The sequence below is a fragment of the Camelus bactrianus genome, chromosome 2 (genome assembly GCF_048773025.1).
Source record: "Camelus bactrianus isolate YW-2024 breed Bactrian camel chromosome 2, ASM4877302v1, whole genome shotgun sequence".
NCBI lineage: Eukaryota > Metazoa > Chordata > Mammalia > Artiodactyla > Camelidae > Camelus > Camelus bactrianus.
This window is the reverse complement of record NC_133540.1, coordinates 97,269,728-97,413,906: the sequence shown is the minus strand read 5'-3', so window position 1 is coordinate 97,413,906 and position 144,179 is coordinate 97,269,728. Positions and strand designations below refer to the sequence as shown.

The window sequence follows — 144,179 nt, the reverse complement described above, 5'->3', positions numbered from 1 at the left end:
GAGATTCAGGGACGCCTCCGGTATGTCGGTTTCCTGGGGTGTCAACTACCGTATAGCCCTGGGCCAGCCCTCCTCTGCTGGCACTGTGGGTCCGTCTTCCTCCTCAGGGCAGTCTCAGCCATTTTAAAGCAGCCCAGGTCAAATAAAGGAAGACCCGTTCCAGTTCTTTCCTTCCTTCCAGGATGGGTATTTACGCAGGCAGAGGTGGTATGTTTAGAAGGGGCTCTTTTAAGACGTCTCTAGACAGTGATGTTCTACTTTCTGTAATGACCTGTCCAATACATCGAAGAAACCTTTCAATAGTTTTCTGACACCTTAATAATTAAGGCCCCTGGACCTCACCAAGGTGGCTTTAAATGCCTTTGCTTTCTTGAAACTTTCCTGCCTGAAGCTCTGCCTCACCCGGGTAAGCTTTCTTCCTTCAGTCTCCTCCCCGCCTTCAAAGCTCACCTTCGTCTCCAAAACCCTGGCTCCAGTTTGCCAGCATGTAGAAGCTCTGCGAAGCCTTGGTCCTTCTATGAAGTGTGTCTGACATTCAATATTCTCCAAAAGGCACCCCTAGTCCTCATGAATGACTTTTTCTTCACTCCTGTGGTTACTTTGTAACACATCCACTCACACTCCTTAATTCAGAAAATAGTTATGAAGACTTACTGCATGCTGGAGATTTTTGTAAGGTGCTAACAACTCCAAGATGTATAAAGCGGGCAGTCCTATTCCCAAGGAGCAGTTGGAGATAACGTGTAAACATTACTGTATGGTAGGTGCTATTGTTGCAGGTGATACAGGAAAATGAATGTGGGGCAAGAGGATGGTCATGTCCCAGGTCTCAGTTGAGTCCCTGGGACGTACCCCACCAAGTGTGGGTCCTTGGCTTTGTGCAGGAAAGAATTCAAGAATGAGCCACAGTTGAGTAACTGTAGATTTATCCAGAGAGATACATCCTGCATAGACAGAATTCAGGACGTTTCAGAAGGCAAGAGAAAGGTCACGAGGTGGGGAGTTGGGTGCTTAGTAGATCCATACTCCATAGACGGAGTGCGTTCTGTCTCACTCAGAAGGCAGAGTGGCAAAGTCCCTTTTGCCATATAAGGTAACAGTCACAGGTTCTGGACTTAAGGACATTGATATGACTAGGGGTTAATCAGCATATGACAGTGACCAGCATTTGAGGTAGTTACTGGGTTCTTGAGTTGAGCCCCCACTGAGGTAGTTACTGGGTTCTTGAGTTGAGCCCCCACTGAGGTTGTTAGGACTGAACCTCTTCACCTGAAACGCAGGGAAACAGTGTTGAGGAGCACAATCTGGAGCCAGAGTGCCCAGAACCAAAGCTCTGCTACTCACTAGCTGTGTGACCTTGGGTAAGTTACTTGATCTCTCTGTGCCCCATAAGTTTCCTGGAATGAGCTAATGCATAAAAGCTGGTAGACTAGTGCCAGTCACACAGTCAGCCCTCAGGAAGTGTTCACTACTTGGGATAGCCCACAGGGAAAACCTGGGGATGCTCTGAACCCACTCCTAAATGAGGTTGTGTCAGCAGCTCAACCCTGAAGAAGCTAACTACACTGGGCATCTGAAGTCTCGCCTATGTGTGGGAGACTGAGTGACTTGGCAGTGGTGAAGGAGGACTCTGTGTTACTACTCAGAACTCATCTATTGAATCTGTCTTCAATATCAACATCTCCCCATTTTAGATAACCTTTCTACAATAAAAGTCAACACTAAAAAAGCACTTACTGTATGCCAGGTGCTAGCCTAAGTACTTTCTGTATTTGAATCCAAGTAATTCTCACAACAACCCTGAATTATAGGACCTGTTATTATCTCCCTTTTATAGATGGGAATCTTAGTCTCTGGTCCTCAATTTTCCTTGCAGAAACAGTCTAATCAAGAAGCTGTCATTGGTACCTCTGCTGTAGGACACTCAGGGCAGCCACTGTGAAGAATCATTTCTCAACTATCCCTACATCTTTAAGTCACTAGATCCCAGGCCGTTTCTGGATAGGCTGCGCCCACATATGACCACATATGCCCATACTCATGAGGAATTGAGGACAGATCATGTCTGGCTCCTTTCAACACCCATGATGGAGGCTAAGCCATGCCTTCAACCAAAGCTCAAATAATGGATAACTTGCCCCTGTGTTAGTTATCTTTGCTGTGTAACAAATTACCCTAAGTCATAGCAACTTAAAACAACAAACATCTCAGTTTCTCTGGGACAGGAACTTGGATATGGTGTTGCTGGGTCTTTTGGCTCAGGATCTCTTACAAGGAAGCAATTACGTTGTCAGCCAGGAGCATTGTCATCTCAAGGCTCAACCAGGTGAGGATCCACTTCCAAGCTCACTCATGTGGCTGTTGTCAGGCCTCTGGTCTTTGCTGACTGTTAGAGTCACCCGTTCCTGGCCATGCAGGCTTCTCCATAGGGCTACTTAGACCAGCAGCCAGCTTCCCCCAGAGTGAAGGCTGAGATAGAGAGGAGTGTAAATACCTCCTCAGTGCAATATTTTGGAAGAGAGTAGAGAAGAGCAGAAAGAAGGAATTAAAGTAAGAGGCAAGGGCAACCCAGAGGACTGGTGAAAAGGCTTGATCTTCAACTTTTTTTGTCTTTCTATATGTTAAGCAGATTCAATATGGAAAAAAAAAATTATAGCTTAAAACTAAAGGAAAAATAACATAGTCAAAGATCAGGAATCCACCATGTAGCAAGAAATGAATAAATTCTCAATATGAAAAACAGGCAAGCATCATCTTAAAATGGATAAAACTGAAGAATTTGAAGAGTTGCCATGGGATACAGGATCATTAGAACAGATGGAAATCATCAATGATATTATGCAGCAGGTAGTGAGAGGGAAGTTAACCCCTGGAAAAAATGAGTCAGAGTTTGAAGCCTGTAGGCTGTGACATACATTTTAATGGAGAAAAGTTGTACCTTTCTGTTTCAGTGTTAGGGTTCACAATTACAGATGCTCTCAGGAGCCTTCTGTGTGTACAGAATTACTTTCCATATCCCTTGAGTCCTGTGCACTAGTCGCTTTCAAACTCTTGATGTGAACAAAGAGAAATAAATTTTACACAGTAGCTAATGTGCACACACACACACACACACACACACACACACACACACACACACAACTGAAGTACAAGTTTTATGAAAGAAATACTCACCCCCACTATGCACAATGCCCTCATATTTTCATATTCTATTATATGTCATTTAAAAATTCTAGTCAAATCCACTACACGGATTTCATGACCCATGCAATATGTTGTGACATGCAGGTTGAAAAATACTGCTCTGTAAGACTTTCCCAGTTTTATCCTGAATTACAGGGAATGGTCAGAATAAAGACAAGAGCCCAAATTTAAATCACAAATTTATATCAGCTCATTTCCTCATAGGAAAAAGAAGGGAATCAAATGTGAAATATTTTCTTTTAAAGATTTTTAAATGCATATAGTTGAACCAAGCACTTAATTTTAAAAAAATCTGTCTTTATTTCTCCTTTCTCATTTCTTATTTTGTGTGTTATGCTTTCTTTTTTATTTTTTAGGTTAATTAGTTGTTTATTGCTTTTAAAAGAATCAGTTCTTGGATTTACTAGTTCTACCACTTTTTAATTCTCTAATTTGTTAATATTTGTATTTGATCTTAATATTTGTATTTGTATTCCTTAGGTTATCCTGTTTTAAATTTTTAAACTTCAATGACTAATTTATTATTTAAATGTATCTTATTTATTAGTTATCTATAGCTAATTATTGCTAGTAAATTACCCTAAAATTCGGTGACTTAAAACAGCATACATCTATCATCTCACAGTGTCTGTGGGTCAGAACACTGAGCCCTCTGCTTCACCATCCATCACAAGGCACCAATCAAGGTGTCAGGCAAGGACAGACACAGTCATCTCCAATCACCTTCTTGTACACCAGAAACTAACACAACATTGTAAATCAACTATACTTCAATAAGTAAATATCCTTTTAAATTGTTAACATAGTCCCGAACTCAAAAGATACAGAGAGCATACAGTGAAAAGTCTTTCTTACCAGCTACTCAGCTCTTTGAAGTAATCAACATTACAAGTTTCTCTGTGTCCTAGAGATAGTTTCTGCATATAAAGCAAAATCATGTACATCTCCCCCACCCCCCGCCCATACAAGTTGCCTTTTGTCTGTACTTCCCACACTGTTCTACACCTGGCTTTTGTCATTTAGCTATATATCCTGGAGATCATTAAACATCAGTACATTAAATATTAGCTTCTTTATTCATTCCAATGGCTACATACTGTTCCACTATATACAGGCACTGTGATTTATTCAGTTAGTCCTCTGTTGATGTTTAGCTTGTCTCCATTCTTTTGCCTTTATATAAACTATGGTGCAGAATAACCATGTACATATATCAGTACAAGTATGTCTATAATGTAAATTCCTGGATGTAAAATTTCTGAGTCAGAGGGTTTATAATTTTGTATTGTAATTTTGATAAATGTTGATAATATATCCTTCAGCAATATTCCACAGAGACCACACCAATTTAGAGGAAATACATTTTAGCACAGTTTTTCCTTTATCTCCTTTATACTACATGCAATGGCTGTGAAAAAGAAATCTGAAAATAGTGTTAACCCCAAAAGATTCTAAAGGAATGGGTTTTCCAAAAATGATATATTTAATATTGCAAAATATAATCTTTATGGTTCAAAGACTTACTAGATGTGGCTGGAATTTTAGTTTAATTCTTGTAAAGTCTACTGTTTCTCCCACTCTGAAATCTTACTATTTGGCTTAAGTTTTTACTTTGATGATGTACGTATTTCTAGGTCTGCTATAAGCAACTGAGTACAAACTCAGGAAGGTAGCAAATAGTTCATCTGTTTCACAGACCTGAGCCCTGGCAGAGGCGAAGAGGGAAAAGGGCTTTCAGCTGGACTCTCCTGCCGGCTTTTACCGTCCTTAAGGCAGTTTCCGTGCCTGAATAAGAAGGAAAATTATTTTCCAGTCTTAAATTGGGTGCCAAATTTATTCTTCGCATTGCTCCCTTAATCTGTCAGTTTCATTTTTCCCAGAGAGGTATGATCAGGGTAGCCAAATCTTCCCAGTCAAATCGGGGTTGGAACTTGATTGCTCCCACAGATAGCTGGTTTGGACAAACTCCCTGCAAGGTGATTTCATTAAGTGACCAGAAACATCAGAGAGCTGGTACTAGGATCTGAAGCTCTAATCGTACATGTAACTTCAGTCTTTCTACAGTGCTAGCAACTAACAGACAAAGGCATGAATCACCTGCAGGGACTTCTTAGAAAAGAAAAGACTGAGGAATCAAATTCCAAGACTCCTCAGTGTTGGTCTCTAGCCCATTTCCCAAGTTCTTCACTTTCATTCTCTTTCCTAGTCTGCTCTGGTCAGGAGTGTGGGCTTTGGTGCCAGATACACCTCAGCTCACATCCAAGCTTTGTCCTTTGCTGCTCTGAACAACAGATGAGGGACAAAGTGTCCTCACTGATCAAACTGGGATCACACTACCTTCCTTGGTGTGTTGATACGAGGATTAAAGGAAGTCAAGTTCCAATGAGTGTGTGTATGTCCATGAATGACTGAAAAATTGTGCTGAACACTGGAATTTGACACAACATTGTAAAATGATTATAAATCAATAAAAAATGTTAAAAAAAAAAAAAAAAAAAGGGAAGTCAAGTTCATGGGCACAGTGCCTAGCACAGTCCTGACAAATAAGCCTCAGTAAATGTTAGTTTTTCCTGTTATCACCTTGCTACCCCTCTGACAATGGACAGAAACTCATTCTTCTGGAGCTTATAGTCTTGACTAGTATTAAATTAGGGGGAAAAAATTGTGATAAGGTAATCTGAGTGGAAACACCAAGCTTTAACTGGGCCTCACTTAAAATTTAGAAATTTCAAAACATCTATTCCTTCCTAGGTGGTAAGATTTCAAACCCTCAGAGATACATTTTGCAGTGTTGACAGCCACCCTGTTAGGAAATCCATGCCTTTGGGGGCAACTGTGGCAGGTTTTGTAATCTAGTCAAAAATATAGTTTATATGTAAACATGTCACAGTCTTGTGAAACAATTTAGATACAAATGAAATTTTTGCAAAAATCAAGTTCAGGTTTCTCTTCTTTCCTCTCCCTGGAGAATATAAAAGGCAGCTCTCAAGAAAAGGTAATGGTTTTATCATAGAGGGAGACTTTGGAAATTCTCTGAAACAAATGGTTTCTAGACTTTTAAAACACAAATATACAGTAATGAATGATTTTACTCTGAACTCTTTATTTATAGATGTGTAACAGGGACCACCTCACTCAACCACAGTGGCAAGGATTGTTTAGCTGTTCACCAGATGTGTTCTGTTCTCCTGGGCACACACTTACACTGTATTTCCAAACCTCCCTTACACTTAGCTGTGCCAAGTGGCATGTGGTCAAAAGTGATACATAGCACTTCCAGGTCTGGCCCATTAAATCTCCTCTGTGTTGTCCTCCATGCCCTTGAACCCTCCCAGCTGACAGGGAGGGAGATGGCTCCCAGGGCAATCTTGGGAGCCACATTTTGAATGTGGAAGGAGCCTGGATCCCTGAATCACTACTTGGAGGAAAACCCCCTAACCAGGAACATCTGCATTAGATGATTTTGTGAATGAGAAATAAGGTTTTTGTGATGAGCTACTGAGATTTGGGGGGTGGGGGAAGATATCTCTTATAGGAGCTAGTATTACCAATACAGGCTTAAACACAAAAAGCCAATTCAAAGTCCTCAAATGTCTGTATACCAGTCTCCTTTTTTCCTTCCTCCCTGCTTCCCCCCTGCCTTCCTCTCTTTCTCCCTTCCCTAGTACTAATTGATCATCTAGGACATTCCTTCCAGGCACTGTTCTAGGCACTGGGGATTTAGATGAATAAAGCAGATAAATCTTTGCCCTCATGAAGCTCACATTATAATGGAGGAGACAGGCAATAAACAAGTAAATAAAATGGTTTCCAGCACTGAAAATTGCTTAGAAGAAAACTAAGGAGGGGGTAGATATAACTCAGTGGTAGAGCGCATGCTTATCATGCATGAGGTCCTGAGTTCAGTTCCCAGTACCCCCATTAAAAATAAATAAAAAATTAAAAAAAAAAAAAAAAAGAAAACTAAGAAGGAATAAAGTGAGAGTGACAGGGAGGATATTTTAGACAAGGTAGTTAGCAAAGGGCTTTCTGAGGAGGTGGCATTTGACCAGAGACCTGAATGATACAAAGAAGCTAATACAAAGATCTAAAGAGACGAAGAACTCAATCATTTCTCTGAAAGCAGTCATCTGTAGAAGAAAAACAAACATAACCACCATATGAAAAGAAAAACTAAAATCATTCAGCTTAGCCAAAGATCAGTCAGAGAGATGAAACTCAAACCCCGGATTTACGTACTCCTAACCTGACTTTGCCCTTGGTCAAGACTCTTTAGCATCATCTGTAAACTTCTCTTTCCATTTTTGGCTGACTAGTGTCATACCTTCCAGTCCTTCAATCTGAAGTTTGTCCATGTATTCAGGCAACTCAAAAAAATACAGTCATATGTCAGGCTCCATCCTTAGACATTTATAAACACTGGGAACTCCAGCAGGTTATCTAATTTCTCCAGTTTTTAATTTCCTCAGCTTCATAAATGGAAAGTCCTAGTAACTAAGTTACTTCACAGGTTTGTTCTTTTAATAGATGAGATTGTACATGTAAAATGCTAGCACAGAGTAAGTGCTAAAGAAATGTTTTTATAAAGGTCAAGTTAACCTGCTGCACACCATTCAAAGCCCATCTATCAAATACCCAAGTCCATGTTCTTCTTCTTTTTTTTTTAATGGAGTTACTGGAGCTTGAATCCAGGACCTCATTCATGCCTCACTCTACCACTGAGCTATACCCTCCCCCCACCCAAAGTCTATGATCTTAAACACTAAGATATTTCTGCCCTTTTACCGGCACATTCCAATTGATCTGAAGGGAAAGAATAGTCTTCCCCAGAGCCTTTGAGTTGGAGGCAGCCAGCAGTTGGTTCTAGTATGCAGGAAGCTTTATGTTAAGGACGCTTTTACACAAACAGCTGACCTGAGATACCCATCCAGCTGTCTGAGGCAAGATCACCACCAGCCACTGTCCTACACAGCCCCATCAGGTACCATTCACATAGAACTGTAAATTGCAATCTGTGGGTTGGGAAATCAATCTCTGGGTCATGGTTGGCATCTTTAAAAATGTTATTGAAGTGTAACCTAAAAGCAGAAAAGTGCATACATCAAAAGTTGAGCTCAGATTTTTACAGAATAGCCACAACTGTGCAGCCAGACTGACACGAAGAAACAGAACATTGCTAGCATCTCAGAAACCCTCCTTACACACCCTCCCAGTCACTACCTCCCTCCAGAGCTAACCATTACCCTGGTTTCCAGCACTAGATATAAGTTTTGTCCTTTTGGAATTTCATATAAATAAAATCATATGGTATGTATTCTTTTGTATTTGGCTTCTTTTGCTCAGCATTGTATTTGTAAAATCCATCCATGTTGTTTTGTGTATCAATTAGTTCTCACTGCCATAGAATATTCCATTACATGAATAACTGCAACATATTATTTAGTTGGGTGGGTACATCTCAGTGGTAAAGTGTATGCATGCACGAGGTCCTGGGTTCAACAGTTAAAAAAAAACAAAAGCAAAAATACCTAATTACCTCCCCTCTGCTCCCCCCACAAAAAAAGAATGCCCACTTTATCATGCTCACAGATGCTATGAGCCAGGAGTTTGGAAAGGGCATTGTGGGAATGGTTTATGTTTGCTGCAGTGAGGTCTGGGGCCTCAGCTGAAAAGACTCAGTGGTTGAGGGTGAGATGACAGTGGCATCAGCACACATCTGGCACCTGGGCCAAGAGGACTCTAAGACTGAGCACTGCCAATTGGGTCACCTATATGTGGACTCTCCTGGTCGTTTGGCTTCCTCACAGCATGGTGGCCTCAGGGCAGCTGGACTTCTTACATGGTAGCTCAGAATGCCAAGCATGAGTGCCCCCGGAAGAAAGAAGAAGCTGAGGGCTTTTTCTAATGTAAAGGAGGAAAAACTCTTTTGCCTCTACTCATCTTAGGTTCATTTGAACCTAAGCCCTGTAAATTAGACTGACAAAAAGCCAGATTAACAGAGAAAAACACAAGTTTATTAACATGTGCATCGAAGTATATATGGGAATCCTCAGTGATGAGTATCACAAAGGGCAGTTAGAACATGGGCTTCTAGAGCATCTTAACAAAAGAACAAAAATTTTTAGAGAAGTAACAAGACAAAAGAAAAGGACCACAAGTTTTTAGGACAGAAAATTGTGGTAAAATAATATATGGGGAGGTAAGGGCTGGGCCTGATAGGTCTATGGTTATCTCTGGTGATTAACTTCTGTTCTGCCTGGCAGAGAGGAGAGACAGGAGACACCGTCATAGATTTATCTCCTGTATTTAGGCAAGTAGGAGGAAGGCAGAGAGCTTTCCTGATATGTGCTTTTTTTCTCAATTGCCTTCAGTTCAAAGAATACTAATGTCAAAGTGGTACATTATGGGGTGGCATGTCCTTCTACCCTCCACTGACTTAACTTTGGAAGTCACATGGCATCGCTTACACAACATTTTCTTGTTCCAAATGAGTCACAAGCTTGCCTGGGTTCAAAGGGAGGAGACCGATTCTATCTCTCCTAGGGAAGAATCTCTAGGCTATATTATAGGAAAACATGCTACAAGTGAGATTGTCACAGCCATCTTTGGAAAATACAATCTACTTCTGTGACCATTTTTGGTCATTTTTCATGACCGTCTATACATTTCTGTTAGGTATGTATCTTGGAGCTCAACTACCGGGTCAAAGTGTACATGTATGCTGAGCTTTGGTAGATAATGCTAAATAGTTGTTTTTAGCTTGTGTCAATTTATACTCCCATAAATAATGTACGAGAGTTCCAGTTGCTCCATATCCTTGCTGAAGATTGGCATTGTTTTTCTCAGTTTAGCCATTTGACTGGGTAGACAGTGGCATTGCATTGTGGTTTAAATTTATATTTCTCTGATGACTAATGAAGTTGAGAACATTTTCGTTTGTTTATTGACTATTTGAATATCTTCTTTTGTGAAGTGCTGGTTCAGAGGGCCAATATTTTTTTTAATGGAATAGAATAGTAACATCAGAGTATATCATATGATAAACATTAACAACAGTAGCCAAGATTCTTTGGTAAATCACTTATTTGAATTACAAATGTAAAATACAAACTCACTATAAAAGGTTCAGATAATACAGAAGTACAGAGATCGAACAAGAAAAGCCCCCTCTATCAACTCCCTACGCTCCTCAGCCCCACATCACTTCCCTTAGAGGAGGTGTTGGCATTTTTGTGTACCATCTTTCAGCCCCTTTTCTATAGCATGGATACCTCATGGTTTCTTCCTTTTTTTTCCCCATCAGTACCTTGTATATTTCTCAAGTGTTTATTTCATTATATTTTGTCTTAATGATTTATTATTTTTTATGAGTTTATATTTTTATTTTTTGTTTTTATTTTTGTTTTAGGTTCCACATATAAATGAGATCACACAGTATTACTCTTTTTCTACCTGATTTATCTCATTTAGCATAACGCCCTCAAGGTCCAACAATGATGTTGCTAATGGCAAGATTTCATTCCTTTTATGGATAAGTGACCATTACTCCACTGATGAATATTTAGGTTGTTTCCATGTTTTGGATATTGTAAATAATGCTGCAGTGGACATGCATATATTTTTTTGAGTGTTTTTGTTTCTGTCATATAAATACTCAGAAGTGGATGTGGAATCATATGGTAGTTCAATTCTAATTTTTTGAGGAACCTCTGTACTATTTTCCATATGGAATAATTTGTTGTTTTCTTCAGGGGCAGCTTCATGGATGTGTGAGCTGTGCAATCACATGGGGCCCCACAATTAGAAGAGCCTTGTGCTTGATTTAATGCTCTGCAGTCATTGTCTTGAAATTTGCAAAAATATTTTAACAAGGAGCCCCATATTTTCATTTTATACTGTCCCTGATTTTTAGGCTTATCTTCCCCCAAACTACAAAGACAGGAACCTAGGGCAGCGACCTGGTCATGGACGTCTTTTAATTCCTCACAGCACCTTGGGAATACCCACAGTAAACCTTTGTTACTACAAAGGGAAATTTTCTTCTCTCCGAAGGACTTTTTTCTTATTTGTTGTTTTGTGAAGCCATACATAGATATCATTAATGATAATCAACAAACACAGAATAATCCAGAGCTCTTATTATTGTGGTGGAGTCCCATTTTCTCTCTGATTTTTGCATGCTACTCTGAGCTTCATTTGTTCCAGGAAAGGAACAAAGAAGAATACCATTCTCTGTTTCTCATTTAGAGAGATCTATAAACACATTCTTAAGAAGCAAGAACTTCAGCCCCTTGCAGCCTGCAAGTTCCGTGTTTCCACAATATCTGTACTCAAAGAAGTGTTGTGAGACAGGCACAATGAAGTTCATGTCTTCAGGCAAGCAGTCAGCAGGAGCGAGTGAATATGGAATGGAGCATATAGCTGTGATACTCAAATTTTTTCATCCATCCATACTTCAGTCAGTGATTCCTCTGGTCATTTCAGGTGTTCAATGTTCCTTGAATTTCAGTCATGGGAAGATTTACCATGATTTCTGTTGGGGAACAAGGCAGCCCAGTGTCGCAGGCAGTAAAAGAATTTACCAAAGACAAAGAAAAGTTTAAAAGACAAAGAAAAGTTTAATAGATAGGCTGCTGTAGACCACAGTGGGCCACACAGATGGGAGGTGTCTGTGTGGGCACTGGGGGGTAGTTGCTGAGGCCTTTAACCAGGGGGAGGAGTTGGTGAACACAGTGGATAGGGGGCTGTGCGATCACCTTGCACACAGCTCTTTGATTGGCTGTAGGTGAGGAAAGTTTCGGGTCCTCAAAGGGTGGTGGGGTTTATGACTCTGATGAGGTGGGCTGAAACAAACCAGCCTGAGTTATTGTAAGATTAGGCATTACCCAAGGCTATCCAGTAAAGAATGTACTTTTATCTTCTGAGGAATCGCAGGCAGATATCTAACAGCACAGGAATGGGGGTCATTGGACTTTGAACTACACCAGTTGGCCCCACAATTTTCTGGAAAAAAAAAAAAAAAGTTAGATTTCAAGTTGTTCCAGTTAACTTTTGAGAACAGCTTATTTAAGATCAAATTCTCGACTTTTCCAAATTTATATTTGGAGATTGTTTACGTTTTTTTAAGCCATACCCCTGAAGTATTAAAATAATTTTTCCCCAATTTTTATATTACTCAAATTTTTAATGCTTTTTAAGAATGTATCTTCTATGTTATTTTTAGAGTAAACTACAAATTCAGAAAAGTAAAATAGTAAAAATTTAATATAGTATTAATCTTATCATTTAAAATAAAATTTTTGTTATTCATTCAATCATTCATTTAACAAAGGTCTGTAAAAGTCCCACTATGTGCCCGGCATTATTTCAGACATGGGAGCATCCAGCAAGTTCTCCACATGCATTATGGTGGGAGAACATGACAATCAATAGAAATAAGGAGAAGATGGATAAGTAACATAATAGAATGTTTGATTTGAGCTAGTGATATGTGATATGAAGAAAAAATACAAATTTAGATATTTATTGATATGAAAAGATCTTCAGAGTACGGTTGACCCTTGAACAATGTGAGTTTAAACAACATGGGTTCACTTATATGTGGATTTTTCAATGAACATGTACTACAGTACTACACACTCTGTGATTGTTCGAATACATTAATGTGGAAACATAGATACAGAGAATCATCTGTAAAGTTATAAATGGATTTTGACTGCATAGAGGGTCAGTGCCAATAACCTGCAAGGTTCAAGAGTCAACTGTATATTGTTAAAAAAAAATGGGAGTTGCAAAATAATAAGGCACAGAGATCTCAATTTTAAGGATATGTAGCTGTATTACCAGAATGAGAAAGTTGAGAAGTACACTAAAATATAAGGATATAAAATACTGAAAAAAAAAAAAAGAGAGAGAGAGAGAAAGAGACCATTTGAACTAGGGATCTATTTCCTAATATTAAGAACAAGAAAAATGGACCTTAATTCTCTGGGACCTTCAAAACATCTATCAGATTTAATGGCCACATAGAGAGGTATTTTTCCTGATGGCCTGGAGCCATACTGACAAAAGTAATGGACAAGGTGATAAGTAATCTAAGATCTCTGGTTTGCATTAATGTGCTCCCTTGCCCATATCTATGGTCAAATTTTTATGTTACCTGGAGCAATGCTTTGCGCTTAGTAGGTGCTGCATAACTGTTGCAAACTGGCAGGAAGGAATATACGAACTTACTGTCGAATGTAAAACAGATGTGACTACTTTGGAAACGTAACCAAATAGGTTTTGAGGTACCAGGAAGGAGTGCATTTGCAAATCAGGAAATACTCAACCCTAGGAAGCAGATGCTGGTATGTTTTTGGTCAAAACATCTTTTTCATAGAAAGCTCTGGGGTCACATTTTTACTTTGGTGACTATCAAAATGTTTAATCTATCCAGGGAATTTATTTCCAAAATGACATTCTGAGTGATTGCTTCCATTCACAGCAACCTGGGGTTTGCTATAATTGCCTTTGATGTCTGTTCTGTGGCTTTTCTCCCTCTCCTAACCCTTGTCACTGACAATTACCCTGGGAGGCTGCTCGTGACAATGGAGACTATTGCCTCAATGAAAGTATCCACGGAGCCAGAGGCTGCAGACGCTGCTGAAGGCACACTGAGAACTAAGGGAAATCCCAGGGGTTTGCTCACATTGAAATACATGATTTTCTTCTCTACAGTGTATGCCCATTGTCACAAGATTTTGGGCAGCAGTTCCATCTCAGATCTCCATTGGATCCCCAAGCTGCCTCTGTTACAGGCAAAGTGACTCTTAATATTGCAAGCCTGCAGCTGGGGAATTCTGAGGACAGACAGAGAAAAGAGAGGGTCCTGGCTAGTGTGATGACAGTGCCCTAGGGGCTGTCTTCCATTTCTGCCTTCTGCACCCAGCAATCTTTCTTGAAGGATCAAGATATTTTATGAGCTGCCAGAGAGAGAAAGGAACTAACATTTGCTGAGTAATGAGTATGGGCTACTGGCTGAACAGATCGGTCTTATTCCTACCGTATGTAAGAGGTATTATCACTTTCCTTTTCATATGAGAAAAATGGGGCTCTCTTAGGGTATAAACTTGGATCTCTTGACTCTAAAATTCACATTCTTTCTACTACTAGGAGCTTTGAGAGAGTAGGGAATGGGAGTCAAGATTACTGGCTTATTTGGAGCAGTACGCTCAGTAAATGACACCAGGACAGGGCTTCATGGAGATGAGCATAAAATAGTATAATCCAATACATTAGTTTAATTATATTGGAGCAAAATACTCCCCTTTAATGCATCCTGATTTGGGGGAAACACCTGAAACTTTAAGACTATTGAAAGTACCTCATTATGAACTTTTTAACAATTTAGTATGTGTCCTGATCCTCAGCCCATCACACCTCAACGGTTAGTTAAGAACCATGAAACAGAGCCAGGACCCTGTGTGGCCCTCCAGGATTCAAGTCCTTTCCATGTCTTCTGTTTCTATTGATAGGAAATACGCTTCATTCAGCCTCCTAGACCTTCCCTGAATTCCAAAGGGTGGATTCAAAGAGTTGCTTATCAGGAAAGGAAGGGAATGCAGGAACAAAGGAGGAGCAGTCAAGAAACAATCCTGCGTCCTTGGGGCAGGGTCCTTGTTCCTCCTCAAGGAATATACATAACAGTATCTTTGAGCTCTTCTGCAGGAACTAAGGACCACCCCTCCCCCATGTGGAAGATGGCAACTTCAGGTTGGAGCACGGCCCTGTTACCTTGCCACCAACCAATGAGAAGAAAGTCATAGACCCTGTAGCCCTCACTCCAAATTTTGCCCATAAAAACTTCTCCCAGAAAACCCATCAGGGAGTTTGGGGTTTGAGGCACAAGCCCTCATTCTCCTTGCTTGGCCACGTTTTGTTTCATTTGGCCTCACTGCATCAGGCACACGTACTTGCATTTGCATTTGGTCACAGTCAGAAGCTCCTTTTTCAAATCCTAACTTTCCAGCTTTCCACTGTTGGCCACTTCCTGGAAAGGTATGCAAAAAAGGCCAGCCACACTGGATAAAGTTTTACTTGGGGCTCCTGCTGCCTTCATAATTAGTCACATTTCAAATATGCCCAAGTAGGGGGATAGGGGAGCATAGCTTAGTGGTAGACTGAGTGCTTGCCATGCACAGGGTCCTGGGTTCAATCCCCAGTGCCTCTGTTAAGGGTGGGGAAAATAAAGCAAAAACAAAAATACTCAAGTAAGATAAATTATACTCATCATCATGAACTTCTCAATGTCTTTATGAGCCCAGTCCCAATATTATTTAAAATTGACAAACTGTTCCTGATAAATGATACTAAAATGTACTTGCAAGCCTGAAAAATAGAGTTGTAGGTAGAAGTGGTTACAAAGAATTCCTTGAAACCAAGAAGTTCACAAAAAGGAAATTTAAATTGTCAAACTCTTGACTGTGTGGAATAGTATAAGAATAAATTGTCATAGAGGACACTTGGTCGTCTACAAGCAGTGAAAGATGAGTTTTTTAGAAATAGAAAAAGAGTTTTTAAAGTGTCTACTATTGATTCTGGAAGGAAAAAAGAAGATATGGCAATAGAAGCCATTTCACTTCTTCTGTTTGACTCATATTCTTAGAGATGACTTTGTCTGAGGGCTGAGTTTAAAATAAAGAATGTGTCCTTTCCATTGTCATTATTTAAGACCTTTTTTTTTTTGGTTTAAACAACAGAAATTTATTGTCTCACAGTTTTGGAGGCCAGAAGCCTGCAAGCAAGATGACAGCAGGTTGGTTCCTTTTGAGGGCTGTGAGGAAGAATTTGTTCTTTGTCTCTCCCCTACAAATTTCCTCTTTTTTAAAAAAATTTTTGAAACATTTTTTATTGAGTTATAGTCATTTTACAATGTTGTGTCAAATTCCAATGTAGAGCACAATTTTTCAATTATACATGAGTATACATATATTCATTGTCACATTTTTAAGACCTTCTTGTCAATGTGAATGTTCAGTTCTCTGAAAAGAGTTGAGTACTTAAAAAGGACCTTAAACTCTGTAGCAAGCCACTTGAATGAATATACCAAATGTCAAATCTGATTTTGAAAAAAACAATTTTGGAAAACATTTCCATAGTAGTTTTGATTTTCTCTACTTCTGAGAAAAAAGCTCTTGGATTCCTGAAGTTTTCCTAAGTTCCTTTTATCTCTTTCATAACAGTGCTTCTTAAGTTTTAATGTACACTGACAGCTTGTCAAAATAAAATTTCTGATTCAGTAGGTCTGGGTTGGGCTTCAGATTCTGCATTTTTACTAAGCTCTCAGGTGATGACTGTGTTGCTGATTGATGTACTACACTCTGTGTGAAACTTCAGATCACAGAATTCTTAAAACTCAGTGGGACCAGGTCTCAAAAGCAAGAACTAAATGGAAGGCTTTTCATAAGGGGAAATTTAAGAATGAAAAGAATACAAATAGAAACTATCTTAAACCAGGACTTACTGAGGGCTTTACCATGAAGGAACATTGATTTTTTGTTTGTTTGTTTTGAGGGGAATAATGTTAGGTTAATTTAAATTTATTTATTATATATATGTGTATATATATATATATATATATATATATATATATATATATATATATATATATATTTTAAATTTTTATATGTTTTTAAATGGAGGTACTGGGGATTGAACCCAGGGCCTCATGCATGTTAAGCAGCAGCTCTACCACTGAGCCATACCCTCCCTTCCATGGGCTTTTAATGAGGAGGAACTTGATTAGATTGGTTTACTATCACTCCTTTCTTACTAAATAGGAGTTTATATTAACAACACACAAGCCTCTGCTGGGGAAAATAGTCAGATAATGGCAGCAAAGCCCTAGCAAAATCTTTATCTCTCCCTGACTATCTCCCTACCTCCTGACAGTTAAGTGGAAGTTGAGAAATTTCATAAGCACAGGCTAAGAGATACAGTCTTTGCTCAAGATATATATGATCTCAAAGCTACAAACTCCCAGGTCTTCACAGTTTTGTAGAATACAAGAAAAATTCTGTAAAGAAGCTTCCTGTCCATAACAAACTGCAACATCTTTTCTGATTCTTTTTAAGCTTCGGTATCTTTGCAGTGTATCCTCATAGGGTCATCATGAGAAAAAACTGTATAGTCCAGACAGAGATCGAGTTGAGACAGGATGGAAGAGGGCAGGGCACAGCTTTTTAAGGAATGACAGCAGTTAACACCAAAATGGTGGAAGGTTCAACTCCCAGTTGGCCTCGAGGATTGCGATGATGGGAGGTTTGACTTCTAGTGGAACTTGAGCTTCATTATATGCTCATTGTAACATATTAGTGTGATCAATAACATGCCCACAGGTGCCAGGACAGTCCCAAGGCTAACCACAAAAGGTCGAAGAGTGGGTGGTGGCCAAATTCCTGGCAATCCCAGCCCCCTCCCCAGGGTATCTGGAATGGTCCCATGTGTAGGCATGTGAAGCTACTGAGCCCATAAAAACTGGCAACAGCACACCTGGCAGCCCTTTATCGCTCCCTCCTCTTCAGAGATGGCCCACACTCTGTCTATGAAGTGTGTACCTACTTTTACTTTAACTTGAGCACCCAATTCCCACACCTTTTTCCTTGCCTTTCTCTTGTCTTACACTCTATGCAGTATGTATCTCTCTAAATAAACCTACCTTTACTCAACTGTGCCTCACACTTGAATTCTTTCCTGCATGAAGCCAAGGACCCATACCTGGTGGGGCACAGCCCAGGGGCTCCACAAAGACCTGGGGCACGGCCCTCCTCACGTCCCACATCCATTTTCCTGCATCTGAGTCACCCCAGTGGGGAGGTTTCCTGAGCCCTTACTGGGCCAAGCAATTCCTCTGGGCTCTCATAACCCTAATGCATGCTTTGATCATGACACTTAATACCTTGCATTTAGAAATCGTTTAAACTATTTTCTCACCTAAAATACCTCCTTGGAAAAAGTAATAATAAAGGTAATCTTTATTGAGCACTTACTTTGTGTAGGCATATTCTAACACTTTTTATCTCTACAACAGCCTTATGAAGTAGGTGCTGCTATCCACCCCCATGTTACAGATAAAGAAACTGAGGCTCAGAGTTGTAGTAATCGCCCAAGGTCATTGGGCTAGTTAGTGAAAGAGCTGGGATAGTAACCCAGGCAGTCAGGCTCTAGAACCCACATTCTACTTGAGTGGAAGCTTCCCAAGTATTCTGTCAGTAGTTCTATAACATAGCACAGTGTGGTAGCGGGTATCTGTTTTTGTTGGATTTCACTTGGGTTAAATCATCTGAATCATGCTAAGAATGTAATAAATGCTTGTAGTCTTAATCTCTTCTCCCAGAAGTCTCAGGTACAAATATAGCTACAAAGTACAAGTTTTCTACTTGTGCTGCCTTCACATCTTCAGCTTCTGTTCAGCCTTCAACCCATACAAAGCCAGCCAGTTGTCTGTCCTCATCACTCTACCCAAAGTGACCTTTTCAAAGTCATGGCTATCTTCCATGCTGCCATATCTAATATATACATTCTACTCCTTAGACATAGCCTCTCAGCAGCTTTTGACCTAGGCTTCTGGTTTCTTTGACACTATACTGTTTTGTTCTCTGATGTATCTGTTCCCTCTCCAGTCTCCTTTGCTACTTCTCCTCCATGGGTCTCTAAATATTGGAGTTCCAATTTGAGATTGTATCATGTCAACTATTCTGTGTCTGTCTTTATTTCTTCTCTCATTCTTTCCTCCACTCCTTTTCCCATCCCCGTCTATTCTCATGACTTTAAATATCTTCTTGTTGATACAAATGCCTCCTAAACTTACACCGTCAGCCCAGGCCTCTCCCCTGAACTCTAAGCTTAGAGCTTCTTTAACATCTCCACTGGGATGTACCATGGGCATTTTCAACTTCATATGTTCAAAACTAAACTTCATTGTCATGTATAAGCAGAAAAAAATAAGCCCCATAAGCTGTGGCAACTGGGCCAATCTTTTGCCAGAGAAAAGGTCTTTTCCCACATGACACTGACTACAAAGAAGAAACTCAGGGGTAAGGAAAATGATATTTTTAGTTGGTTGTTCAAAGTTAAAATATGGGGGTGTAGGATATGGCTCAAGTGATAGAGTGCATGCCTAGCAAGCACAAGGTCCTGGGTTCAATCCCCAGTATCTCCTCTAAATAAATAATACACCTAATTCCCCCCCCCCCCAAAGAAAAAATTAGGTTAAAAAAAATTAAAAATCAAATCTCTGGCCATGAAAGAAAACCATAAATCTTGATCCAAAGTTAAAATATGGCTCCCACAGAAATGTGTGTGTATGTGTGTGCCTGAAAGATTTGTCTAACTTATCAGTAAAGGAACCAGCAGATGATAAAGCTGTTTCAAAGAACATTTGATAAATAGAGACCAGGAAAGACACGCTAAATAAATTTGCTAGGTGAGAGACACAGCTAATTAATGTCCTACAGGGAAAAAAAGACTCTAAATAGCCCTTTGTGGTATCTTTCTGCTGGAGAGGAATCAGTTGCCTCTCTACCAAACAAAAATCTACAAGCTAACAAGTACCTTCACAGAGCCTGGGCCTAAACAATATCAAGTAGCACAGCAAAAGTTGTCATTTCCTTAGAGAATTGAATCATCCTTGGGATAATTTTTCTTAACACATGCAGAATATTTACACAATTTATTCTTTTTTTTTAACATTTTTTATTGATTTATAATCATTTTACAATGTTGTGTCAAATTCCAGTGTTCAGCACAATTTTTCAGTCATTCATGGACATATACACACTCATTGTCACATTTTTTTCTCTGTGAGTTATCATAACATTTTGTGTATATTTCTCTGTGCTATACAGTGTAATCTTGTTTATCTATTCTACAATTTTGAAATCCCAGTCTATCCCTTCCCACCCTCCACCCCCCTGGCAACCACAAGTCTGTATTCTCTGTCTATGAGTCTATTTCTGTCCTGTATTTACGCTTTGTTTTTGTTTGTTTGTTTGTTTTTGTTTTTGTTTTTTAGATTCCACATATGAGCGATCTCATATGGTATTTTTCTTTCTCTTTCTGGCTTACTTCACTTAGAATGACATTCTCCAGGAGCATCCATGTTGCTGCAAATGGCATTATGTTGGTTTTTATGGCTGAGTAGTATTCCATTGTATAAATATACAACCTCTTCTTTATCCAGTCACCTGTTGATGGACATTTAGGCTGTTTCCATGTTTTGGCTATTGTAAATAGTGCTGCTATGAACATTGGGGTGCAGATGTCATCCTGAAGTAGGGTTCCTTCTGGCAAGCCCAGGAGTGGGATTCCTGGGTCATATGGTAAGTCTATTCCTAGTCTTTTGAGGAATTTCCACACTGTTTTCCATAGTGGCTGCACCAAACTGCATTCCCACCAGCAGTGTAGGAGGGTTCCCCTTTCTCCACAGCCTCTCCAGCATTTGTCATTTGTGGATTTTGAATGACGGCCATTCTGACTGGTGTGAGGTGATACCTCATTGTAGTTTTGATTTGCATTTCTCTGATAATTAGTGATATTGAGCATTTTTTTCATGTGCCTTTTGATCATTTGTATGTCTTCCTTGGAGAATTGCTTGTTTAGGTCTTCTGCCCATTTTTGGATTGGGTTGTTTATTTTTTTCTTATTGAGTTGTATGAGCTGCTTATATATTCTGGAGATCAAGCCTTTGTTGGTTTCATTTGCAAAAATTTTCTCCCATTCCGTAGGTTGTCTTCTTGTTTTACTTCTGGTTTCCTTTGCTGTGCAGAAGCTTGTAAGTTTCATTAGGTCCCATTTGTTTATTCTTGCTTTTATTTCTTCTAGGAGAAAATTTTTGAAATGTATGTCAGATAATGTTTTGCCTATATTTTCCTCTAGGAGGTTTATTGTATCTTGTCTTATGTTTAAGTCTTTGATCCATTTTGTGTTGATTTTTGTGTATGGTGTAAGGGAGTGTTCTAGCTTCATTGTTTTACATGCTGCTGTCCAGTTTTCCCAACATCATTTGCTGAAGAGACTGTCTTTATTCCATTGTATAGTCTTGCCTCCTTTGTCGAAGATTAGTTGACCAAAAGTTTGTGGGTTCATTTCTGGGCTCTCTATTCTGTTCCATTGGTCTATATGTCTGTTTTTGTACCAATACCATGCTGTCTTGATGACTGTAGCTCTATAGTATTGCCTGAAGTCTGGGAGAGTTATTCCTCCAGCCTCTTTCTTTCTCTTCAGTAATGCTTTGGCAATTCTAGGTCTTTGATGGTTCCATATAAATCTTATTATGATTTGTTCTAGTTCTGTGAAATATGTCCTGGGTAATTTGATAGGGATTGCATTAAATCTGTAGATTGCCGTGGGCAGTGTGACCATTTTAACAATATTGATTCTTCCAATCCAAGAGCATGGAATATCTTTCCATTTTTTAAAGTCTTCTTTAATTTCCTTCATCAATGGTTTATAGTTTTCTGTGTATAATTCTTTCACCTCCTTGGTTAGATTTATTCCCAGATATTTTATTACTTTGGGTGCTATTTTAAAGGGGATTGTTTCTTTACTTTCTTTTTCTGTTGATTCATTAGTGTAAAGAAATGCAACTGATTTTTGAACGTTAATTTTGTAACCTGCTACCTTGCTGAATTCTTCAATCAGCTCTAGTACCTTTTGTGTGGACCTTTTAGGGTTTTATATATATAGTAACATGTCGTCAGCATATAGTGACACTTTTACCTCTTCTTTTCCAATTTGGATCCCTTTTATTTCTTTCTCTTGCCTGATTGCTGTGGCTGGGACTTCCAGGACTATGTTGAATAGGAGTGGTGATAATGGGCATCCTTGTCTTATCCCTGATTTTAGTGGGAAGCTTTTGAGTTTTTCACCGTTGAGTACTATGCTGGCTGTAGGTTTTACACACTTTATTCTTGAGCACACAGTTTATAACAAATGGACAGAGCTGGGATTTTGATTTCAAAGCTCATATATACCTCTTATTTAGAAGGGGTGCTATGGAGATTTTCAGGGCGGACAACGGAATATCCATTACCAGGACCATGCTCTTAGAACTCTGAAGATTGAGCCTCATTTTTGGATTTTTGTCAAAGCCTACTCTCTTGAGTCTTACTGAGTTTTCTCTTCCCCCAAACCTGGCAAATAACTCAAGTTTATATCATTCAGTTACCAGTTTACCCAATGTTTTATTTAGTGTTATTTACCTTTATGTACATGTCCAGTTTCCTCAGGCAAGCATCTCAAAAGGAGGTTTTCTTTCTTAATACATTTGCTGAAGTTACAGCTCCTTGGATATGCTCAACAATGCTCAGTAAGGATTAACTGTAATAAGGCCATATATAGGTGAAAATGAAAGCTAAAGATGTTGATAAAAAGAAGACTTATCGTAAAGTAAAATAACATGGAAAAGTTAATTGGAAGAAGAAATCTAAAATTCATCTAGAAGGAACAGGATATGTACTGATACACTAAGGAGGCCACACTTAACCTTACCTTGAGAAGAATTCCTAAGAAAGGGAATTTCCAGTGATAACGTCCTATAGGAATTGTTTCCTTAGCAAATCATGTATTCAATCAGCAATTTATATTCAGTATCTGCTGTATATTAACTCCTGAGATACAGATATGAGTAAGTCAGAGATGGCCCAAACTTCGTGGAGATTATAGTGTACTGAGAAAGGCTAATACTAATTGCATGAAGATAATTAAATTACTATTAATAGATTGCACGTAAATAAATAGTTTACTTAAAGGTAACATCTGACAATATACCTGACTAGGAATCCTCAAAACTGTCAAGGTTATGAAAAATAAAGAAAGTTTGAGGAACTGTCATCGCCTAGAGACATAACAATGAAACATACTCCTGGATGGGACTCTGGAACAGAGAAAGGACATTAGGCAAAAACTACAGAAATCTGAAAAAACTATGGAATTTAGTTAATATTAATGTATCAAAAGTAACAATTGCATATTGATTCATTAATTATAACAAATGTGCTATTTTAATATAATAATAGGGGAAACTACATTGGGCTGAAAGTATATGGGATATTGTACTATCTGCTCAATTTTTCTGTAAATCTAAAACTGTTCTAAAAATAAAGTCTCAAAAATTGTAAATGTTTTCACTGTAAATAAAACAAAAATTATTTATGATAAACACTGAGAAGGTAAAACACTGGATGCTGAGTTCCAGTCAAGATGGTGGGGTAGTAAGACCATGAGCTCGCCTCTCCTTATGACTACAATGAAACTGAATGCTAAACAACCATCGAAAAAAGACTGGAACCTAGCAAAAGAGATCTTCTGCAACTGGAAACATAAAGAGGGAACCACAGCAGGAAGGTAGGAGGGGCATGCTTGTGATATAATTGGGCCCCATACCCCCCGGATGGGTGACCCACAAGCTGAAGATTTGTTAAGTCACAGAGGCCCTCCCACAGGAGTGAGAGCTCTAAGCCCCACGTCAGTCTCCCCAGCTCAGTTTCTGGCATTGGGAAAAGAAGGAGACCCCAGGACATCTGGTTTTGAAGGCCAGGGATACTTGACTCTGGGAGTCTCATAGGACTGGGATAAATGGAGATTCCATTCACTTGAGAAGCCTACACGGAAACTCATGTGCGCCAGGTCCAAGGGCAGAGGCAGTGATTTCACAGGAACCTGGGCCAGACCTGCCTGCTGGATTTGGAGGGTCTCCTGGGGACATGGGGGATGGCTGCGGCTCACTCAGGGGACATAAACTGGTGGCAGACATTCCGGGAGTGTTAATCTACATGAGTTTTCCTGGAAGCTGACAACTTGATTGGATCATTAGCACCAAGATCTAGTCCCACCCAACAGCCTGTAGAGAAGCCTCAGGCCAAACAATATACAGGGTGGGAACACAGCCACATCCATTATCAGACTTCTTAAGCCACAGAGGCCTCTAGACATGGCCCTACCCACCAGAGGTCCAGGACCATGCTTCACCCAGCAGTGGGCAGGCACTGGCTCCTCCTGCCAGGAAACCTGGATAAGCCCCTAGTCCAGCCTCATCTACCAGGGACAGATAGTAGAAATAAGAAAACAATAATCCCAAAGCTCGTGGAAGGAATCCACAAACTCATAGAAAGACAGTATGAGGCCACAAAGGAGTATCTCCCAGGCCAAGGCACAAGATAAAATCCTTGAAGAAGAAATAAGTGACGAGGAGATAGGTAATTTATCTGAGAAACAGTTTAAAGTAATGATGGCCAAGATGTTCAGAGAACTCAAGAGGAGTAGAGATGCACAGAGTGAAGTTTTTAGTAAACAGTTGGAAAATATAAAGAATACCCAAACAGAGTTGAAGAATAAAATCACTGAAATGAACAATACACTAGAAGGAACAAAGATAGACTAAATGAAGCAAAAGAACAGATCAGTGAGCTAGAAGACAGATTAGTGGAAATCACTACTTCAGAACAGAAAAAAGGAATGAGGATAGTTTAAGAGAACTCTGGGACAACATGAAGTGCTCTAATCGCATTATAGGGGGTCCCAGAAAGAGAAGAGAGAGAGAAAGGACCTGAGAAAATTTTTAGAGAGATAATAACCGAAAACTTGCCCACCTTGGGAAAGGAAACAATCACCCGAGTCCTGGAAGTGCAGAGAGTACCACACAGAGTCAACCCAAAGAGGAACACACCAAGGCAAATAGTCATCAAGTTGACAATTAAGGATAAGGAGAAAATATTAAAATTAGCAAAAGAAAAGCAATGGATAGCATACAAGGGAACTCCCATAAGGTTATTGGCTGATTTTTCAGCAGAAACTCTACAGACCAGAAGGGAGTGGCAAGATATATTTAAAATGATGCAAGGGGGAAACTTACAGCCAAGAATACTTGTTCCAGCAAGGCTCTCCTTCAGACTTGATGGAGAAATCAAAAGCTTCACAGATAAAAGCTGAAAGATTTCAGCACCACCAAATCAGCTTTACAACAAATGTTAAAGGAACTTCTCCAGTCATCAAACCATAAGAAAAGAGAACAAAAAGAAAAGAGAGAGAAAAAAAGAGATCTACAAAAGATTGCTTTGGCTGTTCAGGGTCTTTTGTGGTTACTTATAAATTTTGGAATTGTTTGCTCTAGTTTTTGAGGAATGTTGCGAGTATTTTGATGGGGATTGTGTTGGATCTGTGGACTGCTTTGGGTAGTGTGGCCATTTTGAGTGTTGATTCTTCCAATCCAAGAGTGCAAGAAATCTTTCCATTTCTTTGTATCACTTCGGTTTTCAGAGTATTGGTAACCTCTTTGGTTAAGTTTATTTCTAGGTATTTTGTTATTTTTGATTTAATGGAAATGTCTCTGCCAGTTATAAAATTCTGGTTTTTGAAGTGAAAAAAAAAAGTGAATGAAGGGCCACAAATGGCAAAATATCCTTTTTTTGGGGTGAGTTGTATTCCATTATATATATATATAAAATGCTGCATCTCCATTACCTATTCAACTATTGATGTACACTTAGGATGCTTCCATATCTGGGCAATTATAAACAATATTGCTGTTAATAGCAGGGTGTATGTATCTTTTTGAGTTAATTCTTACTTTGTGGCTGGCTCTATTCCTTTGATAACTATGTAAGTTTAAAGTGCTAAAGCTCTAAACATTCTTAGAAACAATGAACAGTACATACACGTAAATTTTAAAATATATGTGCAGTAAAACAAAAAAGATTTATCAAGCCATGAAAGTCATAGAAGAAACTTAAAAGACATATTACTAAATGAAAGAAGCCAGTCTGAAAAGGCTACAAACTGTATGATTCCAACCAAATGACATTCTGGAAAAAGCACAGCTACAGAAACAATAAAAAGGTTGTGGTTTCCGGGGATTTGGGGAGAGGGACAGAGGAATGAATAGATGGAGTACAAGGGATTTTTAGGGCAATGAAATTATTCTGTATGATACTATAGTGGTGTCTACATGTCATTATGCAATTGTCAAAACCCATAGAATGTACATCAAGAGTGAACCCTAAGGTAAACTATGGACTTTGGTTGATAATAATGTGCCCGTGTTGGTTCATCGATTGTACCAAATATGCCACACTGAAGAGGGATGCTGAAGGTAGGGGAGATACGTGTGTGGGTGGGGAGGGCTGTGTGGGAACTCTGTATTTTCTGCTCAATTCTGTTGTGAACCCGAAACTGCTCTCAAAAAATAAAGTCTATTAAAAATTTTAAAAAAATAAATAAACATCCCAGAGAAACCACACATACACACACACACAAAATACTAGATGTTTGTTTTTAGAGTCTCTAAAGGTAGTGAGAAAAGGTTTCAAGTTTGAAAAGGAGAGGCAAAGGGAATTCTAAGACTGAGAAAGTTAAAGCAAGCTCAGCTTTGCCACATTTAAGAGCCTGGGGCAAAGATGATAATGTTGCCGAGTCCAGACTCAGTCCAAACTCATTCTGCTCGCCCCAGGACAGGCCAATAAATCGGGAGATGAGGTGTTGGGGCAAGGAATAGCAAATTTATTCGGAAAGCTAGCAGACCAAGAGGACGGCAGACTAATGTCTTGGAGAACCATCCTGCTCTAGTCAGAATACCGGCTCCTTTTACAGAAAAAAACAAGGGAGAGGGTGTGGTTGATTGTTGCAATCTTCTTGCTGCAGGCATTCTTTGTTCTTGCAGCCATCCCCGTGGGCCAGGTCATGGTGTCCCTGGAAACCTCCAACAAAACAGAGGTTATTCTCTACCTCAATAAGATTAGGCTGTGACAGCAGGCCCCAGATAGGCCTTGGATACTGGGTTAAGAATTTTCAAATTTATCCTAAAACCAAAGAACTGTTCACTCAGTAACCAGTAGTGTCAGCATGGCCATGTGAAGCTCTGCTGAGCACTGGCCCTATAGCTAAGAACAAAATAATAAAACCCCTGTCCTAGTGAAGGCCCCACAATTTGTGGCATGTGCTAGAGGGAAGAAGATAGGGAAAGGAACTGAGTACTGAAGAGCCTTTAGTTTTACCCTGAGATGAAGGCTTTTGAGCAAGGAACGACTTGACCTTCATACATTATTTACAAAACTTCACTTAAGCTGCTACTCTTTTGATAATCCATTTCCTCACATCAGCCAAAGTGACCTGCAAACAGAATCAGACCTGGTCATTCTCCTGCTCCTTCTTTAAACCCTCTATTATTTCTCCTTGCAGAGACAAAATTCCAAACTCCAGAAACACTTAAAGAAGCCCCTAGACACTAAAGAAATTTCAGTAAAAATAATGTCAATCTGAAAAGAAAATGTGATTTTTCTTGCAACAGGTTTTTATTACAGTGATTAAAGGGGCAAAAAAATTTCCTCTCCAGATTAAACCTGGGCCCAAAGGAATCTTAAAGTTCATTTTGAAGGGATATTTACAAACATTTACAAACCAATGTTCTTAGTTGATCTATTCTGTCAAACCCTTATCTCCATTAAAGACCTCCCTCTTGTAAATGGGAAATTTGTTTTCATTATATTCCTAAGCAGGTTTGTGAAACATCCTCTTTATTTCTTCCACACTGACTTTTTCTAACCTTCTACCCTCCTAGAATCCTACTTTGAGGAGACTACCTCCAAGAAATTCAATTAGGTCTTTTTATATATAACCATATTTGGTAGGTTTTATATCTGAGCAAATTTTGCCAGAATATTCCTAGGAGACACAACTGAGTAAAAGCAATACAATGAAGACAATTTCAGAATGAAAATATTTATTTTTGTTTTTTGGAATGCTGTAAAATTTTAAATGGAATACTGGGAAGTTATTAAAAAGAATTATTAGACAACTCTGCATATAATAACAGGTTTAAGATATTTTTAAAAAGTTTCAGGAAAGAATGAAATAATTTTAGTTTAAAAATATATGTTTATATGTATATTGTATATAAAAAAGAAAAAAATCTCACATATGCAACTATTGACAGTATTTATTCTTGAGTAATATGTGAGATTTTAGCTTTCATATTGTACATTTCTCCAAATATTTGACATTTTCTACCAGTTTGTTTAATTGCAAATAACAAAAAATTAGAGTCTAATATTTATAAAGTATATAGTACTTTAATATTTAAATCTATATTTATAGAAACTAATAAAATAAAACTAAATTGTTGCATTATCATAAAATGATAGCCAATGATTAGATTAAAACTTCTCTCTAGGTGTGAATGACCCATTTTATTTGGACTTCCATTTCAAGATAACCTGCACTTGCTGACAAATAATAAGCGGTTATTCTGGGGGGAAAAAAAAGATTTTGCTGACATTTTGCAGCTTAAATTGAGAAGTCTACCTCCTTAATTATAATTTCCACTTCCTGCTTTAAAAAAAGAATGGCTTACCCAGTTCCTATTCCTTATTAAGCCAGCCCAATTTAGAGCTCACCGATAGTTGTTCTGCTCACCACCCATTCTATGAGGAGGAAAAGACAGATGACACGTGACCGCAGGCCAAGTTAGTCTCAGGGAATATCAAATAGAAAGGTCAGCAACCGAATATTCTAAAAGGTCACTGAGAACTGAATTTCCCTCCCTCCCTCACTGTATTGCTCCCCATATGTACAACTCTGTGGGAAGCTGCTTGAATGGATTTCCTCCAAGAAGTCACTGTCTCCCTCAGTAAGCCTATCTTGACCCAGGCTGGGTTAGGTGCTCCTTAAAAAGACTTTGTTGACTGCCCCATATTTATTCACTCATTCTAGCACTATAGAAATGCATTATAATATTTGCATCAAATTCTCCCCTCCCATTAAATCATGAGCTTCTTTTTATCCCTAAAGCCTGTCAGGAACCAGTTATTTGCCCAGAAATATTTATTTGAATGCCCATTCTCTACCAGGCACTGTGCTAGGTGCTGCAATTACAAGGTGACTAAAACAGTAAAACTGACATGGAATTTGTAGTCTGCTAAGGGAAATCAGTTGTTAAATAAATACACAAGTAGCTACTTATTTAAAATAGTGTTTGGAGCCACAAAATCCAAGTACTAGGTGCTAACGAGCACCTATTGGCTTAGCAGGACTTAACAGTTCAGGTGAAGGCTTCCTGGAGGATGTGACATTTAAGCAGATCCCTGAGGAATGAGAACAATTTGCCCAAGCAGAGTGTGTCTGTGTTGGGACAGGGGTCGGTGCTGAGGCCCAGAAGGATCCTCCAGGTGGTTGGAACAGCACGTGGAGGTCTTCTGCGACAGGAAATGGCCAGTGTGGTGGAGCTGGTGGGAGGAGAGGTAGCAGCCCAGGTCAGGAAGCACCTTACAGGACTTGTTAAGCAGCTCAAACATGGCTCTAAAAGAAATGTGAAGGCACTGAGGGGATTTTAGCAGAGGAACGATGTGATCAGGTGATCTTATTTACATTTTTATAGTTGACTTTTTAAGGCTTCTGGATGAAGAATGGAATGTAACGAAGCAGGAATAGGTAAAGGGACATCAGCTAAGGCAAGAGGTACTAGTGGCTTAATGGGTGTAGATAGACTGAGTGATGGAATTTTAGAACCAAAGTATAGGATATAAGGCCTGGAAAGTTCCCACAGATCCCTTCCAGGTTCCAGATTTTATATCTCAGACAACAAGGAAACCAAGTCCCAGGGTGGCACCATGTATTATTCAATGCTACACAGCTTATTCATAGCAGAGCTGGAACTACAAATCAAGTGTGCGTTTTTCTTGTTCTGCCTTTTTTCATGGACCACCTCATATGCCTCAGCAAGTTTGTGAACTTTAAAAAAAAGCAGTGCTTTACTAAATTATTGTTATAAGAACTTAATTACACTATTGTCTCTACTTTGTATGTTTGAAAATGTTATAATAAGCAGTTTTATAAGAAGCAGTGCTTTAAAACTGTTGGGGCATAGGTACAAATTCAAGGCCTTGAGTGTAGCAATGGAAACCATTCCAGAGCTTCCCGAGGCTCCCATACTCACATGGCACCCTCTGGGTCCCAGCCTGGTAGACTCAGCTGAATGGTATTTGGGCTGATTGCCAGAGTCAGAGATAATGCCAGAGTCAGAGATAATGCCAGATTGCCGGACACCATGGCATTTGCCTGGGGCAAGACACGTAAGGTCTCTTCGAATCTTCTGTAAAATGGGAGTCCATAAGATCAAATGACAAAAATAATGCGAGCTAACAATGAGTTTGTGCTCTATTCAAAGGAAAACAATCCATGGATTGGGAAATACAGTGCCTCACAAGCAGAAAATCACTCTTCCTGAGGGATTTTGGGCAAAAGTGAGTTTTTTTTTTTTTACAGAGCTTAGAATAGGCAACAAGAAAAAGGGCATGACTGGCTGAGAGGTTGGGGGTTTTCTTTACAAGCCTAGCAGGTCCTGTTTTCCAGGGTAAGGTGAGCTAGCTAAAGCTGAGTTGGAAGATTGTGATTGGTGTGTGTTAGGGTTCCTCAACAGTGAGGCATTTCCTGCACATGCAGGCTGGCTTAGGTTTAGATTTGTTACCTGGGCCGGGCTGCTGGGTGGTCTCCATTTTATGGGTCCCCATATGCCAATTATCTTTATCAATATTTCTTATGAAGGGGTTGTTGTGAGAACAAAATGAGACTGCGTTGGTCCTACATTCCCTGGTCACTGAACGTTATTTTTTTAACTCTTCCTTGAAATTGAGTTATCAATATTATTACAGCTGTCTGCAAAAACCACCAAGGGTGACCACATAGTTGTCTATTTATGATTTATACTACATGTTAAAAATAAACTTGAAGTTCTGGGTTTGTATTATTTAAGTCAGGGATTATTATTCATTCAATAGATTCCAAATGTAGAAAGCAGAGATAACAGTTTATATTCACTAAAACAATTATATGGAAGGTGGGTAAATGGGGAAGTAATCCTATTGACCTTCAGTTAAAGGAATTAGCTTTAGCTATTAGTTTCACTTCCAAAGTGGCTGATGTGGCAGACCTTCCTGAGGACAGTGATCAAGGAACTCTTCAAACAGCGCCCTCTATTTTGTCTTCTTACCCAGTCTTTCTGCATCACATTGATTCCTTCGTCCCAGAAAACATTCAATTAGTCATCTCCATATTTTCTCTCCTTTTAAAAATCATTTTTTCACCCTAATCTTACATTAATGAGGGAAGATTCAAAGGAGTAAGTCTGACACATTGTAAGTACCAAATAATTGTTGAGTGAATGAAGCAGTTCATAAGCAAATTTGAGCCATATCATTTAAATATAACATTATAAGCAGCATAATATAGAAATGCATATTATAGAAAGTGAAAGTACTCTCCCGTAAGCCCATTCCATAAAATCATCCTGGTTAATATTTTGACCACTAGCTTTACTAATCACACTAGACTGAACCCTTTTATATATCACTATGTCCTGTGGACAGTTATGTTGGGTCAAAAGCTTTCTCTGTGTGTGTGTTTATTTTGGCAGGGCCAACCCATTCTCCAAAAAAGTTGTAACAATTTTCAGTCCCCCAAACATAGCGTTGTAAAATGGTCTATGATTATTTTTTTTTACTTTAAAAATTCTTATTTTCTAAATTATAAAAGTACACATCCTTTTGAGAAGATTCAGAACAATTTGGGAGCACATAAAGTAGAAAATTAAAGTATTTCCCACCCTCCATCCAATTATTGAAATTATTTTACAACGAACGAGATGACAATATGGTCAAAATAGTAATCTTCCAAAATCAATTTTAGGTTTTTTTCTTCTTTTTTCCCCAGCATATGTAAACAATCTATGTCACTCCTAAGAAATTCTGGGCGAGACCTGCCGAGGTCTCCTGGGCATCAGGTACTTTTGCTTTTCAAGGCCTTACCTCACATCCTACCAATCATCTTTACAGGCACTCACATATATATATGTGTATTAGATAAATTATAAAAAGAGTAGCAATTTAATATTTTTTCTCTTAAAAATACTTGACTATAGGTAACTAATTTATCAGCTATGATTTCTTAGTAATTGTTCTGCATACTCAGGATTTCTTGGGAAGTGAGAAAATTTAGCCTATAGATTAAAAATATATATATAAAGACATTTAATGTATGAATTAAGTTGACATAATGTGCTTATAGTCTTTTCATTAGACTTTTGTCAATTTATCTTATAATTCCTTTTTCAAAGCTTGGAGCATAAATTTTGTGGGGATGGCTGATCAGGCTTAGAAATGATCATACCAGAACAGAAAGACATGCTTTATACTTCCTACACAAAACTATTTGGTCCGGGAACTCATTCAGAAAAATACTGTTGAGGGGGTATAGCTCAGGGGTAGAGCATTTGACTGCAGAAAAATACTGCTGAGGCAGAGAGGGTATAGCTCAGTGACAGAGTATGTGCTTAGCATGCAAGAGGTCCTGAGTTTAATCCCCAGTACCTCCATTAAATAAGTACATTTTTTGTGAGTGTGTTTTTTGAGGAGAGGGGTAGGTAATTAGATTTATTGATTTATTGATTTTTAATGGAGGTTCTGGGGATTGAACCAAAGATCTCGTGTGTGCTAACCACGCACTCTATCACTGATGTATACCTTCCTCCCTTAAATAAGTAAGTAAATAAATAAATCTAATTACCTCCCCCTCCAAAAAAAACCAACAACAACAAAAAAGAAAAATACTGTGGGGGGAAGGTATAGCTCAGTGGTAAAGTGTATGCCCAGCATGCACGAGGTCCTGGGTTCAATCCCCAGTACCTCTATCAAAAGTAATAAACAGATGAATCGAATTACCTCCCACCTAAAAAAGAATTAAAAAAGAAAAAGAAAAATACTGTGGGGCTTAGTCTGGATGAGGAAATTTTTGCAAGATACTACTGCTTGTTTGGTGGCAGACAGTACCAGAGATGGAACAGGAAAGCGACTTGGCTTTTTACAGGCTCCCAATCAGCCCACTGGCTGTGCCTATTTCATAGTAAGAGAGGGCAAAGAAGCAGAGTTTTCTGTATGAAGATTTCTCTTCAGAAAAGTCAAAGCAATGAAGCAGTGTCACACCTAACACCAGTGGGTCTCAACCAGAACAATTTGCTTGCTAGGTAGGGTTGCCAGAAGAGGCAAATAAAAATACTGAATACAGCATACAAATATTGCATGCAACATACTTATCAAGAATTATTTGCTGTTTATCTGAAATTCAAATTTTACTGGGTTGCTGTACAAGTCAACCATATCACTAGGAGACATCTGCAACGTCTGGAGTCACAGTTGGGAGGGACAGGGTGCTTCTAGTATCGAGAACGTAGAAACCAGGATGCTGCTAACATTCTGGAATGCAAGAACAGTGCCCCCACAATGAAGAACTGTCCAGCCAAAAATGTCAGTGCTAAGGTTGAGAAACTCTGACCTAAGCTAACTGGCATAGTGCTGTTACTTAGTTTAAATATGATATTTAAGGCATTTGCTGGATTGACCATGTGTGTTACAGGTTATCAAATAATTATACTCATTATAATAAAAAATTCAAATTTATTACTTGAAAAATTCAAAATTATTACTTGAAAGCAGAAGTCTCCTGTCATCTCACTTACCAAATCATGTAAATAGTCTGAAATATTATTCCAGATATTTTTTCATACCAATATATACCCTTTAAAAAATTGAAAGCTGGCTCATACTATGTGATCTGTACTGAAACCTGCTTTTTAAAAGTTGCACAATGTGCCTTAGATATCTTATTATATACAGTACTATTTTGTTACTTTTAGAAACTAAATGTCTATGACTATATTCAAAACCAGTTCCTATTGATGGACATTTGGACTGTTTCCAGTTTTTCCCAATTGCAAATATTGCTGCAATTACCATTGACATCTATCTATCTATCTATCTATCTATCTATCTATCTATGGATATATATATATATCTTTAAGGATTTTTGCAAATATTTCTGTAGAGTAAATTTGTAGAAGTGGAATTGCTGGGACAAAGGGTATGCACAATGAAGTCTTCAAGAATCTAGGCAAATTACCCTCCCAAGAGGTGATACCAATTTACACTGAAACCTACAATGTATGAGACTGTTTAGAGATTTCTTAAGAGGATTATTAATTTATTTACTGTACAGTTTTCCTCTACTAGAACTGAAAAAAGCAATGGAACACCAGCAAAAAAACATTTTCAAAAGTTCTCGTTGTGGCCTCAGATCTAGTCCCTAATCTCCTGTGCTCTTCTGCATCTGAAGGCACCTGGCCTTTGCCAGCTTTATTTCCTAGGCTTCTGGTAAGCCAGCAGCTGGCTGGGTTGGCTAATGGGAAGTACTGGCATGACACTGGAGTGGTCAGGAAGGAATTCAGGTATTTATTTCTCCCTCTGTCCTGGGAAGCATCTTAGCAAGGACAGTAATGTCCCCTTCACTCTGGCTCCTCCATGGCTCCACGTTCTACTAAACAGGCCATGGTGATTCCAACTTCTGTTGTGTGTCTCTTAACTCTTTGGATGCCCTTTTGGCTTCTAAATAATCCCATCACCTCTGCAAAGAATCCCTTGCCTCAGATTTCCTGTTTTAAATACTTAGAAATGGGTACATTTTCTTGATAGGATCCTGAGACACTCTTTATGTCAATGTTCTAGCATTATTTTCTAAACATATTTTCTTCCACATGCTCACATATTTTTACATTGTCATGGCCATCTTCCTTCCTTCCTTCCTTTTTCTTTCTTTCTTTCTCTCTTTCTTTCTTTCTGTCTTTCTTTCTTTCTTTCTTTTCTTTCCTTCCTTCCTTCCTCCTTTTCTTTCCTTCCTCCCTTCCTTCCTCCCTTTCTTCCTTCTTTCCTTCCTTCCTCCTTTCTTTGTTTCTTTGTTTGTTTGTTTGTTTGTTTGTTTGTTTGTTTCTTTCTTTCTTTCTTTCTTTCTTTCTTTCTTTCTTTCTTTCTTTCACCCAGGACCTTATGCATACTAAGCATGAGCTCCACCACTGAGCTATTCCCTCCCCCAACAATTGTAATTGGATTGTAATGCTCTGGTTTCATTTTTCAGAAAGACTTCATCACTACTTATGTAAGACATCACTGGAGAAAGCCAAGCCCATACTTAAAAGGGTGTCTGTTCTAGATGGATGCAAAGCACTTCATCTTCAGTCCTGATATGCTCCAACCCCAGCTGGTTGGCCAATCTGCTTTACTTGACTTTCCTGCATCCCTTCTCCTGCCTCTTCATCTTTCAGCAGAGGAGCAGCCTTCCTGCCTCTTGGGATGACACATTAGGGATTAAGGTAACTGATACCTAGACATTCAACTCTTTCCTTGTAAGTTGTACCCATGGGCTGCTTGGTTTCCTGAAATACATACTCTACCTCTTCCTTGAAGCTTTACCTAGCTAGAAGCCTTTTCTCCTCCAAACTCTTAAAGCGCTTACTGTTTGTACTTTTACTAAAGTAGGGTAAATTTTATTTCCCTAATTAGATTGCAAGCTGATGAAATTTAAAACCTATTTTATACTTCTTTACTTGCCCTCCACTCTCTCACCACCTTTATGCCTTAAACAGAGAAGGTGTTTGATAAACACCTGTTGAATAAAACAGTTTTAAGGATAGGAAGTGACTTTTTAAATATAAATTGGTAGAGACTCTATCAGGAGGAAAACCAACATTCTCAGAAATAACATTTTGTGAAGTGATTTTGAACATTCCAAAATAATGCAAATAACCAAAATACTGCCACAAAGAAAATGAAATGAATTTCTATTGTTTATAATTATATTTTTCAGGTTTCAAGTTTATTGAAATATAATTTGTATTTAGTGTAATTTGCCATTTTAAGTGGTTCATGTCTATGAATTTTGAGAAATTTACGCAATTGTGTAGCTATCACAACAGCCAAGATATAGATCTTTCACATCACCCCCAAAATTTCCTTATGCCCTTTTATAGTCAATCCACTTCCCACAACCACCAGCCCCTGGCAACTAATGGTCTCATTTGTACCTCTTAGCTTGTCTTTCCCAGAATGCTATTTAATTGGAATCTTAAGGTAAGTGGCCTTGTACCTGGCTTGTCTCACTTAGCATAATGCTTTTGAGATCCATCTATGTAGTTACATGTATCAGTAACTAGTTCCTTTTTAATACTTCAGGGGTCAGTCATACATACTCACTGTGGCATAAAAATTATCTTTAGCAGAAGGCATTTGAGTTCCTGAAATCTCATTTTCCTAAAAGGAGAACTATAAAGACTTCAGTTGTCATAAATCCCCTTCCCTGGGATCCACCAGGGATGACTGACTCTTATCATGGGTGATGAAGTCTCCACACATCTAAACAGACATGGTCACAAAACTATCACATCTCCTGTCTGTCCTCCAGAGGCCCAATTACCTTCCCAAAAACTCATTTGTTTTCCCAAGAGTGCCCTTTCTCCTTCCCCTTCTCTTATTGAGAAATGATTTGTTTTCCCATTAGTGTCTTTTTCTCCTTCCTCTTCCCTTTGTTAAAATGATATATAAGCCCCAGATTCTAACTTCTCTTTGAATCACATTTTTCTGTGCACAATCTACATACTTCAACAAAAATATGGTGATTAAATATTATCTTTTGCTAATTTGTTTTTGTCAGTTGAATTCAAAAGATCCCAATCACTAAAGAGAGTACAGGAAAAGTCTTAACTCCCTGACACTTTATTCTATTGTGTGAGTATATTAAAATTTGTTTATCCATTTGCCACATAGACTTTTGGATTATTCCCAATTTTTGGACACTTTCCTACAGGGTCTTTACATGGCATAAATGTTTGATTCTGTTCAGCTAATTCCTGGAATGGTGTATCTAGATAATGTATTAAGTGTCTCTATAGGAAACTTCAAGGCTGTTTCCAAAATGGCTGTCTCAGTTTGCATTTCCATCAACAATATATGACGTTCCAGTTTGCTCAGCATCCTCATTAGCACTTCATATTGTCCACTGTTTTAGCCAGTCTGGAAGGCTCAGTGATAATTTGAAGACAAATATGGAAAATATACAGTTCATTGATTGATTGATAAAAACAGTGCCTGGTTTTAGCTTTAGTTGGGTTGATACACTTTGTTGCATGTTTAATTTTGTTGACTGTGTCAGGAATAAGATCATGTGGAGAATATAACATGGTTCCTTATCTCCAGGTCCTCACAGTCAGACACGGAAAAGAAAGTATGTACACAAGTACCCTTCCCACGGCACTTTGGGAACACAGACTAGAAAGATTTTGCCTCTTTCCTGGAGGAAGACAAAGGCTACCGGAAGTTATCTTTTGAGTCAAGTCCCCTTTCACCTAAACTGTGATGAGTTTTGTAGGTTAAAATGTCAATCCTGGGTCTTCAGTATTTTAAAAAGTGATGGAATTCAATAACGTCTCACCTAGCCAGAAGGTAATTAATCTTAACATTAAAAAATTCTTAAGAGTAAGTAAAACGTGAATCTGAAGGGACTTCTTACCTCAAATACCCTGTCTGTATAGCCACTGACCAAAGTAGGTCTTCAGGCCCAGGGAAATAAAAGATATTTTCAGAAAGGGATGCTGCTGGGACCAGGCAAGAACAGAGGAAGACTGGAGAATTTGAGAGATGTGGAAAGAGCAGCAGACAGGTTGGAAATCTGAGCCCCTGGGTTCTCTTTCCAGCTATGCCCTAACTAGTTGTACAAACCTGGACAAGCCAAATGCTTGCAGGCCTGTCTTCTTTCATCTATAAAGCAAGACCTTGGACCCCTGAGATCTTCTTCAGTTGTGACATTTTGTGGGCTGCACACCATAGTGAGGGAAATTCTAGGAAGAAGGACAACAGGGAAGGCCAGAGCAGAGAGATGGAATACAAGGGAGGGGCAGGGCAATGCAGATGATGGGCTGTGCAGGGAGAGGGGGTGTGGCTTGTATGTAAACAGGGGCAAATGGACAGACCCCTAAGGCCCAGACAGACTGTTAAATTCCACCAAGGAAAATCCAAGGAGAGATTGGTGTGTGGAACTAGGAGTGTGTTAGGAATATAATATGCAGAAGAGCAGGAAGTGAGATTTTCAACAGGAAGGCAGCGCACAGAGACCAGTGATCTACGAGTATTTATTTATCCATTCAGTGAATACTTATTGAAAAGGAGATATTTTAGGGGCCATTCAAAGAGGCAGACCAGCACTGATCATGAGAAAAGTCTGATGGGGACTGAACTGGGATACCGATGAGGGTATGGAGGACCCCACTCTGAGAGACTCTGATACCAAGCTAGGATCCTATGAATTAACACACATATGTTGAGCAACTACCATGTTATAGACACTGGAAATAAAGATCAAATTCTCTGCCCTTCCAGAGCTTGGTTCTAGTAAGAAAGGTAAACAATAAAAGGGTAAATAAATAAAATGCACGGCATGTTTGTTAGGGATAAATGGTAGCAAGAAAAACAAAGCAGGGAAGGACAACAGAATTGGATGCAAAGGGGAGGGGCTGAAATTCAAAAGAGTGTGGCCTCTGAGAAGGTGACCTCTGAACTGAGGAGAGGAGGAGATGAGCAGCGTGAACAGAGAGGTACAGGATAGTCTTTCAGAAAAGGAATAGAAAGCAGAACAAGGGACCTGAGCTGGGAGAGTAGCCAGGGTTCAAGGAGGCCAGTGAGGTGAAGGGAAAAGGAACAAGGGGAAAGTGGTTCAGAATGTGGTCTGGGCTCTGCGAGAAGGCAGGAGGAAGCCCAGCTCATTCTGGGGCTCCCTGGCTCGCCTCCCTCCCTTCTCTCAGCATTTAGGGAGCACCTCTGTGGCTTAAGCTGCAGACACTGTGTTCCATTTCCTGAACCAGAGCAAAAGCTCAGGGCCCAACTGGCAGCAGGGTAGACAAAGGTGCCATCAACAGAACTGGACCAGGGTCTTAAATCCCTGTCTTCAGACATTATCAGTCTTGAAGCCAGTGGGGCTCAAGGCCTACTGGTGGGTCTCCCCACAGAGGGCAAAAGAAGCTACAGAGGGGGAAAGGGTATAGCTCAAGTGGTAGAGCACATGCTTAGCATGCATGAGGTCCTGGGTTCAATCCCCAGTACCTTCTCTAAAAATAAATAAACCTAATTACCTCCCCACCAAAATAAAAAAAAAAATTAAGTAATAAATAAATAATATTAAAAAAAAAGAAGCTACAGAGAAGATCCTGGGGTTCCCAGATATATTGAACTAAAAGATATACAACTTGTAGGCAATACCTGTGCAAGATTCAAGCTTTAACAGAATAAAATGCACTCTAGATTTCTAAGCTGCTGAGAATTTGAAGTATCACTGGTCTAACCTCTTCATTTTTCAGACAAAACTCAAGTGATTTCTCAAAGCAACAGAGGGAAGGAGAAACAGTTTTCTAGCCTACCTGGCCAGTGCGCTTTCTAGTCTATCACCACTTCTTTCTTTACCTTCACCAAAAGTTTCAGAATAAGGTTGTAGATAGCAGAAAGCACTATTTTAAATTATGTTGTAAGTTCACTGTTAACTAAATGAGAAATAGAAACTGTCCTGACTCAGAGAACAAGAATTTTAGAGTCAGAGTTCAATTGTACAGGATTGGTTATATCAGGAAGAGATCCCTGGAGGTGCAAGCAGTAACAGGTACTACTGGAAATGTAACGTAAGGAACATGGGAGAAATGCCTGAAACATAAGTCCCTGACAGACCAAAGTCATCTCACTCCAGTGACAGTTAAGAGTGAACCTGAAACCCAATAGCGTCAGGATGGAGATACTGTACCCTAATTTTTAATCAACACAAACGTTGGGTAAGATATAACATTTCAAGCAGATTATTGAACTTCAGTGTGACATTAATGTGGGTTAAGTAAAACTAAGCTCTTTTCTAGAGAGAAAAATGAAACATGATTAGGAATAAAAAGCACATAGAAGCTTAAAAAACAGTATTTAACCAAACTTGTGAAATAAATCTCTAGAGAAAAATATTACTAAGAACATATGATAATTAAAAATTTTTAAATGATTAATTAAATTTGTTGGAAATAATCCATATTCTCAAAATAAGAAAACAAACACTCATTCACATTTTAACACCTTTATCTTGCAGAAGATCTTAAATTTTGGATGCAGAAAAGTATGGCCTCTTGATAAACAATTAAGAATTCAAGTTCACAGCAACAGCTTCCCTCAAGGACAATTTCTACTGATTTGTAACTTGGCCTTGAATTTGACCTGTGGCCTTCATGTCATGATAATTTGGGTCACTCTGAATATGCCATCTCTTGAACAAGGGCCTCTGCTAATTTTAAATGAATGCAGCTGCCGATTTTCCATTCTTTTATTTGCATCACAATATGTGGGAATAAATTTGCAATTAATAAAACATTTCCAGTAAGCAGTCAGACTGAGGAGTTGAAGGACATTTATCTAGTAAGTTTAAAAAGAGACATTTCATTTTTGCCTTTTTGTACAAGAAAAAAGGAAAGAACGTCTATATCTTCGAGATTGTCTTTGAGACCAGAATTGTTCTCTGGGCTACAGCATCTAAAAAGCCATGCAACCTCAAATTAGGTTTTAGTTTAAAAAAATGAAATAATAAGTTTGAAAAAAAATGTAGAAAAGTTTGCACCAGGTCTACAAAAGTTTTTTCTCCCTTTTTTCCTTCCTTCTCTCTTTCTTTCCTTCCCTCCTCCATTCTTCTCTTTCATTTTTTTTTCTTTCCCTCTCTTCTATGTTCTTTTTCTTTCCTTTTTCCTTCCTTTCTGCATTTCTTTCGTTTCCTCTTTATCTTGATGAAAAGTTTGATTCATAGGGAGGGCTTGCATTTAGTATTAAATATTAATACCTTTGGTAGTTAAACATATTAGGGCTTTCATTCCATCTTGAATTTGACACTGGAAAATTAATAATATATTGTCTAGGTTTAGGAAAACAGGTTTACTGAAGAAGAGACCAAGAAAGTAAGGCGTCTGGAAGCTTTCTCATAAGCTAGACAAGTGAAGGAAGTTGAAAGAGAAGGAACTGAAGGGGCTGGAGGATGAATTAGGGAAGTCTCAATAGATGAGTTTTGAGGCTTGCTGTTTTCACCTTGTATAATGTTCCGTTCTCAGTTTTCCACCTGTTGAAATTCTCCTAATTCCCCAAGGCTAGACTGGATAATCACCTACTGTGAGAATTTTCTAGATCCACTTAGTTAGAAACTATCTCCCTACTCTGAATTCTCCTGGCACTTGCTGCTGCCTTTATTATAATACTAGTGATAGTCCAGCTTCTCCAGATCTGGTTAGTCAGGGCCTTGAATGGCATACAAAGAGGTTTAAAGGGAGCCATTCATTTTCTGAGGACAGCTGTGATTTAAGGTTATCAAAGGCAGACTAATAAGACGTTTCTGGTGTAAACAGAAGGGAAGGAGTGCATGAGACTACTTTCTCTCAACATACTATGTGCCAGGTAACATGCATGGTCACCCTACTTTATAAATATATGGAGGCAGGGTACTCTCGGAGACTTGCTCACGAAGCAGCCTCTACGTCCTCACCACTCTCTTTATCCTCTGTAATCTGAGGGTAAATGCTACACTGAAATCGTGCTTTGAAGGCTAAGCATTGACCTGCTACCTGCCACGTCTAGGTACTTGTCCCTTCTTTCCTCATTCTTTCAACTTTAGTCCCAGATCTTCCCGAAACATTTTCTGACAACTCAGGAACTGCTTGCCTTTTTCTAGCTTACTGTTTAAAATTTGGAAGGTATACCTATTTTTAAATCGTAGACCTTTAAAACGAAGCCTAATTAGTTAAGGGTGGCTATAGTGGAGACTTGAAGAGATTCTGAAGGGTATTTTCGAGTGCTTTAGACTTGAAAAGGGCGGATAACAATGCTTCTAAAGAGGACGTCAAAGCCTGTACATTTTTCTTTTAACAGGTCTATTCTCATGCATTCAGCCAGGGCTGGAGGATAACTTTTTTTGTTGTTTGTTTACGAAGGAAATGAAGAAAGGGAGCGGGGCTCGCCTCTTTTTTGACCTAAGAGCTAAGGTGAGGGGGCCGGGCGAATTACGCGCAGCCCCGCCTAAGCGCGCCCCGAGCCCAGCCGGGGCCCAAAGCAACCCCCTTCTCTCAGGGGCGGGGCGGGGCGGGCCAGGCGCGCGCGCCGGCGAGGGGGCGGGTCCCGCGGGCGGCGGCGGCGGCGGCGGCTGCGGCGGCGGCGCGGGCCGGGTGCGCGGCGTAGCCTCCTGTGTTGGAATGTGTGGCTCCCGCGAGCTCGCGGCGCAGCGACCCAGCAAGCGCCGTCGAGGCCCCTGACCCCAGACCCCGGCGGTGGCGGAGGCGGCGACGGCCAGGCGAGAACCGGTGGCCTCAATACTCTGTGCAGCCCCACTCCTGCGTCTTCGCGGGCCTCGACGGCCCCAGCGTCCAACTTTTCCACCCTCCCTCTCCCCTCCCCCGAAACTCCAGCAACAAAGAAAAGTAGTCGGTGTAGGAGCTGCGACGCCGGGTCGTCACCCCTCCTCGTCAGGGAAGGCCGGTAAGCGCGACGCGGTCTGAGGACGGTGGCGGGGAGGGGAGAGGACGGGAGGGCCGTCCGGGCGGCGGCGGGAGGGGGAGGGGGAGGGCGCGGAAGGACGCGGAGCGAGGCGCTGTCCAGGGCTGATTTGCAGATACTATGGCTCCGGCGGCGGCGGCCCGGGCAGGCGGGGGCGAGCAACCGCGCGGGATCGGGTTACACAGCCGCGGCCCGGGGGCTGGGCCGGGGGCGTCCGTGGAGAGCGGCTCGGCGCCAGGACCCCCTCCCCAGCTGAGGCCTGGCCGCCGCCTCCGCGCGGGCCCGGGCGTCCCTCGGAGTTGGGTCCTGTGGCGAGGAGCGGAGCAGCTTGGGGCCCTAGTCCTGAAACTTCCTCTCGTCGTCCTCCGGCTCCGGGTCCCGCCGCAGCCCCTCGCCTGCCGGCGGCCCTCCCGTCCCCCTCCCTCCGGCCTCTCCCTTTCGCCGGAAGGCGCCGTTGAGTGCGGCCGGGCGGGTTGAGTCAGCCCGGGGCCCGGGCGGTTCCGCCAATGGGGCTGGACAGCGGTTTCTGCGCTCCGGCCGCCCGGCCGGCCGGGTCCTCGGCGCCGGGCCACCTCGCGGGCTGGGACGGCGGGGCCCGGGCGCGCGTCCCCCGCGGCGCCGTTGGGGAGTGAGCCCGCAAACTTCCGGGGCGCGGGGGGCGGCCGGCGCGCTTGGGGCCCCCTCCGGCTCTCGGGGCCCGGCGCCCTGGGAGGGCGCCCGCGGAGGCTCCCCGGCCCTCTGCTGAGGGCGAGCCCAGCGCCGGTGAGGAGCCGGGACGGCGCGACGCGGTAACTTTTCTCCCTCTTCCTGGACTCGGGCTCTTGGGCCGGGAGGGGGCAGCCTGAACTGGGGAAGACTGGGTCCGGCCCAGCGGCTCCCCGAGTTTGCCTATCTTGCCTTCTTTAGTGTTGGGGAGCCCAGGAAAAGCTTCAGGACGAGAGTTGGGGAACTCGGCGAGTTGGGGTGTCGGTGTGTGGCAGTGAGTGGGCCGAGCCGAGAGGAAGCGAGAGCGCCCGAGTTTGCAGAGAGCTGCTTTGTGTTTGGTACGTATTTTGAGAAAATGGCCGAATGCCTATTTCAGTCCGGAATGCCGCCGCCGAGGCAGGCGCTGGTGGCAGCAGCACGCAGGAATTCGTGCAGCACGTTGGGTTTCCGGGCTGTGCTTGGACGATCTTCCTGACCAACGTGCAAATTCCTTTAGAGTTGGTAGTTAGGGTTTGGGGAGTATGAAAAAAGTCGATGTTTGGGTAAGTTACCGAGTAGCCTGGCTGTTAAGCACTTGAACAGCTTTTGCTTTGTGTGATGGCATTTGATTCCAACTTTCGTTGGTACGTGAAACTCAACCGGTTTGGGTTTGTACAGTCGGTGAAACGGATTACTTTTTTGGGTTTAACGTAATTTTTTTAGTCCTTATCAATTATTTTGCTTTTTCCAATTTGCAAGAGAAGACCTAATTTGAGAATAACACCTTTTAGATTGGAAAGTAACATGGTTAAGGCAGTCTATTAAAAAGTCCAACATGTTTTCAGGGTGATCTTGTAATGGCTCCACTAGGCAGTTGGGCCAAGTCAAGCACAATGCAAGAAAGTTGCTGATTGTGAAGATGAGTTGACCAGTTACTTTATTATAGGGTTTGAAAGTTTCTTTACTTTCATGTGTGAGGTTTTGAATACAAACTTAACCTTTTCAAAGGAAAAAAGTCCATAATTTTTGTTTATTTTAAAGAGATTGTCGTTAAAAAAACAGAAACTGTTAAGTTTTCAAAGCACAGTGGATCCTTGAACAAGAGGAATTTGATCTGCATGGGTCTATTTGTAGATTTTTTTTTTCAATAAATATATTGGAAAATTTCTTGGAGATATGCAACATTTTGAAAAAATTTACAGACAATACACATAGCCTAGAAATATCAAAAAGAAAAAGGTGCATCATGAGTGCATAAAGTATATGTAGGTACTGGAATATTTGTATCATTTACTACCATTAAATACATACAAATCTAATAAAAAGTTAAAATTGATCAAAACTTACCCAAACACACTACTCATGGCATCATTTCTAATCTAGAGAAATGTAAACAAATGTAAAGATGCAATATTAACTCATAACGCCATAAAATTAACTATAGTTCGTACTGTACTATTGTAATAATTTTGCGGCCACTTCCTGTTAATAATTCAGTGAGCTCAAGGGTTGTAAGTAACTACTTAAAACATGGGGTGATGCTAATCATTTCCTTGTGAGCAGACTCTCCAGTAAATTGTGAACCTGTTCAGTGCAATACTGAAAACCTTGGATAACACCAAGGACTCATAGTGACACTAGTAATGCTGGAAGTGCTCCCAAAGAAAGAGTAGTTACGACTAAGAAAAAGTTGAATTGCTTGATAATGTACGCAGAGGTTGATGTCTGCACTTGAAGTTGCCCACTACTTCAGGATAAAAGATTCCACCCTAAGGACCAATGTTTAAAAAAAAAAAGAAAATTCGTGAAGTCATCACTGCAGCTATGCCAGCAGGCCTGAAAACCTTGCACATTTTGGGAAATTACTTTTTATCTTGTATTAAAATGTAGCTTTTATGTGGGTGCAGGATTGCTGTAAGAAAGGCATATGTATGGACTGTAAAATGATTTGAGAAAAACCATGAAGAATATCATTGAGAAATAATATCAGCCTCAACAGGTTTTTCATGCAGACAGAAGTGCCCTATTCTGGGAAAAAAGTGCCACAAAGAATATTTATTAATAAGAGAAGCAAGCACGAGGATTTAAGGCAGGAAAGGATAGGCTGACTCAATGTTTTGTGCAACTATAGTGGGGTTTATGATCAGGACTGCACTTATCTGTAAAGCTGCTAGCCCCCAAGCCTTGAAGAGAAAAGATAAACACCAGCTGCCAGTCTTTTGGTTGTGCTACAGTAAGAAGGCTTGAACAACGAGAACCCTTTTTTCTGGATTGGTTGCATCAATGCTTAGTCTCTGAAGTCAAGAAATAAATTGCCAGTAAGGGACTGCCTTTTAAAGTATTTTGATTTGGGCAGTACCCCTGGCCATACAGAACCCTGTGAGTTTGACACTGAAGCTGTCAGAATGGTCTGCTTGCCCCCAAACACACTGTCTTTAATTCAGCCTGTAGATCTCAGGGGATGTTAAGCATTTTAAAGAGGCTCATTACACATAGTATTCTGTGGAAAGATTGTCAGTGCTATGGAATGGAACCCAGATAGAACATCATGAAATTCTGGAAGGATTGCACCATTGAGGATGCCATTGTTATAGAAAAAGCTGTGAACGTCATTAAGCCTGAAAAAATAAATTCCTGCCATAGAAAACCTTCCAGATACTGTGTATGACTTCACATGATTTATGACAGAGCCAATCAAAGAAATGGGAAAAAGATTCTAGATACGGCAAAAAAAAAAAAAAAAAAGTGAAGTGTTTCAACATAGGGATAGGGATCCAGAGAAAATTCAGCAGCTAATAAATACGTCAGAGGAATTAAGATGCCTTGATGGAGATGAGTACTTTTCCAACCAGTGCCAGACTTTGAAGAATAAGATGTAGAAGAAGCAGTACCAGAAAACAAATTGATATTCTGGCAGAAGGGTTCCGATTATTCAAGATTGTTTTTGACCTATAACGTGGACTCTTCTATGATATGGGCACTGAAACTAAAGCAAATGGTAGAAGAAGAATTAGTACCACGTAGAAACGCTTTGGGAGGAATGCTAAGGCAAAAAAGTTAGGCAGAAATTAGGATGTATTTTTGTCAAGTCATACAAGTATGCCTGCTTCTCCTGCCTTCCCATCCACCTCTTCCACCCCTGAGACTGCAAGACCAGCCTCTTCCTCCTCCTCAGCCTCCATGTGAATGAAGACCACTAGGATACAGACCTTTATGATGACCCACTTCTACGTAATGAGTAGCAAATAATCATCATGCTGTACAGTTAATACACTTGCTTGGTGTGTGTGTGTGTGTTGTGAAAATCTAGTAACTATGGCTAGAGCCCTGAAATGTTTTTGTCATCATCTTTATCTCCTGAGTGTTCATTGTGTAGAACAAGGTTTGCAAGACTTGTATTGAAGTGGATAGCCTATCCTTACATAGGTATAAAATGATTGGTATTTAATATAAAGTTGACAGTTTGTTTTCCTACTGTTTTATAACTTTGTTTTCAAATAATTACATTACTGTACAGTATGCTTTTTTCTTAATTGGTCATCTGTTTATCAGTCTGCCATCATAGGTAAGTTTTTTTTTTTTAGTGTAACGGTGTTTACAACACTGTATTATGAATATGGCTGTAATACTGTATGCCATAAAAATGTTAAAAATGATTCATTCATTTGCATGTATGCTAGGCTACCAGGAAGCAATCATATTGCTGCTCACATCAGTGCATAAATTGTTATACCTCTAAATAAATATGAATTTCTTTTTCACATTGTCTTTTTTTTTGGTATCTAGTATTTGTACTTTTTTTTGACATCTACAGTATTTTGTATCATAGAAGACAATATGGATGTAGATACTGATGATTCATCTTGTACACAAACTTATGGTATCATTAAATATAGTACTGTAAATGTGTTTTCTCTTATGATTTTCTTAAGCTTACTTTGTTGTAAGAATACATATAACATGCAAAATATGTGTTAATCCGCTGTGTTATTGGTAAGGCTTCTGGTCAGCAGTAGGCTATTGGTAGTTAAGTTTTTGTGGAGTCAAAAGTTATCCTCAAAGTGGGAAGGATATAGCTCAAGTGGTAGAGTGCATGCTTAGCAGTCACAGGGTCATGAGTTCAATCCCCAGTACCTCCTCTAAAAATAAGTAAATAAACCTAATTACCACCCCCAACCAAAAAATAAAAATAAAAACCGAAAAAAGTTATTCTCAGATTTTGGACTAAACCAGGAAGTCAGTGCCCTAAACCCTTTGTTGTTCAAGGATCAGCTCTAGTTTATTCTTTTGTGGTTAATTGAGTTCATATGAGGTTTAAACTATTGACCAATTATTACAGGGTTCTACTTTCCAGACTGTACTTAATAAAATGCAGAGTTGACTTGGATTTTTCACCTTTCTGATTCAGACCAGTAAACTGTTGAAGCAGGAGTTGGGAGGATAGCATGTATGGAATTCATGTATGGAATTTAAAATATAATTTAAATTAACACTAAAAATGAAGGTGACATTTTTCTACCAGAAAAATTAGAAGTGCTTGAGGGAAGGCACACCTGTAGTAGACCTGGAAGAGTTATGTCAGACAATTGAAAGAATTTTTCTTAGGGGTTGTAGAATTTTTTTCAGTGACTACAGTAAAGAGAATTTGGAATTAAAATATATTTTAAAGGCTTATTTTCAGTAATGAAGCTGATTGAGTTTAAAGAGTATATCTGAAAATGTATTTAAGTTACAAAGAATTACAGTGATGTTTTGGTTTTAGACCAGTAAAAGTTGTAATTTAAAGTGGTGCTTTTGTGTTTTTTTGTTTTGTTTTGAATACAGAACACAGTTATGGCCACCCAGGTAATGGGACAGTCTTCCGGAGGAGGAGGGCTGTTCCCCGGCAGTGGTAGCATTGGCATGGCCTTGTCTAATGACATGTACGACTTGCCTGATCTCTCCAGAGCAGAACTGGCTGCACCTCAGCTCATCATGTTGGCAAATGTGGCCCTAACTGGAGAAGTAAATGGCAGCTGCTGTGATTACCTGGTTGGCGAAGAAAGACAGATGGCAGAATTGATGCCTGTTGGGGATAACAATTTTTCAGATAGTGATGGAGAAGGACTTGAGGAGTCTCCTGAAGCGAAAGGTGAACACAGTGGACTGGAAAACATGGAACTGGAGAGTTTGGAACTCAGTGTTGTGGAACCACAGCCTGTGTTTGAGGTATCAGCTGCCCCAGAAACGTACAGCTCAAATGAAGATCTTCCTTCAGAAACACCTGTAGCAGAGGACAAATGCAAGAACTTGAAGACCAAACCCTTTCGCTGTAAACCATGCCAATATGAAGCAGAATCTGAAGAACAGTTTGTGCATCACATCCGAGTTCATAGTGCCAAGAAATTTTTTGTGGAAGAAAGTGCAGAGAAGCAAGCAAAAGCCAGGGAATCCGGCTCTTCCACTGCAGAAGAGGGAGATTTCTCCAAGGGCCCCATCCGCTGTGACCGCTGCGGCTACAATACCAATCGATATGATCACTATACCGCTCACCTGAAACACCACACCAGAGCCGGGGATAATGAGCGAGTCTACAAGTGCATCATTTGCACGTACACCACAGTAAGCGAATATCACTGGAGGAAACACTTGAGAAACCATTTTCCAAGGAAAGTATACACATGTGGAAAATGCAACTATTTTTCAGACAGAAAAAACAACTATGTTCAGCATGTTCGAACTCATACGGGTAAGCGGACCTTTCTCCTTTGTAAGTGTTCTCTATCCAAAAAATGGAACAGTCTCAAAAATGTGAGAAATTTCAAACACCTCAGAAGTAAACAGAATGCCCTACTGCACCCACAGGTACCCATCACCTATACTTAAGTTATCTGTATTTTGTCACATTTGGCAATTCATTTTTTAAACATAATAGCTTTATTAAGATGTACTCCACTACCTCAGAATTCATCCATTTAAAATTGGAACGCATTGGTTTTAGTATAGTCACAGAATTATACAGCCAACACCCCAATCAGTTTTAGGACATTCTCACCCCAAGAAGGAACCCCTATCAGTGGTCATTCCCTTTTCTTCCCATCAGCCCTTTATTATTTCCTTTTAAATTGACTTTCAAATCTTTACAATTCAGGAGTCTCCTTATTTAAAAGAAACATTTGTAGCTATTTATAGTTAATTTTCTTATTTACATTACTTTTTCCTGTTATGAATTGGTACTTTTGAGGACTGATTACTGGTCTGAGCGAAATGGATAGGGTAATGTGGTACTGTATTCTTTGCATCACAAGTGAAAAGGGGCTGTGGGATGCTGTTTACATCAGATCCCTTTTGCAGGAGTTAATCACTCTGTGGGACTGAACCCCAGGCTAAGTGGATCATAGTGAGAAGGGGAATTGATGTTGATTTACATGGTAGACATAAATAATAAAACTTGTAGATGAAATTCCATTACAAGAAAGACATTTTCAGCAGGATTCTAAGCCCCAGCAGATGGCTTCTGTGTAATTTAGAGCTTTAAAATCTAGTCAAGTAAAAGAATTTGCATTCTCTTTGCAATTTGTTGTAGCCTGTGATTAATTGTCTCCAGGCTTTAAAACCATTTTATTTCAAAAGTAAAAAAAATTCAAACATGTCAAAACTGCATGACATAGGAAATGAAAGTTGGGAATCTAGACCATTAATCCCTTAACAGTTTTAGTTAAACAAACTGCTAGATTTAACTAAGCTTACCTGCAATATCCCAGATACCATATATACTTTAGCCATAAGTACTTTATATTCTTTTAACAGTTTTTTAAAACCTCGGGAACTAATTTAGAATTGGCTGTTATCTGTAGAGCTTTAAGATGGTAACTATGACATAAGGTCAAGTGCATGACTTTTGTGTGTACACCCTCATGAATTTTTTTGATTGAGGTATAATTGACAATGATGAATTACTACAAATATTTGTGTTCATAATCACCATGCAAGTCAACATAAAGAATATTACCAGCCATCCCATTTCCTTTGCCTCATTAAATTTTGATTTGGGGGGGGGTCAGTTATATTTTGATGATTTCAAAATTATTGAGTCACTGAACAATTTAAAAAATTTTCCAAAAACCTAAAAATATTTTCAACAATAAATCTAAATTATTTGATTTAAGGACTTTTTTTAGAAGAAAAAAAGGAAAATGGAGAGAATTGGAGAAATTTCAGTTTTGGTGTGTAATTTCAATTTTTTATGTAAAAAAATTTTTTTAAACAGGAACTCTTACTTTTTGCCATTTCTTAATTTTTTTTGTGATAGTGGTTTATTTTAATTTAATTACAGTCTAGGTGACTAATTTTAATGGCTTATTTTATATACTTCATCATCCATTACTTTTGCTCTACATTAATTTAAGGTTTCCACAGTAAGGTTATGACTTACATAGCTAACATTGGTTTTATATATCTCATTACATGTTTTAGCATTAAACTTACTTGGTTTAATACTTTTTAGAAAACTTTCACCTCCTGGTATTACCTTGTGTTTTTTTAAAAATATATTTTTATTGAAGTATAGTCAGTTTACAATGTTATGTCAATTTCTGGTGTGCAGCACAATGCTTCAGTCATATAGGAACATAACATACATACATTCATTTTCATATTCTTTTTAACCATAAGTTACTATAAGATAATGAATATGGTTCCCTATGCTATACAGTATAAAGTGTTTTTTTTTTTTAAACAATTTGCTGGTGTATAAATAGAAGGATAATATTTTGATTAGTAAATTCTGAGAGGGTCACTGCTGTTAATTGCACAGTTCTGAAAATTGTATTTATGGAAAAATAAATTCATTGAATGCTGTAGAGCAGAGGTAAATGATCATCATTGGAAATCACATGTTTCTCATTTCTCACTTAGGTGGTAGCCTACTGTAAGATTCACTTAGTAGGTTTCTTATGTTCTTGATTGAGTACTCAGGGTTAGGTCATTTCTTCTCTATGCTTATCTTCAGAACAATTTAGTGAAAAAAACAGGGTAAGTGTTCATGAGAGAACCTCCGCCTAAAGTGATTTGCCCAAGGTCACATGCAACTAAGATTGAAAGTTCCAAATCACTTTTTATGGGTCATTATCTTGGTGGAGTCTGAGGATTTTCATTTGAGTCTTCAATCAAGAGATTTTTTATTTTGTGGTTTTGATAGTTAACCAGTTCAGAATTTCTGCTTTAAAAAGTGACATTTTTGTATGTGTGATTGAAAAATTACTAGTTTTTCTAGAGTATTTATGCCTATTTTGGTGAATTGCACAAATAGAAGCAATCTATTTTGTTATAAAGAATTTAAAAGTAAATTATCCTTAGTTGATCCTTCATGTTAATCTGTAATGCTATTTTTTTTCCTTCCATTAACTTTCTTTGGTAATAACTTAATTGATAGCAATTTACATACCATATAATTAACTGTGGATTGGCCTATTCTGGTCATTTCATATAAATGGAATCATATAATATGTGGTCCTTGGTAACTATCTTCTTTCACTTAGTATAATGTTTCAGGATTCATCCATGTCATGTATATAGTACTTGTTTTCCTTTTATTGCCAAATAATATGCTCTTATATGGATAAGTAACATTTTGTTCATCTGTTTATCAGTTAATAGATATTTGGATCATTTCTACTTTTTGGCTGTTACGACTAATACCGCTGTGACCATTCACATACAAGGTTTTGTTTAGTCACATGTTTCTATTTCTCTTGGGTAAATATACATGTAGGAATGGAATTGCTAGGCCATATAGTAATTATGTTTAATCATTTGAGGAACTGACACTTTTTCCCAAAGTGGTTGCACTATTTTACTATCCCACCAGTACTGTACAAGGGTTCCAAATTCTCCATATCATAACAAATACTTGTAAACATTTGTCATTTTGGTTGTAATCATCCTTGGGTGTGAAGTCTTCATGTGTCTGTGGTTTTGATTTGCATTTCCCTTATGGCTAATAATATTGTGCATCTTTTTGTGTGCTTATTGGCCATTTGTGTATCTTCTTTACAAAAATATTTTTAACTTTTTTCTTTTACTTTCAACATTTTTTAAGCTGTCTTAAAATTCTTCCGGGTCAAAGTAGGCATTCAAACAAAGTAGGCATTCTGTTTACAGCTTATCAGTAACTACTGGCTAATAACAGCTGAATAGTGTCTTGGAACATATTTCACACTCATCAACACATGCTTTTGTTTTTCCACGCTGTCTTTTTCCTTGCCCCTTTTTAAAGACACATCTATTACTACAACTCATATATAGACAAAATGGTAACATTTATTGAGGGTTTTATGTGCCAGACACTGTGTTAAGTGTTCTGCACGTATTATCTTGATTTAAAATTTCACAATTCTAGGAAGTGAAGGTGCTATTATTACTTTTACAGATAAGGAAGCTTGCCCAAGGTCATACTTACTATCTTGTGGCCAAAGAACAGATGAAAGCAAATTATCAGACTATTTTTTTCAATGTTTTGTGGTGACAACCCATGTCCAAAAAATACACCTTTCCTGCTTTTGAGTTTTAAATTCTTTAGTAATAAATCACTGGCCTCCTGTCTTCAGTTGCTCTCAGTCCCTTCCTGTGGCTTTATGATTATAATTTGCTTTAACACTGACTTGACTATTTCATAAACCTTTTATCTACCACTTGAAACTTTTAGCTTAAAACAACAGGCTCCCCACTCAAAAATATTTTTGCTTTAAGCTAACAGTTTCCAGTGGAGATGTATCATTTCAAGGATCAAAAAAAATTATCCAAGCCATAGCATCAGAAAATTTGAGTAGAATTTGAGTAGTTTTTTTTTGCTTGTTTTTGTTTTTTAAGAGTAATTCTAATTTTTTAAAAAGTTCCTTGATACCTGATCAAGATAATTTTTCAGTTCTTAATATTTAATGTAGTAACATGGCATTACTGTGAAAATTAAAAGGGCTGTGTGGATTCAGAAAGTCAATGATTTTTTTTTTGTCAGCAAAGCTGAAATAACTAGTTATGTGTATTCTGAATTAAATTGCTTACCTTTCTAATACATGATAAAAATTGGTCATTTTTCCAGGAATAGGGGGGAAAATTCTTGTGAAAAAATGTTCAGTACTGAATGATGTGTATATTGTTAGTGAGAATTGCATCTGCCTTATTATATATGAACACTAGTTATTATATTTTTACAGGCGAACGCCCATATAAATGTGAACTTTGTCCTTACTCTAGTTCTCAGAAGACTCACCTAACCAGACATATGCGTACTCATTCAGGTTGGTAAGAAATGAAACTTTTCTGTCATTTTTAGTAAACTACCATTATAAGAAAGTTCTTCTAGACTTGGAACTGGGTCCTTATTTATGGTTTATTTTTAATATAATATTGAAATCAGAGTTAAAAATTAGGGATTTACTAGTGTGGAAGTTGTATTTAAATGGAGATTCCTAACCAAGAAGTCCATAGGTGGAATTTCTAACACTGAATGTAAATGTATGTGTGCACCCAGAAGGGAGGAGGGTCCTTAATTGTTACCAGATCTTACCAAGTTCCACAACCGTAATAAAAGTTGAACAGCTATCATAGACCAAGGCTGGCTTATCCTTTTAAAATAACCTCTACCTCCTCATACTCCTGCCAGACTCTTCTCCACCCCCCAACCCACAATGCCCCCAAACACAGTATAACGCCAAGTTTCATAGTGTGTGGTTCTGGTTCCAGGGATTCCTTCTTAGTTGCTTAGGTCCTTAAATTTGGGTTTGTTGTCTTGAGAGTTGATAGGGCTTCTGAGTACTGATTTACAAAAGCCAAACTTTGAAGAATGATAGATATTCCAGGATCCCAGTTTATTAACCTATAATAGATAAAATGCAGGACTATAAGTGGGAGATTCATCCACTCCAGTGACTGAAATTATCATGATCACCAAGCAGAACTGGTCCTCTATCAAAATATGTAGAGTGGCAAAGGTAAAAAGCCATAGGCAGCATAGATAGTCTTGAATGGATAATTATTTCATTTTGGCCTCACTGACCCTTGGTGAAGAGGCACATCTGATCAGAGTAGTCTCCTGGATTTACAGTATAGACCCCTGTGGAGAAAGTATGCAAAAATCTTGCTGTTTACCAAAGTCTGTCTAGACCCAATCCCCTCAAGTTAACAATTACCAGTTATCTGAAGTTAACAGTTCTATTGTTTCATTAGATAGCCAGGAGCCACATGTGGTTGTTGGGCTTGTAAAAGGTGGCTGGTTTGAATTGAGATGTATAAAATATATACCGTAATTTAAACAGTATCAAGAAAATTATGCAAAATATTTTAAATATTAATTACTGAATACTGATACTGAATATATTGGGTTAAGTAAGTAGTAAAATTAATGTTACCTGTTTTTGTTTTTATCTTTGTAATGTGACCGTTAGGCAAATTAAAGTTACGTATGTTGCTCGCATTTTATTTCTATTGGATGTGGATATTTTTATGTCACTGGTTGAGTAAGACTTGATTACAGTATGGATTCTAAATTGAGCAGCAGTGAGGGGACCCAGCATGCTTGCTGGCCTTTCTTGACCTTACATGCCTATCATGTTATATAAGTTGAGTGTTCCTTTTTAATCTCCAAAGCTACTGAATTGCATCACTTAACTGGAAACCTGATTTTAGTATTACTTTTGGGTGCTTCCTGCTTGCTTTTCCTGCGGGTAACATGGATGCTTTGTTGAGGGTAGACATCATGTCCTACTAATAGTCATGCTCTAGCTCTTAAATAAAAAAATATTTAAGTGCTTTTCATGAGTTATCTCATTTTTGTTTTCATAGCTATCTTATGGTGTATAAGTTCTACTTTCCTCATTTTACAGAAGGGGAAACTAAGGCATTGAAGAAATGCCATTTTCCTGTCCGAATGTCCCCTCTTCTGGATTTGTCTTACTTGCTTTCTCATGGCATCATTTCATTTTTTCTCTGTCCCTGTACCTTGTATTATGTGTCCTTGTACACTGGAAATTAAATCTAAATACTTGTATTGTAGTTAATAACATGTCTCACTTGAAGTCATCTCTGATTGACCTATTATTAGTGTCGCTGGATCAGAATGACAACAGACTTGTGTCTTTTTAATTGAATTGCTAATACTTTAGTCACTGTATAAATGTTTATCTATGGTGTTTCACACCAGTCAGTAATTATTGCCTGCATGTTTCCTACTCTTGAACTTCCTTTGCTATATTTTAAAGGTGATTTTTAGTAGTTGCTGTTACAGTACAGTATTCAAGTAGTAAGTATTTAAAAAGTGTTAATAATGTATAGTAGTATTTATCGTATGCATGCTGGGTACTGAAAAATTGGGACTTGTTTTTTCTAATCTTAGTACCACTAGAATACTTAAATCCTGGTTTATAGATTAGAACTGCAGCTTGGAGAAGATAAATGCTTTATCTAAGGTTGTCATTCCTCCAAGTTAGAAGAGTTAGGGTTTGGCTTCGGACTCCCCAACCCTCATTTTCAGTCATCAGCAGTGTTAAAAGGACATTGTGGCTCAGAAAATGGCTCAGGAAGCTACAGCATAATGAAATTGGAATCGCAAAGTACAGAGAGCAGAGCCTTTGTCTTTTATTGGATGCTAGTAATTTGTGAGTCACAAAGAGGAAGCAAGCATGGCCAGTCTGTTTTGTGTGTGAGTGTGCCGAATTATTTCTAGCCAATATTGTGTTTTAATAATTTTAGTATAAGTTGCTGATGACATGTACAAGTCAACTGAGGCTAAGTGAGGTCAAATTGGGTAAGTAATCTTTCTGACTGGGTTGCATGGAGTGAATATCTTGGGTGCCTTCCCTGTGATCTTTACAGGTCACATTAGGAATTGAGTTTCCTGTTCATGTGAATGTATTTTAGGGGAGAGAAGTGTGTGGTTAGTCTCTTATTTCTGGAAGAGATTAGCTAAAATGACAAAGAAATTGGTTTATGAATCAAAACTACATTGGTTATTTCCTTGGAGCACTTCCGTTAGAGTAGGTCTTCTCCCACCAAAGTAGGTGTTACTCTGCGTTTTATTTTACTTATTTTTTTTTTTAATTGAAGTAGTTAGTTACAACATGTCAGTTTCTGGTGTACAGCGCAATGTCCCAGTCTTACTCTGCATTTTATTGGTGTTCGTACATAATGGTTTTAAGGTATCTTACTTGGATAGTCTAGAGATCCTGACGTAATCCACAGCTCTTCCTTTCATATTCTCAGGATATGCTACCATTTCATCCTGGATGAAATACATGCAGTTTGTACTTGCCATTCTGATATTTTTGTAGATAACACACTGGGTGTGGATAATTCCCCCGATTAGGTAGCATAGGAGTTCATTTTGGATATTTTCCCATTATGAGCAAAATGGATATTCGTTAAGGGGAATTAACAGCTTGCCAAGTTCCACCTCCATTGACTGTTCTTTTTAAGAAGGAAAGAAAAGATTTTTTTTTTCAGCAAAAAAAATTTATTTTCCTGTCACCAAATATTTGATGATTATTATGGAGACACTATTTTAAAAGCTGGGCCACTTGAAACATGGTTTGAGAATCTTCTTGTGAATTTTGAAATAATTTTTAAGCAGTATTTTATTGTGGCTTAATCTACACACATGAAAATGCACACATTAAGTATATAGGTCGGTGACTTTTATGTGTTTTTTTTCCTGTTTGACTACTGCCTAGGTGAAGACATGAAACGTTTCTACCACCCTCAAAAAGTTCCCTCCTTACCCTTCCTTGACAGTACTGCCAGGCTCCCCTCACCTGATACTCTGACTTCCATCAAAAAACATTGTGTTCTTCTGTAAAATATTTTTGAGATTCATCCCATGCTGCATTATCAGAACTTTGTGTTTAGTGCTGAGTAGTAATCAATTATATGCCCCTCTTACTCTTTAATTAAAACGTTCCCTTGCTATTTTTTCTGAGCTATTCTTAATAAGAATGTGTAAAGCTTGTAAAAATATTTTTCCTTTTGAATTTGCCTGACATCTATACATTAATTTGGAAAGAATAAAATAGACATCCGACACATTTATAAAGATGAAAAACAGGTAAATATTACTAGAATTGGAAAAGAGAATTAAGTTAAAACTATTGGTACAGGGCAAAAAGATTTATAATCAGCTAGATACTAATAAACTAAACTTTTGATGACTAGATCTTTTAATACAAGAAAGATTTAATGGCAATAAAACAAAAATGGAGGCAGGATGAATGGAGCAAGTAAATGATGCCATCATAGTTTAAAAGAGTCCTGCAAATTCCGATTCCCTGAGCATTTCATAGGTGGAGGCTTGTACCTTGCTTGATGCTGGCTCTATAAATACCATTATTCATTGGGGCTTTTAAAATGGCAACATTTTCATTATAATTTTTTTTTTATGAGAGCAAATGTTTTCCTAAAGATGTAAAATCCATTCACTAGCTATTTACTTACTCGGAGGTAGGGTTTATTTGGTAAAGCAGGATAAACACATGAAATCTTCCATTTTGTTTACTCATATTGAAAATTACCAGCTCATTCCAAAAGTGATGATTTACAGGTAATGCATAGTGACTGCTTGGCTATCCACTCTGTGCTAAGTGCTGTATGTGGATTAGATTATAGCCCACAACACCTAACATTGTTTCACAGATGAGGAAATCAAGCCTTATAAAGGAGTTTTCAGTAGTTTGCTGAAGATCTCATAGTAAGTTGCAGAGCCCATATTTGCCCCCCGCCGCCCCAGAAATCCTTACTGTAGAACAAGTTCTTAACATCTGTTCCACATATATTTTCCCCATTCTGTGTCTATGTTAAGCAAATGTTTGTCTCCACTGAAATCATTCAATGGAGAGGACAAGGTAGGGCCAAGTATAGAGTAATAATAGCATGTTGTTAGAAACCTCTGTGAATCTGTTAGTGGACAAATGCAGAAGAGTTGTCCGGTTAGCTTCATATTCAGTCTGTCATACCTGGGTAAATTTTTGTTTCTGTGATTGAGTATTTTATTATCAGATATCTTCTAATCATGTAAAGCTTACTATCTACATGGTTTTACTTAATGTCTGAGTATTATTGCTTTATGAAAGAAATAAGATTTGATATGAATATGAGAATGTTTGAGAGATGACTTTTTCATAAATGTCAATTTCCATTTTTCTGCTATGCATTCCGTTGGACCAGTGGGGTATGGATACCTTTTGGTAATATTTACTAGAGTATGATCTAGATGGGTATGTATTCAGGTAGAATGAGTTAATTTTATGCCTTTAATTTGGGGGTGGGGGGCTTCTGGTCTTGTATGTACCTGTGATTATGACTTTCTTTGCTTATTTTACATACCATATCTATTTGTGTGCCCCTTTTCATTTACCTAGTTTCTTTGCCCATTCTTTAGAAGAAGGTGGGGAAAAAATCAAGAGCAGATTTCTGATTTGTCTATGTTTGTTGTAAAATAGCGACTCTGTCACTGGAAAAGTCTGCTGAGTGAAACTTGACTCAGCTCTTGCCACAATGGACAAAAGAGTTAAATTTAGAGAGAAAGTCATTTGCTCCCATTTGCTCCTTGAGGTCAAAGGATTGTTTTAAAATTCTGACATGGAAGCTAAGGGAGTGTAGCCTAGAATGTAAGATACTTCTTTTGTAGTCTCAAGGTTTATCTTAAATGTATGGAAATTTTATATTTTATTCCATTATACATTTGTTTTAGCTAAACATAAAAAATTAAAAATTATCTTCTCTCTTTGAATGTCCTTGCCCCAAAATTAATATGGGGAGCCCAAGTAACTTTGGCAATAATTGTTGTGTACTTCTTGATGAATCTGTGTTCTTTACTAGTACTCAAGAGCCCTAGCTTGATGACCTTTTTAGAAGATGAGGATTAACTGAGATAATTATTCCTCCATTTGGTGTGAGAATCAATGTCAAGGGATAGGGAAAAGATATACAAATAAATATGGTGAATGTAAATTGCATGATAAAGTCTTCAAGAAATAGTTTTTATGGTTTTTTGTTTGTTTTTTTAACATGTATCCAATTCCTTGTAAGTATAATTGACTAGATCTTGAATTCATTTCTTCATGTATGTCTTCTGTGACATCTCTTGTTTACTTTCAGGTGAGAAGCCATTTAAGTGTGACCAGTGCAGTTATGTGGCCTCTAATCAACACGAAGTAACCCGCCATGCAAGACAGGTTCACAATGGGCCTAAACCTCTTAACTGCCCACACTGTGACTACAAAACAGCAGATAGAAGTAATTTCAAAAAACACGTAGAGCTACATGTGAATCCACGGCAGTTCAATTGCCCTGTATGCGACTATGCAGCTTCCAAGAAGTGCAATCTGCAGTATCACTTCAAATCTAAGCATCCTACTTGCCCTGATAAAACAATGGATGTCTCAAAAGTGAAACTGAAGAAAACCAAAAAGCGAGAGGCTGACTTGCCTGATAACAAAATTACTGATGAGAAAACAGAAACAGAGCAGACGAAAGTAAAGGGGGATGTGTCTGGGAAGAAAAATGAGAGGTCTGTAAAAGTGGAGAAAAAAGATAATGTTTCAAAAGAGAAAAAGCCTTGCAGTAGTGCCTCAACCCAAGTGGCTACCAGAACTCGCAAATCAGCCGCGGAAACTAAAGAAGTAGATGTGCATACAGGAAATAACTCAGAAAAAACCTTTAAAACCAAGAAAAGCAAAAGGAAGATGGAAGCTGAAGCCCATTCCTTGCAAGATCCTGTTAATGATGAGGAACCTGTGACAAAAAAGAAAAAGAAGGCAGAAAGCAAATCCAAAAATAGTCAGGAAGTGCCAAAGGGTGACAGCAAAGTAGATGAGAATAAAAAACAAAATATTTACATGAAAAAAGGTACGAAGAAGAAGACTCTGAAAAATAAACCATGTAAAAAAAGCAGCAAGCCTGCTCAGAGGGAGACTGTTCAGAGGAGGCCTTCTCAGGTGGAGCCTGCACAGGTGGGGCCTGCGCAGACAGAGCCTCTGCCTCCCACGGCATCTGCTCAGGGGCGGCCTGTTCAGACGGAAGCAACTCCCCCCGTGGGGCCTGCTGAGGTCGAGTTTGTTCAGAAGGGGCCTGTGCACATGGAGCCTCCTCTAACCATGGGGCCTGCTGAGGTCGAGGTTGTTCAGAAGGGGCTTGTTGAGATGGAGCCGCCTCCTCCCACGGAGCTGATCCCCAAAAGGTCTCCTCGAAAAGATAATAAGGAAAAGTCCAACATGCAGGGTGAAGTAGCACAGAAAGAGCAGGTCCTTATTGAAGTTGGCTTAGTGCCTGTTGCAGATAGGCCGCTTCTAAAGGAAAGCGCCGGTACACAGGATCTCTTAGCACCGTCACCACCTCTGCCAAAGGAAAACGTAAAGGAAGAGGAGACAAAAGACCAAAAATTATTCACTGCAGACGAAGGAGATAAAGAAGCCCCTCTTCAAAAAGTGGAAGCAGAAGAGGCAGATAAGAGTCTAGTTGGTCTTGCTGCTGTTACCAAGGAATCTGCCCCTATTTCATCCTCTGAACAAAACTTGAATTTGCCAGAGGGTGAAACTTTAGATGGTGGACATCAAGCTGACACTGTGCTTTGTGAAATGGAAGTGGATACTGAGGAGAACAAAACAGAGAATCCCTCTGGCAGAGACTTGGCAGTTGAAGAGCCAGTTCCACCACCGCTTCTTCCTATTCCACTGGAGAAACATGAAGCAGTGTCCAAAACTGCTGTGGCATCACCTCCTGTCACCATGGCAGTAAATGAGTCTCAGGAAATGGATGAAGACGAAGGCATCCACAGTCACGACGGAAGTGACCTAAGTGACAACTTGTCAGAGGATAGTGATGATTCTGGATTGAATGGGGCTCGGCAACTTCCACAAGAAGCTAGTAGAAAGAATGCAAAGGAAGCCTCCGCAGTCAAGGTGACTGAGGGAGATTTTGTTTGTATCTTCTGTGATCGGTCTTTTAGAAAGGAGAAAGATTACAGCAAACACCTCAATCGTCATTTGGTTAATGTGTACTTCCTTGAAAAGGCAGCTCAAGGGCAGGAGTAGTTAAACTTTGGAGAAAGCTTCAGTTCTTAATTTGTAAGGTCTATGACATTTTATCTTCATTTGTAGTTGCAGACAACTTTTTGTTTTTAAAATTGCTTTAATAAGTGTTCAGTCTTGAGTTTTAAATGGCACTCTTAGGACTCCGTATACCTACTGATATGTAAATTTTAGTAAATCCAAGGGAGTTAGTGTGCTAAACCAGCAGATACCTAAATCTGTTAGCTTATGCATTTAATTGAACCAGTAAGGCCCAGGTGATACTACATATTCTATTGCTTTGCCCAGATACAACTTCTCAGTTTTTTTCCCATGTCTGTCTTCCTCTTTCACTTTGTTTATTCTTAGTTCCTTGTTTAGCTCTATAAAAATTGGCATACTCAAGCAATTTGAGTATTTGCCTGCTTTATATAAAGTTAGCACTTTAAAATTGTTTTAGTGATGAGAAGAGACATTTAAATTGAAGAGAAATTCTCCCAACAATGGACATTGTATCAGTCCAGGTATTTACTTCTTGAGTTTTGATCAAATGTACTTATTTGTGTATATGTTAATCATCATAAAAAACATTGATTTTGGTGTGTTTTTTAATTTTGGTGCTTTAATGGCTTAATACGTTGCACATTTAAAAAATCTATGCAGTTACATTTTTTGTAGAAATAGCATTTGTGTTGAACAGTAGTACTTTATACATGTATTTGCCTGTATTTTTTTTCCTCTTTGGAGGGATGCTTTTAATCTTGTTTGCAAAAGGGCAGGTTTTTTGTTATGTTTTGTTTTGTTTTTCTTTGCTGCAACTTTCTTTTTTTCCAGATTATTAGTGTGTGCAAATTTGTGAGCAAATGAAACATGCAGGTTCAATTCATTGATTCTGATATTCACATCTATGCCAGAATCTGCATTTCATGTAAGTTATTTATTTTAAGTGGATGTTGTGAATTCACAGCTGTTTGAACTTTACAATAAATGAACCACTAGGCTCTATGTGGAATGGATTTTTATCCCAAATACCAACCATCAGTAAAAAATTTTGGCCTGTTTTAGTATAGCTGCTTCCTACATGTACAGTTGTTAGGTTATATCCTTGAGGAAAATCTTTTTTCACAGATGGTTGGTGTTTATTTGTCTACTCAGCTGAATAAAGAACTGTAAATGATATTTGGAAATACAAACCTGGAATTAGGAGACGTAATTACTCTTTCAGGTTATACAGAATATGTTTGTGAGATTCCAAAGCCATAGCAATTATATGGAAAACCTAGGATAAGAAAGGTAGTGTGAGTGCTGGTAGACCAGCTGCAACTTCCTATGAATACAATGAAAAAGGCTGGTGAAACTTAAGTACAGTCCAGATTAAAAATCACACTTCTCAGGGATCTCCACCTACTTGTGGGTGTCCTGGCTGTTCCTGTGACCGCCTTTTTTCCAGGTGAGGCCTCAGTGAATTGCAGCTGTTCTGGTGTTCCTATGGGGACACTTTGTATGGAGGAATATGTACTCCCAGGCTTTGTTGGTAGGTTCTTTAGCCAGTCATCAAAGACTATGAAGGAGTCTAACAAAGAATTTTTCTTGTTGATAGCAGTTATTCATTGTAATCCAATAAAGTATGATCCCAGTAGGGAACCTTGAACAGTTTAGATCCTCCCATGTTGTATTCTGAAATAACCACTCTGTATTTCATTTATTTTCTTTTGTCTGGTGATCTCTGAGGCAGGATTCAGAGTTTGGCAATGCAACATGAAAGTAGGAAAAGTATTGAAGTGTGGGTGGAAAACTTGTTAAAAATCTGAAAGTTTGAAGTTTAAGCTAAAAGGCATTTGAATTTGGAATTGGGAGGCCAAAGATTTAAAGAAGCGGAAGATTCCCTCAAGACATGAGGAGTAAGTTGTATTTTGCTTGTGTGTTTTGTGTGCATGATGGAGATTTGTAAATGATGTTGAACTCTGGGTGAATTCTCAGCTCCGACAATCATTGTCAACATAAAATCAAGCTGCAAATATTTATGTTTTAAATCTTAAATTATAAGTCTAGTTAAATCTTTCTAACAACTAGTTTTAATGTTCATGGGTACATTTTGTGTAAGTTACTTTTTACAGTATATATGAAAAGATTCATGCTAAGTACAAATTATAGATTGGAGATCAGTTTGGGGAATAGGTTTTTGTGGATTTGTTGATACTTTAAAAGAAAAAGATTTGATTTCTGAGGAATTGGACCAATTTTCTTATCTAGATTTTAAGACTAGAATGCCCAAAGCAGAAGTATGAAGGAAATTACAACCCTTTATTAAAGTGATCCGTGAAAATATTGTTACTGGAAATTGAGTGGACTTGAGTCCTTGATTCCAGAAAATAAGGATTTGATTGTCAGGCCTATATTAGGTTCTGAACCTTAATGCCATGTATTTGTACTTATTAAAAATTGTTTCAGTGAAAATTATGTTAGTAATACGAACTTCTGGTCTAGTTGGGAGTTCATTTGAAAAATGTGGTATTTGCATGGGACTGTTTGAATCTTTTTGTTTTTTCAGTTTCCCCTTCTGGATAGGATTGAAGCTAGAATTTTCCCTTTTGATAAAGGAATAAAAACTAAACACGTTATTTGTAAATTAATGATTAGTACTAGAGAGAAAGTTGAAATACTTAGAATACATTATAAGCCTCATCCTAGGTAGCCATATAAAAATATCAATTTTAACTGTCTTCTGAACCTGTATTCACATTGGTTTTTCAAGATATTTTAAGTTATATTTTTCCTCTTTTCAGGGCTGCTTCTATGGGACTGCTTTTTTTTTTTCTTTTTCTTTTCTTTTTTTTTTTTGGTAAATTGAGGTGTAATTCACATAGGGCTGCATTTTTTGTTACGGTTTTTTTACAACTATGGTTCAGTGTTTTACTCTAGTCTTCCAAGAAGGGCCATTTTACTTTATAGAGTCACTTCTAAAGTCAAGTGGTCTTTAACTCTGGGGACTATTTTGCATATGAATGCTAATTCAGATTTAAGCTTAAGTCATCACGTATCACCCCATGAATGTTGACAATGGAAGTAATACCTTTCCTGTAGTTTCAGTTCTTGACTGAAAAGCTGGAAGGAACTTCATTTTCTTTTTTTGCACATATCAGGAAAACAGCTATTGTGCAGTTACCTTGTTGACCTCAGCAGATAAACTGGACTGATAGTGTTATTCAGATTTAAGAAATTATCTGAATCTTGGTTTGTGTAGATTTGTGATCTACATGCAATATTAACTAGATTGGATAGATTTTACATTTTCGTATATATACATAGGCTCTTCCCACTCCTCAGCATCCATTAGTTTATTGAACTTTGTAAGCTGGCATTGAAACGTTATAATGTTTTGTTGCACCAGTTTTATAAGCTTCTACAGTGCAATACATGTTATGTTTCAGAGACAAACCAAAGGTTAATTTCTCAAGGTTCTTGCTGTTTGCTTTAGCAGCATTTGATGGAGTTATACATTTATAATAGATGAAAAATAAACCAGATTGCAGATCGGTTTTTTTTTTTTTTAAAGCAAACCATGTACCAAGTTTTTGGTCCAAATTGTGTAGGATAAGTTAAATTGCATTCTATTAACCAGTATGAGTGTATTATAAGTATAGTTATGTTGAAATAAAGTGTTAAAAAGCATTTTATGCCTTTGTTTATTATTGGTACATCACGTATCCAGGACATCAAGTTTATTTGGCTGGAATTTCAGGTGTGTTAATTTTTGAAGTCTTTTACCCTAGATAACCCACAGTAGATAGAAAGGTTGTGGTAATCCTTGTTTGGGGTAGCAATCCAGTAGGTAGTAGTCCAAAACCTGTCTTCCTATAATCTTCCTGGAAGGTGAGGGTGGAGGTAGGGAAGAAGCAACCTATAGTAATTCCTTCCCAATCACAGTTCCCTTTAACATTTTTTTAAAACTTTTTTTTTTTATTGAGTTATAGTCATAGTCATTTTACAATGTTGTGCCAAATTCCAGTGTAGAGCACAATTTTTCAGTTATACATGAACATACATATATTCATTGTCACATTTTTTTTTCACTGTGAGCTACCACAAGATCTTGTATATATTTCCCTGTGCTATACAATATAATCTTGTTTATCTATTCTACATATGCCTGTCAGTCTACAAATTTTGAAATCCCAATCTATCCCTTCCCACCCCCCACCCCCTTGGCAACACAAGTTTGTATTCTATGTCTGTGAGTCTGTTTCTCTTGTATTCATGTTCTTTTTTTTTTAGATTCCACATATGAGCGATCTCATATGATACGGTATTTTTCTTTCTCTTTCTGGCTTACTTCACTTAGAATGACATTCTTCAGTCACATCCATGTTGCTGCAATTGGCGTAATGTTGTCATTTTTTATGGCTGAATTGTATTCTATTGTATAAATATACCACCTCTTCTTTATCCAGTCATCTGTCAATGGACATTTAGGCTGTTTCCATTTCTTGGCTATTGCAAATAGTGCTGCTATGAACATTGGAGTGCAGGTGTCTTTTTGAAGTAGGGTTCCTTCTGGATAAATGCCCAGGAGCGGGATTCCTGGGTCATACGGTAAGTCTATTCCTAGTCTTTTGAGGAATCTCCATACTGTTTTCCACAGTGGCTGCACTAAACTGCTTTCCCACCAGCAGTGTAGTAGGGTTCCCTTTTCTCCACAGCCTCTCCAGCATTTGTTATTTATGGACTCTTGAATGATGGCTAGAGAATTAACTACTGTTAATTGCTTGATACTAACTCTTTACCTCCTTATGTGTATGGTATTAATGCTTGATTTCTATGCTTTTTACATAACTGGAATTATTGACATTCTGCAATGAGTAGAATTTGGAGATCTTTGTCAGTATTTAGGACCTTTCCCATTCTTTATAACTATTGCATAATGTTTCATTGTATGGATATATATGATTTAATCACTTTAATTATTGCCAAAATTGGTTAACATTCTGGAATTACTTTGAGAGTGGACACCATGTGAAGTGAGTGGTTCAGGGGACCCATAATACCTGATAACCTTACAGTTATGTTTATGCTTGTGTTCTTAAGATAGAAGTTGTTTCAGATTTGCTGTAGTAATCAGGTCTTGTACTCTTTATGTTGAAGGTTTTTTTTTTTTTTTTTTTTTGACATAGAAGATGTATATATTCAAGATGTTTAATTTAGTGTTGCTTAAATGATGAACAACATGTTCATTTAACATTCAGCATTGATAGGGTAGGGATTAGCCCCATGGCACTCAGCTAACATTACTGAGGGGAATTAATTATCCACATGTTGGTATATTAGGGGATTACAATTTAATGAGACAGAAGTCCCTGCTAGAGCATAAGCTGTAATGGTTGCTGGAATTAGCCATGTCTGGTGGACCAGTGTGGAGAATCCAGCAGGAGTTTTACTTGCATGGAATAACAGAGACTTTTCTGATGAAATATAGCACAGCTTAAAGATACTGACAGGCAAGTTTGCCCAGTAACAAGCATAGGACCTTCAGTTAGTAATCCTTTTGTAAGTACCAGGCACTCTTCTAAGCACATCACATTAACGCTTAATCCTGTCAACATCCCGAAGAAGTAGATTGTTATTCCCACTTTGCTTCCTACAGACAAATTGCCTGATGTCACACAAGTAGGAAGTGGCAGGTCTGCATCACAGTGCCTTTCAGAGTAAGTGAAGAATGTTATGTGGGGAAATGTGTGCTGTAATAAATACAAGAAGCAATTAGGATGGTGGTCAAAGGGATTTCAGCCTAAGTTAATGTATTAATTACATTAACATGATATAGAGGGCACTCTTTAAACAGGCCCCCCTCTATATTGTAACATCTAGCTAGTTTATATTTACTGAAGACCATAAGAAGCTTACCACCAGTAGTCAGATTAATTTTACCTTTTTGAGGTGAAAGAAAACTAGTGTAAAACAGTTGTTCCCTGATTCCATTGATGCCTGGTTCTGACATAAAGCATAAGCTGGCATTTTTAGATACACCGTGATATTCATTATGTGGGTAGCTATTTAAAAACGTCAGAACGTATCATCATTTAAAGGTAAGAACTGGATTTACTTTAAAACATCCTTGGTTCTTGGGCCCTGTGAGCCTGCTGTATTGTACACCCTGATATTTATCCCATCTAATCTGTTTATTAGAATGTCACTCAAGTTGCAGACCCTTGGCAGCAGGTACCTGTCTCCCGGTCTCCCAGAATCCACTAGGAGTGGTGGAGACACACAGCAACAGGCTGTCCACTCTAGACAGCAGGAAGTGGTAAGAGCAACAAACGTGCCCATGTGGGTTTCTGTCTGCTTGTTTGGCATCAGAGATGGAGAAATGCTGATAGGTGGCCAATGTGAGGAGAGGGACTTTTCCATCCCAGGTCACTCCGCCCCTCCCCTTGGTTGTAGAATCAGGAAAAGGAAGGGTTTGTAGGGCCTCAGTGTTGTCAGTTTGGATTCTGTCTAAAACCTCCTTTCTCCTTGGAGAGTGATAGGATGCTATTTAGAGATGTTAAGGTCCTTCATACCTGTGTTCACACTACCTCCTCTAACAAGACCATGCAGGTAACTGACTTCCCGAGGTAGCTTTCTGCTAGTCTGAGTACTCCTTGAGGGTTGTTTGGATGGGAGAGGAGATAGCCTAGATTTGCATCTGAATGGGTTTTTTCTCATTTTAAATCTGTGAGCGTAAGACATACACAGTTAAGAACAAACCATTCCTAAAAGATGTATGATAAAATCAAAATTCAACAGCTTGATGCTCCCTTGTTTCTGCAGTCATGTAGCTGCTCTATGTATCTTGACTCTTGAAATAAATTGAAGTCGGCATCAATTTTCTCATTTGATAAATAGACAGTGGAGTCTCTTCATATGGGTCAGAACACATAGCATGTTATTCTGCATCTTCCTCAAGGTGATGAACATGCTGAGACCTTGTGGTGGACAAAAGTGGCCACAGATTCTTTGCAGTCAGCTTGAATGTGTGCTGCTGTTGCGACTTTCTTTGACCAATACAGTGCAGCAGAGTGACACTGCGTGATTTCTGAGCTCCACTCTCCAGAGGCCTTGCAGTGTCTACTCTCATGCTCTTTCTGAGCGCGATCACCTTGTGCACAAGCCTGAACTGGCCCACTTTAGGAGGAGATCATAGGTGAGAGTGACCCAGGGAAACAGACCCAGGTTTCCCAGCTCTAAGAACATCCCAGCTGAAGTTCCTGACATGGAGTGAGGTATGCAAATGCATGTCCCCATAGAGCAGAAGAACCCCCAGATCAAACTGCCAAACTAAAGGGTGGGAGCAAATGTAAGCTCAAGCCACTAAGTTTTGGGGTGGTTAATTACTCAGCAGTAGATGTGGCTACAAACCTAATTATGCCCTCAATCTAGTTAAAAAAAGCATTTCCAATTGACAAATGAGCAACTACACGTAGAAGAGACTGAAGCCATGCTGAACAGGGGAGTTTGTGGGTGCATGGGACCATTAAGCATTGTTTTCCTTTGTTGACCAGTCTCATCCACATTCCCATGTTACAAATCTTCAACACATTCCTCAGAATTCCCTCTCCCTAATAGCCTTACTTGTGCACAGAAAAAGATAACTTTCTTTAGCTAGTGTTTCAATAAAATACATCTTCTGTCTGATATTTTAGGGAAAGTAGTACCCATTTTTCTAATTTTCCTTCCTGTTGAATATTTAACCAGAGTTTCTAAGGAATCATTTTAGGCCTGACGTTAATTGCTGAGGAAAACAGAGATAACTAAAAAGATTTTAACTGGGCAAACAGGATCCCATTTTAGTGAAAGTAAGATACAAAAAGGAACGGGAAACAAGAGGACTCCTATACAAGTAGAAAAGGCAAGTCATTTAAACAAGTCCACGCCAAATTTCTTCCCCCTATTTTATTTATTTATATATTTTTAATTGAAGTATAGTCAGGTACAATGTGTCAATCTCTGGTGTACAGCATAATGTCCCAGTCATACATACACATATATTCAATTCATTTTTATATACTTTTTCACTAAATGTTATTATAAGATACTGAGTATAGTTCCCTGTGCTATACAGAAGAAACTTGGTTTTTTTAAAATCTATTTCTATATATAGTAGTTAATATTTGCAAATCTTTATTTAACCCCCAAATTTATCCCTTCCCACCCCCTTTTCCCCCTGGTAACCATAAGATTGTTTACTATGTCTGCGAGTCTCAAATTTGGTTTTTGAAGCTATTTGATTTGTGAATAAATAGGGACCTCCAGTTTTTCTGTCGCTTAATAGGGCCAGGATTTTGAATCACAGCTTTTTTCAGATAGTTTAATGGTGTAATTCTTTGGATGTTTGCATTTCAAATTTACTGTGTATGTAATTTCCTATTTTCTTAATCAGAATTTTGTGGGTCAGGATCTCCACCCATGCTGTGATCTGTCCGTGGTACTTGGCAAAGCTCACCAGCAATGTGAAAAGACTCCCAGCTGGCCATGAAAGCAGGTTTATTTGATTTAAAACTACCTAAGATGGTAAGACAGCATGGAAATTACCCTGGGACCCTAGTTTAGGTTTGGGCAGCATTGCTGGAGTAAGACAGCAAGGATGTAGCACATCAGACACACGCACACATGCACACACACGTACATACTGGCTTTGAGAAATATTCTTCTCAGGCTGGAATTGTATATGAGGGGATTCAAAGGAAGCTAGAAAGGGAACTAAGAGGCAGTGACAGTGTCTCCAAGGACATTGTGTCATTACCTCTGCAGGTCTTCAAAGTAGGTTGCCTTTCTTTTCTGAAATAACACGTTTCCCTCGTAAGGCTGAAAAGTTCCTTCCTTTAGACTTGGGAGGGGCTCTGGTGTACAGAGGAAGTATTGTGCGGTGGTTGAAAACCTGGGTGTTGGTGGAACCGTTTTGCATTGTGATTGTGGTTGTTATTCAATGAACCTATACGTATGTTAAAACTCATAAAACTGTACATTGAAAAGAAAAAACGGTCAGTTTTACTGTATAATTAAACAGCCCCACAGGGTGCTGGGGCTTGTGTCTGTTTGAATCAAGCTCTGTTGCTCATTAGTTGCGTGATGCTGGGCAAGTTACTTGTGCCTTGGCTTCCTCATCTCTAAATAGAAGTAGTAACATATGTACCTCCTGCATGGGGTTGTTCTAAGGATTCAGGTAACACATGTAAAGTGCTTAAAACAGTGCCCAGCCCCTTGTACCTGCCAAATAGGGCTAGCTACTATTATAAGAAAGTAAAGGAATAAAAAGAAGGTATATGGTCTACCGTATGATTACAGCAGCCATGAATATTCTGAAATACAATTATCCTGAGATACTTTCCTTTAGGCAGGAAAGGAAAAAACTTGAGAAAGGTGTCAGTGTTACTAAGCAAATTAAGTCTGCTGTTTTTCAGGGAAGGTAAAAACCAACCAAACAAAAACCTCCCTTGTTCTAATTCATTCACTCATGCAATGATTACCTGCTATTTTCCAGGCGCTTACTGAAAACATAGAAGAGATCTTGGCAGTCACTCACTTTCAAAATCACCTGATGATGTGGTCTCTAGTACATGCGTGTCTTTTTTGAGTGTGTGGCCTCAGTTTTCTCAAATTTACCAACACTACTGATCAGAGATACTGACAGTGTCTGTGATTAATATCATACCTATTGCACCTACCAGTGAGACTATTGAGACCAAAGAAACTCATCCACTAGGTGATTACTCAGAAGGTAAATTCTGAGAATTATCCAATAACTGAAAGGAAGCTTCTGAAAAACAGGAACCTGAGATCCAAGTGATGGGTATATTAAGTATGCTCTAGACTTAGGAGTGTTTAGATCATGAAACTCTGGTACTAAATGAGAGACTATTGATGGTCTTTGACATGAAGGGAAAAAGTGAGGCATCATTCCTACATGGTGTTGGAATATTAATCTTCAGCTGTTTCCCAGCCACTACAGGATATCAATGGGCAGACAACGTGACAGAGACATTAAGAGCAAGTAGAGGTGCTATCTGTTCAATTCACATGAGTCTGAAGTCTTGTTTTTTATTGTTTAAACATTACTCTTTGACAGTTGTGAGAAAACAATCCCCCTGGGAAGAGGAGAGCAGCCAAGAGAAAATGGAACAGTCTGAGAAGGAGTGGAAATGATTGTATTGTTCCACGAGACAGAGCCAAGTGGGAGGGAAGCCAGGGTAAATGATCAGAGGCTGGTCTACAAAACAGCTCACCTTAGCTTGAGTGCTGGGTGCCTATGCAGTGGAGCAGTAACCACTCTGCCATGTCTGGCACAGCTGGAGCTCCAAGTTAGTCATCTGTAGGAAACTCACCTTGATCTCCATTTTGCAAGAAGTGTCTGAATGATCAGGAAACACAAGCACACATGATTGCATCTGTACTCCACTTCTTGGTTATCATGGGAAGTGTCACAAGTAACATAAACAAATTTAGACTCTGGGGAACTACGCAGATAAGGCCTAATGATTGGTAGGGCTCGCCTTTTGTAGTGATAAAAAATACAAGATCTATGTTAAACTTCACTTTGTCTCTAATGTTGAAGAAAATGCTGTTTTAAAGAGAGGGAAAGAGATATGATGGAACTTTTATGAATAAAACTGCATTTAATGTCACAGAAGTCAAAAAGCCCTTTGATGAATCTTACTTTATGTATCACGAATACAAAAGCAGTGACATTCTGAACACCACAAGGGTGCAGATCCAAGTAAACAAACTATTATAAACTTGCTTAATGGTTTTCTAGCCCCTCAAAACAACCTCTGTTTTGTGGCAGTGAGGGGGCTGTGCTGACACATTGCCATTAATTTCTCCACTTTAGTAATTCCTGCTGCCATAGTGTAAATGATAGGGATCAAGCGCAGTCTTCAAACTAAGATTAATGGATTAAGAAGTATCCATAAACTTACTTAAGGTTAGAAACCAACACAGTAAAAAAAAAACTTTCTTACTGCAAAATCCACTGTTGACCAGTTGGATAGACCAGCCCCGATCCTGGGCTGCATTAGGTTGGCCCAATGTGGAGTAAATTAATAGCAGATCCTAGTGGTGGTTCTCCACTGTCTATGCACAGAGAGTCTTCTTCGGTCTGAGGTACTGTAACCACCATTTACCTGGCTTTCTTGCCTGTTTTTGCTGAGAATCATGAAACATTAGGATTGAGAAATATCTAGTGTTATTCCCTCATTTTATAGATGAGAAAATTAAAACCCAAAGACATTAATATAACCAGGAAAACTAAAACTTACTTAGTAAATTGCACTATTTGAAACTCCTAGCAATATACCTTGGAACATTTTTAGATATGCTTCAGTCAAGCTTTATAAAACAAAGCCATTAAATTTTAGAGGTAAAAGAGTTTTAAGAATATAAATTATGAATGTTTAAAAACTGAATTTTTGCTAGTCAAGAGGCCAAAAAGCCTAAGGATAAGATAAGGAAGGAGAACTGATTTGCCTTCTAATATACATATTAATAAGTTATCAGAGTAGAGACAACATTCGTTTTTGGGTTCTGAATTTCTCCATAAATGCCAAGTTTACCTTATTTTCTTCATTTTAATCTAAAGATTTAGGTCTAAGCTCCAGTAAACAGAAGATAGAAATATAATGGCCACAATTTTAATTTGTAAAAATAATGGTATTTCTGTCCAAAATAAACAACTATATATCAACTACCAGTGAATTTTCCCTACTTAGGAGGCCACCGATTGTAGAGGGTGGGTATGGAAACTTCAGGGATATGTCTCAATTGTCGCAATGAGGGATGGGGCAGGAGAGTTGCTACTGGCATTTAGTGTCTAGGGATGAAGAATACTAGAAACTTACATGTAATTTATACACAAAGAACTACCTTCCCCAAGATACCAATAGTCTTCACCTTGAAACATGATGGAAGTGAGATCTACAAAGTTTTCACAAGTTGCATATGAAAATATTAACCCTTTATTCTAAGATGAGTGACTGAGTGAGGCCAGAGTGTACACAGTGACAGAGAACAAGGGACTGTCAAGCAGTTCATGCTAAACCTGAGTCTACAGGTTGCTTCTGGATCTGCATTTCAGGCCAGTTTACTTTATAAGCATTTATCTCAACAATGAGATCTGGGACTTGACTCATTAATTGTTCATTGTACCACGGTATAGTGCCACTGACTCAACTAGGAGTATCTAAATGAAAAGATTTGTGACTGATGTAACTTTTTTTTAACAATTTTTATTGATTTATAATCATTTTACAATGTTGTGTCAAATTCCAGTGTAGAGCACAATTTTCTGACTGACGTAACGTTATGCCATGTTTACAGGCAAATGTTGATAAAATGGTTAGTGTTCTGATACTTGGAGAATAGACTTCAGATTTCAGGAAGATGTAACTTGAATCCTTTTTTGTCTTAAGATTTTCAGGTACTTTTAGATTATGTAAGGTAAACTTCTAATTGTTCTCCATCATCTATTCGCCCCTTCTTAATAAAAATCTGAAATCCTCATTTCCCTCCACTCCCCTAGCTTCCCTGTGGGGCTTGTGGCCATGTAACTCTTGACCAATGGATGATGTCATGTCTGCAACTTCCAGCTTCCCCCTTCTTTTAAACAGGGGAGCTGTGTGCTCTTCATTCTCTTCTCCTCTTTCCACTTGCTGCAAAAGATGACAACTTGAGCAACCACCGTGGAGCCAGAGATGGAAGCCATGGAGTGCTCCCCCTGTTGGGTCCTGAGGTGACTTCATGAAGCAAAGCCACTTAATTCTATCTCATTTAAGCCAATGTATTTTGGAAAAACTGCTTTTCTGCCAATTCTTTCATATGCTAACTGCTAAGTTGCTCTCTCAACTAGACTCCAAATAAGAAATGCCATCTGGTCTCAGTTAAAAATAGTAGCAGAAGTACATCAAGAGTGAACCCTAATGTAAACTATGGACTTCGGTTGATAATAACGTGCCCATGTTGGTTCATCAATTGTACCAAGTATGCCACACTGATGAGGGATGTTGAGGGTAGGGGAGTATATATGTGTGGATGGGGTTCGCTATGTGCAAACTCTGTATTTTCTGCTCAATTTTGTTGTGAACCTGAAACTGATCTAAAAGAATAAAGTCTATTAAAAAATAATAATAGTAAAAAAAAAAAAAAAAAGTAGCGGGAGAAATCCGAATGTAGCAGAACTCCTTTTTAGAGTTCTGCTAGGTGTATTTGGGTCACAGACAAACACATATATGCACTATACAAAAAAGCAGCTTGTGTTTAGAAATTCAGTACTTTAAAGAGAGGCATCATCCAGAGTAGTTTAAAAAGGGGAAGGTGGGGGTTGCTTTATTACGGTGATATTTAACAAAATTCAACGTACGTAGTATGTTCTATATGGTTAATCTTCAATGTGAACAAGGTCAGCTTCGTATATTTATCTTCTTTTCTTTTTCTGCAGATTGTACACAAGGGAAGGAGGCTTCTTGGTTTTATAGGCCGTGCTTCTTGGGATGCACTCTCCTGTGATGTTGACGATATGTGGTAAGAGCGGGGGCCGGACCGTCAGTACTGTTCCTTGAGGTGTATAGCCTCAGAGGTGCAGTCTGTCTTTAAACTGAGGCGTTACTGTGACCCAGCCTATGCAGGCACAGGGCAGAGCACAAATGCTGTTTGCAACCACCTTACCAAAAACACCAAACACAGCTCAGAATGGAGACCCAAAGGAGGCTGCTGTTGTCTTTCACTCATTTTTTTTTTTAAAACATACAATGCATTTGTGAAAAGGTACAAATTTATTTTCAGAGTAGCTTGCATCTTATGAATAAACTACTATGTATTTCTTAAAATACTCTGCTATGTCATTTAAGGTACATTTGTATAAAAATGTACTATAAGTTAGTAAGGCTACTTTATTTTCCTTTTAAAAAGTGCTTGGTGTAAAATTACCTGCAGAGGAGAACTTGGTATCAGCCACTGCTTCAGATTCCCCAGGTCCTTCGTCTAATGTAATGTCTTCAGCAACAAGAGGAGGAAATCCTGCCATTCTTTCCATGAGGAGAAAATGAAGATATTTGGAAGTTCACATTAAACACCTCATAACTCTAAGTAAAGCACTGATAAGATAATTCTGGGAAGGTACCAAGAATAAAATCTTTTTAAACATTAAACTGTTTAACATTTAAACATTTCAAACACTCCCAGTGGGAGGATACAGCTCAGTGGTAATACGTGTGCTTAGCATGCATGCATGAGGTCCTGGGTTCAATCCCCAGTACCTATAGTTAAAAAAAAAAAAGAAAGAAAAGAAACCTAATTACCTCCTCCCCTCTCAAAATCAAAATCAAAAAACAAAAAACCCCAAACACTCCCAGTGTCAAGGCCCCCCCATGTGGGCATCCATCTGGTGGTAACTTCCAGATAACAGAATCTTCCTTTATTAGCTATTTTTACAGCTCTACAGACATAATATTGGGCAATTAAGGCAACACCCTTTCAAATACCTTAGCTCTTAAGGGCCTGGCTGGACTGAGATTAATCCCCACCTCATTACAAGTCAAGGGTCCATGTATAATGGATAAGATTCAGTTTCTATTTACAGGTGTTTCCATGGATTGGAAGTAACTGGATAATAATTTACCTATTTATTAACAGATCTCTCTGTTTTACAGTAAGGACACCAAGACAGATGTTACAATATGGCTTCTGCTCCCAAGTAGATCAGAAGCTGGAAATAACATGTAAACAAATTACAAGGTACAAAATGCAATGAGACATCTATTAAATACTATGGTTGTGGAGGAAGAAGTAATAAGTGTTTCAGTCAAGGAAAACATTGATGAAGAGCAGTATTTTGAAAAACAGGTTGAAGTTACTCAGTGGAAAGGTATTCTGGGTTAGAATCATGTACAGACACCAAGACTGAAAAGAAGATGAGTTCAGGGAACTGTAGTTTAATTTGTGGGGGTGTGTGTGCACACGTGTATTAGTTATGAGACTTCTCTCAGTACTGTGGAGCTACCAAGGAATTTTAAGTAGGAAAGAAGTAAGGATAAAAAAAGAATACTGTGACTTGTTTCGTATTTTGGAAAAATCTCCCTAGTTCAGGGCTTCTCAACCTCAATACTGTTGACATTTTTGGCTGAATAATTCTTTGTCAGGGGGAGGCTGTCCTGTGCATTGCACAAATTTTAGGAGCTTCTGCTCAGCATCCCTTAAATTATGAAACCAAAAGTGTCTCCAGGCTTTGCCAGATGGCCCCTTGGGCTAAGAGTCAACCCTGGTTGAGAACCACAGCTCTAGTGGGGTAGGGTAGGAGGAGGGCAGTAAAAACTGGAAGCTGAGAAAATAAGGATCAAAAACAGCCTAGTGTAAGCAGCTTGCTTAAAGTGCAAGGCTGGATTCAGGGATATTAGGAGGCAGGACAGACTTGGACTTAGGAGATGGGTAAGAAAACTAGGAGGCAAGAATGAGTTTCAGAGCAGCCCAAGAAACCATTTGTGCTTACACTGGGAGGGAGAGAAGCCTGGGATTCTTGTTTTGAGAAGTATCAGGGATGTCCATTTTGAAAACTACATAGATGCATGAGGGTAGACCACCACAGTGTTCATTTTTATGAGAGCCAAACAAATTAAGGCTGTTTCCTTTCCTAGAAATCTCAATCTGCATTTCAACTTGTATGTTATTGTTTTACCCAAAAAGAAAACAAATCTAACAGAACTAAGGTCTTTTAGTGTAGAAAAATGGACAGATCCTTTATTGCTCCTTACATTTATATGCTCACTACTCTGCAACTCCTGCATGTCTCTGGAGTATTAACTTTAGGGCAGTTATTTCAAAAGAGTTTTAATTTCACTCTGGCTTCCTTAGGAAATCCAGAGAGAAAGCAGCATTTACTCCTCAAGTCAGGTTGATTTTATCCTCATTGAAGGGTGTGTGTATATTTTGCATGTTGACTTATTTTTGGTTGCATGAGCATTAGTTAATGGTAAATCACCTCTGCACTGGATGCACCTGCTATTTTTGCAGTAAATACGTCCCATCATCATCATCCGAGATACTTACATAGCAGTTACAACAGTGCCCTGGAACTTAATCTTCTCCACAACCTTGTGACATAGGTACAAGGGACAGAGGTGAAGGAAACTTGCCTAAAGTCACACAGCTTTGTTAAGTGGTGGAGCAGAGCGGGATTTGAACCCAGTGGTTCCAATGATCTTAACTGTTATACACTAGCCAACAGTGTCTACAGCATGTCTGGTTAGAGCTGAACAGTCCCCACTCAGTCTATGGAGAACTTAGTAAGAACAATTTCAGTGGCACAGAAAGGGCCAAACACAGACTGCAGAGGATGGGATGTGAGGAGCAGGAATAAGCTAGATTGTGAAGAGAAGGAATGAGCAGAACACTGAGTTTTGTTTTGTTTTTTTAAAGGTCACAGAAGATTTTTTTTAATCATGTGAAATAACGTTTATTGCTACCAATTATATAATCAGTATGTTTCTTGAGGAAAATTTGGAAAATATTCATATACACGAAAATAAAAACTATCTCAAATCCTAGTAACCAGAGAGACTAATAGTTAACATTTCATTTAACAGATAACTGTATTTTAGATCAATTACAGTATTATGCAGACAAACTATTTATTTATGATATGTCAGTTTCAGGTGTACAGCAAAGTGATTCAGTTATACATATATATATATACTTTTTGGATTCTTTTCCATTATAGATTATTACAAGATATTGAATATAGTTTCCTGTGCTATACAGTAGGTCCTTGTTGTTTATCCATTTTAATATATAGTAAGTGTGTATCTGTTAATCCCAAATTCCTAATTTGTCCCTCCCCCCAGCCCTTTTCCCCTTTGGTAACCATAGTTTGTTTTCTCTGTCTATGAGTCTATTTGTGGTTTCTAAATGAGCTCATTTGTATCTTTTTTTTTTAAAATACATATAATGCAATCATACGATGCTTGTCTTTCTAAGACTGGAGAAATTTTAACGCACTACTCATGGGCTGAAGTTAGGAACAAGCAGAGCAGGAGAGAAGAGGTGCGAAACTCTGTGTCTGGGATTAAGAACCTGGGCGGAGAGCTTTTCCACCCCAACGATGGCTGCTCAATTTTGGCACTTCTGACGTCTTGCACCTGGTAAGTCTTGGCTGTGGGGGCTGTCCTGTGCACTGCAGGATGGTCAGCATCCTCTCTGGCTTCCCCCTCTAGATGCCAGCAGCACCCCAAGTTGTGAGAATACCTGTAACTTCTCTTCACTCAGCACTATCCAATACAACTTTCTCCAATGACGTGGCTGCTGGGCAGTTGAAAAGTGGCCACTACAACAGAAGAATTGAATTTTAAATTTTATTTACTTTTAATCAGTTTATTTAAATAGCCACATATGGATACCATACTGGATAGTGTCACCTAGAGAAAATCCAGCTCTGTCACTATTCCAGGATCAGTCCAATCCAACATCCCTTTTCTTGTAAGAGTCCACCTCACTTTATAGCCAAAATCCTCAAGGTGAACAAGGTCAGGGGAGAGCTAGCTGATGGTATAACAAAGTTGGTTCTGTCCAACAAAGGCTTTCTTAACAGGGCTGTGGGACTATCACAGGGGACGTTAACCTAACTGTGCAACTGTCAAAGCCTGTCCTCTCACCTTGAGTAATGTATGACCCGCCCGCTTCTGATACAGAGTATCTGCCTTGTCCAAGGAAGTAATGTGCACGGGAAGGAAGTCTGAAGCCACAGCTATAAACCAAGCTGACTGATTTCCCTTAAGAAAGGAAGAAAGAACTTATTTTAAACAATGGAAAACTTGTAAAATTAGTACATTACAAGGTACAATTTGAAAAAAATCAAACTCCCTTTTAAAATACTGATATGGCATTGTAAAATGACTATAACTCAATAAAAAAGTGTTTAAAAAAATACTGATATGGCAGCTGTAATAAAAGTAATGCCTAAAAAAAGGGGGGGGGGGCAAAATATGGCAGAAGCAGTGCATTTCATCTGTCCATCGAACTATGATTCCTTTAATAGGCTTCCTGATACTTAATAAAAACACAAAAACAAAAACAACCACAACAGCTTCTGTTATAAAAAGGAAAAGGAAATATTGTCTACTTTAACTGTCCCTGTATAAAGTTAGGTTTATAATATTAACATTCTATGAGCTCTAAGGGAATACATACAGGATTTAAGTGTGTAAGGCCAAATTTCCAACAAATTATAAACCCACACAAACCCAAGAAGTTGTTCTAGGCAATGGCCTGCAAATTACATTCAGTGCTGTTGGACATATCCATGTTTCATTTTCCTTTTTCTCCTCACTTTGGCAAAACAGGAATCAATTCTACAGATATTCTAAAATCCCTGAATGATGCTATGTAAATGAATACCAAACAAAAAAAATACATAAAAGTATACATAGCATGGGATATAAAAAGTGTAGAATTGAATTAATGCATATAAGCTCTGTACCTAAACTTGTGACCTCTGACTTCCATGTAAAACAATACCACAGGAGACAGAAAGTATCTTTTCTTAATGCCAAGGTGTATGGGGCACTCAACCTCCTATTGAAAATATAGGTTTTAATACCTAGTACTTTTTTTTCCCATTTCCTTTTCCTAAGTTTTTATTACAGATGTTTTCAAACACACACACACACACACACACACAAAAGAACAGTATATCAGCCCTACAAAGGGAAGACCTAGTTATCAACATCTTGCCAGTTTTGTTCATCTATCTGCTTCCTTAAAGTAAATCCCAATACTAAGTCATTTTTTAGTGGTACAGACTTTCCTCACCTGCAGAAAATCTATATGGCCTGTGGTACCCAAATATAGAACCATTCCTGGTTTAAGCACAAAAGTTCTTGGAACAATGGAGTGTGTTGGCAAAACAATATTTACTTCTTTTTCTGTTATGATTTAAAATCTGTAAAGCAAAGGGCAAATTTTTAAAAGAATTACTTTCAATGAACATATGATATATTGTGATTTACCTTTAAGATAAAAAGTGATGATAAAATATTCCAGATTTCACAATAAAGCAAAGTATATAATTCAGATTTTGCTGCACATGAAATTCATATATTCTTTCTGCTTAAATGAATCATTTTACAAATGGCTCTACTCTGTTTTACAACTTAATCTTGAATAATGGCAATATAACTTTATAGGAGTGTGAGACAGCAGCATCCCCCAAATTCTGTCAAATTTTGTGTGAACTGAAAGTACTGACGATTCAGTTGCAAGCTAGAAAACATGTTGTCTCCATCAAAGGCTTCTGGGGAGCAGCAGTTTTCAGCTAACAGTCAGGCAATGTCCTACATTCTATTCTAGTGGCAAGTATGCATGCATTAGGTGCAAAATGATCACCCCCTTCTATGAGCAAGTAAAGAGCTTGAAGAACCTTTTCTAAATTCCAGTCTTTGGTTTCCTTATTTCTCCCAAATACTCAGCACAAAAGAGAGAGAGAGAGAGAGAAAGTTATGAATCCTGCGGCTTCTAAGGATAAAGAGCTCCTAAAGAGACTAGAGAAAATAGAAAGGAAAGCTAGGCAGTACAAGATTCTGCTAAGATTTAAGGAATAAAAATCTGATTAAAAAATAGAGACAGTAAAAGCAAACAAACAGATAAACTTTTGAGCACTTGCTTCTCGCGAGAAAATAAAATTATTTTATTAATTAAAATTAAAGATTAAAAAATGTGTGATATTCAGTGAGGCTCACAAAAAATACATAAGGGGGCTGCAAGTAGTTTTTCTCAGTATTTATGTTTGACAAAGCATATTAAAAGCCACCTGCAGTAAAGAAACCTTTTAAGTCTTTTATACCAGAGACCCTAATAATTTGGTTCAGTTTGGGAAACACTGGTTGAAGGCATCAAATAAATAGATCAATAAACTGGCACTGAATCCTACTGCCTGAAAGAACTTTTATATCTAAAACCTTGCAGGTCTCACTGCTGGGTTCTTGCCTTTCTGACTAATTGACAAGAGAGTACACATGACCAAGTAACTGCTATCCCTGACCTGAGTCTAAAGGAAAGAATGAATTGGTGAAGTTAAAGTGATAGAACATTACTAGGAAGCAGTGCAGTTGCTCTGAAGTTCTGTATTGCTAAAGAAGAAAAGACTGGACACAAACAATTGTTGTAGAGGGCAAAGAAGGTTAAAAGACCTATATGGGGACACCAGATGGGATACAATTCGAAGAATGAAACTATAAGTGATTCTGATGGCAAAGGGAGGAAAAATTCTTAAGAATCTAATGTTGTTTCACAGAGCCATACACAGACAATTAGGTACATTAGAACCTGGTCAGTAACCAGATTCAGAGGAAGCTGATTAATGGATCTGTTGTAAGGCTGCGTCCTAAATGCACACTTGACTCAACTGATGACTTGGATGATGATCCAAACTGCAAATGAATAAAAGGTTGTGAGATTTAATGAGCATGTAGGATATAGGCTGAATTGAAGATAAAATCAAAGTTTCCCAGGAGATTCTGCAATTGGATTAAAAAGATGTGTAAAAACAAGATAGGTAGAACTAATCCTATTCCAAATTAGGCTCATCTGAGGCACTTATACAAGAAATTTAGTTGTTTATGTCATACTTTAAGAACAAAAACAAATTAGAAATCATTGTGACAAGGGGCCTGTGTTCATCACTAGCCTTTCAGAGAGAAGAGCTACAGGAAACGAAGACAAATTGTCTGGATTACATCAGCACAGTAAGTATTCCATCTTTGCTGGATGAACCAGTGAAAGAGAAGAAAAGAGTAGAATGAAGGAGAGAGAGGACATTATACTTTAAAATACTTCAAAGTCTGCCAAAGGAAAGAGGCATTACATTTGTTCTGTACAGCTTTGGGGAACAAGACAAGTGACAGGGAGACTGCTCAGCTCAACACAAAGAGCAGGTCAGAGACCAAAGGGGTGACCTTGGAAGGTGTGGTGACACTGCTTCAGCTGAATGTGTCATGCCTTACTTCAGTTCAAGCTGGGTGCACCTCTTGATGGATATGTTACAGAGGGAATTCAAGCATGAAACAGGTGACTGGATGCAGTGATACGATTTCTTTCAACCTCCAAAATCTAGGATTCTGTAAATGTCTCCCTCACTAAGGAAACCACAAAGATATAAGTAGGTTATCAGCAGTAAAGCCTACCAAATGGCATATAGAACTTGATGGCATATAGGTTTTCCTTGAACCCTGAGCTGTTTTAATTAGTGAAATCAGAATTTAGTTTAAAATGAAAGTATACCTCCTTTTCTGCCAATTAAGACAGACTTGCAACTGAAAGTTATTGTTTCTAAAAGACATCAAAAACATACACAATTTTCTTTTGTAATTCCAGGGGTGTCGTAAAACCAGTAGGCATCTTTCCCATCTTGTGGGGTTAATTCTACTCGTTTGGTGGATTTATCTCCAACCATAACAAGTTGGTTTCCCATGTCAGAGGCAAGTGAATCAGTATCAAACTCAAAGAAGCTTCATCCTTCTGAATACAAGAATGTTCTTTTAATTCTTCCTAGAATAATTTATATTGAAGCTAGTAGTCTCTCCTTTAAAGCTTTTGACTCAAGATATATAATTCTTATGTTTGCCTCAAACAAATTACTAAGTATGGAGTATGGAATGAGACTACAATGATACTTTATTTCCAAAGGCAGTGGGAGTCAGACTCTTTTAATGATTAAGTGTGTGGCTGGCTGTGCACATTGCTCAGGTTGGGGATGTAGGGGTGGGTAGTGTTGGAAATCAAACTGTTTTTAGTAAAGGAAGATGAAAAGAGGTACCAAGGAAAGGAGGGCAATCTACTTTAAAGCTGCAATAGATCAAAGACCTATACTGGTTTGCAAGGAGATGGCTAGTATCTTAGTGAAAATATTTCTACTGCTGACAGTGGCCAGATGAGCAGTTATTCATGTTTCCTTTCCTAATTTCTCCATGCATCTACTGTATCAATTTTCTCATCACAATGAACTCTGGGTTTCCAAACAGCCTTGCCTCTAAAGGACCTCTATGTTCCCAAATGACTAAGTAATTTCTTCCTCCAAAACTGGCTAGCCCAGAATATTAGCAGAGACCCAACAAGAGGTTTCCTATAGAAGGCGCTTACCTACTACATAACCATGTTTTTTCAAGAGAGTAAGTTGATTTTGTTCCTGCCATTCTACCGCTTCAGTTGCATCTTGTTAAAGCCTTCTTTGCCTTTGAAACATTCTGTAAGGAGTTGGATTACAAATAGGAAACTTGAGAAGGTTTTAATATAGCACTTGAAGCAGCAAAGAATAAATACGTTGTTATAAACATTGTATAAGAAAAGAGAATAAGGAGAGGAAACTTAACATTTAGGAGGAGCTACACTATCTTGGGTACTGTGGTTATTTCACTCAGCTTTCATGACAGCTCTCTACAAAATTATTCCTACTTTACAGACTAGGAAACAGGATCAGAGACTGGCTCACAGGCTTAATTAACTAGGAGTTGAATCCCAAATCTGTAGGCCTGATTTCTTTCTATTTTCCCCGTACTACTAACTGGTATTAAAGCACTTCTGCGTATAATTCAACCAAAGTCCGCTACAGGAAAAACAGCTTTTCAAAGTTAAGGACTGGTTTCAAAGGAACAAACGAAGTAGTTAGTTTTGCCAGCTGTTAAAGACAAACAGGGTTATAGAAGAACCCATTTTACAATTACTATAGATGTGTCTTAAAGTCACAAAGTTGACATTTCTTCTCAACAAAGCCACACATCACATTGCCTTAGTGAATTATTCCAATGTTAAATCTGTTTAGTATTCTTATGAGTAAACTGAAGCCATAAGGGGTAAGACTGAGGGGTGGACAGAGGCTTAGAAAGTAAATGAAGGACTTTCTGGAGAAACATGCAAAGAACTAAAGCTACAAGGGAAACCTCCAAGAGAGCAGGAACTTCCTGTGTCCCCTGGTTCATCTATACAGCCAGAACAGTGACTGGAACGTAGAAGGACTCAATTATTTCTATTGGAAAGTTACCACAACAAATACTGAATTTCCAAGCACTAAACTGCCACGAAAGAGAGATGTGACCAAAGTAGTTTTTCCTTTAAAAGGAAAGACTTCTGCTAGCCTCTAGTGGACATTAAGGAAGGATACAGTACTACGTGCCTGAACCATAATGAGACTTCCACCTCAGAAAACAAAGGGGATGAGAGTCCTAAAACTCACCAGGCCAAGGGGAATCGGTAGCCCTGTCGATAGCCTCAGCACCCTTGGCGATGCAGTAATCGGACTCCAGGAGCGTGTTGAAGAGAGTGGTCTTGCTAGCGTTGTTGGCGCCAACCAAGCAGGCGGCGCCGCGGTAGCGCCAGGAGCGCTGGAGCACGGAGATCAATTCTTCGACTCCATAGCCAGTCTTGGCGCTGATGAGCCGCATGTCCCTGAGCACTGTGCGGGACTTTGGTCGAAGGATTCACATTATTCGCCGCGTCCCGAGGCCGGTCCCTGCTCGGGTGTTGTGGCCCTCGGTAGCCAGGGGGCGGCAGGATCCCGGCGCGGGCACAGTCGTCCCACAGTCGCTCCTGGAGCCGTTGCCGGTAACCAGCAGTATCCTGGGGCAGGAGGTCCACCTTGTTTCCTAGCACGATCAGCTGCTTGGGGCCCACCAACGCGGGCAGGTGAGGCAGCAGGTTGTCCGGCAGATCGAGGAGGTCCACCATGTAGAGTACCAGGGAGGGCTCGGCCCGCCGCAGCGCGGCGCTCACCAGCTCCAGGTACCGCTCGCGGCTCATCTGCAGACGCAGGGCGCGCCGGTGATGAATCAGCCGCCAGCAGCGCTGGCACACCTTCCGCTCCAGTCCGCGGTCTGCCTGTGCAGCTCCTCCACGAAACCTGAACAGTTCAGGAGGCTGAGCTGCACCGTCGAGTCCGGATGCCCCACGACCAGGTGCACTTAACGTCTGCTGTCCCTGCTCCTCCTGCCCTGTTGCATCTGTCGCTCCTTCTCCTCCTGCTGCTGCTGCAGCTTCCGCAGCTGGTCTTGGAGGCTCAGTGCGGGAGCCGGCTCCGGGACGTACTCGGGGAACAGAAAATGCTTCTCCATGTCAGCCCTTCCTTCGTAACCCCCAGTCGCTGTCGGGCCACGGGGAGGCCCACGACCCAGATCCGATGGGTGCTGGGAGCAGCCGTCCGCGCATCTTCTCTCGTGAGCTTCTCCGGGAGTTCATGGGGCTTTACTATGAGAGCGGATCGCCGCAGGACCCTGCAGAACAGCCTAGGAGTGAGATGCTCGGGAAGCATGAGAAACGCGAAAGCGGGCAAAGGGGTGGAGCCACCTGTTCGCACGCGCACTGAGGCCCCAGAGTCGCGTTAATTACTGGAGGAAAGCTCGGGACAACCTGAGAGCAGTCATTTGTCAGTTGGCTCACTAGCGCTCCTCCTCCTAAAGCTAATGTCGTGAGTTCTCGCGATGAGAGCTCCGTGGCCTGGAAATCCACTTAACATGGAGGTAAAAGTACTAGGGACTTAGAGACTGAGCTGGGTTAGACAATTAGACTAGTTAATGAGAGTGTGTTTACTTTCAGGCTTCTTTAACGCGCCGCAGCTTACCCTACCTGCCGTTAAGAAATCACACTTTTAAAAGCTTTGCGTTTTTTAGTTTTTGGAGCTGGAAAAAAATTGAACATCGAATATCCCAGACACATGGCCATGGTTAAAACCATGACCATTAATATATTTATTTGGCTTTTTTTCATGGCCACAATTAAAATCTATAATTAATACATCTTCTTGGCTTTTTTTTTTTTCAGGTGTTAATATTTCCCCAACAATATTAAAAGGCAGAACTCATTGGCTAGATCTGAGTCACAGAGTGTAGGCGTGGTCCTCGCGGTTAACCCCACGAGGCTTCAACCCACAAACTGCGCATGTGCCGACTCACCCTTCGCGAATTTAGCCCACCCTTGGCGCAGGCGCACACGATATATGGGCGTCTTTGAGGGCGGAGCTTCGCGTGGGACGCAGCGTATTCTGGGAACGCCGGAGACGGAAATTACTTCGCCACACTGGTCGTCGGACTCGCTTGAGCGCTTGTCTGTTTGTGATTTCTAGAGTTCGGAGCTGGTCAACTGTTTTCTAACCTGTATGACGCGGACGAGGGTAGGTGACCACTCAGAACTCTCCGCAGCGACCCATCTAAGGAGGGAGACGTGAGGAGCTGGACGAATTGAGGATTTGCGGCCTTTCCCCGAGCCCGTCGCACAAGTGTCCGCAGTCGTGTGTCCCCCATCCTCCAGACCGGGAACGAAGCTAGGATTTTGAGGGGTGGAGGGTACAGGGATCGTAGCATTTATGTTTCTCGTCACGGTGACTCTATTCCACTGTTCGCTGCTGGATAAATGTGACACTCCGCGTACTGAAATAGCGTGCAGAACCGTACGACAAATTGTGTTGTTTTGACTTTGTCTGAAACAAAGGACTCCTCGATTTTCCTTTAAACCAGAATTAGTGGATTTGTTGAATTTTTGAGCGTCAACCTGTACAAGGCATTGTGCTAGGCTCTGGAAATAAACCAGGGACAAATAATATAAAGTTGTTGAGGCGGGGGAGAGGGTTGGTCTAGTTTGGCATTCCTAAGTAAATTGTTTTAAAAGATGACCTTTACATTTCCTCTTTACACAAGGTGACACAGTTCTCAGATAGTATGTATTTTACTGAACAGAGCCAGTGTATCTTGTTTTTCTTTTTACATACAGAATCCTAGTCATGTATAGTGTATTTTCTTTATATGTTTTAATGCTCCCTCTTCCATTCTTCGCAGCTATTTCAGACTTCGTTTTCTTCTAGCTCCCAATCTCGTGGCCACCCCTCACATTTCTTCTTATTCCCTCAGCTGTTTCATGGAGATAATAGAAGCAAAAGCTTAAACTCCACTGCGTAAAATTCCGTCCCATTTTAATCTTGAGTCTGGAAATGTTCTGGCATCATTACATTCTCTTTTTCTTAACTCCTATCTCGGAAAGAAAGTTGAAAAAATTTTAGCTTCATGTTTCTGAGAAGGTAATAGGTTCTCATGGCTCACAAGCTAGAAAATGTAAAAATGTTAAGTGTAAGGTCTTATTCTTGTCCACCGTCTGTCCTGTGTGAGCCCTCTCCACAGAAGGTAACCACTGTTCTTAGATTCTTATCTTTCCAGGTGCTTTAAGCATTTTCAAGCAAGTATAAATAGCATTCTGTTTTCCCTCTTTTTACAGACAAAAAGTAACATTTATACTTTGTTGCACTTTTATTTTTTGCGTTACATATTTGTATCTATCCAGGAGATTTTCATATCAGTATATGGAGAGCATGTAAATTTTTTTTCACAGCTGCTAGTTTGTGTGGATATACCATAACTTAGAGTGTATCTTCTTGGTTGATATTTGGGTTACTTCCAGTCTTTTTCTGATTCAAACAATGCTGTAGTGAGTAATTTTGTACATGTTATTTTGTCTAATACAAGTATATCTGTAGGATAAGTTCCTAGGTATAAAATTGTCAGGTCAAATGATATGCAAATGTTACAGAAAATATTAATATTTTGCTCGATGGTGCCAATTGACCACCATAGTGATTGTGCTAATTGATATTATCATTAACTATATAATAATCCTGTGGGAAAGGAGTTAATGTTACCTCATTTATCAAGTCTGCTCCAGCATTGAGTCTCCATTCTACTCCTGCTTGTGTCCTTTGATATCATTATTAGATAGCCTCTCATTCGTTTTTAAACACTCCTTTTCAGCTGGATTCTTTCTCTGTGAAATAGATTTCTCTTTTCCTCAAGAAAATAAGTTGAATGCTTTGTTTCCCCCCCCCCCCCAATATTTTAGGAAATCAGAGACTTCTCGATTGATAAATCAGATGGACCTTTTTTAAACCTTCTCTAAACCCTGTAGTAGGCAACATTGTTGATGACTTCCTTGGGGAAACTCACAGGTTCCATCTGCCACATCAGTCTCATTTGATTCTTTTTATCTTTATGACTTTATCATTCTTTTCTGCTGTTTACATTAACTCGGGTTGATTTCATCCATTCTCCATGGCTTCAGTTACAGTCTGTATGTGGATGACTTCTGAGTACAGTTGGCCCTCCGTATCTGTGGGCTTTGCATGTGGAGATTCAACTAATCTTGGGTGGAAAATATTTGGAAAAAATTTCCAGAAAGTTCCAGAAAGGACAACTTGAATGTGCCTTGTGCTGACAACTGTTCATGCCTTGTTTTTTTTTTTTTTTTTTTTGCTCCCCTTTTTTGTACTTCACAGTATTGCCTTTTTTTTTTTTTTTTACAAGTTTAGATTTATGGCAATTCTGTGTTGAGCAGGTCTACTGATGTCATTTTATTAACAACATTTGTTTACTTCATGTCTCTCTCACATTTTGGTAATTCTCACAGTATTTCAAACTTTTTTCATTATTTGTTATGGTGATCTGTGATCAGTGATCTTTGATTTTACTGTGAGTCACTGAAGGCTCAGATGATGGTTAGCATTTTTTAGCAATAAAGTATTTTTAAATTAAGGTATGTACATTTTTTAAGATACAGTGTAGTGCACACTCAATAGACTATAGTGTAGTGGAAATATAACTTTTATGTGCTCTGGGAAGCCAAAAAATTCACGTAACTCAGGGTGGTCTGGAACTAAACCTGTATCTCCGAGGTACGCCTGTACAAAAGCATTTACGTTGTATTTACGACTACTGATGTAGCATTTACATTGCATTAGTTATCGTAAGTGATCTAGAAATGACTTAAACTATAAGGGAGAAAAGAATTTTTTTAAATTAAAAAAAATATATAAGGGAGAATGTATGTTGGTTATATGGAAATACTATGCTATATTACGTAAGAATTTGAGCGACCTCCAATTTGGGTATCCATTGGGCATCCTCGCACCAGTTCCATATGAATACCGAGGGACAGCTTTATTTCCAATCTAGACGTCTTGCATAGCTAAATGCCACTAGATAACTTCACTTAGATGTCTTCCTGGGTGCCTCAGCATTGTACTGCCCAAACAGTTGACTATTTTCCTTAACTCACTGCCCCTTCCAAAGCTGCTTCCTCCTGTGTTCTCCATCTTGGTGAATGGTATCACCCTCTTTTATTGAAGCCAGAAGCTTGGGCATCATTCTTGATTCCTCTTTTCTTGCCTTATGCCTAATGACTCAGCAAGCACTGAGGGTTCTGTCTCATAAATATAAAATCTATTCACTTCTCCATCCCCTCTGCCGCAATTCTGGTTCACCATCTCTTGCCTGGATTACGTCCTCAGACTCTTAACTGGTTTGTGTGCTTTCAGTTTCCTTGTCTTTCTGATCCCCTCTCCACACTGGGGCAATAGTGATCTTTCAGAAATGAAAATCTGACCATTCTGCTAAAACCTTAGAATGGTTGCTCGAAGCTCTATTGGTAAAGCCCAATCTTTTACCACTCCAACTTCACACTCTGTGCTTTGGCTAGACTGGTTTTCTTTTGTTCCTTGTATATCTTTCATTGTGGAGCGTTTTGCACTATTTGTTTTCTGTTTGGAATACTTTCTCTCCCCCTCCCACACTCACTCCCTCCTTTTGCCTGGCTTACTCTGCATAACTCAGCTTTTGGGAAGTCTTCCCAACCTCCTTAGGTCCTGGTTAGAAGTGTCCATTCACTTTATTCTTCCTTTAATTGGCTTCATCTTGTCCATATCTCCTCAGTAGGTGATAATCTACCTGAGGATACAGCCATTTTTAATCTTGTTGAAGGTAACATCTCCAATGCCTGGGACATAGTAAATGATCACATTCTATAAATATTTGATAAGTGGATGAATGAATAAATGAGCCTCCGCAGATTCATTTTCCTGCACATGACTAACAGTGGTTTTCCCTAATATCCTGTCTTCAGTCTTCATTCTTTATGTTAACTCTCCTTATTGTACCAACTACTTAATAATTCTGAACTCTTGGTAATTTAGACTCCTTATTTGACCTTCATATTTGTATCCATTTGCAAGTATTTAAAGGGATAAATAATCTACAGTTTTATTGAAAGCTGACTTCATCATTTCCTCTCCTTTTCCCACCTTCTGCTGTGTGGCTGTGTTATTAACCTCTAGTCTGTCATCAGAGTTAGAAATCACTGAGCTATTTTAGATACCTTTGTCTTTCTTACCCCTCCCCTCGTGTGTAGGGATTGGTAATTTCAGTCCATTCAAGAAGTATTTATTGAATAATTTATTTTGGATATAAAATTTTGAATCAAAATCTTACATTTTATAGACTATATAGGTCAGAATAGAAAGACAAAAATGCAGCACACTTAATATTTTTAAATAAATTACTTTTAAATTTTTCTTGGGGGCGGTGCTTAGGCTTACTTATTTATTTGTTTCTTAGTGGAGGTACTGGGAATTGAACCCAGGATGCCATGCATGCTAAGAACTCTACCACGCAGCTATATCCAACCCCCCACACTTAATCTTTTCTATAAGAAGATGAGACTAATTTTAAGACCAGTGGAAACCGATTTTTCAAATGACCTGTTATTTAAGATACTATTGCTGCGTAACTACCTCAAAATGTGGCTGCTTAAAAGTTAATGTAATATATTCATGGATTCAGTGGGTCAGGAATTTGGACAGCATAGTAGGAATGGCTGGTCTGCTGCCTGATGTCAGTGGTTGAACTGGGAAGACTCAAAGGCTGGGTGTTGCCAGCTGGGGGCTAGGTGATCTGGAGTGTTTACTAACATGTCTGGCACCTGACCTGGATGGACTCAAGTACTAGGATTGCTGACTGGAGCAGCTATAAACAGTCTCTCCGTATGGTTTGGGCTTCCTCACCTAAGTAGTAGCCTTCACAGTAGTAGAACTTCCTAATGGTAGCTCAGGGCTCCAGAAGTAAGTGTTTTAGCAAACAAGGGGGAACTAACTGCATTAAATTTCCTGGCCTAGCTTCTAAAGTCATGAAGTGTTGCTTCAGCTGTATTCACTTAATTACAGAAGCGAGAAAAAACCCACCCAGACTTAAGGGGAGGAAACAGACTCCTATATCTTGGTAGCAGGAGTGTCAAGATCACTTTTCTTATAAGGAAGCATGTGAACTGGAAGAGATGGTTCTGGCCATCTTTGGAAAATACAGACTGTCATCTCTGTCCATGTATGAAAAGTTGCCTGTAATAGACACCCCTCCTTAATGTATTGCCCAGCAATTGGAATACTTTGGTGACTCTTCCCTCTTACTCTAATCTCTGACTCTAGTCCCTGAGGAACCTGTTGATCAGAGGACTATGAGCTTGCTACTAGTTATCATTATAGTTAGCTATTAATGAGCATTCTAGAGAAGATGGAATATTTAAAATTCACACAACTTAAACTGAACTTGGCATGAGGCCCCTTTGTGTATTAAGAGAATACCTATATGATGTAGACATAGACCTATGTATATTATTGCATTACAATTCAGTTAATGTAATTGAAATTTTAGAGAAGTGGAGTAAAATGTTTGTGTTTTATTTAGCAGATGCCAGTTTGTTTCTGGTATTTCCTATCATAGAAACAAGATGTTAACTAGTAGCATTTTACTGCAAGTGAGAATAATACTTGTGGTTTTTACAGATACGCAGTATGATGAGGATGATGATGATGAAATCCCCAAGATTTGTGGCAAGAGGCATGTTGGATTGTAGTCAGGTAGCTTTTTAGACCAAACTGAATAAGCTTTAAAAGTCACTGCAACATGTACAAGGATTTCCTGCTTATTCTGTTCTTGAAAATTAGAAGTTCTATATAAGTATGCTACTATGAGAGCTGGTTTCTCACTTAATTATTTAAATATTTAACTTTAACATTTGAAGTATTTTGGACCTATGGAAAAGTTACACAAAGAGTTCATGTATACATTTCACTTAGATTCCCTGAATGTTAACTTTATACTATGTTTTGTCTTTTTCTTTCTCTACATATTTTTTTTCTGAAACATTTGAGGGTAAGTTGCTTATAGAAGAACATTCTTTTATGTAATCATTAAGTCATCAAAATCAGGAAATTAATATTAATGCAATGATCTTATTTAATTTGAAGACCTTATCCAAATTCTTCCGATTGTCCTACTGATATTTTTTATAGCAAAATTTAAAAAAATTTCTTTGTTCCTGGATCCACCATGAGATCACATATTGCATTTAGTTTTCATGTCATTTTTTTATCTCTTATAATCTACATAGTTATAGTCTACAACAGTTTCTCAGTCTTTTTCTGTTTTTTTTTTCTTTTTTTTGGTTTTTTTTTACTTTGATGTTTTTGAATAATACAGGCCAGTTACTTTTTTAGAATGCTTCTCAGTTTGGGTTAGTCTGATGTTTCCTCATAGTTAGATTCAAATGATTGCTTTTGGCAACAGTAAATTTTCTGCTCTCAGTGCATTTTATCAGGAAGCACATGATGGTTATTTGTTGCATTAATGGTGCTGTTAATTTGATTCCTTAGTCTTCTCATGATTTTCAATAGGTTAAGTTACAATAAGTTATAGTATTTCAACCCAAATTCCCATCCAATTTGAAGTTAATTAAACTGTAATAAAACTCGATAAGAAGCTTTACATATAGGTAAGAAAAGTAACTTTTGAGTAATAAAGTTAACATCCCACTATGTTAGGAATAAAATGCTATAACTTCCCCTCTTACGAAACTGACAGTTGCTTTGTTTATATTAACATGATGCCTTGAGCCCCACCATCTCCAGGATGCACATTCTCTTGGATGACCCTCTCTCCCTTTTCAAACAACACATGCTTCTGAGATTCTCTACCAATTGTACTTGGAGTATAAGTGAATCTTTCTTGAACACTGTTTTGTTAAAGTGTTGAGTTTTGGGGATGTGAGTACCTATCTATTTTCCCTATTAAACACATTTTTATCTTCTATGGTGTTTCAGTATTAAACACCAAGAGGAGTTTTATTAGGAAACAATAGCCAAGTAGATGTTCTGTGGGGTATCCCTATATTCTGTGATATTCAGGGAGAGAGAATATTTGATCTGTGCCAAAAGAGAATTATTTTCAACATATGTCACAGGTTGCTTGAGGATAGAATACTCTATTTGAACAATCATTGCACTTAATATTTGTTACAGAATAAATGACTAGATGTTTATACTTTAATTGACTATAGTTGCTTTGGCTATTGTGATGTGACATTTTGTTTTTTCACTATTAACATCAAGTGATCTTTCCCAAACAATATGAATGTGATACCATTTAATATCACCAGTGACTTCAGTAAAATGACTTCTTGTACAACAGGCACAATAGAAGATACTATAAATATGAGCTATTCATATAGTCAGTTGTTTAAAGGATAGCATTCTAATGAAGTACTACCTTTCTACTGATTTTAGGGCAAGTAGCTATGGTTCATCTTCCTGGGAGAATGAAACTTGTCCATAGTTTTGTAAAGATTTTTCATTATAAATGGTCCATAAAAACCATTGCTATTTATCTTACAGACAGTGCCTTCCATATTCTTCTTACATATCAGTGGGTGACTTAAATGGTTTGAGAAATTTCTTTCTTGTTAGCTCACAGTCTCTACTGAAGGAAATTGCCCCCATCATTCTTGAGGCTGTACCTTTTCCAGGGATGATTGTGTTTTGTATTCTCCACCATAGGACCTAATTTCTAATATTGGTGGCCATGGTTGATTGAATCAGGGTGGACCTTGACCCAAAGCTAGCCACTCTATAGACAGGCCAGTAACCTATGAGGTGATCTGATGATGCCAAATTGGGAGGCTGATGATTATTTGGGCTATGCACGTTGTCTCAGAAAATTGATGTGAGGTTGGGGGAGTCAGTTACTAGGGAGATAAGAGTAAAAACCAAGTCCAGCCATGCAGCTGTTCCTGGGTGATGGTGTGGGGAGAGATGCCTTTTGCACTTATATCTACTTGTATCTTTATTATATATTTCCTTACCCATCCCTCACATGAACAAGTGTCTATTCCTTATAAACAATGCATCTACACTCTTTTAGATTCTCCATCCTTCCTTAGGGCTTCACTATGTGATTTCTTTATCCACGCTACTAGCTCTGATCGCTCACCCTTGCTCCATTTGTTGTCATCAGTCATTTGCTGAATACTTTCACTTGAATGACTTATTCACATCTTACCTTTAACATACTCAGAATAGAATAATTTTAACCTAAAATTGAAATTCTTATACATTCCTTATTTTAGTCATTGATGTCATTATCCTCCCTCTCATTCGAGTTAGAGTTCTTATTTTTATTTTTTTTTAAAATCCCTTTTTAAAATGATATGTTTCAGGAATACAGCATCATATACAGTTTAATATCTGCATATACAACAGAGTGATCACCACCACAGTCTAGTTACTATCCATCACCATACAATTGGCCACCTTCACTCGTTTGGCCTACTTCTCAACCCCCTTCTCCTCTGGTCACCACTAATCTATTTTTTATATCTGTGGGTTTATTTTTCTGTTCTTCTGTTCATTGGTTGGTTTGGGCTTTCTGGCTTTTTTAAGATTCCACATATGAGTGAAATCATGTGTTATTTATCTTTCTCCATCTGACTTATTTTACTCAGCATACTAACCTAAAGGTCCACCCATGTTGTACTTACTTTTGTATTTGACTATGCATTTTCTTTAGTTTTCTCTCCTGACATTGTTTTTAGAGAAATGTTTCAAAGAGTTTGGATGAAATTGATCATTGAAATTTGAATGGACATTTGTAAATTAGAACTTTCTTATAGTTCTTAAGTTCTGCTTTAAATATTTTACCAATAAGTCTCATTTCCTCAAACTTAACAAAAAGTTCTACAAAGAAAGTATTCTTAGTCTCATCCCTTTTTTGGATACCTTATAGTATTTTATGTAGTGATGGGTATAGAGTGTTTCGCTTGTAATGATTAGTGTTTGTTGACTTTCATGATAATGAAAATGGGGAAGTGTGCTAGCAAAATCACTGAGTTGTAACTGATTATGAACTCAGGTATTTTCTCAGTTCCCATTTTGATGTCAGACAACAGCTGTATTCTTTGGATGAACAGATATCTGTTCAAAGAATTGTGGAAGTTGCTCCACCTATAGACTTAGAAGCTGCAGCTCAACATGCTCGTTGGAGAAGTTGAAGAACTGGTAAGACAAGTAATTCTGATAAAGTAACAAAAGTGAAATAAGGGTATTGATTTGAAATTTAAAAAAAGAAAAAAAAATTAGTAGATGTTTTTAGCAGTGTACTTCCAACATCGTCAATCAACAACTAATTTATTCTATCTAATGGAGAGATACATTTTTGCAAGTAATGCAAAACCCTAATCCTTATTCAGATAGTAGGTATTTAATAGCTGGGAACAGAGAACGCAGAAATATGATGAACTACTAAGAGAAGCAAGCCAGAAATAGTTATATTGTTTCAGAAATCCCCAGTTTTTTCTTTCACAGTGTAAGGAGTCATAAAAAGAAAAGTATGTAAAGTACTTTTCTCTTGATTATTTGTTGCATTATCACAACAATATAAGAAATAATGAGAGAATCACCCAAACATACCAGCTATTTTAATTTTTCTAGGTTCATTGTACTCTTTCTTTTCACATATGCATGTTTTTAGTGTTGTTAAAATCATAGCAAGGATATAATTTTAGAATCTAGTTTTACATGAGTGATTGTAAAGAAGCATGTAGTCCAGAGTAGTGACTGTCCCCTTATTTGAGAGGTAATGGGCCTTGAGAGACAGGAAAAACTGAACAACAAAGTGGTGCGGGGAGAGCCCCAGAAGTAGAGTTAGAGGGAGAGGTCATTATTCCTAGCCAGTTCAGTCCCTCTTTTCTGTAACTAAGCTTGTAACAGCTGGTGTATTATTCTCATTCTGGCTGGAGGTGCTGCATAGGCTTTTGCTGTTAAGAACAAAAGTCATTGGGTCTTCTGGCACTGCGTTGGAAAAGTGGGTATAAAAATGTCTTTTTTTATGCTTGATGACATTTTCTCTTCATGATTTTTGCAAAACAGGAGTGATAAATATTGTAATGTAGCATATTCAAAATGCCAGTATCATAAGCACTGTTGGAGGAAGAGATCTCTCACGTGGGATATCAGAGCCTAGAGGAAAAGATGGGAGAGACTTAAACTGACCATGAGGGGTAGGGTAGAACTTAGTACAGAAAAGATTCTTAATCATTTCAGCAAAAAGTACTTGGTATATTTGGCTTGGGGATGGATTGGTGACTACAACAGTCAGTATATGTTATTTGGTCTGATCTGGTTTTTTTGTGGGGGGTGAGGGGGGTAATTAGGCTTTTTTTGTTTTGTTTTGTTTTATGAGGGGGAGGTAATTTGGTTTATTTATTTATTTATATTTGGAGGAGATACTGGGGATTGAACCCAGGACCTCATGCATCCTAAGCACACACTCTACCACTGACCTATATCCTCCTCCGCTGTTTTTGACAGGTGTTAGGGGGAGATAAGAAGTCAGCTAGGGTCCTTGGAATACTCAGTCCCTTGAGGAGAATAGTAATTAGGATTTTCTGTAAATTTAATTGAAGTGTTAGGTCTATTTTTTCTATGTTCTGTTGATTAGATGAGAGCATGTTTCTTGTTATATGAATTTATCTTTTCTTTGTTTTCTGGACTCTGTACTTCTGACCTGAACTAAGAAGAGGGCACATGAAATGGCTATACAGATCATTAATGCAAATCCATTTTAATTATTTCATATAAACTCAGAGCATATGATACATGCAGTCTTTATTTACTTGTGATAAATTAACTTTTTTTCTTACACCTTAAGAAGGTGATGAAGTATAAAACTTAACATCTTTGGAATATAGATGTTGACTTTGCAGGGTTACCCGTATTAGTAAAGTGGATTAATTTTGCTAGTTTCTAGAACTTCTACTCAAAATGCTGATTGATTAAACTGAAATCATCAGAACCTTTATGAAAAAAAGTTATTTACCCTTTTCATGTCTTTTTTTTTTTGCATTTTTTTCATAATAGAAAATAAATTTGCAGGGGAGGGTATAGCTCAAATGATAGAATGCATGTTTACCATGCAAAAGGTCCTGGATTCAATCCCCAGTACCTCCAAAAAAAAAAACCTAATAATAAATGAATAAATAGACCTAATGACCTCCCCCAAAAAATAAAATTAAAAAAAATTTAAATTTAAAAAATAAAATGAATTTTATTTTATTTTATTTAATTTTTTATTGAAGTGTAGCTGATTTACAACGTTAGGTTCAGGTATACAGCTAAGCGACTGTTACACATACATATATGATTTCTCGGGCTGGTCTCCTGCATTAGCAGGAGGGGCAAGAACACCCTATGACCTTACCATGTGAACAGTTTTATACATGACAAGACCCATACACAAAACCTGTGGCTGATTTGGAGGAAGTACAGAGTACCCTCGACTTGCAGCTGCTAATCCGACAGGTCAACCAATAGCAGGGGACTGAACTCCTGGCCTCTAGGGGTACAGTGTGCTCTGCCTTGGGAGGAATAGCCAGCTTGGTGCTTGTCAAGGCTTCACTGCCCAACCCCAGGCAGCTTGACCTCTCAGGCTGATTCTGTGTCTAGATGGTGTGTTCTGGACCCAACATGGGGCTAGTTTTAAAGGTTACCCCTGTGGTATCTCAAACCAGCTTGGGTTCTGGGAGATATAGGGTGGAAAATGCCAGAGGCCCAGGATGTGCACCAGGGGCTAGAGGCCAAATCCTGGCCGTTTGGGTGAGTATACTCTGACATGGTCCAGCAGAGTCCTGCGTACCAGGGCCTTGCTAGACCTAGGTGCTTTTTTTTTTTTTTTTTTTTTTTTTTAAATATAGTTGTTTGTTTTGGGCTCCAACTTCCTGCAGTATCGATTTCTGTCAGTTTGTTTTTTTAAAAAAAAGCACTTTGAATAAATAACAGGGGCTGGGATGAAAATAAAGTAAAATAGGGAGACATAAAAATTGTTTTGTTTTTATATAACTTTAATTTTCACTCAGGGTTAAACAAAGTACTCTTCAGAATGAAGAAATCCCAATGGCTGGGAGGGAGTTTGGGAGCTGGGCGAGAAGCGATGGTAGCCTTGGAGTTGCAGACCCAACCCTATGTTATTGGAGGCTCTTGGTTGCATCTACAGGCTTTAAAACACCAAGAAAGAACATAGAGGAGAGGTGTACCTTTTTGTTATAAACTAACTGGGTTCCTGAAAAGTTATATGAAAAATTTCTAAACTGATTCCTATTCACAATGCAGTAGGTGAACCTTCCAGAAAACCTTCACTAGAAGGTTTTATAAAGCAAGGCCCTTGCAGGGGCAGGATTAAGGTAAGGCAAGTAAGGAGTGTCAAAAAACCCAGCAATCAGAATGAATAATATAATAATGTAATATTCTAGCAAATCAAAATTAGTGCAAAAAATCCCAAGTGAACAAAAGAACAAAATCACACCATATACAAATACTAATTCAAAGTGTATCAAAAACCTAAATGTAAGAGCTAAAATGATAAGTCTTAGAAGAAAAGAGGTGCAGATCTTCATGACCTTGGATTTGGCAATGGTATGTTATGTGTGCACCAAAACCCATAAATGACAGGAAAAAAAATTGGTAAGTTGGATTTCATCAAAATTAAAAACTTTCATTAGTCAAAGGACATTATTTTTTTTTTGACAAAGGACACTATCAATATAGCAAAAAGAGAAAACAGAAAGAGAGAAAATATTTCCAAATCATATATTTGATAAGGGACTTGTGTCTAGAATATATATAGAATTCTTAAAACTCAACAAAAAAGACAAATATCATAATTAAAAAGTGAGCAAAGAATTGGAATAGACATTTCTCCAAAGAACATAACACAGATGGCCAATATTTGCTCTGTGCAGAACCCTGTACCAGTTACACATACATTAAATATCCAAGATTCAGGGAGATGGAATGGAATAAACCTTACCCTCAACAGTGACTCCACTCCTCCCTTAGTGAAATTCATCTTTGCCTCAGAGGAAAGGAGCCATGTGACAACAGATATTCAACAGGGAACAGTGATAATTGATACATTGCTGAGTTTATTCCAACACAGGTCATCCTCACAATAACTCAAGTGGCCAAAGCCAAAAACACGGATTTTTTGTTGTTTTACTTACTAGTCACTGCCTGTGGCTTTCTCCCACATCTCACCGTGGAAAATGTGGGTTAACAAATTGTATGCAAAGAAACACAGAAAAAGAGAGAAAGGGAAAATGAAGTTCATCTAGTGTGCAGTTGAAGGTGTTTTATCCAGTTTCTCTTCTGTAAGCTGCTCCGTCAGCTTGGTCCGCTTCAAATTACTTTAATATCATGGCCATCTTCCCTGCAAATTGAACAACCCCATAAAAACACATTTATTATTAAATTTCCCCCTCTACCCCTCCTGAGTTTTTGTGGCTGGACTAATAATAAAATGGACATAAAACAGATTAAAAGGAGGAAAAGAAATTTTAATAATGGCACACAGAGGTCTTGTAGAAATGGGGCCTAGTAAGTGGCCAAAGCGGGCAAGCTTCATACTTTTTAGAATAAGAAACAATAAATCTGTGAGGAATTGACAGGGAAAGAAACTTATGCTTTGGGTGCTTAATTAGTAAAGAATCTAAACAGAGTTTTGGCTCAGGGTAGTAAATTAAACTAACAAAGCTTGTTTATACAGGCTTTTCAGCTCTGAATTCTGTTAGGTGATAAGAGTGTCCTCCCTCCAGATGCAGGGAGTGAACCTTTCTTATGAGAGGTTTATTTCCTGCTCTCAGGGAGACAGAGAGGAGGGTCAAAATGTCCCTCTTGCACTGGATCTTTCTTAAGTAACTTTAATTCAAAATAATTAATATGCCATTGAGGCATATTTTGGGGTGCCCTTCCCTGGGCCTCAACAGTTACTTCCTTTGAAACTTCCCTGGAAGTTTCACATATTAAAAGTTGAGCTGATAGTGTTTTCCATCTCATTGAACCAGTCTCTTAGACTTGACAATAGGTCAGTTCAGTTAAACTTATTTCTGGAGATGGTAATGCAGATGGGTTCCCAAAGTCGGGCCTATGGTGCAAGCAATCATGTATTTAATAAGAAGCATATCTATGGAAACAAAATAAAACAGAAGTTAATGATTGGAGCAGATTGTAAACCCACTTCTGAGCCCAGAGGGCAGTCAGTTAAGATTTCTAGATGTTAGAGTTGAAGGATCTTTTGCAATTTGAAATATCTGATGATGTCATCAGGTGTTTAGGTAAACTTTCTGGCTCATACAGCAACAGGCACAAAGGTTGTTTACATATGAGCTGTTGCAGCAATTTCCCTTAAGTTTGTATCAAGTTGTCTAGCTTCAGTTTGCAGAGCTTCAGGAAAAGAAGGGCAATTTTAGTTCTCAGTGATTCCAAATCAAAAGAATAGGAGAAGTTTGGAAAAGTTAGTTTGGAGAGTCATAGCTAGACACTAGAGAATACTAGAAGAATTGACGATACAGTCTAGTTTACAGGTAAATAACAAAAACCTCAAAGACAATGAACAGAACTAGGATCTGGTATCTACAAGTGTGTATTTTAGTTTCTGCCGAAACACAGTTTTCTCTCTGTAATTACCCCCGGTTTTTACCAAAGGTAGCCAAATTAGACTAATCTGTTTGCAAAAGAAGTCTAGATTCAATAAACTTGGCCTGGTTGTTTACATAAGTACAGTAAGAATAGCGATTGACCATATAGGCTGTTTTAAATCTGCTTTGCTGGAACTTCTTATAAGGAATCTCAGATTATATTTTCAATAGCCTCTCAAGGCTAAGAAACAAAGCCACACATTCACCATCAGCCTTTGCCTGCAATAGGCACAGATTTGGGTGAATTCCTCTCTTCATGAGGTCCCCAAAATATCCTCAGTGTCCTGGGCCTGCCAGGAAGTAACCTTCCTTACTCACCTAGTAAGGCTGCTGTGAGCCCTGAAAGCTGTTTTTCTAAGGAGCTTTATTGACTCTGTAAAGTCAACCTTTGTTTCTCAAAGCTGTCTGGTCATATCTGAGTCTATGCATCTCTGTCAAATATGACATTCCAGTCAAAGCTTTGATAATATGATCAGTGTTTCCAGTTGTGTCCTGTTATAAGGAGAACAGATTCTTACTAAACGTACGCAAATAACTCTATTGCCAAGAAAATAAGAATACTCACTGATAGTTTCTGAATTCTGGAGGAATCCAGAAGAGAGAAAAAGATAAATGATTCAATTCTGCTTACAAAAGTATATTGTACCAAACTGCTCTAAGTCATAGTAAGTGTAAGAGAAAAGAGAAGTGTTTTCCTTAAATCTGGAGAAACAAAACATTTAGGAGAACAGCAATGTTTCAAATTTTAAAAAATCATAAAACATTATAATTATCTCTCTCAGTTTATTTAGTCATATGTAATTAATTCTTGCTTCGCTTGATCTTTTGTTAGAAATTTTATGAAGCCATCAGTTTCTCCATTAGAGTTCTGTGAATTCTTACCCAGGTATGATTTGAAAGTCATCAGAAACTTATATTCTAGCATATTTGTTAGATTCCTTTCCATGAATTTCCCTGAAGATAAAACACTTTTTTGCAGGAAGCTTTTGTAAAAGCATCTGCATGAAACAATAACTGTGTATAAATGATAAAAGACTTTAAAATGTCCATTATTAAAGATTTGATTCATTATAATGGAACTGATAAGGAAATTTGGTTATCTCTGAGACACATCATTTTAAGATAATAACTAGAACTATGACTAACATTATGCTAGGACATATCCAAATTCTAGGAATTTCTTGTATTTTCTATAACATTTATATTAATAATACTTACCCACATAGTATAACATAAGAAGGTTTATCATCCTTTATTTCACAATGCTTCCCATTATAATTTAACCTACTAAATAAGCTTGATAAGTTTAATATCTCTGTTATAAATGAGAGAAAATAATTTTTTTGAGGTGTTCCAGGGGCCCTCTGGAAAACTCCAAAGTTATTTCCAGGTCAGTAAGTCTTTTTTTGGGAATTTTGTCAAAAATATCAGAAGTTTTTAAAACACTTGGTCAAATAGGATCATAGGTCACTGTGAAACAATACTTAGCTGTCCATTTAATCAAAGTGACAAAGATTTCCCTGGCAAATACAGAAAGTTGAATAGTTATAAAAAGCCTTAGCTATTTTAGTATTGAAAAGACTTTGTTTTGTCTTCTAACTGATCAAAAACCTGATAAAGACAAAATATAGAATCTTTGTTTTTCTAGACAGATTATATTAAAGGTAAAGAAAACCTTTTTTTTTAAATAATTTCTTATTAAGACCAGAGCAATGTAAGAAAGTTTTGTTCTTTGAACAGAGAGAAAAACCAAATTTAATTTTGTATTAACTTACTTTTGATATTAAAACTCATTTACTTAATTAAATTCCAAACTTAGCCATTCCTGATTCCACATAAAATTCCTTTCTAAAGAGTCCTTTTTTTACAAACCTTTTTATAATTTTCTATGTGTATGTGTATGTGTGTGTGCACACACATACACATACACATACATATACATATACATATACATATACATATACATATACATATACATATACATATACATATACATATACGTATACATCCCTTGTTTTCTTTCCCATTTAGAAATAACCAGCTTTAGGACAAAATCATTTTCTTTTTCCTTAACAAAAGCACCTCCATACCTTTACTTACCCCCAAACACATTTTCTTTCTTTTATTATTTCCAGTACTTTTAATTTTAGTATAATTAATATATTAATTGGAATTCTTAATCTTTTAAAATCTTAATTTGGGGGGAAATAAAGAAGTAAATAATTGTGAACTGTATTAACATTTTGTGGCTTAGCGAACTTATAAACACATGTTATAATTTCTAGAAATATATGTTACTTTATAGTGTAATATTTTCAATAAAATGGAAAATATATGTACTAATAGACCCAAACATATTTAGTTCCTCTGTAATAAGACATCAAAAGTAGGTAAACTTAGACTTGTTTTAGTGATTAATGTTTCAGTATTTTATCTTATTTGGGATTTTTTGGGGGGGGGGAGATAACTAGGTTTATTTATTTATATTTAATGGAGAAACTGGGGATTGAACCTAGGACCTTGTGCATGCTAAGCTTGTGCTATACCACTGAGCTATACCTTCCCACTTAATTATCTTATTTGGAAATGATATAGACACCCAGTGAATTCCCATCATTTAATGTAACTTAGCAAAACTCTAAGGGTGTAAATTAAATTACCAAAGAGAATTAGGAAACTAAGTATACAAATCATAAGACAATTGTTTTTGAAAATCTCAGCTAAAAACTCTTACCTCATTTACATCTAGTTAATTCATTTGTTCTTAACAATCGTACTTAGATTACTCATGAAAATTTCATGAGTCATTAAAGCAGTCATTATCTTAAGATTTTCTTTCTTTCTTTCTTTCTTTCTTTCTTTCTTTCTTTCTTTCTTTCTTTCTTTCTTTCTTTCTTTCTTTTCTTCCTTTTTCTTCCTTTTTCTTCCTTTCTTCCTTTCTCTCTCTTCCTTTCTTCCTTCCTTCCTTTCTTTCTTTTCTTTCTTCCTTTCTTTCCTTTATTTCTTTCTCTCTCTCCCTTCCTTCCTTCCTTCCGTTTTCTTTCTTTGTGACAGAGACAACATAAATCCACTAGACAAGTAAACTCAAGTAGAACAATATTTTTTATCTGCATTATATTGAATACTGATAACTCTGAATACATACAAATACTGATTAAATGAACGAGCTCAAAATTAGTTTTTATTTCCTAAAGATTATCCTAGAACTTGAAAAACATTTGGTTTAGTTTTTATTATATTTTAATGTAAGTTCTTGTAAACAAACAATTTGTTTAAACAAAAAACAATTAAATAGAGCTCTTCTACAAGTTAATTTTGTCAGTACCATCTAGAGGCAGAAGAACATCCATAGCATAGCCATACAGACATATACACAACCAGAGTTTTTTTGGTTTTCGTTTTAAAACTTTAGTCATGAAAAAACAACAAAAAACTTCAGTCATGAATCAGGTACAATACAAAACTCACTAGTGTATAAACAAAGTTGGAATGAATCAAGTTTACTTGTTCAGATGACTAACGTTTATTATTTATGGAGAAGACTTAAGATCTGTATGTCTTTGACAAGCAGTTGTAGAGGGGTTGTAATTTCCTAGAATTTGGGCAAAAGAATCCTTTTAGCAGTCTGTGTTTTAAAAGGCCCCTTTCCCTTTTTTTCTTTTTTCTTTTTGGTTTCAAATTCTATCAATTCAGCTAATCTAGGCTCAGTCTCAAGCAAGGTCGGCTATGTTGATATTTCAAAGACATAATAAGATTTATAGCTTTAAGGGACAGAGAAAGAAAATGTAACTTTTCTCCTAGGAGTTTTGGAGTATATTTATTTGTCTATTATCATAAGCCTTAGGATAATTATTATTTTAAAACAATTTTTAAAGTATAGGATAATTTTGCTCCAATATTCTGATCTTTTATAATATCTAGAAGCATTTTGAGAGGAATAGGCAAGGTTTGGGGATTGGTAAAGATAAGTGGGCTTTGGTTTGTTGTGTTTCTGGATTTGTAGAGGTTTGGAAGCAAAAACAGTTGTTTTGGTTAGCCCTTGAATATTGGTTTCCAGCTGATCTGTTTCCTCTTTATTTGTAGGCAAGCTTGGAGAATTACTGAGGAGATGGGCAATTTTTTTTTTTTAGAAGGGGAATTTATGTTGGTCTTACACTTTATTTTTTCCTTTCAATTTGGTCTTCTGGTAAGTATCAATACAACAGTTGTTTATGATGAGAATTCTCAAAAGTGTTTTCCTCTTAAATATAGCCAATTTAAATAGGATTCTTTGTCTGGCCATTGACTAGTAGGATCTTTAATATTAATTTAAATAGTGACCCAAACCAATCAGCCTTTCTTAAGGCTTAACCAAAGACACAAGAGGCATCTCACAAGAGTATATAGCCCTCACATGATCCAGAAAGTTCACTCCCATGGTCAGTCAAAGAAAGTAAGGCAGCAAAGTTTGAGACAACACCAGCTCCTTATGAACTGGGACCCCTTAAGACCAACCACCCTGAGAGCTGGCATGGCCAAACAGAGTGCTAACTTTGTGTCTAAGCATCCCAATCTATTCAACAGGCTACCAAATGTACCTTCCAAATGGCATAGACCAGGGAGAATATTCTCACTGGACACAAAGCCAAGCTCTCAAGACATAAAACAAAATGGAAGGAAGAACCTCATCTGGTTTTTACATAGAAAAGCCACAGCAAACTTTGTCTAAATAGACACAGGTCTAGTGTGAACCATCAACTCGCTAGTCTGTGAGGCTGGCTCAGACAGCAGGTTTATAGGGCCTGTGCCTGCATTCTGCCCTATGGTTCTTCCTCCTTATGGCAAACAACACGATAGACAAGAGACTAAGAAAAACAGTGACCATCTCTAGGAAGAAAAGAATTCTCAAGAGTTGCTAAGTCTAAGGAACTGGCTCAACAAATGTTTTCTCCTGCTAATCTAAATTTAGAGAGGGAGAAAAGGGACTCTCTCCACTTTACCTTCCACGAGACCTTGCAGGCAGAGATCTAGGACGCTGATGTGGTAAGAAATCTTAACTTATGCTGGTCTTTATCAGATGTCCCAGGAACTCTCAGCTGCAGTAGCCTCAGGATGGAAAGTGAGCTCCAGCCAGTCTCCTGGCTGGCTCACCAACTGCTGGGGTAGAAGAAATATCCCCCTCGACTCTCTTGAATTCTTGTGGCTAGACTAATAATAAAATGGACACAAGACAGGCTAACAGGAGAAAAAGAACCAAATTTTTATTCGTGTACACAGAGGTCTCCTAGAAATGAGACCTAGTAAGTGACCAAAGCAGGCAGCTTTTATACTTTTTAGATGAAAAACCAATAAAATCGTGAGGAATTGACAAGACAAACTTTTTTTTGGGTGCTTAATTAGTAAAGAATCTCAACAGAGTTTCAGCTCCAGGTAGTAAATAAACGAAGTAACAAGGTTTGTTTATCCAAGCTTTTCAGTTCTGAATTCCCCATCTCTGGTGATAAGACTGTCCTACCTTCAGATGAAAGGAGTGCACCTTTCACAAGAGATTAATTTCTTTCTTTCAGGCAAACAGAGAGGAGAGTCAGGGTCCCTTTTGCATTGGCTTGGTCTTAAGTAACTTTAATTCAAAATAATTAATATGCAGTTGAGGCACATTTGGGGGTGGCCTGCTCAGGGCCACCATATTACAATGTTACCTGCCATATTGAAACTGTTCCACTATTTGTATTAAACAGACTCATGTCATTATACATTGGATTCTTCCAGGGTGATGCTTACTTAAGCATTTTTAAAGCTGAATCTAGGAAACAGTGAGGGTGAAAGCCCAACTCTACTATGTTTCCATCACCCCAGGGCACAGGGAGTCATCCCCGAAGAGTCACTCAGAGAGGACCTAGTAACTCACTGAAGACCGAGGTCAGAGAGCGGAGCCCTGAAGTACAAAGCAGCTCACCTGGAGGAGGAGTCACGGTCATCTGAGCTGATCAGGTGTGCTACATGGGAGGGCATCAGGTATAATACACTTGTACTGAGCATTCTACCAGGGAGGCTTATTAAGACCTGTTTTCTGACTAGTAGTGTAGGGTGTGTGGGTCACCTACACATGTCCTCTGAATTTAAAAGAACATTTATTATTTCACACAGTTTAGCTATTAAGTATATTCTTGGGGGGGGTTTGGGGGAGGTAATTAGGTTCATTTATTTATTTATAGAGGAGGTACTGGGATTGAACCCAGCACATTGTGCATGCTAAGCATGCGCTGTATCACTTTAGCTATATTCTCCCCCTCTAATATATTCTTAATTTTGGGAAACTTCCCATCCCTGGATAGTAACATCAGTTAATTATCTGGTCTACAATTGATTAATTACATACCTCATTCTCTAACTTTGACCTAGAAAAAGCACTGAAGGATTCTGTGTCTTTTTAGATATCAGTATTAAAACAGAACTACTTATGTCACATTTGATTCTTATATCCAACAAAAGAGTCACTACTTCTTAAGTAATGCAAGAAAAGAACTAAAGAAAATTTGGCTAGTCTACTCTGTAAAATTATATTACCTGATGTGTGTAAATCGGATCATTATGCTGTACACCTTAAACTTAGACAGTGCTATATGTCAATAAAACTGGAAGGAAGGAAAAGAGGACATATTTTATAAGTACACAAAGGAAGAAAAAATATGTTATCAGATTTTCATGCAGAGTACACTCACTGAGTTAAGTGGACATGTCACTTCAACAAATGGGGCTAAAGTCTCTGGGACATCCTGGTAATTTATACTGATTGCAATTTGGCTGGAAAAGAGAAAGGGAGACCAAAATTGGAGAATAACCTGAGGCATTCTCATCACAAAATAGCTGAGGAGAGGACAAAGACCCAAGTCTCCCTAGATTTCCTAGAAACATCCTACAGAATGATTTCTATTCTCCACAAAAAAATGGTTTTTCTAATGTAAAAATCTGCAATGTTGAAGCAATGGGTCAATACATGCTTGAAGAAAAGGACCTCAGAAGAAGGTTCAGTCTGGCTGACTTTTAAATGAAAGTCCAGGACATGCCACCGTACCTACTTGACTATCCTCCAGCTTCATAATTTGCTCGTCACTACCATCTCCACGTGAATATCCTGCTGCCTGCCACCTCAGTCCCTGGCATAAGGCCCAGACGCACTGGGGAATCTAGTCTTCTTGTCTGGACTTTTAAGATACTGGCATCTAAGCAGCAGTGCTCAAGAAAGCAGTAGGTTCAGAACTGGACTTCAAGGGTTGTCATGGGCTTCGTTGTGTCTGCCCCACAGATATGTTAGAGTCCTAACCCCCAGTGCCTCAGAACGTGACCTTATTAGGAAAGATGGTCTTTATATAGATAATCGAGTTAAAATGAGGTCAGTAGAGTGGGCCCTAATCCAGTATGACTAGTGTCCTTTTTGTAAAAGGGAAAATCTGGACACAGAGTCATGCACAGAGGGAAGATCATGTGAAGACACAGAGAGAACGCAGTTTACAAGCCAAGGATTGCCTGAGGCTACCAGAGAGTAGGAGAGAGGAATGAAATAGATTGTCCCTCACACCCCTTGGAAGGAACCAACCCTGCCACACCTTGAGTTTAGACTTCTAGCCTCAGGAACTGTCAGAAGATAAATTTATGTTTTTTAAGGCACCCAGTTTGTGGCTTTATTATGGTGGCCCTAAGACTGATATGGCGTAGTGAAACTCAACTCTCAGATTTGATGGAATTGAGGCCAGAGAGGTCATATGTCTTGCTCAGAACCACAGCTACCATCAGGGACAAAACTAGAACTGGTCACAGTGAGCAGACCATGGTGTACAGAGTCCCACTTTAATGGAAAGTTAAATACACAGCCTGCTGTATTTCTGGTGTGTGTGTGTGTGTGTGTGTGTGTGTGTGTGTGTGTGTAATGTTTTAGTAAATGGGGATCACCTTTCGTCACTTTGCAGTAAGTCACCGTAAACTGTTTAGCACTCTAAATTAATGAAATATACATTCCTATTAATATTATCTCAATTTATAAAGACCTAAGCAGGGCTGGCCATGGGCCAAACTCTGAAGGAAAGTTTTCTTTTTTCCCCCTTTCTATCCACCGTTCAGTCCTCTGTGCTCCATTTAGGAGCCTGATGTGCTCTGGCTGCCCCAGGCTCACTGAGATGCTGCGTTCCAGGGCTGCTCTCACAGGAGAGTAGATGCCCTCTTATCCCAGTGAGACTGAGACAAGCGGTAACTGGTCATTTCATTGAAAAGGTGAATTAAAGCAAGGAAACGATAATAAAAAATAATATATACCCTAAACATTTTATCTTAAAACATAGAAATGAAAACAAAAATTGCCAATCTTTTGATGTAAGACAGTGACAGGGCACGTGGCCAGCTGGAATGCTACCTACTATAAGATACCCTTTCTTGCAGCTAGGTGTGACCACGTGATTAAGGACTGACCAGTGGGATATAAGTGGAATTATTGTGCAGTAGCCTCTGGGAACCTCCTTTAAAAGAAAGTTGGTGCCTGTCCTCTGCTTCTCCCAATTTTTATCCTTCTTTGTCCATTTCTCCGTCCTGCTGCTGGGTGCCTGGAGTTCTCATGTTTATCATACAGACCAGGAGGATGAAGGCCACATTCTAGGATGGGCAGTGCTGTTAGCTGTTATTTTGAGTCATTGTTACTTGCAACTGAATTTAATCCTAACTGACACAAGACACAAGACCTTTCCTTTGAATGTTTCAACTAGTTAGAGTTCTGTGTGCTATCACTGCAAAAATCATACTCAAAATAAATCACCTATGATTTCCTGTTTTGGCTTCTTTAAAATGGGATTTCTCGACCCCATTCATATTTTGGATGAAGTAATTCTTTGCTGTTTGAGGCTGTCCTGTGCATTGTAGGATGTTTAGTAGCATCTCTGTTCTTTATCCACTAGATGCCAGTAACAGCTCCCCAATCATGACAACCAAAATGACAGTCTAAATATCTGCTGGGGAGTAAAATGTACCTTTGAAGATATGGTGAGAATTTTAAGACACTATCACGACAAGGTAATATACAATTAAAAAAACAATTTCTGAATTATTTACAGTTGCTTCACCTACACCTAATTCAAGGATATTTTTGTTTTGTTTTTATCGATTTGTCTTTTAGCAAGTCTTTCCAAAGCATTTGACACAATTCTCATCTAAACAGCTTTATGTTTTTACATTTATGTTTATGCTCTCTTTCCATTTTTAATTAAAATAAAACTGGAGACTCGCATAACAGGCTTGTGAACACACACAGTTGAGTTTTGGTGAGAATACAACTTGACTTATGGAAAATAGTCTACAAGAGAGAAGTCTGTCTACAACCACTGAGTGATTGATCTGCTGTGGGATTTGTTCAGAGAGAAAGGAGAGGGTCCTCTGTTTGTGAGTTGTTTAAATGGAGGTTGGCAGAGTGAGTTTTTGCGTTTTTATCACCCATTTTCTGACAGAAAATCAAACCCAAGAAAACTGATTCATCTGAACAAAAGTATTACTGGGCACCCACTGTGTTGAAGGTTGGGTACCAAATAACAAAGAAGACATTGTACTTGACCACAAAAATATACAGTTTACTGGGGGGAGGTAGACAATTACAATTCAGTGCTATGATGGGCCAGTGAAGAGCACTGGATCTGGAGTCAGACTGCCCGTGTTGCAAACATAGTTCCGCCATTTCCATGTGACCTTGACCAGGGGGATAATAATGGTACCCACTTTTAGTGCTATAAAAGATTAAATGTTTTTTTCTATATAAAGCATTTAGAACACTGATTGGTATCTAAGCATTTACTGTTGAAGGAAACCAGATTATGTCACCCATAATATGGCTCTTTGAAATAAAAATCATTTTGAGATAAGCCAGTTAAGATATAGCTGTCTTTCCTTTCTCTTTTTCTACCTAAAGGTGGGGTATGCATTCTCCTTTATTGGAAATGGCTCTAGACTCATCAGCCCAGAGATAGTGATGCAGGAAATCGGATGTGGGGTGTAAGGAGGGCCGAGTCCCAGTTCTCGGATGAGCCCTGGGGATGTGCCCTGCCAAGTGTGGGTCCTTGGCTTTGCGCAAGAAAGAATTCAAGTGCGAGCCACTATTGAGTAAAGGTAGATTTATTTAGAGAGATACATACTGCATAGTGTAAGGCAAGAGAAAGGTAAGGAAAGAGGTGTTGGAATTGGGTGCTTAGGTTAAAGTAAAAGTAGGTACACACTCCACAGACAGTGCGGGCCGTCTCCAAAGGGGAGAGAGAGCACAAAGGGCAACCAGGCATGGTGGTGTCACTTTTTGTGGTCTCAATAGCTTCACATGCCCACAGGTGGGATCAATCCAACTGCCCTGGGGAAGGGGCTGGCATTCCCAGGGATTGGGCCACCGCCCATTCTTTGGCCTTTTGTGGTTAGCCTTGGGGCTGTCATGGTGCCTGCGGGCATGTTATTTGATCATGCTGTTACAGTGAGCATATAATGAAGCTCAAGGTCTATTAGAAGTCAAACCTCTTAATCCTCAAGGCCAACTAGGAGGGGACTCTTCCACCAATTTGGTTGCTGTCATTCCTTGAGTGGCTGTGACCTGCCCCCTTCCCTCCTGTCTCATTGGCCCCTGAGGAATCTAGAAAGAAACTTTATTTCATTAGGTTTTTCCCATTATTTATCTTCCCACTCTTTGCCCATGGGGCACCCTGTGTCATGTGTCTATGAGATGGGGTGCCCCTCCACCCCCAGGCCTGAGGGTGGAGATGAAGTGCACCTGTATCATGTGTCTCTTTGAGAACGGGTGCCCCTCCATACACAGACCTGGGGTTGGAGGTGAAGTGCACCCATATCATGTGTCTGTTAAAGGGGTGCACATCCATACACAGGTCTGGGGATGGATGTGCACCCGTATTTTGGGTCTGTTTTACGTGTACAAATAAATACACTGGTCTGTGTATGTATATGTATATATATAATATGTATATTATATAATATATGTATGTATTCAAATATAATATATACATATATACATATATAATGTTGGGTACGTGTGTATCCGAACACGTCAGTGTATGGATATGTATAATATATGTATTACGTATACACATGTCTGTGTATGGATATGTATGATATGTATATTATATAATATATACATGTATATAAACATATACTATATAATGTAATATATACATATATTATGTTATATATACACATGTATTATATGAGACATATATGTATAAAGCATGTATATTATAGAGGTGTACATCCACCTCCAGGCCTAACTTAGACCTCAGCTCATATGAGGGACAAATTATCTTTCATTTATTTATTTATTTATTTATTTACTTACTTAGTTAGTTAAAGGTAGATTTATTTAGAGATACATCAAGAGGCAAGAGAAAGGCCATGAGTTGTGGGGTTTGGGTGCTCAGATTAGAGTAAAAGTAGGTACACACTCCATAGACAGGGTGGGGGCCATCTTTGAAGAGGGAGAGAGATGCGGTGGTGGCCGCGAGGTTCCCTGTTGCCAGTTTTTATGGGCTCCCTTGCTTTATATGTTAATAAGTGGAAGGATCAGTCTAACTTATCTGGGGAAAGGGCTGGGATTCTCAGGAAATTGGCCATTTCCCACTCTTTGACCTTCTGTGGCTAGCCTTGGGACTGTCATGGCGCCTGTGGGCGTGTTATTCACCATGCCAATATATTACAATGGGCATATAATGACACTCATGGTCTACAAGAAGTCAAAACTCCTACCATTTTGAGCCTCAAGTCCTACTGGGGATTGAATCTTTCACCATTCTGGTATCAATTGCTGTGTTATTCCTTGAATGGCTGTGCCCTGCCCCCTTCCTGTCTTATTCCCTTCTCAGAGATTTTACTCCCATAGTCTTATGGAGTTGTAGTGGGGGATGGTCTGTCTTCTGAAACTACTTTCAGGCTGAGTAGGGGCATTGGCCCTGCCTATCAAGGAGTAAAAAAATCTCTGAATGCCTAATCTAGGGGCCCAGGGGCAGGACAGCCTTTTGTTTTTGGGTCCAGAGAGCTGAGCGTATGCTGGAATCTTTGCATAGCCATCACTTGACCTGGGGACTGTTGTAATCCACTGTTTCCATAGACTTCTGATGAATTTTTTTGAAGATGAAGCACCTTTGTAACAACTTGACAGTCTGTAACAACAAAAAGACTTAACAGGCTTGGTTGAACATCTGTAATTGATAGAGATTTGTTTGTAATTACTAGAATTAGGGCTGATTATATTTAACAAATTAAATAATCCTAGAAAAATTACCTTAATATCCGAGATATCTCAGATTTTCTTTAAAGCATCTTAAAGTTAGCTGGGGCTACAAAGAACTTTTTGAATTTGTTAGCTATTTAAAATCCTGACTATGCATGGAACCTTTTACTTTTTTTCATAGTTTTTTTTTTATGAAACTCTTACTGCAAACATACATCTTTCTTTCCTACTGTATACTGAAATACTTATTTTAGGAGCTTTAATTACATATATTATCATTGTAACCCTCAAAAACCTTAAGTCTCTGGCAGAAACCATTTCCTGACTGGAAACTTATGTTTTAGTTTTTTTTTTTTTTTCCCCTTTCCTAAACCAAAGGTAGATAAACTTAGATTTGCCCAGCAATTAATGTTTTAAAATTTTATAAATGACACAGATAGTCAGTGAACGTTTTAACTTAGTTTTAAGTTTTAAGTACCAAAATTTGGAGAGACACTTTTAGGTAGATACTTTCAAAAGAAAACTCCTATAGAGTTTACCCCAAATCTGTTATTTTGTTTACTTTTTAAAAGTTTTTTTACATTGAGTTACCTCTTTTGTTGACAACTTTGTAACAGATACAATAAAGTTTTGCTTGCCCTCTAGTAAGCCTGGGCCCAACCGCACTATCATACTTAACACTGAGGTCTCTAAAGACGTGTATATTAATTAAACCAACAAGCTTAAGCTATCGGTATCAATACCGATACCAGTACTGAATCCTTTTTAGATAACGTGAACCTGAAATTTATTTTGGCCAATTTTCTCTATGTTTGAGTATTTATAGAAGTACTTAATTTCCTTTCAGCCAGTTAAAGAGCTGTTTTACCATTTAATTGTGCCAATACCATACATCTGTGACATACAAACCAGACACCTTATAGTTTTCATTTTAAAATTTTAGTCATGAGTCAGATACAACAAATTAAAACCCATTGGCTACAGAAGAGGTTGGATTCAAACTGGGGTTTTTGGCAGATAGAACAAATCAAAGTTGCCCATCTAGATGACTAAGCCTTTTTACTAATATTTATGAAAAAGAGATAAAATTTTTACTTGTCCTTAGCAATTAAGTTCCAAATTATTTACCTCTCCCCCTCCCTTTTTTTTTTGAAATTTGCATTTTAAAATGATGGTGAGATCAGAGTTCCTGGAGAAGGCAAGGTAGAATATTTGTATCTCAAAGGCATAGGAAGGCAAGTTTCTCCTAGAAAGACTGTTTTTTAAAGGCCAGGAAAAAAAGCCTCTCTCTCTCTCTTTTTTTTTTTTTTTTTTTTAATATTTAAGATAAATACATAGGGGAGGTGTTGGGAGTGGTGGAAGGGTTGGTGGGCTTTGTATCCTTTTTGGAGCCACACCTCTGGTCCTGTAAAGACTAGATTTGTAAAACAAAGAGTTTTGTTTTTTCTCATTTAGCTTAGGGGAGAGTTTTCCATAAAATTTTATTAGGCTCCGAATTTTGGCTATGGTCAATTTAGTCCAACCGATGGCCTCCCATTTGGCCATCTATTTATGAACACTTTTGAGGAGCCTTCCTGGGCTTGAGAAGTTTTTTAATTTAGGCTCTTGGTTTGGCCTTTGATCTGAAGAGGCTTGCCTGTAGCCTCACGTGGTCCCATTTCTGATGATAATCTGACAATAGTAGCTCTGTCAGGGACCTCAGTTTCCCAGACAGCAGGGTTTACTTGAGAATCAGTATGGGGTGGAAGGGAGACCTGTTCTGGCTTGGAACTGAGGCAGGCTCCCAAAGCCAAGAATAGATTTTTTTTTTTTTTGGTGCGTTTCTTTCATGTAAGGGTCTTTGAATGGGATTATTTCTTGGGATTTACTGAGCAAGTAGGTCCTTTCCAAACGAGGGGATGGGGCACAGCCACCAGCAAAAACTCCCGTGTAAAAGTAAATTTTTAGTAAGCATCTTGTTTGGGGCCTTCTATTGATCCCCATTATTACACAGGATTGGGAGGACAAGGGTCCAGGGAAATCAGTCAGCACACGTAGGTGGCTCCCTTATCTAATAAGAAGACGACTTTTTTACCTGCCACGTCAAGGGTTCCCCAAGGCTCCACCGGAGAAATGACCCGGTGTCCTCTGGGAAGCCAGGGAGGGTCCCGGGCCCCCTCAGTCTTTAGTATCTCAGTCATTGGTTTGGGAGCCCCAAGCCCCCTTCGGGACTGGGGGCAGTCCTGCTTCCAGTGGCCTTTTTGCATATGGGGCAGGGTCCTGGTGGACTTTTCCCATACATGGGGCATTTGTTTTTCCAGTGGCCCTTCTGACTACTTAAAGCAGGTCCCTTTTAGGCGAGACAGTGGCTCTGATGCAGGCATCCTGGATCCTGTCCTCGCCATGGGTTTTGGTGGAGGGTAACTCTGAGGTGGTGCAGAGATGAAGGCTGCCACTGAGAATTGCGCCTTTCGCTGTTGTCCCTGAATCCTTTTTGCCTCTTTAGCCATGTCTCTATTAAATACGTTAAACACCAGATCCATGAGCTGATTCATGGGGATCTTGGATCCCCAGCTGCCCAGAAGGGGCCGTAGGGGTAGATGATTGGGAAGACCTCTCCAGTGGGGTCCTTCCCAACAGGAAGCAATGGAAGGATAAAAAAAAAAAAATCTCCTAGTAAGATCCCTGGCCTTGGGGCTTCCAGATCCCACAAAGCCTGTCCAGTTCTATGTTCATGAGAGAGGAGGAATAGCCTTGGGGGTCCTCACCCAATGGCTGGGTCCTACCCAACAGCCTATGGGATACCTCTCCATGCAGCTAGATCCCACTGCTCGAGGCTGGCCTTCCTGCCTAAGAGTGTTGGGAGCCCTCTCCACTCTCCTGGAGGAAGCTTTTAAGCTAACTCTGGGGGCCCCTATACAAGCATACACTAACCATCAAGTTTCTGACCTTTAAATGGCAATGGACATTTCTGGCTCTCAGATGCTCGGCTTCTTCAATATCAGGCATTATTACTGGAAAACCCAGATGTCGCTGTCTCTGTTTGTGGCACACTCAATCCAGCTACACACTATTACCATCACCAGAGGAGTCTCTTCCCTTTCACCTATGTCATGAGACCCATCCATTTCTCTAGGAGCTAGAACAGGTCTCAGCGACCAAGGCCTGGAAAACCCTGATGAGATCTGGTTCACCGATGGGAGCCACTTATTCTTGTTAACCTCTTAGTGATCTGCGACTGCTTTCCAAGCAACACTCCAGTGAGACTGTTCCATCGCCCTAGGGGACTATGGATCCCTGTTAGATAAACCTCTTTCTTAAATGTCTCCTGGTTCAAATCTTTTCTCTTTTAGGGCCCCCACCAGACTGTTTTTAAACACTAATTGAAAATGTCTCTGACATTAGGGTCCCCCTTTTGACTCCTCCTTTAGTTCACTGCGACATCTGCTTTCTAAAACCTAAACCAACAGAAAGCACAGAAATCAATGTTTTTTAAGACCCTTGTTTGTCCCTCTTGTCCTTTGGCTAGGATTAGCTCTATATATTTGACCTCTATCTTTTCAAACTTCTTATGAAAAGTGTTTCTTCTTGTCTAGAGATAAACTTCAGATAATGATATAACAAAAGGTAATCAAGCAATCAGCCAAGACCACTTAGATACAAGCCCCTCGATGAACACTGACCCTTCACTCACATCCTGCCCAAGGACAGCCAGCTAGTCTGGGACCCCAGCGAGCTCCATCATCACCCCAGATGAGCAGGAAGTAGCTAGAGCAGTCCTCGCCCTCCACGTCCCCAAGATTTGGGGTCTTACGACTAGAGGAGGGACTCATTGGTAGCTTAGATTGAAATGAGCATTGGGCAAAGGGAGAGGAAGGGGAAAGGAAAAGGAAAAATCCAGAATGCAAGAAACCTGAGCTCAATCGACTAGAGTGCAGGGAATCTGAGTTGTTAATCAGGCAATCAGACACCAGGCCTGGGGGTGGAGGGTCACCCTGTGTCATGTGTCTATGAGCAGATGGGTTTCCCCTCCACCCCTGGGCCCAGGGGGCAGAGGTACACTCTCTGTCATGTGTCTATGAGACAGGGTGAGCCTCCACCCCCAGGCCTGGGCGGTGCATACACTCAATTTGATCTCCTTTAGAAAACACTCAGGCTCCTAAAAGAATTATTGTTTACATTAACAAATAATTGTTCCCTAGTTTACTGAAAGTAACTTGACATTAGGATATGATTATTAACTTTAAAGGATTGAAGTTTTTTTCAACGTTCTTTATAGTTTTGTATTTTTAATTAAAAAATCCTGTTGCTGCTGGTATCTTTACATTCACTGTTTTCATCATATTTGAGACTTTGGCATACAAGGGCTCATTTGATTATCATTGTCTCTTCCCCTTTTCTCTATTTGAAAATGTATAAATACTTTTATTTTATCTAGCTTGTACATGAAATTCCACACATAAGTAATTAGTCCCCTCCTGCAGGTATTTTTTTAAAGTTTTAATCATAATTAAAAGATTATTGGCTTCATTTCCATAAGCCATTCACTCTAAGTAGTTATTTATAAAACTGAATTCTTAAGGCATATGCCATTAACCCTACTGATAAGGAACAACACAGCAAAAATTATATACAAGTAGATCGACAGCATTGTAGAGCAAGGCTTTTATCTGTTTGTTCTTTTGTAATTAAATTTTTCCCAGCTGTTTTATTCCAGTTTTGTTCTTGGCTATTAGATTTCTGGGTTTCCTTTTTGGCCACTAGAGGTCCACCCCACCTATCTTGAGAACATGCCCGCCTTTGTTAGAGTTCTGCTGTTTGGGGCTTGCCTGAATGTGTCCAGCATGTAATGCATCTTTTCATGCGTTGATTCATTAATTCACTCAGCATCTGTTCATCACTGCTCTGATGCTGCTTTCATAGGAGGAGAGAGTTGTGAATTCCTCCCTGTATTTGCCTCTTTCCTATCCAGCCTGTATATAGAGGACTCCGCATCCTACCTCCACGAGTCCTTACTCTATCAGACATCTCCTGTCCTCTCTCTTCCTTCTCCCTTTGCCTCTCTTCTCTGTTCTCCACTCATCATCACGTTAACTTGCTAATAAGGCTCCCATCCTAAAACCCTTCTTCACCCTGGTTTCCTCTGGCCACTCTTCAAAGTCTCACCACCCATTCACTGATGGTTCTTACAGGGTCCTTAGTGTTTCCTCTGTCACCTCCCACTGCTTCTCCGCTTGGACTCCATTAAAACTGCCCTAATGAAACACTGACATCCTTGATGCTTCCTCTCTTTCTCCTCATACAGAGTGATTACTGAGTCCTGAGGCCCCACCTCTTTAATAGTTCCAGAATCTGGTTGCTTTCCTCCTGGTCTCTCCTTCATTCAGGCCCTAGTTGCTTCTTATCTGATTACACCTACAACCTCCAAGTGGCCACATGGCATTAGTCTTGTTCCTCTCCAACATTCTCCACCCTCCCACCAGTGATCTTACTAAAGCATATCTAATCATGTCACCAGCTTGCTAAACTCCTTCCATCATTCCCTGAACCTTCAGATGAAGCCCAAATCCCTATTAATCTCTGGGTTTGCAGAAAGCAAAAGTGACAATTCCAAATACGTGAGATCTATTACTTCTAACCTTAAAAAAAAAAAAAATCAAGAGAAGAACAGTACAGATATCATTAGAGGACAGTGCTTCTTCCCCATGCCTGATGTTTTCTTCCGTATGAAGAGATACTTTTTAGGGTAAAACTTCCTACCCGCTCCATCCTCTCACCACACATTTCTCTACTATATCCCATCAACTGCTCTACCTCCCACTCACCTCCAAGAAGAAAAATATGTTATTTGTGAATTTGGAAGGAGAAACTGCATGACTAGCCCAGCTCCTTCCTCTTTCCTTATTCTGGGGAGTGAGAATTCTCTGCTTCCCTGGGAACTCATTCCACTCCTGTTCGGAGAGGTTTGCTGTGGTCCAGTGTTGCTTTGTAGATACACGCGCCTAATTTGGGGATTCAGTCTGAGGTAACTGACTTGCTTACAGACATAAGCATGTCCTTTCACTGGTCCTTTCAATAACAAGTTGATATTCTGTCCTCTTTCTGCTGAAACTTAGCTTTATTTATCAATTGGTTTAGACCTAGACCAGGCCGGGGGAACTGTTTATTTGTGCCCCCTCAAAGATACCACATTTCAGCAGAAGGTAGTGGCCCATGTTATGGTGACCAAAGCACTCTTTTCTGCCACTGTCATGAAATAGCAATGGATTCAGTCATTCATTAAGAAATATCTGCTGAACATCTATAACGTGCTAGGCCCTGAGGGTACATCAATGAACAAAACAGTCAAATCCCTTTCTTTATGAAATTCATATTTTAATGAAAGAGAAAAAGGAAGATATAAAAATAATATGTATGGAGGTTTCTTAAAAACTAAAAATAGATTTACCATGTGATCCAGAAATCCCACTCCTGGGCATACATCCAGAGAAAACTCTAATCCAAAAAGACACATGCACCCCAATGTTCACAGCAGCACTATTTACAATAGCCAAGATATGGAAGCAACCTAAATGTCCATTGACAGATGACTAGATAAAGAAAATGTGACATATATATAAACTGGAATACTACTCAGCCATAAAAAGAAATGGAATAGTATCATTTGCAGCAACGTGGATGGACCTAGAGATTATCATACTAAGTGAAGTAAGTCAAAGAAAGATAAATACATGATATCACTTAAATGTGGACTCTTAAAAAATGACACAGGCGGATCCCAGCAGCTCGGGTGGTGGGAGGAGCGGCAGCGGCCACTAAGCCCAGCTTCGCGAAGGCTCTCGGCGCGCCGCGGCCCGCAGGCACCCGGCACATGCCTGCCCCGCTGCCATGATGCCCAAGAGGAAGGTCAGTTCCGCCGAGGGGGCGGCGAAAGAGGAGCCCAAGAGATCAGCAAGGTTGTCCGCTAAACCTGCTTCTGCGAAAGTGGAAACAAAGCCCAAAAAGGCGGCAGGAAAGGATAAATCTTCAAAGAAGTGCAAACAAAAGGGAAAAGGGGAGCAAAGGGAAAACAGGCCGAAGTGGCTAACCAAGAGACAAAAGATTTACCTGCAGAAAACGGAGAAACTAAAAATGAGAGAAACTAAAAATGAGATGAAGCAGGAGAGAAAGAAGCGAAGTCTGATTAATAGCATACACCTGGTTTTATCAGTCGTCCCTGTCTCCCTTCTTGTACAATCCAGAGGAATATTTTTATCAACTATTTTGTAAATGCAAGTTTTTTAGTAGCTCTAGAAACATTTTCCAGAAGGAGGGAATCCCACCTCATCCCATTTTTTAAGTGTAAATGCTTTTTTTTAAGAGGTGAAATAATTTGCTGGTTGTTTATTTTTTGATACAACCAGAAAATAGTGGGATATTGAATATGGGAGGCTTTGATTGTTTTCAGTGTCAGCTTAACATTCCACAGATAGGGGGTTAGTTTTTATATCCTATAATACAGAGCATAATTAAATTGCAGTATGGAGTCAGTTGTGCATTTAATGTCTTGAACACTTGAAATTACTTCTCTTCCCATATTGTTTTTGGTAGAATTGTTTCCTAAAGCAAACCACTCCTTGATCTTGGCTCTCCTCTATCGGAATTTTGTGTACTCTGTAACATCTTTGGTCGTGGTAGTCCAGTTTTCCTAGTAACTTTGTTAATGTGCTGTGAACGATTGAAAATTTTAGTATGTAGTGTATATGATATTAAATTGTGAATTGGTGGGACTTACGATGTAACAGCATATCAACATTGGATGATACTGGTACTTGATACCCTGTTAAGGAAAATTTGCTTTCAAATTTTCAGCTGGAAAGTCACTGGAATAACTGTTTGGAAAAGAGTCACAACTACATGATTTTTGGTGTGTGTGTTAAGAATTGTGTACAAATTGAAATGTTTGTACTGATCCTCAAAACAACCAATAAAATCTCAGTTGTGAAAGAAAAAATAATAAAAAAATTAAAAAATGACACAAACGAACTTACTTACAAAATAGAAAGAAACTCATGGATACAGGAGACAAACTTATGGTTACTAGGGGGCACAGGGGAGAGGGAGGGATAATTTGGGAGTTTGGGATTGGCTGATACAAACTATGTAAAGAATAAACAACAAGGTCCTACTGCATAGCACGGAGAACTATGCTCAATGTCTTGTAGTAACCTGTAATGAAATAGAATATATATATAAAAGAATCACTATACTATACACCAGAAACTAATACAACACTGCAAATCAAAAACATATCGAGAAAAAATAAAATTAATAAAAAAAAAGTAAATGGGGAAAAAACATGTTAAAGGGCTGAAGAGTGGAGTAAGATGGGGGTAAAGGGTAGCCTCATTGAAAACATAACATGTGAAACACTTGCACAAAGAATTGAAAACAATGAGAGGGTAGACAATGGAGATATTTGGTGAAGAGGAGACAGCTCTGAGGCAGGAAGACTGAAGAGGCCAGTGAGGCTTGAGAAGAGGGATTAGAGGAAAGGGGAGGGGGGCAGTTTATGGGATAAGAGGTCACAGAGCTGATGGGGAGAGGGAAGCAGGTTCTGTAGAACAGTGAAGGCTGTGATAATGCTTTATGCTTTCACTCAGTGGTGTGGGCTATCACTGAAGGATTTAAGCTGAGGAACAACGTTATCTGACTCATGTTTTCAAGGGATTGCTCTTGCTTCTGTGTTGAGACTGAACCTAGAGGGAGCAGTATAGTAACAGGGAAATCAGTTAGATTATGGCAACAATCCAAGTGAGAGGGGATGGTGTCCTGGAAGAGTGGGGGCAGAATGGTAACAAGTTTTCAGATATATTTTACAGATTGAGCCAAGAGGAATTGGCAGTTGGATATGACAGTCTGTGCTATTAACTACTTTCCAAGGTAAATGCCCTCTTAAGAAGCCATGAATAAACCTCATAAAGTCCATCAGGGATCCCTGCCTCTGTAGGAATCATATCTCAATCATTTAAGCAGAGCTTTTGCAATTCAAGTTACTGCCAATGTAATTGGGAAGTGAAGTCTGGTCCAGAAGGACTCACTTTGACATACCACTTGGTAGAGAATTTAAATTCTTGCTCTCCTGATATCAATAAACACTTTTAGAATATGCTGTGTATATAAACATATAAAACATATGGCTTTAATAAAAAAAGTATTGATAAATCAATATCCAATCTCATATCCGTAGTAGCTGCTAAAAGAGTATCTCCTATGTACCACATTTAGAGTCTACTAAAAGGAGACAGTGCATCTGATATTTTGTGAAATTCTGTTCAATTTAAATCATTATACATTTTTCAAGAGTACTGGGAAAATGCATCATCCATCTTCTTTTTAAGCTTTTACTTAAAAGACCAAAAGAAGATCCAGCCACTAAACAGGAACATGTTAAAAGACTGTTTTTCTAATTTTTCAATTTATAGGCCATTTAAATCAAGTATGACTTGATGAACTCAACTCAGGAATGACAATTCCAAGATTATGAGATAAAATTCCATAGACATTTCTTGAAAGACTACAACTTGTTTGTACTCTTCTATCTAATGTAAAGTTGTAAAACTATCAATTTCTAAGGTAAGTAATAAAATATTTGACTAGTCATCTATATTTCCATTAATTATTATTCAAAGGTAACCAAGGTGAATCAAAAAGTACCCTTGTCGTCACAGTATTACCAGGAACACTTGTTGGGAACAAAAGGAAAATGCTAATGTTTACTTGCTATTTGAATAAAGTTATAAATATTAGAATATGAAGGAAAATGACCTATAATCACAGATGTGTATGGTGTAATCTCTCCTCCCATTGACAGTTGCCATCCATGCCAACTCCACATGCCATTTCCTTTTATCTGTTACTCTGCTGTGTTTGAAGAAACATCCAAGCATCATATCATGAATGACCTTCCCTCCTACCTCCAGAGGCAAAGGTAACAAAGTGGATGTCAGTATCTCCCTAGATGAACAGGAAGAATGTCAAGGACCTGTTTTTACAACTAAGTAATCTGGGAGTTTTTTTCATTGAGAGATTCTATTGTTTTTTCCACTTCCATCGGTAACAAAACAGGGAAATGAGGTTTTAAAAAATCAATGTTCAATGTAAACAAATCATCAGGGCTCCACTTGGCTCCTTAGTGTTCTATGTTTACTTTACAGATGTAACCTTTCCAGGCATTGGCCAATTCCGGTGTGATAAATAAAATTATCTTTAAAATTGGAGTATGACGTCACCACATAGTATGATGGAAACAAAGATATAGCCAGTGCCCATTTATTCAGAATGACAGGAAACTGTATAACTGGATAGTCTCATTAGGTAAGAATTATTGTACATAAACCACCAATTTTCCAAGAAATAGAGTAAAAACAGAATATATTTAAACTATAGTAAGTACAAATTAACCCGTTTGGTTCACAGCAGTAACTATGCCATGCTAGTAATTCTGAATAACAATTTAGGCTGTTAGATACTATGCTGAATCAATGCTAGCTTTTTTTTTTTTTAAATTGAAGTATAGTCAGTTATAATGTGTCAATTTCTGATGTACAATATAATGTTTTAGTCATATATATACATACATATATTCATTTCCGTATTTCTTCACTATAGGTTACTGTAAGATATTAAATATAGTTCTCTGTGCTACACAGAGGAAATTTATTTATCTATTTTATGTATAGTAGTTAATATTTGCAAATCTCAAACTCCCAATTTGTCCCCTCCCACCTGCTTTCCCTGCTAACCATAAGTTTGTTTACTATGTCTATGAATCTGTTTCTGTTTTGCAGATAAGTTCATTAGTGTCTTCCTTTTTTTTTTTAAGTTCCATATGTAAATGATATCGTATGGTATTTTTCTTTCTCTTTCTGGCTTACTTCACTTGGAATGATCATCTCCAGGTCCATCTATGTTGCTGCAAATGGCATTATTTTACTCTTTTTATGGGTGAGTAGTATTCCATTGTATAAACTAATTTGAAAAGATACATGCACCCCAATGTTCATTGCAGCACTATATACAATAGCCAAGACATGAAAACAACCTAAATGTCCATTGACAGAGGAGTGGATAAATCTGTGGTATATTTATACAATACTAGCTTTCTAATTTGACTTGAAAGTTGTTAATTTCAACAAATTTCTGCCACATAAGTACATCATTATTTGTCTTTCTTATAGATATATACAAATGTACATCTTTATAACTCCTGTAATTTGAGATTTTTAAAATATTTCATTTCAGAGAAAGAGGAAGAAAGGAGAGAAAATGACTAGGATAATCCTCACATAAGAATAATAGAGAAAAAGGCACATCTATTTTCTACATTACTTCTAAATACTAATCATACAGTATTAAGTTTCATGGCTTAAAATATTTTTAAATTCTGATTGAATTTATAAAAATTTATTTAGCTGTGTACCCTTGTCCTACACTTGCTTTTATATTGTAGCAAGAATAAACTTTCTAATCAGAAAGATTGAATTTGGAGCATAATAAATCAGAATACAAAATATCCTCGAAATACTTTCCCTTGCTTTGGATACTGATTAGGAAACAGCCTATGCTTTTGAAATCCAAAGATCAATCTTACCTTTATTTTGTGCTTATTTAAGTTTCAAATTCTGTATTCAACGTAGAACTGTATTTTGATAGCAACCAAAAGCTCTCCGCTCCTCTGAAATTTTACTAGCCTCCTAAGAAGTAAAAATACCTTCAGTTTTTGTTGTCTTTGAAAGGTCTATAGCTTCCCAGGAATGCAGGCATTTTAAATTGGCCCAGCAGAGAGAGCCCAGCTAATTCTAGCAAGAAGGAAAAGTCCGAGGAGATTCAGGCAGCCAAAGCATCCCTGCCCAATAGGCATCCGAGGCATGAACACTGAACACGAGGAAGATGCAGCGTGAGGCTGCAGTGGACACTCACCTCCCCTGCTCCCCTCTGATCCTCTTTCCCAGCATTCACCGTCTTCTGACTACAGTGCTGCTAACAGCTGAGCCTGTGACTTTCAGAGGCTCACCCTTGTGTATTGGAGTTACCTTGCCCAGAAGTGCCTGGCAGGTTAGGTCCCCACATACACAGACTGCCAGGTCTACCTGTAGCCAATGGCTGATTCCTAGGTGGGAACAAAATCCCCACTCCTTTCCCCCAGATGAGACAGTCTCTGAAAGCTTATTCATACTCCAGAGCTACCTGTGGGGTCAGGCTGAGCCTGAAGATACACCTGAAATCACACCATTGCTTGGCTGCTTCTCCTCCATCTGCTCACTTGTTTCTCCAGGCAGCCCTCCTTTCTAAATCACTTGCACCTGAATCCTTAACTAAACGTTCCCTTGATGTTGTAGATCAAGGGCACTTGATCTACAACAGAGACAAAGCTCAGTATTCGAGTCACAGCCACAGCATTTTAGTTCAGGCAAGTAGGTATCCAAGTTAGAAAATAGATGCAGAAATAGGGGATTTGGGGTAGGTGACATTCAGATCAGGATCTGGGGCTGAAAGGCAGCTTCAGGGAATTCTAATGGCCACAATCAAAAAGGATTGCTATTCAGGGGCAGAACTCAGTTCTTTTGGAGGAGAATGGGACTTTCGCAAATTGTAAGAATGGCAAATGGGAAGAGGAACCAAAACAGAGGTTAGTTACAAAAAGTGTGGCAAACATTTTAATTTTTTCATGCCTTTTTTTTTTGTCCTTCCACCTGGAATACCTATTCCCAATCTCCCCATATTGCCTTCTGTTGAATCTGAAAATTTGAATTAGTCTTTGAAAACACAGTCTTGATGTCTCCTCCTCTATAAAGCCTTTTCAGTGCCCATAACACAGGCATAATCACTCTTTCCTCTCTACCACCTCTATAATGGGTACATAACTGGGTGCAATTATCATCCAATATTATATAATCACTCTTTTCTCTCTGCCACCTCTATAATGGGTACATAGCTGGGTGCAATTATCATCCAATATTATTGTTCATGTTTCATTTTTCTCCCTTTATAAATTGTGACAGCTGTCTTATTCATCATTTTATCCCTAGAACCTGTCATGATGTTGAAAGCACCTAACGTGAATTGACAGGAATAGCTCCTAGAACAATGAAGAATCCCAATTACATGACTGAGGAAAAAGCACAAAAATAGACGGGAGCTGCTCACATAGATCCCACCAAAGCTGGGCTGGTAAATCGGATCCAGGCAAGTAGTCGAGAAGTAAGAGGCACACCTGAGGGGTTGGGAAGGGCGGTAGCTATCATGGGGCAAAGAACCAGACTGGCTTGGAGAAGTATTTATTTCCGGGTTCATGCCTTTCATACTCTCAAACTGGTGAATTACATAAATATCTTATTTTGTTTTCCTACACATGAAAGACCAAATTTCTTTACCTTACATTAAAAAAGTAACTATTAAGATCCTATCAAGTAAACAGTTACCTTTTTTTTTTCCTTCCCTCTTCTACAATCTGGTGTTATTATGATTGTTTAATGGTTGAAGAAATGAAGTTTAAATCCTATTTGCTACCCAGTTAAAGAATTTATTAAAGAAATTCATTCCAATTACTAGCTTAAATGATGATTTTAAATTACCTGTGCATTTTATTCAGTACTTTTCCCCTATAACTTTAGAAAATAGATGGCTGTTGATTTTGGGAATCCTATCAGTGTTTTGGTATCCTAATTCATACAATTATAGCCAGCTTATCAACTTACTGTAAAAAAATAAACCCCATTGATTGCACTTAATCTATTCCCTGGTTCAACAAGTGTGGAAACAAAAATGATGGGAAAAAAAAAGACTTCAACAGCTAACTTTATGGCATAATTGTCAATTCAAACAACACACTTAGTTTTCCTTTTTATCACTGTCATGATTCCCCTTCTTAGCACTGCAACTTCTCAATGTCAAGTGGAGTAAAGATAAGTATTATACAACACGTAAAGTGACTCTCACTGACTTCAGAATGGTTCATCTTGAAGTACTTGAAGACTGAAGTGCATTCTGAGAGAACAACCTTATCCAGTCTGTATTTTAACCCATGACCCACATTTCTTGCAGCCAAAAGGGGGTCCTGCTATCTTTCATCCTGAATAGGTTCCATCCTCTCTTTCATATTTGGAAAATGCCAGTGAACTGGAATCTTCCAACAGTGCTAGCTTCAGTTCACCCTGAACTCTCACACCATGTCCAGATTTGTTGATCCTTCTCTCCTCAGTGTCCTAGTATTTGGTCTTCCTCTCTTCCACCATGCTGAATTCATTAGTTCAGTATTTTATTGTCTAAATGTGGAGCTATTCCCATGGGCTTCTTACCAGATTTCTTACCTGTAGCCTACTCCTGATACAGCCACCAAACTTCTCTTCCTAAAACATGAATTATATCACGTTATACCCCCTGGGAAACTTTCAGTGCTTCCCGCTCACTTTTTGTCAGAGTAAGAGTGTTGCCACCTTCCCTGGTAATTCAAGATGTTACTTTCCCTGAGTGCTGCTCTCACAGTAGACCGCTTGCCGGCCAGTGGCAAGCATTGCCTTCTACCGTCTTTGGCTTTATTTACTCCCACAGCCTGTAATTCTCTTTCTCCCAATCAGACTCCTATTCATCCCTCAATGCCCTTCTCAAATGCCGTCTTCTCCATTAAATACTTTCCTTTGAGTTTTCTAATCAGAATTCACTACACATTTCATAGGCATCTTAAATTGTAAAGACTGTGTCTTAATCAAGTTTGTCTTGATTGTCCAATACTGAAAACAATATCTAGCCTATAAAGCATGTTCAATTAATGTTTCTTTAATTAAAGAATTTTCTGAATTTTCTGTCTTGGAATATTATAAGATCCAGCTCAGTCTCAGAGTGACAGCCTATAAATCTAAACTTTAAACTACTACTAGAATCACTTAGGTAAGACTTAAGTGAGCTTGTCCTTCTAATTACTAAAATGTTTCAATGACCCTCTGTCATTCATTCAAGCAGTTCGATAAATATTCTTGGAGGACCTAGTATACAATAGGCACTGGGAATAAAAGTGTAAGCACAACAGATGTCCTCCAGGTCTTCATGGAGATGAATCTAGAGCAAGATCTAGTTAAATCACACCCACTTGCACACACAAAGGACAAATGATCCTAACCGCTTAGAAGAAAGTGCAAAGTAAACAACAAGGTTCTACTGTATAGCACAGGGAACTATATTCAATATCTTGCAATAACCTATAATAAAAAAGAATATGGAAAGAAATACATGGATATGTATAACCGAATCACTATGCTATACACCAGAAATTAACACAACATTGTAAACCGACTATTCTTCGATTAAAAAAAATTTTTTTTTAAGAAGGAAGTGCAAGATGTATGAAAGAGAACAACAAGAAATCTGGACCTATCTTATTTGCCTTTCAGTCTCCAAAGTCTGAAAAATTATCACGGTTACCACCAAAGCTTATTACAAGTATATTGAACCAAATAGGATTTTCTGTGCTTTACTGTTACGTAACATCAAACAAATGTCAGGGAAACTGTCAAGAGGCCTATTCATCTTACTCAGTTTATCTTTTTAGTTCATTAGAGGTGAAAAGTTTTCAACACTGCTCATACAGATATGGGTAAATACATCATCTATGCAAAAAGTCCTTATGCTTTTACATGAATCCCAAATTTAAATTTAAATATAGTGGAAAATGGTGGAAATGTGGAAAATGTAGAAACAGGTAGAACAGAGATAAATGACAAGAAGCTAGAAACAGAATAATAAAAATGAGCAGGGAGAAATATAAATAAAATTATAAAGAGAAGAGGAAACTTGGAGTGGACATCTAGGGAAGTTTCTTCTACACATCTCTATGCACATTAAAATCTTTACCCAGTAGCTGGCTTTCTTTCTTATTCCTCTGTCAACACTAAAGAGCTAAATTGAATTTCATGTTATGAAATTGTTAAAACAGACATGATTTTTTTATAGCTACAGATACCATACCCATGTCTTTGCTTTTTCCTTTAAAAGATCAGATACATATTTGTGTCTTACCAAAATTTTTTGTGGGCCATATAATCACTATTGGAACTACTCACGTCCACTGTGTAGTGTGAAAGGAGCCACGAACAATACATAAACAGACGGGGTGTCTGTGTTCTAATAAAACTTCCTTTACAAAAACAAACATCCACTCTATGAGCTGTAATTCACTAACCCCCATCTTAGAGGAAAATATACTGTTTGAACACCCACACACGTCTATGCAAAGTGCCATGTGTATGTTTGGGTTATATAACGTGTCATTCACATGAAGAAAGGTATATGTTATTCTAGGGTTCAGTCTTCATTAAACTATTTATACAATATGAAATATATTTTAAATATATTGTAATCTTCATCTTCCCCTTTTTATGAGCCAGTATCCAATTCATATATGTATATTAATCTTTGTTTTTTATGATACTCCATTTTTGATAATCAATGATTCTTTTTATAATTATTTTTTGGAAGAATCCTGCTTTAATGCAAATAGCAAGTTTGAGATATTTGTGTGTGTATGTGTACTACCTAAGCTAATCACTGTTCCCCCACTGTAGTATAACCCTGTAACTTTAACTATGAATGTTAGTCTGTAGAAACAGGTCCAGCCACCTAATCCTTCAAATTTACTATCTTCATCATTGAGAGTTATGCCCTATAGATAGGCCAATAGCTCTTTTTTCCTGTAGGAATGTACCACTGGGTAGTTAACTGATGCCCCCTTTCTAGGAGACAATGCAGACATTTCCAGGAGAGTTACTCTAATAGAAAATGTTTTTATGCCTTTTTTTTTCCAGGTAGAAGAGGAAACACACACTTAATTGAAGAAAGGCAACGGCCGGCCCATTATCTTAGGCTCCAGCAGTTTTCCTGATTGAGAGTACAATCAGAACTCAGCAGATGATCCTTTTCCTTTCTTCTTATCAGCTCAGTATGCAGTTTCCACGACTTAGTTACCTTGGCCCTGTCACCGGGGTACATGGCAAGACCAGAGGCCAAGCAAAGATACTTTAAAGACAATAATGATGACTGGATATTTACAGAATGAAAGTCAAAATTGTGCACTGCAGAAAAGAGAGAGGGAGTTTACAGAAAGAGGCCCATAGCCAAATTAATTCCTTCTAAAACTGAGGTTTGTGTTACCTGGTCATTAAGTCTGAGCTCAAAGAACTGAAGCTGACAGCTAAATTATAGGCAAAAGTCACTGTAAGGTACTGATCTCATAGCCTTTTCGCACCAATCTATGTATGGGGCTATTTTCTGTGTTTGATGTGTTAATCTGATCCTGCCAGCTCTACCCAGGTAGAACTCCAGATGAAGCCTGAGAAATCAATGGAGGAATTGTACACAGACAGGATTCAGGAAGGTAGAAAAGCAGGGTGGGGCTTAGGGCCCCTGGAAAGACAGCAGGCTTGAATTGGGCCTTTGATATTATATCCATTAAGTCTGACTAGCATGACTGCCAACAACATTCTGGTCCTGGATTTGTAGATTGAGCTATGTCCCCTCTAACCACAAAGTGAGGGAACACAGGCAGCTTTTTCTTCAGTTATAGCAAATAACTGGTTGATCAAGTTAAATATTTATAGAAACACAAGAGAAGAGCATGGCCCAGCAATCTCTAAGTTTAGCAGTCTTACTAAATGAATTACCTTTATTTCAGTTTTCTCATTTCTGCTAGCATCCTTAGCAAGATTTAGCAATGCCAGCTAAATTTGAATTTCAGTTAAATAATGAATAGTGCTGTGGAAGTATACCCTCTGCAACAGTTGGGACATATATTCTTTTTTTTTTTTGTCTGAAATTCAAATTTAATTGGGCATCTTGCATTTCATCTGGCAGCTCTAATTCTTAGTAAAGCATGGAAGATGGAACGGGGTGACGCTTCATGTGGGAATATTCATCACTGGATGGATAAATTGGCACTGAGGTTTTCCATGCTATGGTTCATTATAGACCAAATGAGATCAGTTTATTGTTTCTTATATAGACACACATAATTAATTCAGAATAATTGGGGAAGGCCAGTCTGAAATAGTAAAATATTTTAAAGTAAATGATACAGTTTAAGGAAAGGAATCTTACAGACTCCAGTCAATTGACAGGCACTCAAAAATATATATTAAAAGAATTATGTGAGATAAATTGTCCATTACTGTATAGTTGGCTTGGTTATTTAATTAATTCCAATTGAAGCTAATAAAGTAGTAAGTTTATTCCCTTGAATAAAACAGGTAATTGTCATGTAAAGCCACTTGAGATGGAAAGCAAAATAGAAAGTAGGAAATAATAAAAGATTATTAGACAAAGATTAAAGGGAAAATCTCTCCTCTTGAAATTAATACAAGATAATAACAACACTATTGAACACTTACTATTTTTCATATATTTGGGTTGCACATTTTGCCAGGCACTTTATATACATCAGCTCATTTTGTCTTTTAATCCTCACAATAACCTTATGCTATAGATACTCCTTCGGTCTCTGTTTTATAGATAAGGAAATCGGGGCTTAAGACTGATTAAGAAAAGTTACACAGAGGCAGGCCCTAGTCCTTAATCCAGATTTTCATAAAATTCCACACTCGGAGCCATTAAGTAATATCAACCCCAACAAGTAAAAGACCAATTTGATGTAAACTTGACAATAGGACATAGGTTAGAATAAAATAAGAAGTAACTAAGGTTGAAAGACTCAGAAATCAGGACACACAAGCATAGAAAATATAAATGAAGAGGACAAATTAAGAACCTGTCAGTCTATTTTCCAATGTAACTGGAGATTACTTATGACCATAAGGTGGCTAGAATCTTGTGCTAGAGAAGTGAACGATGTTACTGTGCAGTTTAAGAAAGCTCCCAAAGTGAATCAGAAATACCCTACTGGTGGAGAACGACTGCTTTGGACAGATGCACTTTACTAATACATACAAGTGATTCATTAGGCTGCCATATGTTGGGAATATTGATTGAGACATAGGGTTGAATGTGACAGGAATGGCACTTTTGTCATTAATTATCACTATGGAAAATGGCTTCCATTTGGGGTGGCTACCAAGGACTCATTGGGCATGGATAGAGCACATGTTAGGAAAACATCCTTTTGTGAAAATAGAATACATTATTAAAGTTGCTGATGGCTTAATCAGCTATACAGTGTCAGGAGGAAATAAAAATTTGAGTATCCAAAAAGATCAACACAGGAAAGAAATAAACATCTAAATGTAATAGTATACCTTTTATAAAGTGCTTACTTGCTTTGAAATTAAAACTTTAATGCCTTGCATGAGTTTTCTCTCCCAAGATTTAGAAGTCACAAAATAGTACCATTCCGTTCCCTTCCTGGGTTCAAAACCACCTGAGACAAAGGCACAGAGCTCAGATAGTATGGTATGTTTTATTATAATAAATTTCTGATTGGAAGGCATGACTTGTCTTAGATTTATGGCCACAACAGGCCTCCTCTACTTCACCCTTGAATTAGACAAATGTTCCAGCCAGTAACAAGCAGTTCTGGGCAATCATAGGCCTGATCTTGCAGGTTTATAACATGGAGAAGTAGAAAATTAATACTTCTGGCAGGCAAGTTGCAACCCAAAGTGAAAGAGGACACATATAAAATGGCACATTCTAAGCAGTTTTTTCAAACTCAATAAACAAACAACTTCTCTTTCCCAGGAACAGTGATGAGGGGCTGGGAAGAGGCCAGGAATGTCACTGGAGCTGAAAAGAAATGGAGATTCTCCCAAAACATGGAACTTTCTCCATCCTATTCAAGCTGAAGCCTCAGTTGATGAAGTCATTCAGCAACTTTAGAGAGTCAAAGCAACTAGAACCTTTGGAATCAAGATTTGATACTATTTGAATTTTGCAGTAAAAATAACTATAGCAGGAACACTTACTTAATGCTTATCATATGGCAGGCCCTATTCTAAACCCTTTACAGATATCATTTCATTTAATCCTTCCAATTATCCTATGAGGGAGATTCTATTATGGTCCACATTTTACAGTTTGGGAAACTGAGGCACAGAACAGTTAAGAATAATCCTCCATATTTTGGCCAGTGGTCCTTCTACTGTAAGTCCCCTTGCCTTCCACCTGTGCGGGATCAGAGACCCAGGAAATTTTGGCACAATTTTCTGCATTTGTTCTTTAGACAATAGGCCTTTGTTTGGTCTCTGTCCTCAAATGCTGCATCCTACATGGGATTCGATAAGCCTTAGGCTTTTTCTAAACCAGGCAGTTTCCTTCCCTGGTCTTTGTATCCACCTTCATTCACAGAGATGCTCCAACTGTTAAAATTTCCCTCAACAGAGGGGCTGTGTATCTGCCTTCTTTCTAATCTTTCTGAATTTGCCAGTCTAACTTTTCTAGATTTCTTATCCACAAGCATTTGCTCAAGTCGTCTGCAGATCTCTCAGGCAAAACAGGATGCTCCAGCAGCCCAGCAGGGAATGTGAAATGAGCTCTTCTCTGTCTCCTCCATGTGGCACCAATCCCACCGTGTTTAAAATTAGGGCCCACTTACCCTTTCACTGGATTTCAGTCTCTAAATATACACATTTAAAAATCTAAATGTACTTGCTTCTTGAATTTTTTTTTCTGTCTGTCCCACCTTGATTTGTTTAAGTCTGTTATTTGAACTTGGTTTGCTATCTGCTGTCCCTTCTCTATTAAGAAATTCCTGATGCCAACTTTGGTCTTTAGTTCTTCCTTCTCAGTCTGGCTCATACTTGTCTGCAGACTGGTAACCCAGTCTTTCCCTGCGATCCTCAAACTACTAGCAGGCATGGCCAGCATTTTAAAATGTAGAATATAATTAAATGGAATCATGTTTAAGAGAATACAATGCTCATGATAATTATGAGTATTTTTGTGACTTTTTTCTTCAGATATGTGACAGTGTGTGTGTACATGTGTATATTAGAGACCACAAGGTCAGTGCTGGGTGAGAAGTAGGCTGGCCCAAGGAGGCTGTATTCAGGCAGAAAAGCATGACTATATGCTGGGGGAACAGAAGGAGGTCCAAGGCAAGATTGTTTTTCCCCATCAGAAGGAAATGGATAGCAGTGATGACACACACACACTCCAAACTAGAGCTGAGGGACAAAGCTTTTAAAATGTAAAGATATCAGATCACAGAAGAAGGACTGAGTTCCAATGACCTCTAACTTAGTGTAAAATGATTTAGGTCATATATTAGAAGGATTGAGTCTAAGTAGGGCATTTTGAAAAAGTCTGGGACAGCTAACTTCCAAACTATGTGCAATTTAAGAAGGCTGAAATGTTAAAAGTCTTGCTGAATAACATGAACCTTGACTTGAAATAAGCACAGAATGACTTCATGTAGCTATGATGTCCCTCATCAGCACTGGGGACCACAGGAAAAGAACTGAGAGAGTGGTAGCTCAAGATTGGCCACAAGAGGACGTGGCCAAAAAAGGCTAGGGTGTAGGTGAGGGAGTTCAGCATGTGGGATGACAACTACTGTTATGCTGGGCAGAAAAGCACTGGAAAAGCTGATCGCCAGGGGCAGGCTGTGTATCTGTCCACAATGAGAAGAAGGAGAGGATTCTAGGAAGGTAATCTGCATCACTTATTGGGTGAAATATTTATTACATATTAATAAATAGGATGCCTGAGGCAAGTAAGTCAGATAGAAGTTTGGGTATCCTTACTTAAATTTCCTGGCTCTGGTCTTCCCTAAATAAATTGGCTATTGCATAGCAACTTAGGTGATGGAGGAAAATAGGAAATCAGAAGTGGGAGGTAATTCTGAAACAGATTCCTCTCCCTCCATTCTACAGTAGTTCTTGAATCTTCTTTCTGCTTTCTTCTATTTTACAATAGACTTAATTGGTTAATAAGTCTTTTTAAATTATTCAAGTGGCATTGATTAAATATTGAAAATCATCTTGAAATGAAAAAAATCTGCTCATTCACTATTGTTCACTGTTGCAGTTATCTACCACGGTGTTAAAAAATGCCAACAGTTAGTGACTTAAACTGATGAATTTTGTTCCCAAATATGCAGTTTATGGGGGGGGGTGGCATCTTGACCCTGCTCTACTCAGCTCCAACTGGGGTGGCTCCAAGGCTGGGGTCTGGAATCATCTAAAGATTCATTCACACCCATGTCTGTCACTTGGCACTAGCTGTTGACTGGGACCTGAGCTGGGATTGCCTACCAGGACCTCTGCACAGGGCCTCTCCATGTGGCCCGGGCTTCCTGACAATATGGTGGTTGGATTTTTAGGGCAAGCATTCCAAAAGAGAGGCAGCCAGATGGAAGCTGTATCACTTTTCATAACTGACCTTCAGAAGCATCACTTCCACGCATTGCAATCATTTGGGCAGTCACAAAGTTCCACCCAAGTTCAAGGGAGAAGAGAAACAGACACGCTAAAGTCACTTGTACACATTCTTTTCATCTAGGCAGTCACAAAGGTCTGCCAGGTTTCAAAGGGAAGAGAAGTAGATAGATTCTTCCTCTTGATGGGGAAATGGCAAAGGGCAAACAGCTGATCCTGAGAATACTGCTTTGGCCATTTTTGGAAAATACAGTTTGCCACACTTAGTAAACTTCTTTTCAAAAATAAAAAAGTATGAAAAGTAAAATCCAATTTCATTTAGTTACAGAAAAGAAAGTCTAAAAGCTTTCTCAAATGGAAGCAGTGAGATAGGTATTGTTACCTTTCTTCTGCAAACCACAGATTTCCTGAGGTTTTGCGTCAATGGGAATTTTATCCTAGCAGTCAAAGGCATGATTTGACCCTAGGTTTTTCTATGGGTGCGTCTTAGAGCAGAATCTGAGGGTATAAGTAAAATGCTCTTCTGCTGGAAGCTTATTTTAGACATAAGTAACGAATGAATCACTAAATAGCTTATGGCTATGTTTTTATTGATTTATGACTCATCAGGTGCTCCAATCTCTCAGGCAAAAATAGTGTCTTTCCATGTAGGTGATTTGCTTTATCAGACCTCGTGGGGGGAAAGAATTCTCTGCTTTATGTTTTACCCTGCTCTTGAGAAGTGACTAAGATGCTCACTTTGGAAGATGCATTAACTTTTCAAGCTATATAAATTCCATTTATGAAATTATGTCTCCTTGGGCATGATTATCTGAAAGGGTTAATGCTCTCTCTCAGCATACGAGTTTACTTCTAAGACCCAGGCCTCCCAGTACACACAGGGTACCACAAAAGGGAGATCAGGGATCTGTTCTGGGAAGTTGTGCTCAGGATCAGGAAATGAGTCAGGTGACCGCCAAACTGCCTGAGCATCTTTGTCCACTGTCAGAAGCAGAGGATGACTCCCTATATCTCAAGGCCTTACACTTTTATTCACATCACTTTTTCCCTGCTGAGAGAACCCTACTTCCAACTCAACCATCATCAATTCCAGGAAGCCACGGAAAGCCTCTCTACACTTTGCCAACATTATAATTACTATTCGTCTATCAGAAGGAGCTCAGCATCAGATTCAACTACTTATTTATTAATTCCATATAGTACTTTCTATATTGTCTCTTCTTTAGCACTTAACACAGTATGTTAAATTATTCTTTATTTTCCTTTCCCATTGGAGACATCAATAATCTTTCTTCTTCTGGTACCCAAAATAAGCCCTGCCAGATAGACGTGGCTTTCCAACATTGAATTCACGTTAGACTCCCCAAGGAACTTTTTGAAAATACCAATCCCCGAAACTCACCCCATACAAATTAAGTCACAATTGCAGAGCAGGGGAGAAAGCCAGGCATTGGGGCATTGGGATTTTTAAAAAAGCTTTCCGGGATTATCCAGTGGTCAGTCGAAATAGAGAACCACCAACATAGAGGATACCCAGCGGTGTTTTCCTGAATGAGGTTTGTCCACTGAGCACTAAGTTCTCATTACAGATCCTTGAAGTATCCGCATTCTACAAAATGTAAGAATCCTAGCTGATACGCTCAGTAAGTAACTTTCCTTTTCCCCCAGCTAGAATAAAGCAGGAACTTCACAGGCAAATGTATTTCAAGCCATTTTACACAAAGGGTTTTACACAAAAATCATTTCTTTCCTAGAGTACAAACTTTAGGTAACAATTTAACCTGATGCGGAAAAAGAAATTAAAGGCTCTTCAAATGTTATCATGGCCAACATGTGGTTAATCATAAAATAGAATAATCTAGGCCATGGCTTTCAAATTGTGTTCAGGGGAAATGTTTAAAACAAATCCCATGATTTGTATACAGTTGACCCTTGAACAACTCAAGATGAAACTGTGCGGGTCCACTTACATGAGGATATTTTTCAATAGTAAGCACTACAATACTACAACGTTCAGGGTTGGTTGAATCTGCGGATGTGGAGCGAACTACAGAGGTCAGCTATAAATTAACCCCCCTACATTGTTCAAGGGTCAACTTGTATTTTTATATAGCTCTATATACGCCATATGCCATACTTTAACATATTGGTGATTACTGATATATTAAGATACGTTGGTGGTTAGAATTCCTTTTGTGGCACTTCTGCCATACCATGTGCTTGTGCACATGCATACACACACACACACAAGTACCTTTTCTGGAAATCAAACCTGCTTAGGTCTGCTCACATAAAATTGTGTAAGTGAGTTCATTACTAAAGCATGTGTGTGCTAGTCTCAACCATATGCTGGCAAGATTTAGGAGCACTAGCTTAGGGGCTGTAGTTCTCCTGGCCAAGAAAAAAATCAATTGTGCAATAAGAATGCATAATATATCACAATGCAATGCCTTAATGTCATAGATAACTTAATACATTTACACTTTAGGTGTTCCTTTTCAGATGTTCACATTATAGGGAATGCAAACATTATTATATATTGGTGATATAATTTTGATACAAACATATACCAGATACTTCTATTTCACACTTCCAGATCAATTCAGCTGAGGAGTATCTGCTATTTTAAAGTAATCTTTTTTAATGATGATCATTTACCCTTATAACTACTTACTTTCATGAATCCAGTATATACAACTAAAAATGTAATAAGTTGTACATTGTTGCTGATAAAGTGCAGTGATTCTTAACCGTAAATAGATTTTATTAGCAAATTTGCCCTAACTAATGAGCTAATACATTGATTTCAGTAATTGCGTTTATTACAAGTAAATACATACTTGAACTTACATATTACATTTATTAACCAAATACAACTTTCATATTTTATACATAAGTATTTCAGATGGTTTTCTTAGAGAAGTGGCAGATTCAAATGCTTTAAAAAATAAACAAAAACCTTGAGAATCTACTGATTTACATGACTGGAATTCAACATCTCTCGAATTTCTCCTCTCCTTTCCATCCTCATTACACACACTTTGCTTCTGTTCAACATGGTCTCCCCCACAAGCTATTCCAAAAATCCCTTAAGTGCTGATTTTGTCTCCAGGAATAACTACCAGCATTCCCGCTGCCCACTGCCACCTGAGTAATCCTTCTAAAACCCTGATGTGATCGTGTCACTCTACCAAGTACAAACCTTCAGTGTTTCTCCATTGCCTCCAAGTTAGGTCTGAACTTGGTTAGCATGGAGTTCAAGACATTCAAGTTTCCTCTTCTAGATTTCCACCCCCAAGAATTCCTTCTGAGTCTCCTCAGCCTTTGCTTTGTGGGATTCCTCTCCATCACCATGACTGACTCAGGCCATTCCTCTACCTGGTATGTTTTGATCCCTCCTCTTTCTTCCTCAGGTATAACTAGAGAACACAAATTCATCCTTCAAAACCCTACTTAAGTGCAGCATCCTCTGATGCTTTCCTTTATATCCTCTTAAACCCCTTTATTTATATGGGTCTGTTTCCCTTGCTAAACCACGAACTCTTTAGGAGCTGGGACTAGACTATATATACCTCAGTTTAGTATAGGAAGCACAGCAAATTATGCAATGCTTAGTATATGGTAGGTACTCAGTATAGATTAAAGCAAGCTACATCATAATTCTCGAGTGTCTACTACTACTTCTTATGCAGGATATTTAAAAATCAATTCTCAGTATAAAGCAGATTGAAATTTCTGTAATGGTACTTAACATAGTTACAAGCACATTATTACCAGGTAGTACCTAGGCTTCTCAGGAAACTAAAGGCACAGCACCTCCAAACAGAGGTAACTGCTTGCTACTTTTCAAACACACATGGTTGGCTATTGTTATGAGAAATATACATGGTAAGTAGATTCTTCTAGGAGAGTCAGATTACCAGATCAAGACTTTAAGCGTGCAATTGGTATTTTAGTAAAGTTTTGTAGTGTGTGTGGAACTGTGTTTTTCCAGAAAACCAAACCTTCTTAGGAAAATAGATTTTTTTCAGATACATCTTAGGGAGTATGGGAAATGCCAGACATGTATGTAAATCAGTGCAATCATGTTTAAAATTGGAGCTAACTGAGGTTTTTTTCCAAACCTCTTAGACTGCAAGTATAATGTTTGTCAGTTGCACATTTTGTAATCACTATATCTTAAAGCTCCGATTTATGTGCAGGAGGGATGGTGGCAGACTTCTCTGCTTGGCTGTATTCTCCTTGGCATACTTCTTGTGGATATCAACTGTTAGGAACCCTAATTCTCTTAGTTAGTAAATCTCTAACTAAATAGGCTAATTAGGAGAAATAATATATTAATGGTCTGCAGCCACGTCAAGCCAAAATAATTCTCCTGTCCTTCCATTAGGCAGGAAGGGAAGAGGGAGCAGGAGCTGAATTTAGTATTCCTTGTTGCCCACTAAGATTAAGGTTTGGCATCAAAATGTCTCAAGTTTGGCTTGACTCTGAGGGCTATTAGGTTTAAATGCTTTTCTTCTGGGGACCTAGCTTTCTAGTTCAGCACAGAGGACTACTCTGCAAGCATACAGGACTGCTTCTGAAAGCACCACTGGCCATTTTAGGGAATGAGGAAGACTGTACTGACCAGAAGCTGTCTCCACACGTTGTAGGTAGAATGAAAGGAATACTGCAGAAAGCTCATTGCGGAATTGGTGGAGGAACTCTGCCCGCCTCCAAAAAAATGAGAGCATGCTGGAGTAACATTTGATTTTAGGAGGATGAGGCAAATGAGCTGCAGGACTTCATTTTGGTTCCTAGAGGATTAGTTAGTGGAAATGCCTCCCAAGAGACTCCTTCTCTGTCCTTTGCTGGAGCGGTGGAACTTGGAACTCGGAGTAACTGAGGAATCTCTGCTGGGTCACGTGGCTACAGAGAAGGCATATGATGCTGAGCATGTGATTTAATCTCTCATTGCCTTTACTCCCTATCTGAAAAGAGCAGAACATTCTGCATAGGTATGTTAGAGTTAAATAAATCAATACTCATAAAACACATAGAACAAAGAAGGGCCAAGATGGCAGAGTAGAAGGACGCTCGTAGCTCACCCTGGCCCACAAGTACACCAAGAGTGACACCCACAGACCCACTCATCAAACCAGAGCACCTGCTGAACTTTGACAGAACATTACCTTCCTCAAAAGACAAAATACACCACTAATCTGGTAGGAGAAAAGGAGAAAAGAAGGAAGAAAAAGGAAAGTAGTGCAGGACCCGTCCCATGGGGAGGGAGCAGCAAAGGAGGAATAGTGCTTGATCGCTGGGTCTTCCCCTCTCCAACAGAGAGGTCAGCTGGATGGAGGGGGAACTTCCGAGGCTCGGATCTTGCAGAATAGCCCTTGACCAACAGAACTAAGTTAAATGGGCATAAAGGGTCCCCACTACTACTAGCCCTGGCCGCGAACTGGCAGGTATGGGACAGGACAGACTGCCCGAGCCGGGCTGAGGACTTGGGCCGGCTGTACAGAAGCAACCTTGGGGGACTGCAGTGTGCCGTGCGCCATTGCTGGGAGGGTATACAGAGCAGAACAACCTGGGTCTCCCATAAAACACAACAACAACAACAACAAAAAAAGCAAAGCAACCCTGCTGGTGTGCCCTGGGGGGAGGGGCGCCATAGCCTTTATCTCCACAGACCATGGCACCATTACTGGCATGTTCTTGGGGAAGAGAGGCAGGGCTCAACCACAGCCGCCTTATCCTCCTGTCCGCAGCTCCCAGATGGAGGTGGGGTCAAAACCTGAATCTGTACCTGGGGGCTCTGCAACCTCATAGACGGGACTGAGCCTTGTTTACAGCCCCAGGCGGATAGGAACATTCTGCCCTGGTGCCTCTGTGAACTCTCACCTCTAAGACAAATGAACAAGGAGCAGAGTTCCGGCATAGAGCAGGGGTGAGGGCTGGTTGGCCGTTTTCTCCGAGCTGCCTAAGGAGCACGGACCCGACCTGGACCGGGGATCTGCACGGAGCGGGAGAGCTACCCGCGCCCCTACCTTGCATGAGTCCGACTGCTGTGTAGGGAATGGGCACGACCCACCCACCTACCAGCACTGGGAGCAGCAGAAACCAGGGGTGGGACCAGAGGGCCTCTGGAACCAGTGAGCAGAGTTCACACAGCAGGGCGGGGGTAGGAGCAGGGACAACAACAAAATAAAATGGAGGCCCCATTCAATAGCCAGGGCAGTACTCAGCTCTAAAAAGTGACAGCATAATGCCATTTGCAGCAACATGGATGGTCCTGGAGAATGTCATTCTAAGTGAAGTAAGCCAGAAAGAGAAAGAAAAATAGCATATGATATCACTCATATGTGGAATCTAAAAAAATTAAAAAATGAAGACAAATGAACGTATATATAAAACAAACAGACTCACAGACATAGAATACAGACTTGTGGTTGCTACAGGGGAGGGAGTGGGAAGGGATAAACTGGGGGTTCGAGATTTGCAGATACTGACAGGTATATATAAAATAGACAAACAACTTTATATTGTACAGCACAGGGAAATATATTCAATATCCTGTACTAGCTCACAGTGAAAAAGAATATTAAAACAAATATATGTATATTCATGTATGACTGAAGAATTGTACTGTACACCAGAAATTGACACAACATTGTAAACTGACTACAACTCAATTAAAAAAAATTAAACACACACAAAAACACACATAGAACAGAGCCTGGTGCAAGTAAGTCCTCAATTAATTTTAGTTACTTTAAAAACTTCGAGAATATTCATACAAAACAGTTCAAAATTAATCTCTAGCCAGGGATGCCCACAAGCTTCTGTTTTCGTTTTTTTTTTTTTTCCAGCCTTGCCCTTAGTATTTTACCATTATCACTTCAGCTGTATTTTACATGTTTAGAGCTGAAAGACAAAGTAACTATAAACAAGTTGCGTAGATCACAAATCTGGAGATTAGATTGATTACTCTTCTTGGAGGTCAGCCAGTTAAGGTTAAAATCATGACCAAAGCATTTCTTGTTGAAACTACATTCCTGCCCCTCAACTTAATTTTTTCTATAAAACACAGACCTGAAGGAGCTGTTGAATTATCTGAAGGACTGAGTTGAAAGTCTCAACTTTTAATTCTCCCAATAGAATTCTTTACTACACACATGTCCCTTTATGGCTGACACCAGAGCCTTGCTCCATAGGATGGCCAGCCAGCATCTCTTGCTTTGGGAAGACCCAACACTAATGTCCCATCAATTTGTAACATTATGACAGCAAAGCCATGACAGCTGTAAAGTTGCCCAGTGATGTAAATTGAAAAACACTTGCAAAAACTGGCAAGATAAGCTAGTCTCAGCAGCCATCTTGCAAAAGTTGGATATATCTATGAAACAAGATTATCTCTCTTGCTTTAAAGAACATAGTATATTTATTTTTCTGTTATTTAGAAGGATTCTCAAAAGCAAAATGAAGTCAGTATTTGGGATTTCACTGGATATTTTATTTGATAAATAAAATAAAACACAATTGCCTCCCAGATATTGTGTTATGTGCCAAATATAGTGTAGGAAGTAAAACAGACGTGCATCCTAACTTCACAGAACTTCATCTAAGCATGTAGTTTCAGATTTTAGGTGCGTTAGAATTACTTAGGAAGCCTGTTTAAAATGTTGGCTCTCAGGACTTGGATTCTGATTCAGATCACCAGGAAAAAGCCCTGAAAACTGCATTTTTCACAGGTGCCCCAGGTGATGCTGATCTAGGTCATCCAAGAACCAGGCACTGAAAACTGGGGCAGTAGACAATCCAGGCAAACCTTGCTAAGAAAGTAAGGGTTTGTGATTGACATCTTTATAGTAGTAATTTGCAATAAAGGGACACAGTAGCTAAGTATCAGACTTCTGTATCATCCTGCAAGCAGAGACAAAACATATCTGGAAATGGAGGGTGGGGGGAAAGATTCCATCTTACAGGGAAATTTTGCCTAAGATGCAAGCTTTGTCGTGGTTCAGGCTCTTCCAGGTGCCCCCTCTTCCATCTGTGACCAAGTCTCTCAGGACTCTCAGTACCTGTTCAGCCTCTTTCCCAAGCCCCTCTGCTACCAATCCAGCTGTTCAGAGAAAAAGCCAACTGAATCAACACGAGCTATATTTACCACAAGTGAAAGACTATCAGTACTTGAGATAGCAGCAGGGAATTCTGACATCTGGTGGCACCAGATGATTAAGAAAGGCATTTGGCAAATCAAAGTGGGTGATGCTTAGGAAAGACAGCTGCTTGGTGGGATCAGGATTGAGCCAAGCTGGGGAGAGAGAGAACTGTCTCAACTTGCCTGCCAATTTGCAAGACTTCTCCTTAAATCCCCCAAGGTGTTATCCTTACAGACAACTAACTCTATGAAGCAATTTGTATTACTGTACATTATTTTACATCAATAACTAGCATGTAAAAGTGAATATTCTTTCATAGATTGTCTTTCTTTGCCTGAAGATGAAAGAGGAGCATTTCTTAGCAATGCTGAGAAACTCTGGCTTTCATCAGTCAGGTTTCTTGTCGGAACTTCAGTTACTTGTCCACTTGGGGCAGG

At 38.7% G+C, this 144,179-nt stretch overlaps 1 protein-coding gene, 1 long non-coding RNA gene, 1 other non-coding gene and 2 pseudogenes across 5 annotated transcripts; 3 read left to right on the top strand and 2 right to left on the bottom strand.

Annotated features, from left to right (window-relative positions):
• The first annotated feature begins 42,468 nt into the window (after nt 1-42,468).
• On the top strand, nt 42,469-65,041 carry LOC105077687 (RE1-silencing transcription factor). Of its 3 annotated transcripts, none has more exons than XM_074347282.1 (5): nt 42,469-42,635; nt 43,560-43,696; nt 48,162-49,065; nt 53,531-53,614; nt 59,460-65,041. In XM_074347282.1, exons 3-5 carry the CDS (start codon nt 48,171-48,173, stop codon nt 61,391-61,393), a joined length of 2,913 nt encoding a protein of 970 aa, XP_074203383.1. In that variant the 5' UTR covers nt 42,469-42,635; nt 43,560-43,696; nt 48,162-48,170; the 3' UTR covers nt 61,394-65,041. The 3 variants fall into 3 exon arrangements, with proteins under 3 accessions (XP_074203383.1, XP_074203390.1, XP_010964415.2); XM_010966113.3 differs by lacking the exon at nt 42,469-42,635 and adding an exon at nt 43,305-43,441; XM_074347289.1 differs by lacking the exon at nt 43,560-43,696.
• An 8,959-nt stretch (nt 65,042-74,000) lies between these two features.
• LOC123620002 (uncharacterized) lies at nt 74,001-79,505 on the top strand. The gene is made up of 5 exons (XR_012500640.1): nt 74,001-74,129; nt 74,835-74,917; nt 76,045-76,129; nt 78,365-78,528; nt 79,075-79,505. It is a non-coding gene; the product is annotated as an uncharacterized LOC123620002 (long non-coding RNA).
• On the bottom strand, nt 74,696-85,904 carry LOC105077736 (nitric oxide-associated protein 1-like; annotated as a pseudogene).
• A 506-nt stretch (nt 85,905-86,410) lies between these two features.
• LOC105077690 (non-histone chromosomal protein HMG-14 pseudogene) lies at nt 86,411-134,145 on the top strand (annotated as a pseudogene).
• Nucleotides 96,783-96,855, bottom strand: TRNAP-AGG (transfer RNA proline (anticodon AGG)). The gene has a single exon. It is a non-coding gene; the product is annotated as a tRNA-Pro (tRNA).
• Nucleotides 134,146-144,179: the final 10,034 nt, after the last annotated feature.

Excerpts from the sequence above, each read along its gene's own strand:
- LOC105077687 (XM_074347289.1), top strand. The coding sequence starts at position 48,171 with ATGGCCACCCAGGTAATGGGACAGTCTTCCGGAGGAGGAGGGCTGTTC. Across the intron at positions 49,066-53,530 it reads GCATGTTCGAACTCATACGG|GCGAACGCCCATATAAATGT; the intron begins GTAAGCGGACCT and ends ATATTTTTACAG. Across the intron at positions 53,615-59,459 it reads ACATATGCGTACTCATTCAG|GTGAGAAGCCATTTAAGTGT; the intron begins GTTGGTAAGAAA and ends GTTTACTTTCAG.